The 144179-nt window shown below is 36.3% G+C and overlaps 3 long non-coding RNA genes across 5 annotated transcripts; all 3 read left to right on the forward strand.

The window, feature by feature from the left end:
* Positions 1 to 4896: 4896 nt before the first annotated feature.
* Positions 4897 to 10487, forward strand: LOC137850626 (uncharacterized). Its single transcript, XR_011092689.1, has 3 exons — positions 4897 to 5227; positions 5571 to 5611; positions 5746 to 10487. It is a non-coding gene; the product is annotated as an uncharacterized lncRNA (long non-coding RNA).
* Positions 10488 to 25004: 14517 nt separating this feature from the next.
* LOC137851753 (uncharacterized) lies at positions 25005 to 26405 on the forward strand. Its single transcript, XR_011093433.1, has 2 exons — positions 25005 to 25123; positions 26048 to 26405. It is a non-coding gene; the product is annotated as an uncharacterized lncRNA (long non-coding RNA).
* A 22926-nt stretch (positions 26406 to 49331) lies between these two features.
* Positions 49332 to 75843, forward strand: LOC137850627 (uncharacterized). Of its 3 annotated transcripts, XR_011092691.1 has the most exons (4): positions 49332 to 49602; positions 67052 to 67253; positions 67916 to 68124; positions 73944 to 75843. It is a non-coding gene; the product is annotated as an uncharacterized lncRNA (long non-coding RNA). The 3 variants fall into 3 exon arrangements; XR_011092690.1 differs by lacking the exon at positions 73944 to 75843 and having other exon boundaries at positions 67916 to 70926; XR_011092692.1 differs by lacking the exon at positions 73944 to 75843 and having other exon boundaries at positions 49332 to 49542; positions 67916 to 70926.
* Positions 75844 to 144179: the final 68336 nt, after the last annotated feature.

The following is a 144179-nucleotide window of genomic DNA, read 5'->3' on the forward strand; positions in this document are numbered from 1 at the left end:
TTTCAAACATAAATACAGGACAATGAGCTAGAATACTGATCTTAAGTTGAAATGTCTATTTTGTCTTTGGTAGCTTTCACATGATTAGATTTTAATATTTTCAGCCTTGTTTTTATGTATATTGTAACTTTGCTTTTATTGTTTCCAATACTAAAACAGACATACAATCAGAAATTATGGAAACCATTTCTATTATTGAAGGCTGCATGAGATTTTTCCCTTCTCTTCTCTGTCCCTCTCAAATATCTAACTTAAAAATAAACAATTTTCCATGTAGATTCTCCAAATGCAGCTATAGTTTTCCTCTCTGTTATGTCTTTGGGGTCAGTTGTTAATGCACGTTAGAAGGTGAAACAATTTCTTGCTCTTTATGGTCTTAGTATCATAAATCCCTTCTTAATTACAGAATAAAAAGCACTATAATTTTAAATACCATTGGAGAGTTTATATTTATTTATTAGTTCTTTTAGAACAGAAACACCTTCTTACCCATTGGTCATGAATGAAAATGGCAGATTTTGTGTGGGAGACTGACTAGCTTTAGAGCGTGAAGGCCATAATGACCTCAGGGACAATGCCCTTGTCAAATCTCCTTTGAATAGTGTGTACAGGAACTAATACCCATCTCAAAAAGGATGTCCAAATGGGAGAAGAATGAGATAGGTATTGCTGTGCTATGGAAAAGCACTGAGGACTAAATATATATGACCTGACTACTTTTCCCTCTGTTGCCAATTAACTGTAGCTTCCTCTAATAAGTGTAATATTGTGTAATACTGGGACATATTTTTCTTACCTTTTTTTGTTAGAAATTAAATGATACTTAGCAGGACTGACTTCACTGATTAGATTTTGAAATCTTACCCCTGATTAATCCTTCATTTCTAGAATTCAGAAAAAAACATGAATTACTTCAGAAGTTAGGAGACGTTTCCTTTAGAATCTGTTACTGGAAACGTAATGACATAGCTGGCCAACAGCAGCAAAACATGCAAGTCTAGGAGGGAGTTTAGAACACATTCTTCTGGCAGTCATCATCACAATATAATTTGCTTCAATCACGTTTATGGAACAGGAGATTAGGTAATATGTATACTGGTCTGGATTTGTGAGACCACGTATATAGACCTAAGCTGTTTTCGTTTGTTTGTTTCTCCGGTTTTGGCAAAGTTGTTCCAATGCCTGTGGTCTGTTGTTTAAACAGCTGTGCCATCCTACTACTGCATAGATGCCACACATCACTGAGAGCATAGTGAACACATACACCATTTTGAAGTTCCAGTGATGAGTCATATATCAAAGCACTGCTTGCTGCCATTAATGGCTCTCTAGACCTGTCTGATATAGGGATAAAGAATTCAGATATTGAGTATGCAATACAAACATCTGTTGTCCTATCACAGGGCAGCACATTCTCCTGCTGTCCCTTCTACACAATTTCCAGGTTAAATGGCACATAGGGTTTAGGAACATAGCTGGGGGCAGGTAGAATATAAAGAGTACTCAGTACAGGATTAGTTGCTTCTGCAGTTGGCTGGAGAGACAAGAGAAACAATTGGGACAGGCTCCCCCAGGGAAGTGGTCACAGCACCGAGCCTACCAGGGCTCAGGAAGTGTTTGGACAACACTCTCAGATGTATGGTCTGATTTTGGGGTCATCCTGTGTGGAGACAAGAGTTGGACTTGATGATCTTTGTGGGTCCCTTCCAAATCAGGATATTCTATAGTTTCCAGCCTCAGTGTAGAGGATACTTGGAAGTTTCCTGTGTTTTAAGAAAGTGTCTTACTTAAGCTAATATAATGAAAACTAAAGCAGAGATGCATGTGGAAACTTTTTCATGTATATTAATTAACAAGCTTAAAAAAATAATCCTATTTCTTTTCTTGCAGTAGGAAGGCTATGAATCTGTTGTACTAATTATACTAGTCCGTCCTTTCTTGTGATTACATATTTGCTTATAAGTGCAGGGTAAATGTTACAATATTAAAAACAGATAAAAAGATTAGGTCTTGTTAATTTTGAAGGGCAGTATTCTGTAAAACATACTATAGTGAAATATATTCTGCATTGAACAGTTAATCAAAATTTTAGAATAACAAGTTTTTCCCCTGTGAATCCCCCTGTGAATGTTCTTACCTTATCACCAAGGTTTTGTGTTTTTTTTTTTAACTTTTTTTTTTTTTTTTCTAAGTATCACTACATCTGTTGTTCAGCAAGTGTGCAACCCTCTTCCCAGACATTCTTCCAAAAGTTTTAATGTTTCTATTGACCCTGATGTTACTGCAACTTTCATGGTTAAAAATAACCTCAGGTTTGGTTTGTTTTTTTTTTTTTTTTCACATTTACTATATATCAATTGGGATTCAAGTCCACCTAATTCAATGAAAATACTACTGCAAATGTTCTCACATGATTATTTTTTTTCTTAGCTCCTCTGTGTTACCATTTTTACATGTAATTCCAAATTTGTAATTTAAAGAGAGTAAAGAGGTGAAGAGAATTGAAATAGTGAAATAAATGGAAAGAATAAAGTTAGCAGCTATTCTAGGAATGAGATACTAGGATTTTTAATGCTTTTCTGTAGCCTCCAAAAGGCTTAATGTGATGCAACATCGACACTGCTTAGCAATTTAATAATCTTCATTGGTCCATGCAGGTAACTTGTAACTAAGTGTGACCATTAAACACCCAGTGTGAATTAAGGAGACAGTATTTGGAATGAGGATGATGTCTTAGTCTAGTAGATTCAGTTCTGATAGTCTGCTTGGCTTTCTGCACATATAATTGTCTGTGTACTGCCTGTCAAAATGAAACGGCTAATAACATTAGCTTCTTCATCTTATGCATGTCATGCATAAAGGTAACTTTAGTTGTCAGAAGGAACAGACAAGTTTTTTGTTTTGTTTTGTTTTTCTCCTGCCCTTGATTTTCATGAGCACCTTGTGTTCTTTAAAGAAAACAAAACAACAACCAAACGAGCCTCTTGACTAGTTATGTAAAAGCTAGATATGGAATGGGGCAACTTACCTTACCATTCTACTCTGAAATTCATTAGGAAATTTATGGACTTTTTTTAGGCTTCTAAGGGACATATACATTATTCAGACCCTGATTCATCCCACTGAACTAAGGCATTCCAAAAGAGGAGATGAGTCACCTGAGGTCGGTGACAAAACTGGGTGGTTACTGCCAGACAGAACTATGGTGGGTGAATTGCTTTCTGCAAGTACTCTCCTGACAGACTGTAAAGTATTAGGCAGGTTAGTTACATGCCTTAAACTAATCCTGACTCTTAAAAAACAGCTCAGTTTTTGTTTTAAAAACTCATGTTCATTTTCTGCAAGGACTAAGGACAGCTGTCAGCAAGACAAAGTTAAATAAAGTAAAGAAAGTGTTTTAATTCTTCACTAGAAGAGTTACAAAATATTTTAAGAAATGATGAAAGACAAAATCAGATGGATAACAAATGGAAAAGCAACAACAACAACAATTTATTTTTGGACTTGCCATGAAGCTGTGTTGCAAGTTCTGTGACTTAGAAGAACTGAGGGTATCCTTTTTTCTGCCAACCTTTATGAGAATCCATACAGGACTATATACCTACAGTGAAAATATTTTTATAAATACTGTCTTTTTTTAATTTAAGAACTTACTGATCTGTCTACGGCTTTTAGAAGGAAAAGACAGCAAAATTACCAGTTGTTTTAAATATTCTAGAATATGCAATAACAAAGGGTTTAGTTCTGACCAAACTATCTTGCATAGTGTAGAGAGCAGCAAAAATGAATTCCACCATTTTCTCAGAACTTCCAGGAGAAAGAGAATGATCTTCAACTGGAGCAAAGGCAGATAGGAACATCTAAGAATAGCCCAACACCAGGTTGTTCTGAAGCAAGACTGAAAGAGACATCATCTATGCTAGCCTGACTAGCCAACAGTGTCAAAGCTTGAGGCATGAAAATCTTTAGCTTGAGGCTAAAAATACTTATAGGATGATGACTTTAAAAGAGATGATAGCAGACATTCGAATATATTTTTTTTTTCAGTAGCATGTTTTTATTAGGTTATAACAAGTGCTATGTGTGTATGGGCACATTTGCATCATCAGATTTTGATAACTTTGTGTTGCCTCTGTAGAGTCTCTGAAGCAGCAAGGCACACAAGCTTTTTTTTTTTTTTTAAGGGAGCCCTTTAGATGCAGAAAGATATGAATGTTTCTCTGTTATGAAACTCATTTGTCAGAAAATAAAATAAAATTTTGCAGAGTTTATAGGAATAAAAGCATCTTCATGTGTCAAGAATCTGTTGTTGATAGGAATCTACACTATTAGTAAGGTATCATTACTTAGCTTTGTAACATCACAGAATTATAGATTATGCTGAGTTGGAAGGGACCTATAGGGATCATCGAGTCCAACTCCTGGCACCACACAGGTCTACCCAGAAGTTCAGATCATATGACTAAGAGCACAGTCTAAACACTTCTTAAACAATGACAGGCTTGGTGCAGTGACTACTTCCCCGGGGAGCCTGTTCCAGTGTGCAACCACCCTTTCAGTGAAGAACCTCTTCCTGATGTCTAGCCTGAACCTCCCCTGTCACAGCTTGACACCATTCCCTTGGGTCCTATCACTGGTCACTAAAGAGAATAGGTCACCTGCCTCTCCACTCCTCCTCATGAGGAAACTGTAGACTTCAATAAGGTCTCCCCGCAGCCTCATATTTTCCAGGCTGAAAAGCCTGGAAATTTTATTATATCCTTTAATTTTATTTTTATTTTTACTAGTGCTTTTACTTATAATGTAAACTTAATATAGCTTTAAATAAAGTATTAACTTATTGTTAATGTCCCCCCAAAATCCATAAAACCTTTCAGTTTCTTCCTTTCACAGCTGTCACCACGTTCACCTTTGAAGGTCAAAGATACATTAAATACTTTTACAGGCCAGATGGCAGTGCTTTCACATTTGTACCTCAGACTTTCATGCTGTGCCTCATTCCCATTGAAATCAAAAGGAACTAGGCATCTTAGTGTGAGTTCACAGTGTGCTAGTAAGACACGTATTAGAGAACAGAGCTTGTTCCCTTTTCATATTAGTAGTATCATTCCAATTTATTTTGTTGCCTGTGCCAAAAGACTGTGTATCCCTTAGAAAGAGCAGATTCCAAGCAGCTGTCTTTGCATCTTCAAGCAGGGGAATAAGAGGAGCATGGAGGGAGAGCTTGGTATGTCTTTTCAGTTTTATATCTTGTTGAAAACTTAAGTTTTAAATATATTTAATTACTCAAAGGTTTTGGCTCATTCATCTTCAGACTAAATCCGAATAATTAAATTATGTCCTAACTTTTGGCATTTGTGAGTCTTTTCAATATATGGGTAAGCTTGTATTCTTGTGGTAGAAATGATATCCCTAAATTGTATTATAATGAAAAAAATCTTACCACAGGGGTAGATTTTATGTATTTATTTAAAAAAAAAAAAAAAAAAAAAGCTACAACATTTTAGCTGCATTTGCTATGAGACATAGCAACACTAGTAGCAGTAATTTTTATCTTTTCCATTTTTCAGTGCTTGAAGGTTTACAAAGTTAAGAGGTTATGTACATTATGGTATGTATTTCAAACAGGCATTCTTTTTTTTTTTTTTTTTTTTAAAAATCATTATTACAGATGATAATTCCATGCAGCTACATGACTTTGAAATATTTGGTTTTAATAAATCATGTTTTACCATTGTTTTACAGGATATTTTTATCAAGTTCCTTAAAAAGTCTGACTGTTCCACTCTTCATAAGTCAACAGTTGTACAGGTATTTCCTGGAAATCAACAAGATTCAGAGTTGATCTTTAGTGGTCCCAGATGCCCTCCCCCAGCTGAGACCAACCCTGAATTCCAGACAATGCCTACCATGCTCACACGAGAGCTGGTTCATCTGATACAAGCGAGAGGAAGCATTCTTCTTTAATGACCAGCCTTACTTTTCCTGCCTAAATGTATATTAACAAACAAAACACAGTAAGTTCTGCCTGTTTTCCAGGAACTGTTTAGAGATCATTGACTTAGGCTGTACTGCCTGAAAGCAACCTCAGAGAATGAATGAGATTTCAGATTCCTATATTACCCTGAAGAGTGAATCGAACATGAACTTATTACATTTTAAGGAAAAGCCTGAAACTATCCAAGCCAAAACAGTTTAACCTGTTTTCCCATTACACATTGAATATAACTTTAAAAGGCCCTAAATTCTATTTTACCTAGGACTTACTTTGCTTATTCACATTACTGTACCTATCTGCTTACTCACACATTTTGTTGTGGTTTGTTCTGTCTTGTTTACTGTATCTTTAAAAAGTAATGATAGGGTACCATCTAAACAATATTATGAACTTGGTTCCTATCAGCATCTTGTTCTAAAAAGTTCCACCTGCAGGTTGATATAGCTGTGAGACAGAATTGCCAATGTTAGGGGAGCCCTGCCTCATGCTGGTATGTGGGATTACCTGTGCTAGGATTTAGGCAAGCTAAAGAAAGTTCTAGAACTCTGCAAATCCTTTGCAAGTTTGGGAAAACATTTGCAGGTGTGTTTGCTATATGAAAAAAATGTTTATTTGTTGAAAATATGTGACCATTCATCCAAGCCTCATTTCAACCGAATCTTGAGCATCCACAAAGATTTAGGAACACAGTGGATTAGTAGATGTCTTTTACTATTAATGCTAGTTTATCCAAAAATCCCTGAAGAGTTAACTGGTAGGACCATGAATCCTGTGTCCTATGCCTTTAAGTACTTAAATCCAAAACTGCTAACACTAACAAAGATTTGATTTAAGCGCCTTTACCAACAGATTAGAAAATAAATCAAGCTGGATCTAGTTATCCTCACTTTTTTTTTTTTTTTTTTTTAATCTCCAGATAAAAAGGATCTTTAACATGTTGCATATTCAGGGCCTGAGAAGCTGTTTTTAATACTTTCAGTCTGATACCAATTTAACAGTAGACAACATTCTAATGTATAGAAATTTCCATTCACTACTCTGATTATCTATCTAGGACAACAATTTACGTACAAAACTTATCAAATTACTTATATTTTAATATAGTGTGCTTAAATATGGTATGTTAGCAATTTTCTAAGTGCTTTTTTCTGTGGGTATTGAAATTATGGTTCAAAACTACAAAATACTCTGCCAAACAGAATTCTTACTTTCCTAGCCAGCTCTCAGTTAAAGGTCAAAACTGACTGATACATATGAAAGTCTAGTTTTATGTTGACCGTTTCTGTAATTGAAGTGCTCATTATGATGGCAGCAATAGTTTATGTGCAAGCTTTTGTGGGCCTACGTGTGCAAATGCATTCATTGCAAACTTTTCTGTTTTATTTTGGTTCTTCCACAGCTGTTACCACATAAATTTCTGCTATGGTAATGAAAGACAAGTCACTGCCAAGTTAGCCTAGGTCTGAAACTGTAAATTAGGCCCCTAAGGAATCACAGAATCACCATTTAATTTTCAGAATTTCTATGGAAAGATACATAACATTCCTAGGTCATTTCCTGATGCTTTGTAATGCCACAGTAATCAACTACAGATAGCCATCCCATGAAAGATAAAATCATTTCATCTTGTTTGACTTCCAATGTATTTAAAGCTACAATTGAGATGAAAATTACAAAAAGAAATGTTCATGGTTATGTTTGGGATCATGCTGGTTAGCCACCTGCTAACTAATCTATTCCCTTTTATTTGAAGTATTTTCTTCTATTGTAAAGTATGTGTTAAGCCTGAGGGCCTATCAGTATTTACCTTTGTTGGGCTATAACTTTGCTATATGTTATACTCAGATGTGGGAAAGAGCAACCATTCTGCAGTGTACTGTTTGCTCTTGTGGTAACCTACTGCCTATTTAAGAGCCATCTAGGGAGTAGCAACGATTCATATTTATTTCATAATAATATTTTACTAATGCTCTTCCCTTTGTTATGTATGAACATTTAAAAATGTTAACAAAGGGTTTTCTCTTTTTCATGTCAAACATTTAGTGTTCTTTTTATAGAATTTGAGGTTAACATAACTCACCTCAGAAGTTTCATACTTTTATACGGTCACGTGGTTTAATGTATTCTTTTTGTATATCCTTCAAATTAAAAATATAGCATCAATGCTCTCAACATAAAACGCTGAAGAGTTGCCTATGAGGTGTGCAATTATCTAATCACAAATGTCTTGTGCAAAGAAGAGATGCAGAACAGCTTGTAATCTATCATAATGTTAGTGATTTTTATTTTTTTTTAATGTGATATAAACTTATTTCTTTAATGCTTGGATTAGTAACTCTCTGTTTCTGAGATATTGTTACTTTTTTTTTTTTTCTCCCCACTATTGGTTGAGTAGCTCATTTATAGTGAAATGCTTAAGATTTCTTTCATCACAGCAAGGATATAGCAAATGCTTAATAAATATTTAAAAGCTCCATCTGCCAGAGTAAACTAGCACAGGCAAAGCTTCCATGTCCTCTGGAAGTATTTTGCAAAACATATTCCACAGCATGTCACTGTTCTAGGAAAGCATACCCCGGCACTATATGGGAATAAACTGAGTTTTGCAAGGCAATCAGTTATGTATTACATCCTGCTTTACCAATGAGGTTTTCATATGGAACACCTTTTAGAACAGTAGCTAGGATTAAATAAATAAAAAAAATCCCTGATTTTGTGTAAAAATAAAAAATAATAATAAAAAATGCTGTCTATATTGTAGAGCAGATTGTAGTGGTGGGATTACTTTCATCCAAGAATGAAATCCAAGGTTTCTAGAGAATGTTAACCATGGGAGCTTAGTACCACAACACAACAGCTTCTTGAGAAATCTCTTCTTGTGATATAGCTAGCTCTGACAAATGATGGCTATATTTGTCACTTTGCATTCTTGTTCAAGCTATGCTTTTTATTCCTCAGTTTGTTCCTTGGGGATCACTGAGGTGTATGGAATCTTGAGTATATTTGGAAGAATTAGACAATCAAATGGTAAAGTTATCATTCATATGAATGTCATTCTTCATAGGATATCAAAAATGTGAAATATATCAGGTGGTCCAGAGTGTAAAGAATATGCAGAGATGCTTTTTCCAACAGCAGAGGGTGGCTGCTTTGTTTCCCAGAATGCTGCTGACTGCATTGGTGGCTGCTACTTCAACAGGTCTTCTTCAAAGCACCTTTACAAGTAGGGGAGGACAGGAGAAGCTTTTTTTGTGGCCTATTAAATGCCATAAAAATTGTGCTTGTGCATTTTCACATTATTCTACTTCACATTTGGATAGATGTAGAAATAGTTAAACTAAATTGCCAATACTCTTATTTTAAAGGCATAGTTCTACAGTGAGCTGAATCTGAAGACCATACTGACCTTCTGAAAAATAGTTTACCTCTAAGCTGTAAAAGCTTAGTTTAAGATTTGACAGAATGGAGATTTCTTAGTTGCACTTGCTGCATTCTGGCATGGCCAGGAGTCAGACAAAAAACTTACTGACTGTATGATTCTCCAGGTTTTAGAGCACTACATTTAACCAGGATAGCTTTTATGTCCTATCAATTTAAGCAGAAGTGATAAATGGGATAGAATGAGAATCAACCAACTTCTCATGCACCCATTCATCCAGTTAATGATCTGAGAAAATGATAAAAAGAAATGATGAAAGAAATATGTGACTAATTTTGAAATGTGTTGGAAACACTCATTTATCTCTGTGTCTCCATGTCTGAAAACAGGAGGTGAAATTTGAGTAAGGAATACAATGCATTGAGCCAATTTCTTTTTAAACATAGTCATCTCAGGGGTGATTTTGTGCAGGAAAAAGCAGTGGTTTACAAGTCAGACTTGATCGTACAAATTAACATCAGAAGTGTCCTAAAGCAAACTCCACTGCTTACACCAGTTGGCTTATTTTGGAACCTTATCGCAGTTGATGAAAGCAGTTTAGTAATGCTATGAGAACTGCAATAGTTTCATTAAAAAAAATCAGCTGCTGGCATAGCATGTATTGTGCATTTTTTCAAAGCAATTATAACTAACTCCTCCCCAAGCTGTTACAGATACACTGAGGAAACATATGCTTAAATCTTGCTTTCTGCACTATTTCTGTGTGAAGGTTTTTCAAACATCTTTGATATAACTCTGAATTAGAAACCCTTGAACTGCAGTCTAAAATTAGGGGTAAAGGAAAGCTTAACACTTCGGTGAGATGTTTTCTTTCTTCCACAGTGCTTCTCTCTACCACACTCAGCAACAGAATCCAGATGTTTTATGGCCACTATTAGTTCTGCCTCACCACAAAGTCAGTGCTGTCAAAGCACCTCTCAGGCAATGTCCAGAATACTTTTTTTGTGATTGAGGTTCTGAGGTTTCATTACAGCACATTAACATGGTTTAGGATGTGCAACTTAGGTTATTTTAAAGTATCTATTTTTTTTTGTTTTGTTTGTTCTGTTTTGTTTTTATTATTCTATAAACATTCATTTATCTGAAAGAAATAAGTCACTTAAGTCTTCTATGACAATATTCATTGAAAACTACTATTTTCATTTCAAATTTGTGATTATTTCCTCCACTTGAGATTTAATAATATTGATGAGTTGTTTTATTTTATTTTTTTCACTTTTGGTTCCTTGCGTGTATTTTCTGCTTTTGAATTAAGGCCACATAAAGTGAAAGTTACCCAAGAAATAAAGACATTAGCAAAAGTTGCCATCAAAAGATAATAGAGGACAGTGAATAATTTATTGGCATATTACCCATAGTCATAGCAGTTCATCCTTTTTACTTGCCTTCTTTGCAACATACTGAGGAAGATTAAATACCTTGCACCTCCTAAATAAATAAAAAGGTTCAGAGATTCAATATTTTCCCAACATTTGGTCATTTGATATATCAATGGAACAAGTGGTAGAGAAATCTATATCTACCTTAACCTAGAGGGAAAAATCAAATTAAATTGGATTTAAAAGGTGTATCTGATAAACTAGTGGAGAATGATGTCATAAAGTGGAGGCACTGAGGAATCAGTTCAGGGCCCACAACCCCTAAAAGCCTCAGTGATAAAGAATGAAGACAGTTATTTCTTTGACAGAGTGTATGAAGATCAGAGTGAACAATTCAATCTTAATATGTGTATTTAGAATGCATTTATGCCAGCTGGATTCAAGAGATTATTTAAAAGAAAGCACTGACATTTACTTGGTATGTCACATAGAATTTTTTTAACTGGCCTTAACGTGTCTCACTGGGCCTGGAAATAGCTAAAGAATCTCCCTCTGTTGAATTTGGTTTTATTGAAGTTATTGAAATATTTTATAAAGTGATTAAACTGATGCAATCATAGTATGATTAATTTATATCTATATAAATCTGCTTACCCTGGGAAATTTATTTCCTTTTTGGTGCCAAAAGTAGGAGATGTCTATGCTAGTGATTTCAGTCAAATCAGGGTGTCAAAAGGCATGATTACTGTTCTGCTGGAAGATATATGGGTGAAGCTGACTATTAAAAAACTTACTATTTTGTTACTTTATGTATTGATTTGGCTCAAAGGCTGAAGTAAAAGTGGTATTTTCCATCCTGGAACAAAGTTTAGTGTACAGAATACATCTGGATCTGTAACATGGATGTTTCTGATGAATATACCAGTAAAATGCTGTTAATGTATATGAGGTAATAGCACTGTTACACAGACCTGCCTATGTTTGCAATAGTGTGACACCGTTAATGGAGCATGAACAGCTGAATAGAATCACAGAATTTCTAGGTTGGAAGAGACCTCAAGATCATCAAGTCCAACCTCTGACCTAACACTAACAAGTCCTCCACTAAACCACATCACTAAGCTCTACATCTAAACGTCTTTTAAAGACCTCCAGGGATGGTGACTCCACCACTTCCCTGGGCAGCCTGTTCCCATGCCTAACAACCCTTTCAGTAAAGAAGTTCTTCCTAACATCTAACCTAAAACTCCCAAGGCACAACTTAAGCCCATTCCCCCTCGTCCTGTCACCAGGCACGTGGGAGAACAGACCAACCCCCACCTCACTACAGCCTCCTTTAAGGTACCTGTAGAGAGCAATAAGGTCGCCCCTGAGCCTCCTTTTCTCCAGGCTGAACAAGCCCAGCTCCCTCAGCCGCTCCTCGTAGTACTTGTTCTCCAGGCCCCTCACCAGCTTCGTCGCCCTTCTCTGGACTCGCTCAAGCACCTCCATGTCCTTGTAGCGAGGGGCCCAAAACTGAACACAGTACTCGAGGTGCGGCCTCACCAGAGCCGAGTACAGGGGGACAAGCACTTCCCTAGCCCTGCTGGCCACACTGCTTCTTATACAAGCCAGGATGCCGTTGGCCTTCTTGGCCACCTGAGCACACTGCTGGCTCATATTCAGCCGACTATCCACCAATACTCCCAGGTCCTTCTCCGCCAGGCAGCTTTCCAACCACTCATCTCCCAGCCTGTAGCTCTGCTTGGGGTTATTGCATCCCAGGTGCAGGACCCGGCACTTGGCCTTGTTGAACTTCATGCAGTTGACCTCAGCCCATCGGTGCAGCCTATCCAGATCCTCCTGCAGAGCCTTCCTACCCTCGAGCAGATCGACACACGTTCATAGCTTGGTGTCATCTGCAAACTTACTGAGGGTGCCCTCAATGCTCTCATCTAGATCATCGATGAAGATATTAAAGAGGACTGGCCGCAGCACCGAGCCCTGGGGGATGCCACTAGTGACTGGCCTCCAACTGGACTTGACTCCATTCACCACGACTCTTTGGGCCCGGCTATCCAGCCAGTTTCTAACCCAACGAAGCGTGCGCCAGTCCAAGCCAAGAGCAGCCAGTTTCTTGAGGAGAATGCTGTGGGAAATGGTGTCAAAAGCCTTGCTGAAGTCAAGGTAGACCACATCCACAGCCTTTCCCTCATCCACCAAGTGCATCACTTTGTCATAGAAGGAGATCAGGTTCAAATGTGATGCTGATAACTCCAGAGCTGTGGCTATAAATTCACAAAGTGATTAGAAGCTGCTCTCTATTGCTGTCTCTATTCAGCAAGCACCTAGTTATTGTTCAAATTCGAGTAGAAAAAAATAAATAAATCTCTACAGATGTTCTTGATTTGATTAGAAGTTTTACAATTTTTCTCCTAGATCACAAGACATGGATTTGTGAGTTGATAGGACATTTTTAAATGTTAAGATCAGTCTGTTTTTAAAATGTTGTTTGTAATTTTTTTGTTTGTGATCTAAAAGCCCGTGCAATTCTGTAGGTTCTAGACATCAAAAATCCAGTGCAAGTGTTATAGGATACTGTCTGTTAACAGTGATATTTTATTATATATATGAAATTAAGAAATCCATTTTAGTAGCTAGATGAGCCAGCTACCTTTGTGCTTTCAATATCCCTTCTGAAGCTGACATCAAGGGATCATACATCTGAGGAATTTATTAATGTTACATGCAGAAGAGAAAGGTCTTCTCACCCTTTAATTAACCAAGTATGAATACAAAATTTTACATATTAGATTTGTGGTGTTCTTGTTTTCTACACACCATTAAAAAAAAACTAACTGCAACAATGCTCCAGCCTGAAGTCTGTCCCCATAGCTTGTCTTCATGTATGGCAAATGGAAATCCCAAGGGAAACCACGGAGGAAACAGTAAAAACAAGAATTATATTGGTCTGGCAATCTCTAGTTTATCTTGGGATTCCAAAGCTATACATTTCATCCGAACTATTATTCTTTATATTCATTAATAATCTGTTTTGTGTCTTTACCTAATTGCTTTCTGATAGCCTTTACCTAGCTAGACTTTGCAAGAAATACATGCAAGGATATGACCACAATCACTCTTTTCACTGTGAAAATTGCCTACTTATTCCAGTCCTTTGCTTTCTACCTTTTAAACCAGTATTCATTTAGAAGTTTTATATTTCACAACAGTTTAATTGCTTTGTTTGTTTTGGTGACATTATGGCATCAAAATGTATCTGAAAACTAAGCATGTTGTATCATTAACCCAGACCAACAAACTTGTTGGATCAATGGAAGAAATACAGCTATATGTGTGAAGTGTCACATCCCTGTATTACCTCACCCTGGTATAACAGAACTGTATCTCTTACCTATGAGGCCTCTACTAATTTTTGTAATTCCTATCAGACAGGTTGGTGTGGTAATTACTTTTTCACACCTGTAGTTGACAAGTTCACTTCTGAAAATATGCGTAAATACCAATGTGATATTTGCCATCTTTCATTCCTCTGACATCGAGTCTGTGTTACACGTGAGACTTGATATTTAACCAAGTGTTATGACTGAACACAGACATTAAATTGCTGCAGAACTGCTGATCCTGTTGATTGACTGTTGTTCAATTTATTTAGTTTTGTTTGGTGTTTTGTATGTTTTCAGTTGCTTTAACATCTCTGAACCTTTTCTCTGTCAGTAGATGGCATGGGAGCTGTCTTAGCAACAGTAGGAATACCAATACAAATAATGATTTTAGCTCTTCTATAACAGCTTTATGCTCACTGGGTAAAGTTCTTTCACCTCTTGATCACCTACCAGGTCTTCTGGCTTTCATTTTTAAAAAGTTCCAATATGGGAGAACTTTGCTATTAAAGGCGTAAAAAGTGCTAAACTGCTTCTTGGTCCTTTGGCCTACACTGTTGTGGTATTATATGTAAACTGTCAGAGATTAAGTTCTTAACAATTTTTGTTGTTAGGGTATGATCCATATTTCTGTGAATGTATCTTTCTGAGATGTAGTAGTCTGCATTTCAACTTTTATTATTATTATTATTATTATTATTATTATTATTATTATTATTATTATTATTATTATTATTATTATTATTTAATGTAGTTTACCTTTCTAAAGTACTTTTACAAATAAAAGTGATAAGGACTGAGTGCTTTGTGAACTTTGTCATTTCACATAGCAAGCAAGTTTCCATGGCGTCCCTCATGATACCTTTTACTCTAATGTCTGTGTTCTTAATAACTAGATTTGCAGTGGTGTCTGTATTTTAGCTGACCAGCTAGTCTTCAGAAGAGCATGGCTGGAACATGAGGCTGTAGGATATAACATTTCTGAGTCTGGTTCAAAATCTGTTTTATCTTTTTAGATCTTATGCTAATGTCAGTCAGGGTAAAGCTGATTAAGCTGAGTGTCAATGTTGAGCATTTCAAAAGCCATATCCATAATACTTAATACATAAGGCATATTGTACCATTTTGGAATTGAAGGTCATGCTGTTCACTCTGGTGTCTCTGGCAGAGAGAAGCAAATGGATGTTGCAAAAATGACAGAGGGATACTTTACTGACAACATTTGAATGTAATTTAAATTCTAAAGATTAAACGTCCTCAGACAAATAAATAAATGACCAGCTGCTAGACATGACTGTGCTTGAGGTTTTAGCCTGCCCTGCACTCCAGTTGAAGCGGGCTCATTGAACCAACATCATTTGGTCACAGCAGGGCTGGGCGAGAGTACACACAAGCTGAAGCACTGTCAGTCACATTCAAGGCGTAGACAGGGTCAAAACTACAGTAACACCGCAATGTTTGATCATATGCTCATAGCTTCATAGCCAGAGATTTTAGAAAGCCCTGAAGCAGCAGATTTACAATTTCTGTGTTTACAGTTGCATTTTTTAACAATTTCCATTGGCACTGGGTTTCACCACAACGCAATGTGAAAAAAACAAACAAACAAACAAAAAAACTAGTTGTTTATCATTAGTCATCTTTTCATATAATTGAATATTTCTTTGTCTTAAGCAGAGGGAACACAAACGTTTCTTCGAGATTCTTTTCCCATTCTTCATTCCATGTACATTAAGTCACTTATTACTTCCTTTTATTTAACATAACCAACCCTGATATTTTTCAGTCAAACTTGTTTCTCAAATCCTTGACAATTTCTGTAAGTTTTCACAGAACATTTCATTATGCTTTGCTTTCTTAAAGAACTGTGCATTTAAGTCTTAAGAAACCACTGCAAGTTAAATAAGAAAAAGAAGTATCCTCGTCTGGCAGGGAAACCACAACAAAAATGAAAGAAACACATACGCAGGGAAAGGTTCAGGTACAAAAATAACCAACTCTGTGTGATATCTGCAAGATATCCCTTACATGTGTAGGAATTAGTCTAGATGCCATGTATAGCTAACCCTTCCTCTTTTATGAGCCTGCCTCCTGTCAGTGACTACATAAATTCATAGATTAGGAACCTTGTACCACTAAATTAAAGACTTAAAATCAGAGGATCTGAACCTCTTTCCAGAGACAACTTTTTTTTTTTTTAATAAAGGTATTACTCTCATATTAGTGAGAGTAACATTTAATCTAAATACATCTAAATACATTTCAACTTTAAATACATTTAAACTTACAGCTCTGATTAGCTGAAGATTAGACAGTGTACCTGAAGCGAATTAGTAAATCTAATCCAGGCTGTCATTGTTCAAAGACAGCTAAGCAAAAACTAGTCAATTTCTCTATCCTATAAAATATGTGAGTTCTAGCATTCCTATTCCTCTGTATTTTAACTTTTACTTTGAAAATTCTGGCTTTCATTTTTACTTTGTTATTTAATTATATACAGGGAAACATTAACAAAGGTGACTCTTCAGAAACAGTTCTTTTGTTCACACAATTATAGACAATGCTCACAGTTTCTTTGTACTAATGTTCTATTCACTCAAAAGATCTTAAAATCTCAGTTTTAATAATTATTGTGGTTTTGTTTTCCTCGTGCACACAACTTCTTTCACTCTTATATTATGTTTTAATTTTTTGGACTTCTATGAAATCCATGCAAATCACTTTTTGTTATAAATAAGAGTTTCCACAGAGGAAAGAAAATAAATCAAAATCATTTGTACTTATCTTAATATTCATAAAAGCTTACTTTGGTTTTCTCCCCAAATCTAATTTTGGGGGACTAATTAAGGTTGTAATGGCCCTCCTAAGCTATTAAATTCCTTACAGTCCCTTTTTAGTCCCAATTTTATTGACATTTTGGAATTAGTTCAGAGATCACAACTGCCAAAGTCCTTTGATCACACACAGCAGGCCCTCCCGATACTGCTGCTGTTCAGAGCATTCATAGCTACAGCTGCTCCAAATGAGATCAGCCAGCTTGCTCTCAGGGCTGTCCCCAAGCTCGCTCATATAACTGCTGTACTTCCATCAGCTCAACCCTAACTGTTCATATTCCCAGAATGCTGAAGGGCCAAAACTACACTGAATGAGGTTCTCTGGCTCTTGCCTTCTGCCCTGTGCAGTTCCAGAGAGCATTTCAGCACTCCGTTGGCAGCACGCTGTAATGCCCAAGTTTCCTCTCCATCTGGGAGCTGAGCACAGGGGGAACCTGCTTCTTTCCTGGTTTACTGTTACAGCTTTCATCCAAGGATAATGCTTGGTCCCCACGCTGTTGCTCCTTTTCCCTGTGTAACTTTAGAAGAAACTTTTCCATTGACTATGGCTAATTAATAGCTCATATATGATAAATTATTAATTGATGTCCTAAGCCTGTTCTGCACTTGAGTCATATTTACTTATGAAGTGCTACTTGTTACTGAAGGTAATAAGTGTGGTAGATGCTTTTTAAATGATATTCGTGCATAAGTAGAAGAAACCTACTATATTCTGAATTTAGCATAACATTTAGTGATTGAACAATCTAACAACCATATGTAAATTATTTAAAAATATACCCTTAATATAAATCCAAACCCAACATTACATTGGAAGTTTTGCAATAAATTTCTGTAATTAAATTTTTATGATATGATTTATATTTCATACACTCTGACACTTAACTGCCTTCTTCCATATGAATCATTCAAAATTTAAACCTTTATAATGGTTTGAAGAGAAACAGATAGCAGAGCAGAGTTTGGAGTAAAATAGTACCACATATCCCACATCATGTAGGTATATTTGAAACAGCTGCTCTATGAATGGTTCAGCTGCTGACAAGCAGTTACTCCCATCCCTGGATGTAGCCCATTACCACCTAGTAGTGATACTCAGCCCACAACAGTTGTTCATTTATTTTATGCTTGCACTAGTTAATCTGTTTGTTTTGGTATGATTTTAATGCTATAGGCTATGAGCAATAGCAAGGGCCCAGCAGTGTCTGTGCAATTTATGAAAGGCTCTTTAGCCACTGTCTCAGGAGCTTCAAATTCCTATATGTGCTGTTTCAACTCTTCTCTCTTTCAAGTATTTATACTAACAGATCATCTCATCTTTTCAACTCATTTCAGTAAGTAATTGTATCTTGTTTATGAGTGTTGCAACATACCTAAGTGTTTAAGAATGCATTGAGTAGCAATCCTGTAATTGTTTCTAGCATGCAGGAATAGAGTATTTCTATCCATGAGACATATTTCATATGCCTGATGATTTGGTGTGACCTTTTATTTTTTGTCATAGTAATTTTCCTGTTTACCCTTGTTCTCCCAGCCTGCTTTTTCCTCTACCTATTCCTTTACTGTTTTTAAGTGTGCTCTAAAGCTAAGAGCAGTTCCCGTTAAATGCATTTTTGATGACATGAACTACAATGATTACCTTCTGCTCGACTTTACGTTTCTGTACCTGCTTTACTTCAGAGCAATAGGAAACCAAATAGCAGCACTCAGTGCTGGTCTGTGAAGAGCTTCCATTAAACTTGCTTGGCATAATTTCTTTCAAAGAGTAAGTAATTTCCTAATTTATTATTAGGATCAAGTTTTCAGAGTGAGGCTAAGTGATAGACTATTAGTTCTGCTAAGTTTGCATTCAAGAGCCATTGTTTCAACAAGTTCATCTGAAGTAATTAATCAGGATTACAGAAGTCAAACATTAGGAGTAACTTGGACGAATAATATAAGTATGTTTGACTGATAGATATGTATAACATACGTGACTGGAATTTCTTATTGACAGCAAATAAAACACCTTTTTCCACACAAGACCTTTGTATCCTGCCTTTTGATATGCTTTTCACCACTTCAAAGAACACAGATTCTTTTCTCTGATGTAGGTAAGGACTTCAGAAATGCATTTAATTTGCATGATGATGTATTTACTTTATATTTCCATTATGATTAGAAATTTGGGATAATTTATTTCCAACACTCTATATCTAAATAACATCACAATTCGATGTAAAAACTTCACTGCATTTCTTTGGTGTAGTGCACACAAGGAAACTGAGGCACCTTAAGCAACCAAAGAAAGAAACCTTAAGTAATCAACCAACATCCCAATAAACAGAGTATATACCAGAAAGTATTTCTGTACTCAAAACTCTCCTGCTGTTTCAGTTTCTATTATTTGCCTCATTGGTTGTGTTTGTTTGTTTGTTTGTTTGTTTTTAATGTGTGACAAAGTAAGAGAAGAAAAGTTCCTAAAATCAGAGAAGAAAAGCTGTGAAGTGTACAGGGGTTGTGTTTCTTGCCATGGAGACCACATGCCTATGAATGTTTGCAGCTGCCGGCTTCCAGTAACAGATGCTGAAAAAGAAGGTGGTGTTGCCTTCCAGCACAGACAACCAGGGTAAGGGACGCAGAGGTTTCCTCCACCCAACTATGTATTTACTTTGCAAAATGGAAGGATGATTTAACAGTTCCATCGCCTGTGAGAGAACCAGCACCTTCGATTCTTCCAACAAAAAATAGAGGAAATTAAATGGGATGAAATGACTATTCTATGAAATAGTTCATTATTAATGGAGAACAGAAAGGAAGAGGAAAAAATACTGCAGATTGAATGAAAGAAACTTTTTAGCAGTGAAATAGGGACACCTTAGCTTTGACTTAAAAGGGCGTCCATAAGAATATAATTATGTAAATGTCAAGAAGGCTAGAAGTGGTTTTAATGTACAACATTAAGATATATATTAATAATATGATGGAATTAGGAACAGAAAAACCTATACTAAGTATCATGAAAAACGTTCTGACAGGAAGATACATTAGGCTGTAGAATAGTTTCCCATAGGGAAGCCATCACTTAAGGGCTTTTTCTTCCATCATAAGTTCCCCAATTCTATGAAGATTCATATTCAGCTCTTCATGTCCAAATGGCAAATTAAACAAGAGAGATAATTTAAGCAGGTCCCTAAGTCCCTCAGTAATTTTAAGGAAATTCAGTTACATCCTCTTATCAAAATATCCCTTGTTGGGGTTAAGAATAGACCCCTCCATATATATTTTATCAACTCATATTTAAAAAATAATTTTATTTAACTAAGAAGTGTGGATATTTCTCCATGTTTTGGTCTGAGACTTTTATATATCTTCTGTCACCTACTTGGCCTTCTGCAAAATTGTGGGGCTTTTGGCTATATCTCAGATAAAAAATGGAGCTGCACAAAATATATGAGGTTAAAAAAAATGTGTAAAGTGCATGTTACATGGAATGTCAGAGTTTGGGGGTCAAAAGAAAAGCTACTCATTTCATCACAGAAGTACAGTTGCATTTAAAGGTTAACAGTACCAGCAATCTGTTTGAGGCTGGAGGCAAACTGAGTCTCAAGTCTGATGTCAGAGCTCTAGTCTTTGAGACAATGTGTCTATGTCTTTTAGTATGATCAAAATGCTGTCCTTTGAAGTAATAGGGCATATCCAGAGGCAATGGAAACCTTAGGGTTTCTGGCTTTTGCCAGAAATTTAAGCTTTGAGCTTCAACTTACACTGCATTTTTCATTGTTTTCATAGGATTTTCCTTTATTTTGTCCTATGGTTTCTGATGAAAGATTTTACATGTTTCAGTTTTCATATAAATTGTGAGGAAGATTTCTTTATTTTTTATTTTGCAATGTCACTTTCATTAGCATTGTAGTTTGGGTTTGAGGCAAGATGGTTTTTAAGGTCCATTATTTTTTGTGCTTCAACTATGAGAGAAATAATAGTCTAGTGTTCTGGTTGCAGTCTCAAAAATGTGGATTGAATTCAAGGAAAATTATCTAAATGAGATTAAACAGTTAATATTAGGAAATTTTTAAGTAATATGCACTGAAAAGTGGAAGATAGTATTTTGAGAGAGACCTTAAGCACGAAGAGTAATAAAACATTATATACCTTTTTGGCTGTTCATCCCATATTTTATGAAATCTTGAGTAACTCAAATTTCACTTCATTTATATAATGAAGATATTTAATGAATGTTTTCATCCACCTAATTGGTACTGTAGAACAACCTGATGCCAATGTAGCAACTAAGATATAGAAAAAAATATGTTGACTCAAGTTTTTTCTTTAGTTAGACAACGGATTATTATTTTTTTTTTTTTCTAAAGAAGAATGTGGTATTTCGTACCGTTGATGAATTTCATAGTTTTGTAATATATTTTTTTAAACTGTACAGAAACATGGTCGGTCTTCTTATTGATGCAGAGTGTTTTCATTACTTTCTGCTCAGTTTATTTCCCAATAGTAAAAAATGAAGGTCTTGTATTTTACAAAGTTTTGAGTGTACTAGGTTTTCTGCAAAAAAGACTACAGCAATGACTGTGGGTATTAGCTTCTAAACTATCAATTAAACAGCACAATAAATTCTCACATTGAAACATTATGTATCTCTATATATGTCTCCTTTAATTGTGTCTAGTAAGATACAATTGTTTAGTTTATTTTTTTGGCAGTCCAAGAGGTACTTCATACATTCCTGTGTGTCCATACAGAGTTTTCACTCCATAGTATGTACTGCCACTTAACTGAATTGATAAATCTTAAGTCAAATAAGCAAGTTTAACTTCTCAGGGTAACTGAATTGCATTGAATTACATTCGTTGTGAGAATTTTAGCTGAACTTTTTCTCATCAATAAGTCTGCAATCCTTTACTAAGAAACTTTGCCTATGAAACTCTCTTGGGGTTTACTAAATGAATTTAAAGCAATACAGATACCTTCCAAATCCCATAACAGAATTCACTAGTATGCCAAATAAGCTGGAAAAATTCTGTAAGTAGGGAAAGGCAATTCTTGTTGAATTAATGAAAACTGAAAATTCTGAATTCTCAGGTTGCTTATAGCCTGACTCAATAACAATCTCTGAACAAGTAAGTTAGAAAAAACAATAGAAAGTGGGTTGGCCAACTATAGAATGTTGGCCGACTACAATAAATGAAACAACAAAATTACTTTAAAAAAAATAAAGAAAGCAATTCTGAAATGAGGTACTTCAACCAGGTAAAGAACCATAGGGACCAACAAAACCCCCTCTCTTCCCTCCCCCCCCAGATATTTATATATAATTCATGTTATTTAAGATGCACAAATGACTGTGGTTCTTTTACTGAAAACTAGATCACCACTTTCCTTGCTGCAGTGAGAGATTGATTGATTCTGATTATTGATTTAATTATGATTTCCTTACTACACAGGAGAGATCTGAACCAAACTTCAAAATCTAATGCTCTAGCATGCAGGAGTGGGACCCAGAATCCAAAGCCAGAGATGTACAAGCGGGCCTTTTTCATTTAGTAACACACTAACGTATATTAAGATTCCATTGTTGAGTTCTGAGAAAAAAAAAAAAAAAAAAGACCTTCAAAGACCTTTAAAAAACTTGTATCAGTTTATCTATACTGTATCTGAAAAATAAAAATATATATGTATTTCAAACATTGTATCTTAAAATCTGTGGTAAAAAAAAAGAAAGGAACTGATACTGATATAATCAGATAGCTTGATTTCAAATTCTCTACCCATCTGCTGACTGCATCTAATTTTTCACCTAGGTATGTATCCTTTGGTTACTTTGACCAGGTATTGTAAAAAGTTGGTGAGAGTGAATCCAGAATGTGAAGTAACAGGTTCTATTTAAATAGAAATAAATAGATACAATAATAATAGAAAATATACACTGCATTTGATGAGCTATCCCATCATTTTCAAAAGCTTCAGTTGTGTATATTCTAACAAAGTAAATGCAGTAGTACACAAAATATATTTTCCTACTTGTTTTCTGGACATTACAAGATAGGATGAATACCTTTCATTAATAAACTTGTTTGTTTTTAAGAATGCTTTCTGCACTTAAATCTAAATATTATAAGTTTTAACATTTCTTCTAGCATTTTTTTCACCCTGGCCCAACTTCTCATTTGTGTCTGATTCTTTATGATGTTTGTCCAGTGCTTAACCACATTGTCTTTTTTTTTTTTTTTTTTTTTTTTTTTTTTTTTTTTCTGGGAACACAGCAAAATAATTAGTAATCATGTTGGCTATATAGAGAGTGGACCAAATTTCTAAAGAGTTGTACTTCCTCTCTTCAATTTGAATCAGAAATAAAACAAAATCAACATGTTTAATTATTAAATGTCAGCTTTTCCCTTCATTTTTAAAAATATGATTTTAAACCTAAATTTCTGATTCCAAATTGTAATCAAAAACTCACTTAGAAAAGAACAAATAATATTCAGATGGACTTTCAAGTACACCTCCCATTCCTACAAGTTTCAAATGTTCTCCCTCTATACTTGCTTTTCTTTGATTGTATTTCCCAACAAGACAAGCTTTTATAGAATGATAGGCATTTTTCTGAACGCAGCTCATATTTATTACATAAACCCAACCACCTTCCAAAACCCAAGGTTTCTCTTTTCACTAGGTGATCTGAGAGGTCTTTTCCAACCTAGATGATTCTGTGATTTTTTTAGCCATGTGAGCAGAAGCATTCCTTAAAAGCTTCTTGTTGTTGTAATACAGATAATACAAAATGATACAAGATGATGACTGTATTTGTGCTTGTGTTCAGAGTTAGCATACAAGTCTTTGATCAAAAGTGAGATTGTATCATGATTTATAACAGGTTCCTTAAATTACCATTGTTTTCAAGCTTGGACTGTTTCTGTGTTTATATATTTATTTAAACGGTTTTGACCTTCAGAACTTGGATTGTAACTCACTGATTTTATTTTTCCTGCAAATGAAGATGTATTACTTTTTAATTTTCAGAGTATCTGAAATCATTATTCTCAGATTCATTTCTGTATTAATATGAGTTCCATATTTTTTGTCTCAATCTGTTCACAGAGCAGCATACAAAGCTATAAACTCTGGAGCATCCCTGCTAAATAAGTTGTTTTCTATGTTATAGGAAACATATAAATTCCTCTGAAAAAAAAAAAAAAAAGTTTATTTCTTGCTTTTAATCCTGATCATATTTTTTCAATTGGTCTATTATTAAACCAAATATTTTTATTTTTTCTTCACAACAACCAAATTTTTATAGCACTTGTTTTCTCTATCCTTACTTTCTAAAATGAGTTTTAGAAAAAAGAGGATTGTGGGATTTCTTTTTTTCTTGTCTTCTATAGTGCTGAAGAGCCTTTAGAAAAGACTCTAGTCCTTTTTCATTTGTTTTTGTTTATCAGATTATTATTAATTATTATTGATAGTATTATTGCTTTTTAACAGCATTTTGGCATTATTCCAAAATATTGGAATTGAGCTGTAGTTCTTAATTATGTGCACCTTTTAAACTTGTAATTTAATTGACATAATATTAACCACTCTTCTTCTGGCCTGTAAGCAATAGCACCCCAATCCTCTTCTGCTGTAGTGCAGTGGAAAACTGGCTTCTGGTAATGATTTGACAATTATAATAAAAATTATCAATTGTATATAATTATAATTATAAAAACAATTCAACGCTTTTTGCAGATATTATTGTATGTCCCTTTTGATTACATGGTATCCAATGCAAAGAATAATCATAATCCTAGAACCAGCATTCATTAAGTACAATTTCCTTTAATTGTAGAAAATACAAACACAGGCTTGACTAATGTGAATTAGCAGTGCTCTGAAAGGTGGAAGAAAGCTGATAGGAAGAGCTGACAAATATGAAAGTAAGATGGAAGAGCTGGACAGATTTAGTTTCTTAGCAAATAATTATCCCCAAGCTGTGCAAACTTCTTACATAAATCCTTATTTTATTTATTTATTTATTTATTTATTTATTTTATTTCAACATGAAAGTGACAATAACTGTAGTTCATATGCCAGCAGCTTCCACAGGAAGGCATATCTCGCTGGCCTTGGTCTCATCAACACCAACAGCAGTACGTCTCCACTATTTCTACCAACTTGTATCCTTTATGAACCAAAACACGTTAAAGGAATATAGAGAATAAATATTTAGGTTTGCTTAGGATCACACTGATGTCTGCTTTTTGTGGGCTCCAGTTCCAAGCTTAGGATTCTGAGATGATGAAGGTTCAATGTGGTCCACTGCTTAAAATATTGGTTTTACAGCAATGCATAAGGAAGACATGCTTTTCTCCTGAGAAGAAAAGTTGGCTTCTGTAATAGTTACAAAGCCAGACAAATTGGTATTGAATGCACTTATTCGTACTTATTTTGAGATGTTTCCCTCCCCCCCCCCTTTTTTTTTTTGTAATTTATAATGATTATATAATGATTTCTTTCTCTTTATAAAAAAAAAATGTATGCATGGACAAACACATAGTTGGATAAATATATATTTCCACACATATACTTCATCCAGAACAGGCAATTAAATTAAAATAAGCTAGCTACAGGATGAGGAAAGTTCAAGCCAGAATGCTATTTGACTACAGGATATAATCATTTTAAAATCATCATATTTAAGGTTTTTCAACAGATAATATTTCTTGGTGTTAGGCAGAGGTTTCTAACATCCCTGACTGTACAGATCACCTGCCTATTGAATAAATGTCTCTCCACTGAAAATTTCATCCTGATGCACTGAACCTGGAGCTATAACCAAAGAAAAAAGCAGATTATAGGATTTTTTATTGTGCAATTTAGAAATAACATTTCTAAATTATTGTAAATTTAGAAATAGAAAACAGGATATTGAAGCAACTCCCACTTAAAATGGAGTATGTCAAATTCTTGTGAAGTGCAGAATTTTTATTTAGAAACATTCAATGCAGAGATATTTTAGTCCAATTCTATAATCATCAAAAGAAGGAAGACAAAATTCTGGAACCTGAAAGCAATGTTCCTTACAGAAAACCACCATCAAGATATATGCTGAAATGCAAGGCAAGGAAAGGGGGATGGAGGGATTTCCTTGTGATTTAACGTCCGAAGAGTTTGTCATGTTATATATATTTGCACCTCTTGATAAAAGCCACAGACTAAATTATCTCTCTTATATTAAGTTTCCAGAAAGAAAGAAATAGAATAAATTAATATTAGAAATATTAATTATTGTAACATGAGTGACTTTGTTAACATCTTCTGTGAATCATATTTATGTTCAGTTATTCTCCTGGTTCCCTTCTTTTTTCACATTCCCTGGCTTTGAGATGAAATTGTGCTTTTCATTTAGCATGCACTAATTTCTACTAAGAAAAAAATAAAATACAGAAGTGAGAGAAATTTTGAATTTCAACTCTGTGCATGTTTGGGAGGTCACAGAGACATAACTGGGGCACAAATCTTCAAACTGTGTTCCACTGTGGCTGCTTTCTTATTTCTATCTCCCAATGAAATATTAAGTCCCTTCTCTTGCTGTGATGCTGAGACTGTTCCAAATTTCTTGTGAAATCTAGTTTTCCTGAGTTTAATTAGTCAATGCTAGTAGATTAAATTTACTGGCATTAGTTTACAGCTATAGGCTCTTCTTATTCTGTGATTGTATATGTCTGTGAGAGCCTGGGGTCCATAATTATTAAATCACCCCATCAGTCTCACCTGTGAACATGGTGATTGCTGGTGCCAAATTGCTTAGCTCCTAAATGCTTACATTGGGAATGCTTGAATGTTTTCTATCCTTTTTTTTTTTTTTTTTTTTTTTGTTCACAGCACAGTGATTTTTTTTTTTGACTAACAAATAGATAAATAAAAATCCATTTCATCTCAAAGATTAATTAGAGTCTGCTCATGTAACTTAGCAGAATATCTGTTAAAAAAAAAAAAAAAAAAGTACAGTCAGTAACAATAGCCATGTCTTTGAATAGTCCTGATTGTGATGCCTTGGGAAGAAGACATAGGGTATAGTCCCTCATAACAGTACATTAAAAAGTCACTGCCAGAGGGGAAGGGATAACTAAGGGTGAGTCTATTATCAGTAGGAATGTCACAGCAGAGGAAGCTCTGTAAATGTATGGAAGGTTGTCCATTCAAAATAAACTTAAAACAGTATTTTTCAGGTAAATAACTTAGTCAACTACAACATACATGTATATGCTACATATGTTTTAGCAACAAAACAAAAATCTTTATCCCAACCCTTTGTAAATGGTGTGATGGTTCTCAGTGACATTATCGTAATTAAAAAAAATTCTGTAATGAGGCACTATTTGATCTTGAGCACATTTTTGGGGTAGGGACATTTAGACAAGGCAACTACAATGCTTTCTGTTAAACTAACTGAAAATTCCCTTCTGAAATAGTGGAAAATTTGCTCAGCTTTAATCAGAAACAGCTCTGAACACGATTGGCATTAAAAATGAAGCTAAACTTTTCAATATAAATGTTGCAGGCTGCTTAATTTATACATTCAGTGCATTGAGAAGACACAAGCTGAGTTTGGATGCAAGCATTTTCACAGATGTATCTGCACATGGGCATATTACAGACTTATCTTTGTATAAAGTAGTTATGGGTAATTATATTTTCTATTGTATGTAGAGTTAAGCACAACAGCAACATTAATACTAACTAAGCTTGAAAAACAATTTCATGAGTTGAAATTTCAACTCGGGTGCGAGATAGGAGAGTTGTAGCTGTCCAGATCAAGTTAACAAAAGTTGATGATTTCCAAGAGAGCGATCTGGGGGTCGTGGTAGACAGCAAGTTGAATATGAGCTGGCAGTGTGCTCTGGCAGCCAGGAGGGCCAACCGTGTCCTGGGGTGCATCAAGCACGGCATCGCTAGTAGGTCAAAGGAGGTGATTGTCCCGCTCTACTCTACACTGGTGCGGCCTCACCTCAAGTACTGTGTGCAGTTCTGGGCACCACAGTATAAAAAAGACATGAAACTGTTGGAGAGTGTCCAGAGGAGGGCTACGAAGATGGTGAAAGGCCTGGAGGGGAAGACGTACGAGGAACGGCTGAGGGCACTGGGCCTGTTCAGCCTGGAGAAGAGGAGGCTGAGGGGAGACCTCATCGCAGTCTACAACTTCCTCGTGTCGAGAGGCAGGAGACCTTTTCTCCATTAACACCAGCGACAGGACCCGCGGGAACGGGGTTAAGCTGAGGCAGGGGAAGTTTAGGCTTGACATCAGGAGGGGGTTCTTCACAGAGAGGGTGGTTGCACACTGGAACAGGCTCCCCAGGGAAGTGGTCACTGCACCGAGCCTGTCTGAATTTAAGAAGAGATTGGACTGTGCACTTAGTCACATGGTCTGAACTTTTGGGTAGACCTGTGCGGTGTCAAGAGTTGGACTTGATGATCCTTAAGGGTCCCTTCCAACTCAGGATATTCTATGATTCTAAGTAAATGGTTAGGGTCTCTCAGCTGATCCTTTCCTCATTGCTAAAAACAGGTTGATGTTATGTCACAGACGGCTAGTTTGTGTTTAAAAATAAAATAAAATAAATTCTCAGCAGTAGTCCTAAAATCATACTATGTTTCTTCTAGTCTCATAGTGTCACAAGAATAAATATGGTGTCACAGTATTCCAAGTTACATCCTTATTTCCTTGGGTTTCATTTTGTCCTGTTATCTCTGAATAATACGTTTTCTTTTCAGTCATGTGAAGGATTTGTCCTAGAACTTCCCTAAGTCCTTCTCTGTATGAAGATTCATGCTAAGTCAAATCTGGACCTGACTCAAATCAATACATACAATATTACTTTCCCAATTTGAATACAAAACTAAAGTACAGGTTACAGGAAATATTATCATTTCCTCCATGATTTGATATGTTTATATAGTGTGGAGTTTTATACAACCATGTTGATAATGTACATTTTATTAAGCCTAAAGGACTTCATGCTGTTTTCTTTTTTTTTTTCTTTTCCAAATACAGATATAAATATAATATTAAATGGACCTTGCAATGAAAATATTGTACTTGCTACATTCCTTCATAACATTATCACTGCCATAAATAGCTGCATGATATCATTCTTGTGAGAAGAATCTGAAGTGTGTAATAGACTAGACCACACAAAGAGAGTGGAATACTCCTGCACTTGATTACGTTAGACTGTGGCTGTAAAATCTTGTGTTGTGAATTATAGATATTCTTCCAGGTCAGTCCAGTCCAGACTAGTCACACACAGGATAATGATTTTTTTTTTTTTTTAATCTGATATACGTATCTTACAAACTAGAAGAGTTGCCAGATATGAAATAAGGCTATAGAAAATAAATAAATGAATAAATAAATAAATAAGATTGTGGTTTTTTTTGTTTGTTTTTGTTTTCTTTTTTTTGCAGATAACCGGTTGGAGCAACTTTTTTGTTCATGATTTGATACATAAATGTTCATAAATTTAAGTACTCAGTTTTAGTAAATACAGATTCTGCTGTGATCTAGTAGCATGTTAGAATGTTTTGAATTTCATCAGTGTATATTGTTTTAGTAAAATAGAACTAACAGATAGGTTATTATTTGTTACAGCAAAGTGTATTTTTCAGATATATATGAAATACCTGAAATCTTCCTCATTGTCATTTCCAATGATTTTATTTATATGTACAATTACGATTGTACCATACATGGTACTTCCAAGGGCAACTGAGCAAAAAAGAATTTTTACCGCTCAAGTAAAGAATACCTTCCAATCCCGTCATTTTGACAGGAAAGATATTCTAGAATAAATTGACAAAGTACTTGAATCATTCAGATCATTCTCAACTAAATTTAAAGTTCAAGTGATTAATCAATAATGTAGTAATAGAATTTTAGATGTATGGTAGACTGATATGGATTTTGCAGCATTAATGTCATTATGTGTAACAGCGAACATTCACCTTAGCCTATGCATTAATGCATTTTTCTTTTTAATATATGTATATCCTAGTAAGTCTTGCTACTTATGGAACCTTATCCATAGGAAGACAAATGCTCTAAACCAGTGAATGACGGGTGAGAGTTAATCTTTACAGCATGATTTATAAACTCTAGGCCCTGAGCATGCTAGAAATGCAGTGATATTTCACTTTACCTCTTTCTGTTTTATTTCTTGAGTTAGTAGATGGTCTTCTTACAGCCTTGTTTAAAGCTTTCTTGTATGACTTTAGATACACAGAAGTGCAATTGCTACAGTGAAACAGGTTTTCAACAGCAACAAGGTCCCTCACAAGTCTTGTACCCACAGCTGACCACAGTCTGTGCTGTATCTGCTTGCTAGATGTTTTATCTTTTCATCTCACAATCAGTTTGTAGTCAAATTATTCTCTTTATAGATAGAAAACTGTGTCATTATTCTAAATTGAATAATGAAGCCTGCAGTTTGTGGCATCATTTGTCTTTTATCAGAAGAGGTCCCCATGGTGGGCTACCAGGGCTGGGTGCCAGTGACCCACCTGGCCATGCTCCCATTCCACCAAGTCAGCTGGGCAGGGAAAGCTCACGGGTGCTGATGGAGACAGGGAGAGCACTCACCGAATACTATCCTTGGCAACACCTTTTTTTCTGCAGGTGCTGGCAGGGCTGTTTCTTCCCCTTTCTTCCTTTCTTTCTGCCAGCTGCCGGGCAGCGCTGTGCCCTCCTTTCTTCCCCAGGCTGTCCCTGAGGTGAGGCACCACCATCTTGGCTGCTGGGCCCAGCCGTGCCCCTTAGCCACTGGCATCCAGTTCAGCCTCAAAAAAGCCCCAGATTTTGATTTAGTACACCCTGTACTCTGAAGGTTTACCTAAGCATACGTGTAAGTCCTATTTTAGTTTATTATTTTATTTTTAAATAGGATTTTATCTGTCAGCTGAATTAATATGCAGAATTGCAACTGGAAAATAGTATTGACAGTGATGATAGGGGCTCACCTGAAATTATTGTTGAGTTGCCTAGCAGGTGATGGTTGTAAATGCCTTGTTTTTCAGTGGAATTCTTGCCAGTTCCTGGTTGCCTCTCTAAAAGCCTCCTTTGAGGCAGGCATTCAAGTTGTATGCCTTAATGGAAAGGTGTGCACTTATAGACAGCTAGGGAAAGTCCAGCCGATTTTATTTACTTTTTGCAGCAGATTTTATTTACTTTAGTCTTCTTATTATGCAGCTATCTGCAGTTTCAGAGACAGTGAATTGTCTTTGTTGTCACTCAGAACTATGCATTTAAGCGTACCATTTGTGAGGTCGCGACTTGTCCACCTGTTTGTGTCCCCCACTTGTACAAAGTACCTGATATTCCCAAGCCACATCTGTGGGGTGCGGGAGGTAACAAAGCAGTGTTTTACTTAAAGAAGTAGCTGCTCCGCCGTCTGGGAGAAGTTGCACGATTTGACAGTTATGTAAATATGTGCTTTACTTTGCCTGGTTCCCATATCCATTTATTTTCTTCTCAAGTTGTCTGTCTAAACCAGGATTCAGACACTTCCAAATAAGGAACCATGTTTATCTGATGTTGTAGCTGAGTGTAGAAACAGAAATATAAACATCAAATACAAACACCAATAATATTTAAAAGATGCAAAGGAGAAGAGCTGCTTTTTAGTATGCTCAAAAAACTTTCCTGAGCTAGGCAAGATGTAGGAATAGTGCTTCTGAGCATATTATCAGCAAACTGTGGTGGCTCCTTCTGATTTTAACCAAGTATTTCATTGCTGAAGGGTGAAATGGCTTCCACATGTTCCCAGTTCAGCTATGCACACCAGGGATGCTTGAGCTGCACTTGTCCAAGCTTCCTTAGGAGCTGAAAGAAAAAGCAGCATGAATTCAGCTCTGCTGCTATACTAACTGCTGGTTAAAGCCACGTATATCTGGATGAAGAAGGTATAGATTGCAGTTTTGCAATTTCTGATACTTTGTGTGACTTGATGAACACTTTTTGGACCAGCTACAACCTTCTCATTAAATACACACATGTGATAACACAAACACAGTGTACTCTGCTTCCAAACACGGGTGTGTTCTAAGGGGTATTTAATTCAGGTCAGAATTAGTTCAAGGCACAGTTTCTGTCGCATGGGATGATTAATTAATTAATTATTTTTATATAATTAGTTCATAAAATAAAATTTATTTAAGAAATAAAATAAAAAATACAATTTCAAAATTAAAATAAAAATAAAATTTATAAAAATATAAGATGAAATAATTAATTTATAAAATTTTAAATGTATTTATAAAGGTAATGCAGTGTCTGTTTATGGATCCAATTAATTCTGGGTCCTTAAAAAGTTGTGTAAGCCCCAGAAAATATGTAGAGTGGTTTGGGATTTTGTTTTTAATATTATTCTATTTTGTGGAAATGAAGCTACCCTTGCCTATCATTAATAAATAGCTAAATACAGATCATATGCAACTTTCATATCTATGAAAACAGATTTTCGGTGCAGAGTTCCCACTGTTTCCTTTGGAAGTAGAACTGTTAAAACGTGTGTCAGTGTTCAAGCTTGAACAGTGGTATATAGTCTAAACGATATACAGAATGAGAGATATTAATGAAATTACGAGCCTTTTGACTTGTGATAACCTTCTAATAGACTCTCTATAAAACATACACAGACAACAAGAGATTGTTTTGGAGGTAGGCTTTCCAAAACTATGAAATGTCTTCTCATACTTTCTTAGATTTTGGTAGCCCTATCACATAAAAAAGAATTTCTTTAGATTATAAAAGGAGGATGACATTTAATCTCGCAAATAAAACGTATGATACTTGATTTCTGATTTGACAATAGTAAATTCCATCAGTAAAAAGAACTGCTCTTAGTTTTTGTCTTGAAGAAACAAAATTAATTCACACAGCCTGTGCGTGAAACTTGTAATGAGCAGCATAATATGAATGATTTTGATAGCCTGAGCTTCCACTATGAATCGTTGCCTAAGTGAAATTCTAGTCACTAATCACCGAACCATTCACTGTGCAGGTTGCATATGGCTTTGTTAGCAATTACATTTATTTTAAATTGAGAGAATTACTTGGAAACACTGTTCACTGAAGATTCAAACAGACCAGAGCAATTAAGCATTAGTTGCCGAAGGCCTTCAGTTAAAATTATCGAATGGTACTTTCACTATAAATGTTCACCTACCTGATCTCTGGAGACTCCTGACTGACTTCTAATAAACACTCACCATTTCCTCACTAACACTAGTCTGAGCATTTAATAATTAAAAAGGAAAGAAAAAAAAAAAAAAAAAGGTAGAAAAGGGGCTACGTTCTGCTGTTCTGGTGGCAAAAGGTGGAAGGTGTTCAGAAGTTGTTTATTCCAGGCACTCAAGTAGTAGAGACCCCATGCAATCTTAAAATAGTTTCCTAAAATAATAGTTTCCTAATATAATACTAGTTTTTTAAAATAGATGAAGTCCCTAAGCCAGGTCAAGTAGCTGTAATAATGTCTGTCATTATTAATTGTGGTCTCCTCCATATAAGTACAGATCAGTTCAATTACCTTATGATACTCCTCTCCCAAATGTACTGAATCAGTCTTAATATCTTTACAAATAGACATAATGGACTTGGAGATCACTTTATACATAGGCCCCCATAAAACAACTGTTTTCTAAAACCATGACAGAACTTAGTGGTGTGGGAAGGAGATAACAGAAAAATATTTAAGCAATTTTTATCGGTTATTCCAAAGACAGCTTCCAATTTAAACCTGGTGTATTTCCAGTTCAGTATTTTTTTGGACCAAAATACTTCATTCTCTACCTCTGTAGGTCAGTAGGGATAATGCACTTTTGCATAATCACTGCAAAAGTGATTTTGATTTTGCTTCTGGTAATTCTGTAAATGGCACAGAGTGCAGATGTGAGGCATCTTATTTGACTAGAAAGAGCAAGAAACTATATATTTATAGAATATGACAGATTTGTTGTAATAAAATTTAACTTTTGTTTCTAGTTTCCACTCTGGTTGGTGGTTTCAATGTAAATCTGACCAATGAAAAAAGATTAATTTCTTACATTTTAATTTACTCTAGGATGAAGAAGGGGAAAGCATGAATCTAATTGCTTTATAAAAAGGCAAATTAGTCATAAATCCTGAAATCGATTCACTGAAGGATTTGTATTTACAGAATGTGGAAAAGCTTGAAATATATATTTGCAGTGGAAAAATGTATATATTAGAAAGCCATCTATTTAGAAATTATTGGCTGAAAATACATTAGCAATGCATTGAATAGCATTCAGAGAGATTATAAATTCAGTAATTGAAACACAAATTATGCATGCTTATTATTTATGAAATTTTAAGTATTGCTTTTCATCAGAAAATGTAAATGACATTTAAAACAATTAATTATTCAGATTGGTGAAAATGGAAAAGCTGGCAAAGCACTTTACTATCCCTGAAGTAAAACTAAATAAATTGAGATGACTCTAATTTCTTATGCTGTTTAGGCCTAATGTAGCAGCTTAAGTTATTGGGTTGAAAAACTATCTGTAATTCTGAAGTGTGAGGAGTAAACTGTTAATGTGTGTTCTTGTTTATGATAAAGTACTATTAACATGTATTTGTATTGGATCATCAAGATATTTTACCCCTTTGTTTTCTCTTAGAAGGGACTTTGTTTTGACAAAGAGTGGTGTAAAACAGAGGGAAGAAATAATTGGCTTTGAAGCAAATTTATCTTTATCTCTTTTTGTCTTCCCTATCTTCTTCCACTCCTGAAAGAGAGATATTAGGATGTGAAATTAGAAGGAAAAATAATGTTTGACAGCTTTTACCTTACCTTACCTTTTAAGCATTTACCTTAAAAAGATGTTAGTACCAACATAACAGAGAAGCTTAGCCCCCATATATGAACATCTTTAGGAATATATCATGATTTTTGTTATTTAAAGTGAATTTTTAAAGATTTTAGGATTACTTGCTCTGTGGTGTCAAGTAGTTTTAGGGTTCTTTTGCATTCAATCTATACTGCAGTTTTTTGTTTTTTTTTTTGATTTTTTTTTGATTTTTTTTTGTTAACCTCAGGGCATGTAAAATATCTGTAGAGTTCAGGAAAGTCAGGGAAATGATCTTAGTAAGTCATCAGAGGATTTAATGTAATATTGCATAGACAGTGACATGAGGATAGTCCAAGAGTTAATCAGATTTTCCAGATTTATAAATGGGGAAATTAGGAGGATAATGAACTGATAAATCAGTAATAAACCTATTCTAAAGAGTAAGACATTTTTGGCTCTCTTCATTAAGATTTGTATCTCCTAAAGGAAAAGTGATTTCTTAATGCTAAGCCTTCTAGAAGTCACTGTGACCTATTTCTGAGAATAAAATTAAAAAGATAAACTTTCCTTTGAAATTCATAGGTAGGACAGAGGAGTCACAAAGGGAATGTAAACTTATTTTCTGCAGATAGCTCTCATGCTATTTCACAAAAGACTACTGGACTAGAGCTGCCATTGATTCAAATATTTGAAATCCCACTGTAGCAGGTGATCTTCCACTTTCTGTGATTCAGTAAAAGATTAATCCTAATGATAGGGCTTAATTTTGTAGCTTGAAGCAAGAAGCTCAGCAGCACGTATGCTAATGCAAATTAATTACCTAACTTTTCCAGGCTCAAAACATGTATTCATATTTGTACTCGGTTATTTTCTTTCTATTTTCTTCTTCAAGACACTTGTTAGAGGTGTAGGCAAACTTTATTAAGAAGCAAAGCCAAAATACTTCAAAATTTCTGTATTGGAATAATGTGCTTCTCAATCATCTAATTTGGGATATGATGCTAATCCCTCTACGATCAATAAAAAAATCCTGCAAACTTCAGTAGGCAGGATTGATTTGAAAATCTTAGCCTTCATATTTGCTAGTGTACCTTGCAAGTCAATGGTTGGACACTTCACAACTACATGTAATATATGTGTGGTAATCAGTTTCATTTGTTGAGCAGCTCTGCCAATGATAACAGAACTGTGGAAGTAATGATCCAGGAAATCACCTGCAGTGCTGTATTCCTTTTCATCCCATAATTGCCTACTGGTCTAAGTAATGAAGGTATGATAGTTTAAAACTGATGGGGAAAAAAAGAAAGTCTGGAAACTTACACAATCTTAGACAATTCTTGTTTAAAAAAAAAAAGGAAAAACTGGATATTGCATTTCATAGGAGTTTAGGAAAAGGTCAGTTGGCTGTGTTAAAAGCAAAAAGAATAAAACTAGAATTTAACATAAAATAATACAGTGTATAATGAATTAAAATAATTTATGATCGTTCCATAATTTAATGTTAACTCTTTTTCCTGGTTGATATTCGGATCAGTTAGGGCCTTGAGCTCTAACTTGCTGTCGAAAACCAATAGTAGCTGCTTATAAATAGGCTGTATTAAATATCAACATGAGCTAAACAGAAAATTTACTGGAATCTGAAGATGAAGGAAAAAAGAAGTAAATGAAATGCCTAAGACAGATTTTTTGCAGCTAAAGAAAAGGCCTAAAGCTATCCAAATCTGCCTTTATTGTGACCCTGGATTAATATCTGATTAATATCAGAGCTGTAGTAAAAAAAAAAAAAAAAAAAAAAAAAGTTCGTTCTGGCTTTGGAATAATGTTATTTAAATTTGAAGGCAACATAAACGTCATTTTTTTTCTTCATTTTTTTTTTACAAGTCAGTTTTAGAAACAAAGGAAAGCATAAGATACAACTTGATAATTCATCTTTTTTTTTTTTCTCCTAACAGCAAAATAATTATTTATTTATTTTATTTATTTGCTTCAAGATGAAATCAGTGACAACAAGCACTAATTAAACCACTTAGTAGTAGTGTGATAACTGTTTCATCCATCAAAATGAAGTGTGTGTGTGGTGGGGGGGTGGTTTATAATACTGTCCTCTGTCCTCCTTGTCTCTAGGTTTTCTTTCTCTCTTCTGCAACTCAAGTGAAGAAATTTTGTCCGTTAATGTACTGTGAAAACATCTAGGTTATTGAAGGAAATGTTTTAAAAAAATAAAAAATAAAAAAAAATAAAAATAAAAACACATCTCTTTTTAAAGCCTTAGTAATTATGGGAGTTACATGACTAAATGATGTAGCCAACATTTCAGTCACTTGGAAAACAGTTATATCTATCAGGGCTATGTCTGAAAGCTGATGGGGCTTCATTATAAATTTGGCTGGAGTTATTAGAAGGATTCTTATTTTGTGCTTTTGAATGCTTGAACCCAAAAGATGCCATAGGCAACTCACAGCTAAATATCAGTAAAGAACAGTGAGAAGCATGCAGTAGTGCAGCTGAAGATGCACACACAGCATCATGTAATGCTCAGGGCGGGGGTGAGGGAATTATTTGGTGTCTACTTTCCTATCAGTTCTGCCCCTCTGTTTCTCTAGCAACCTGACCACATAGAAGGAGTGGATTTGCAGCAAGACAGTTAAAATAGCAAAGGATGTAGCAGTCTAACACAGGGGAAAGGGAGCTGTGTAAAAACATTTTGCTGTCATATACCTAGTTTCACTCCCCAGTATCAATTCTACCTACCAGAATTGATGATTTATGTGACCAAAAAAAGATAGCTATTTCTGATAAGTCAGGTTACAGCCCATGCATTTACCTAAGAAAATGACATAAAGTAAAACATATGCTACTTTATATCCAGGGAAGACTTCTGGAAAATTAGCAACAAAGCCAGCTTTATTACTGTTGAATAGCTTTCCTCCCAGAGGGTGGAGGGATTAATGGAGCCCTCCACAGAGAAGAAGTGATGGGCATCTGGTAACCGTCTCCAGACTGAGCCTATTCACCATTATCTTCATTTGAGTAGATTATAATAGTCCACACCTGGCTATTAATACATTAATACATTACGAGCATGTGTTTTGTCATTCTTGCTCTGTGTGAGTCTTTTACTCAGTAAGAAGTTCAAAAACCCCACACCTATGTCTCTTCTGCAGTTTGGTCACAGACCTGTTTGAAAGCCCTAAGCTCCCCCAAAAACTGTGCTGCAAGAGTTCCTGGAAGCTGGGGGAAATGATTGCCACCCTCCTCTGTTGCCAGGAGCAATGTGGCTCACCCTACTATTTGTTTCTCTGGTTGTTGTTCCCTAACACAGCTTTCAGACAATGAGCTAGCAGGATGAGGCCTTGCAGTTTGTTCATGGATGTCTCTCAGAACAAGACAGGGACATTTAAACTACATGAGAGGTAGGCTGTGTTTATCTTTCTGTCTAGATGGAAGAGCATGAGCAGTGGGTGAAAGTATTCGGATGTAGCAGAAGCAGCAGAACCGAGGTGGTTTTGTTTGGTAAAAGAGGGAGGAACAGCAATGGTGAAAGATGCTGGGCCCCTTCCACTAAGATTTTATTATAAGACATGTCTTTCAGTACTAGCCACCTAAAAAAGTTAAATGATAATTCTGCAGTGGTCATCTACACTAAGCTCTTTCATGTTTTCACTAGAAGTAAATGATTTCCTCCCCTAAGAAGGAAAGATGTAATAACATAGGCTTGTCTTCTGCTGCAGGTGGCATGGTGAATGACAAATGGCTTAAAATACCATGGGTGTCATTTTCTCATTTAACAAGGGGCTAATACTCATATTTACAACAGCGTTTGTCATTTGTACAATGTCTCCACATTTTCTCTAGCTGTTCCTGAAATAAGTATAGCTAGAATTACAGTTGTAGGAGAAGCATAGGAGTTTAGGAACTCAAATTACTCTGGGCAGTACTGAACTCAAGCCATTCTTCAGTTTTTGTGTGGCTTACGTTTTTTGTGTTGTTCTATGTGTACTTTACCCAAGGCCTAGATAAATTTCTTGATCTTAGCTGTAATGGAGGCCACTCACTGTTGAACTGTGTAAACATCAACACATCCGTTATTCTCTGGAGTTTAAGCTATATCAAAAAGATTAATAATAATAATAATAATAAGGCACTTTTAGTTTTGGGGTGCTTTGTGAAATTAAAACAATGGAACGAATTACTAAATGTTTTCATTTCTTTCACACTGGGGTCTCTGACCATGAGGTTCCAGTGCCAGCTTACAATTTAATATTATTTTGTAAGACATGAAATAGAATTTAGAAAAGCTTTCTTTCTCACTATATGAACAAACAGTGTCACCCAATCTGCACATAATCAAAGAACAGGTGTTGCTTTTTGTTTAGTGTATTTACTTAAGAGCATGAAACAGTTGTACTGCAGGAAAGATGCTAATCTTCTACAACATATAGAACAAATTAAGGTTTTTAAACCTAAAGTACTTTGTTGCTTATCCCAAATAGAATTCACTTGTCCTCACAGACCTTAGTCGGAATCTCATAGTATTACTTTTAATTGAATAAATCCATAAGGGTTTCAGCAAATACCTCATCATCTGCAAGGTACCTTATTTTTTTCAACCAGGGAATTCACTGGAATTCTGTATTCCTGCTGTTATTACCCCAGGTGCTGGGAAGGGTGTCAGGAATGTGAAAAAGCTCAGATGATAAAAATTCACACTAGCCTCACAGTGTTTGTTAGGCTGAGGTTTGTGAAGATCTCTTCAGTGCAAGAGTTCAATACTTTACAAGAAACAGTTATATTTGAATCAGAGAGAGAGAGAGAGAAATGCTAAACATGTACAGTTTTCCAGGGTGGCAGTTGTCATTGAAAATGCCTGGTTGCCTTCAAAGCTTAGACTGAAATCAGCCAGTTTAAGTTCTTATCCAGGACAAGATTAATCAAAATATATAGCTGGCAGCGACAGCATTTGGCAATATATTGTCAACGTGGTCATATTTATTAAAATGAGATTTGTATCCACGTTTTAAAGTTTCCATTTCATGCAGCTAATGGGCTTCCTTACAGAATATTTTATTGTTATGACAAATTGAAAATAACTGAATGAAAAAAGAACCAAAGGGAAAAATAAAAATGTAATGAAAATGATACTGACTCAGAGGACATCTAAAATACATGTACTGTGTAAACTCATTTTTGTTGTTGTTTAAAATTACATAAATGCTGTCTTGTCTGACTTAGATATATTCATGTGCTTAAATTACACATTTTCACTGTTAGGGGAATTAGAAGTTGCAATTGAGGAAGTAGGGAAGCAAAATACGCTCCCACCCCCTCAACCAAAATCCAAGGTCAAATCTAAAGGCCCTGGAAATATAAGCAGCTCAGGCATAAAAATGATTCCATCTGGTACTGTTTTTTTTGTTTTTTGTTTTTTTTTTGTAGTAGTAGTAGTTCTTGAAAAAGTGTCCTGTTTAACAACATAAACCTTTTTTTTTTTTTTTTTTTTTTTCAGTAATGATAATAATAGTTGGTCCCAATCTGTTTCATATTTAGCAGTGAAAAGAGTTTGAGTTGCTTATGAAATGCTCTGGAACAAGGTCTGAATTATTTCTTTTCATTATACCTTTATTAAATACCATATTTAAATATCGATGTTATTTACTAATATATCATATTTTTTGTATTTCAGGAATAAATAAATTTGTTATTACACACCTAATTATGTGCATTTATCAAAAATGTAATATAGCCACGTGTTATTAAACTATCAAGGTTAAGAACCATAATAAGAACCAAGAATGCCTTGTTTAAGTTTGCAGGATATTAACTATTTGCCCTTTCTTGACCATCTTTCTTGTCAGTCATTATGAGTCAGTAGTATTCAAATGGATTTTCTTTTTCATCTGTGCACATATTAAGTCATGTTTCCTTATAGAAAATCTCTCTACATATTCTGTTTTTTGAGTCTCTGTAAGACACTTAAACCAAACCAGGTTTGGAGAAAAAGTTGCTTAACTTTAAATAATAGAACCTTTGCTTCATATTTGAGGGAGCCCTCCTGTTTTGTTCATGTGTTTTCAGACAGCAAAGAACTTCCTTCTGGAATTTACAACGTAAAACCTCTCAATAAATAGTATTTCATTGATTATAGTCTGGAGCATTTCCAGCCCCTCCTGAGCTTACTTTCTAGAAAGTCTATGTAAGTACTCCACTGCAAAGCTGATGAGTTATTGCAAGCCAAATTGATCTTCTCCTTAAATCAAGGCATGTAAGTTGTCCAAAAGCATGATAGGAAGAGTTTAAGTGCCAAACTGGGGTGGTGCAAGTAGCTAAAAGGAGTTGTGGAGAAAAGACATTGGTAGTTTCTAGATAGCATCTCTTAAAAGGTGGGAGATTAGCCCTGGTATTGAGTACTTGAGAGGAAGAATTCATCTCAGGATCCTGGCAGAACAGGCAAATAGAAGTTGAACTGCATATTGCTATTTCTGGCAAAGGACTGATAGGAAAATAGGTTATTGAGCATGGCACCTTTATTTGCTGTCATTGTATTCTTCATACTTGTAGAACTCCAAAGAGCCAGTAAGTATCAACTTTTTCTTAACAACTTGAGTATTCTACATTGTATTTTACAGACTTCCAAACACAATGAACTTAACATGCCATTTCTTTCTTTAACTTTATTTTATTTACTTTTTTTTTTAAGCACATATAATAATAATAAAAAAAAAAAAAAAGTGTTACAAGTGGGGTAAAAAGCAGTTAGAAATATAGGCATCATTTGAAATGCCGTGTAGAAAAGAGTTAGAATAACATCTAGTTTTGCAATTTTGAAAGCACTGTTTACCACTAGGTAGATGACTCTAATAGAAGCTATGTAGCAGAGGGATAGGGAACAGCTGAGGGCTGAGCTGGATTTGAAATGGGAAATCACATGCTTACTATTGGAAGATGGAGATTACTCTTCCTAATATTACTGAGATTTCAGGTCCTCCATAGAAAGAAAAAGGAGAAATATTTATGAATAAGTGAACAGGATGGGTATGTGAGGGATACGGTATATTCTAATGAAAGTGAACTTTGAAATTGTATCAATTCCTTTTCATTCCTCAGTTACTATTGACAGGCTTTAAAATAATGCTCTAAATCATTTCATATTTGAGACATTTTCAGTATCCACCAAAGCTATCTAGAAATCTTTCTTCAAAAATAGCTTGTTTTCCATGGATGCAAAGAGAGAATTGTCCTTAGTGAGCAGTCTTGTGATTCAACATATTTTGAGAAATTTATTACAACTTGACTACATAAGAAAGCCCAACCAGGGATGCAGAGTTGCTTGATTTACTAAAGTGTTCTGGAGTAGCCAAGTTAAAGATGTGTAACAAAATTATTTAAGTAATTTCATCCTACATCAACAGTAACAAAAGATATTTACAGAGGGAGTACATTTTTGGGGGGCAAAATGTAAAAATTAAAAGCTTCTGCTTTGCTGAAGAAATTGAATTCTTTGTACTCTAGTATGACAAACATAATAAAGGTAATAGTTTAAAATCAACTGAAGTGGTAATATGAATATCGACAGAATGGTTTCTGGAAGTACTTCTTTTCTTCAAGTTCATTTGTCTTTGTTAAACGCCACAAAAACAGAATTTTATTTCCCTAGTAATTTCTTTGGCAACATTCTTTCTAATTAGCTATAAATACATTAATATTTATATGTATTTATAAACCCATCTTTCACAACTAGCTATTAGTATTTTATTGAAGTGCTATTTGCTTTTACATTTTTATTTAAAAATATGTAATTTTAATGTACTATTTGTGCAAAAGGATGTTAGCTCTTCATAGTACAATGCAACACAATGTTGGAGGGTATTTCTGCTTGTGCTTTTTCTAGGTCAATGCAATTTTATTTACTTTATAGGATTTATTTACTTTATAAGATACATTTATTTACTTTATAGGATTTGTAGAGAAGCAGATTTGTAGAGTTCCCATAAAGGAACCTAAGAACAAAATACAATTTTGCTTACCCTTTTATATATGCTTGGGAAGGATAAAACAGACTTTGCATTATTGGAAGTACTTGTAATATGCTTTCATGTCATGGAGAAGGGGACAAAAATGATGACATGGAGAGAAATTAGTTGATACTTATATAGGTGTCTTGGTGTAGGATTTTGTTCTGTTGAACACTATGCAAAATTTGACTTGCAAAGTAGCAGTCAGTAATCTGTACATCTAAATTCTGCCTCATAGCATCATATCAGTGATGCTATCCTGATGAAAAATAAACTGTTTGAAAATAGAGATTTTTTTCACTGCTTTTTATGCAAATCACATTATAATAATATACATATTACCTGAGAAGAAAGCAGAGATTTAATATAAGAAGTTATTCTTAAAAGGGAAAAGGATAAATATAACAAGTTCTCCTCAAATACTATTTGGAATTGAAATATTTGGAGCCCAAGTTTATAGGACATTCCAACATAGCCTCCCTGTGCAAATCTTTTACAGAAGTACATTGATGAGATGACTTTCACGGTGCACTGCATTTAAATTGCTGTTGCAGTTTACAGTCAGTTTCAACATAATAACTTCCTTACGTTCAGCAGCTTTTCAATGGTGCTGTTAGTGAGGGTAGTAGAAAAAAGGAAAAGAAAGCTCCGGGAGCTCTGACAGGCCGGTGTAATGACAAACCTTAGCATAGTGATACATTTGTCTTCCATCTGGAAAAGACACAGTATTACTTCCCAGGGTAGTTTACCTGGGTCTCAGTTGGACGTACAGGTGGGAATGCAGTAGTGGAGGGGTGCAGACAGCATTCAGTTTATGAGCTTGGCATTATCTGGGGGTCTGAAGCAGCTGTCTACTCTGCATGTCTACAGTGTTGTATATATTTTACACAGCTTCAAAGTAATTCCTTAGGCATAGAAATCAAATGAGAAAAAGGGAGGACTTCAGAATCAGATTTTTACATGTGAACGTTTAAACCAGTGCCAAAATATTCAAGTTTTCTGCTGTCTGGTAGAATTTTCCTCATTCACACATATATACGAAACTGGATTTTTAATTAAGCCCCTCTTTTATCCCATAGGCTACTTACAGAGGTGACATAGTACAGTTTGATGATACCCTCTTAGAGAAAGCTGCTCAATGCTAATGTTGCCTCCAATTAACCTATTTTTCTTTCAGCTTGCAGTGTTCATTCACAGAGTATATTTCCTATTACTGTTTGTCCCTTGACACAGGGTGATCAAGAGAAAATCAGAAGGGAGGGAATTTTAGCAGCATTAAAATTAGTGCCACTGGACTGATTCATCATATTTGACAGTAATGGGTATTCCTAAATAAGTGTACACTCCAATTCATGCCAGTAGATGTTGTCTCAGTTGGTGTTTTCTCAGAGGCCTTAACTGAAGAAGTGACATCTTAATTTAATGAGAATAAGATTTTGTTATTATTATTTATGGATAGAGGGATAATTCTCTTACATAGGTGTAGAAAACATGCACAGTATTAACATGCAAACTAAATCAGGACTCTATTGTACATGCTTAGGTCTTCTATATTCAAAGATATTACAGGGAAACTTCCACAGAGTTTTGAGATTGGTCGTGTGCACCTCAGATTTATTGGTGGATTTTCAGAAATAGAGCACAAAGCTCTTATGGGCTAAAAAAACCTATTTATTTTCATAATTCTACTTTCAAGTGTCGTATCAGACACATCAAAATCAGAGTAAGTGACAGTCATGGAGGTTTATAAGATTTTTAGTTCATTAATATAATTGAAGCTTTGTAGTGATTCCCCAGATGTTAACCAGGATACACGAATAAATTCTTCAATTTAGCATCCAAATAAGATTCTGAAAAGAAAAAATGGGCCTGAATAATTACTTATGCATACAAAGTTACTTTCAGCAAGAGTAGCTTGTCAGGTAGTGCTAATGCAAGTGAATGCTTGACCTGGAGATGTTCTAATCTATTTCAGTAAATCTGAAATCATTCTTCAGGCACTTTTTTTTTTTTTCCCTCTACTTTTGTTTTTTAAGTCATCACAGTGTCCTTTGAAATGAGTTTAGAATAAAAAAAGTACCCAATTTTGTACATGAAATGGAACTGTGGACTTTATTTTCCCATCTTACCTTTCAGCAAGTCAGAGAGGTTAGTTCTTAAGCCATCTGAAACATTGATTTTCATTTAAATCTTAATCTCAGCAGTGTTTTGCTATGTCACTGGCATTTGTGTTCTACATCAGGGGATTAATGGACACAGAATAAAAAAGAGAATTAAGATATATTTTGTGTCAGAAAATGTTAAATAATTCAAAGTACCAGATTAGAATACAGATATTTTTGATAATTGATTTATTGCCCTCGCCATCTTGCTAAGTGATAATTCTTTTGATGAAGTACTCATCGGCATGCCGAACGGTATTCTACACAGAGTACTGACTTCTCTTACTACTTTAACAGCTGTTTATCACTGTTATTTACATGCTTTAGTTAAGAAATGAAAAATACTCTTTTTAGCTTAAATTTGATGAAACAAGGAGCAGAAGGAAATTTTGCTGTACATGCACACTTTGACTTTTTGTGATTTGGGGGAGCAGAATTATTCGAGTATTCGTTGAACTACTCTATAGGAAACAATACATGGTAATGAGCATTGTTTTACTGAATATTATGAAGGGTCTGAGGTGAATGCATTTTCTGTATAACTTGTATTAATAAATGCTCTTCCTCAAACTGTCATTTCTAAAATAACTATTTAGGGAGAGGTAGACTGAAAGGGTCTAGAAAAGTGAAGAGCAAACCTCTAAGGGTGGAAAAAAGCATACCGGAAAAAAAGGTTTCCCAGACAACAACAACCAGAGGGACACAGAACATCTGCACTGCTCATTTTTTTGCACGAAGGTTACATCTTATGGCAGAGCAAGTAGCTGTGAATGTCATTAGTTGAAATCTTAATGTATTATTGTGCATAGTCAGAGAGCAACCAAAGTATCCAGGGATTTTTCCCAAGAGTAACTTCTCAGTGGCTGAGACCATCCCATGTATGGGTTGTTAAAATCTGTTTCCAAACTAAAACCATTCCTTAGATTGATGCTTAGCAAGGATATGCTTTTGAGCTGCATTCGTGTCTAGCTAGCAAGTACAGAAGTGTAGCCTTTTTTTAAATTAGAAAAAAAAATACTGTTTAAAAAAGTCCAAATGGTAAAACAGATTAAATGCATACTCTGAGGAATCTGTGTAGTGACTTACTTTTTCTGTCCTTCTCCACAGCAATTCCTTCAAAATTTAGTTGACCTTTTCATCTCCACCTCTATACTCTTCTTTTCTTACTAGCCATTACTTACAAGAATGTACAATGCATAAAATTGGCTTGAGATACATTTTCTATAAATACAGCTAAAATTTACCTGAATAGAGATTCACAACTGCATAGACACTCACTGTGTTCTAATTCCTTGAAGATAAAGTTACAGAATCTACCCTAATATGTAGTGAAATTTTTAAAAGAAATTATGTTAGGGTATAAAGAAAAATTAAAATTCAAAACACAGCGTACTAAAAAGGTGAAATAAAATAATAAGAATGATGGACATATGTAGTTTGGTGATGCATGAAATTGCATTGCACTGTTGATTTATATAAAAGAACACATATTTAAGAATATAGCATTAAAAATAAGCAGGGTGTTGAATGACTATGATTTTGATATATGTTAGCATTTGTAGTATACTGAAATGGATCATTTGATATGAAATGAGGTTTTAGAATAGAACTTATATTTTTTTTTTTTGAGTAGAGTTTTTCAGAGTTTAGAGGACGATGTTAGGTTTCCACAAACTGTACCAGTATAAGCTGCAAGCTCCTGATGGTAGTAATAAAAAAGAAACCTGACCATATGGAGAGAATTTTCATTGTGTGTTGTGTGGGAATTAATTTTAGGTCACATTTAGAGTTTTTGGCACTTAAGCGTTTGTGATTACTCTCTGTGCTTATAGATACAGTGCTGTATGACTGTAACAGAAATATCACTGGGAGTATATGCTAGGGCTCAAAACAGTTGGATATGGTGTAAAAATTTGAGAATAAGCCTAATTTTCAGAAGTAGATCTATGTGCAGCATATTTCTCTGCTTTGGCTGAACAGACGGGAGCTTGTGAGTGGGATTTTTATCCAGTTGCTATTAAAAGAAGCAAACAAAACAGACTGTAAAAGATAATAGCCTGTGCCCTGTAATTATATGTCCTTTGTCCTTACTTAAAGCAAGCTTCCTAGTTCAACTAGTGCCACTTCCACAGTTGCCTTTGTTTTCCAGTCTTAGCCTAAGTTTGAAGTTATCTTTTGCTCTGGCTAGCTAGGGATAAAATGTTTGTTTTAAGGATTGTTTTTATCTTTTCTCAGCAAAGCCAGTGAAAGCATTGTGGTGTTTAGAATCTGGAAAATGTTAGCAACACAGTACAGCACAAGGAGTAAGGAAGTAACTGAAACAAAAGTTCTAATTCTGTTGTTTCACTTCTGTTGCTGGTTTTGTTTTGTTTTGTTTTAATTAAAAACTTCTTTGTGTGGTAACAAGTCTGGTGAAACTCTTCTGTGGAATTTGGAAGCGAGGCAAGGTCATAAATTGGGTTCATCTCTTCAAATGTAGCTTCTCTTACGTGTTTCACAGCTTACTGATGTGGAAAATTGGTCACTTATTTCTTCTGCACCTTTTTTAGATGTGAACCACTGTCCACCTGAGTTTTACGCTTTTCTTAGAGTTTTCAAACTCTGTGGCCTTGATCTTTTTCATCTTTATTAAGATTTCAAATCTAGTGGGTATTTGGTTTAATTAAACTATTGTAGCAGAGCTGCGTGGTAATATTATAGTTACTATGAGTTGAAGACTAATTACTTTAACTTAATACCTAAAGATCTAATGATGTGATATTGTTTTCATTTGCATTTCTTTCGATAATGTTTATTGCTTGGGATTGCAATGTCCCCAAATTCACTAAGAATTTAAAAGGGTGAAAGACAATTTCACTTTTCTGTTTAAGTTAAACCAAGCCAACCCAAAACAAACAAACAAAAAACTAATTAAGTCAACAGAACTTAATATTGAGACTGTTTGTTCTAGCCCCTCTATTGTTTTATGCAGCCAGTGACACTGTGGAAAAAATAAAAAAAAATAAAAAAATAAAACCATAAGACCCAGATCCTCAGCTGACAATAAGCCCATCAAACAATGCCAGTTGGAAGTCTGCTGCAAAGAATATAAAATTTATCATATTGGTAAATGGATCTTTCCAGCTAAATGTTTGGGGTTTAATACTTCCTAGTAGGGTAAATCTTACTAGTCATTTCTGATTTTACTATCCAATCCCAAGCAAAAAAAAAATGTAATCTTATGAGATGTGTTCATTCGATACCTAATTGGAGAAGGAGCATGGTTAGATGTCTGGGAAGGGAGGAGAAAAACTTATTTCTTCTAATTATAGTATGCTAGCTACTAGGCCCTTTAGGATTACCAACCAAAAAAATAAAATAAAATAAAAAACATAAGATTTGTTTCAAAGAAAACAGAAGCAAATTGCTGCATTCCTACAGAGTGCAATTAGTTTATGAAGGATGGGATGATGGTGGCATGGGATGGTTGACATCCAGGTGATTTATATTCACCATCTGCAGCCCGAGTAAGTTTACTCAGGATAAGGAGGCTTTGCATACCATGCTTCCTGCTGTGGTGGTGGTTGTTACTCGTTTGCATTGCAAAATTGTCTAGCCTTTCTAGCCTGGAGATTACCAGCTCTCTGTGGTAGACAACATGCAAACTGTCTGGAAGATTGTGCTTGCCAAGAGAGTATCTGGTCTTTGAGGGAGAGAGATCAAAAATCACAAGAAAATAAATAAAGAGTATTTGTCCACGTGATCATTTGGGGCCACAGCTACCACCTGTTTAGCCATTGCTAATATTTTTATAAGCTTTACATCAAGAAAAGATTTCATGGGGAGACTTGAAGGGGGACCAAGAAGTGGCTTTATGTGAAGGTTTTTTGAGAGTGAGAGCCCAGGAAAAAAAGCATAAAATCACTTATTAAAAACGTAATGAGGGCTGAAATCATTGGGTGATTAGAAATGAAAATTATCACAATGAGGCAATGTCTAAGCACTATGTTCTCAGGGGGACTAGCTTTAGCTTTTTGTTGTTGTTGTTGTTATTCATCAGTCCTGTCCTTTACAGTCATCATCAACCTCTGGGGATAAGGTGAGGTGTTAGATTGTTCCTTCTCCCCCTCTCTCCATTTGACACTTATTATTTCTTTCCTTTTCTCTCTTTTGATAGTCTGTCATTAAAGTTTTGGGGCAATATTCCTTTGGGACCCTGGAGATTAATCTTTGATATGAATAATATTTTCAGTATTTCATATATTGTGGTGTGATGGCTTGTACCTGTCTATTTGTTCTTAGAGAACAAGCTTTCCCTTATAAGAAGAGAGGGGAAAGCCAGGTGGGATGGAGAGAATGTTTCAGTCCATTGGGATCAGCTGAGGCTCTGTGGGATAGACCAGATTTCTTCCTGACATGATGCTTTGAAGGGGTGGGGAGAGTCATGGTGATGTGATGTAGTCCTGCAACTGGATTTTAGAGTGGGGGAGCCTGCAGAGAGGAGCAGAGCTTCAGGGGGTGCAGAGAAGAAAAAGTTACAAGAAAGCAGCAGCACCTAGGCAGAATTTGTCAAAGGTGAATGGGCTGTCTTCCTCTGCAGTGTCTTGAATGCTGTTGCTCTGTGGCTTTTCCAAGGTAGCTCATGAATGTTTCTAATAATGTTAGAATCCATGCTGATGAGCATTTATATTGTGCAGTGGAAAATGGGTAGAAATGTTCTAGGTAGCAGAGATCTGAGGCAGTATGGCCACATGGTGCAATAGACATTGTGGTTCTGGTCCAAAGCAACACTAATATGGGCACAGTGCTGTGTTTTGCAGCTGCACTGAATAAACTTTAGCTTGTTGGCAGGCAGCTAGCCCTGGTGTCCTTGCATGTGTTCTTCATTGTTTCTCCTTCAATGATGTGGGGGATGCAAATAAACCAAATTTATTTTCATGTGTTTACTTCTATGTTCCTGGATTGTAAATTAACTCCTTAGCAATTACTCTAATCCTAGAATTTCCAAATATTTGAATTTTGCAATTTGCTGCTGCCTGTACATGCTTTTTAGTCAAGTTCTCTTTCATAAACATCCGTTTCTAAAAGCTGAATGAATTGCATGGTCCTGTGCCAAGAGCTAGCACAGTACTTGTTAATGTGTCGTAACGCAGAATTATGTAGGATGCAATAGAATATAGAAATTACTTTTCTTAAAATTAATTCAAGTGAGAATATAATTAGGGGGTCATAAGAATCCTATGAAGAGGAATACTCAAATATAACCTTAACTATCCCTACTTTTGTTATTAAGCCCATGTTATTAAGCCTCACCTCGTAAGCCTAGGCTCACCTAGTAAGCCTGCCACCTGAATACAGCACACCTCCTCAATGCTTGTTAAAAATGTCTCACTACCACTAAAAGATGCTGGAGATACTATGTGGTAGAATGCCTTACTGCTTACATATGTTCCATTTTCCAACAGCTAATCACCTTTCCAGACCCCGTCCTTACTGGTAGAAGGAGGAACTTGATATCCTGAGCAGGAGGTGGCTAGAGGCTTTCTAGGATTGGTAGGGAAGTGTTTAAGGAGATCCTCAGGAAATGGAGTTTGCCTGGGTCTGACTGTGAGCTAGGGTAAATTCTGTTACTAACCATCTTAACTATACACTGTTTTATCCATCCAAGATATCAGGCTCAAACTGTCCTCATAACACTCATTTTTCAGTGATGCATTTATAAATTCATTGGAATAAGTGGAGTGAGAATTTTTTTGCAAATCTGAGCAAGCAGAAGGGGTTTAGGGGGAGAGCAATATGCCTAAATGGTGACAGTCTTTTTTAAATAATTGATTGCTGGGGGGGTAAAAAAGGCGAAGTTTAAACATCTGAAATGTGAAATCTGTTGGAGTGAGATACTTTGAAAAGACTTCAAAATAAGCACCAGGTAAGTTCTGCTGCAAATGAGTAACAGTTTAAGATTTTCCTCTTGATGCTTCTGTGAAAAGCTCACGCATGTAGATGTATCAGGAGGCTCTGAATGTTCCCTGCCTACAAAGCAATAGATTCAAACATCCTTGTCTTCTTTCAAATCCTACACTTGCCTTCTGCGGGTCTTTTTGTGCTCTGAAGTAGTGATCCTCCAAGGGAAATTTCCTAATGCAGTAGTCTCTGAAGCTCTGTACAGAGTGTTTCACAGAATTGAGAGGACAGGTTTCTCCAGTGCTCTTAACTGAGCTATAGCCTTTAACTGCAGAGAGAGAGAGAATTCATACACTTCATTATTTTTATTATTATTATTATTATTGTCATTTTATTTTTGCCTGTGATCATATTTTATCAGGTCTGTTTTTCTACTACCTTAAACTTTTAGAATCTTTGACTTTCTTCTATGACTTCTTCCCCCCCCCCCACCTTTTTGTAATAAAATTTTGTAATAAATTGTAATTTTGTAATAAAAAATAAGAGGCTGTTTTTGGCATAGGAATAGATACGTTACTCATGAACAGAAAAAGGTGTGCAAGAAACTGAGTGATGTTTTATATGATTCTTGGGGCCTCATGCATTCCTCATTGCTCTAAAATTTAATTTGAATGTATCCTTTAAATGAAAAGTGATTATTAAATGATATATATTTTTTTAATTTCCTCTTCACTCTGTTTGCTTTTATCTCAGTCTAAAATTGCTAATGTACAAGGCCTCTTAAGAATATATATGGGTTTTTTAGGGAGATGTTGACACTCTTGGGCACAGGGGACAAGCAGAGCTCTGAACTCTGCCTATGTCCCACTTTCATTGCATTTGGATTATACCTTCTGTGATGGAAATTTTTGGTCTTTTTCATAAAAATGTTAACATTTAATTTTGTGGCTGAACACTGACTATTTTTAAGTTACTCCCTTTTTTTTTTTATCTTTTTTTTTTTTTTGAAAAAGATTAATATCCCTTTGCTAGAGAGGGTACTTTTAATAGTGTTACAGATTAGGTTACTAGAATTATTAATCCCTTAGGATGCTTATTCTCATACATTTTTACTGCATGTCTGCTGATAGTTAGAGAAGTTTTCTCATTACTACTAATGATAATGGTGTTAGCATGGTAACATAATTGCTTTGCATTCTGGTAACATGAATTAAGGGTTAGGGGGTTGATGCTTTTTTCTTTAAACTTCATTGTTTTGTTGACATGTGTTTCCGTTTTGCTCAGTGTTCAGCAGAATATTTATATCGGTGAAATTCCTTACCCAAATGTAATGCAATGTAGTCATGCAAGTAAGCTGTTAAGGGAAAAGAAAGAAACAGTTGGGGGGAGGGAACAAGTAGAAATCTTTTTACCCTTTCCCTCTTTTTCATTATGTTCTGTTATTCTGTTTTGGATGGCTAAGGGATAGATTTTGATACAGCTAAGAATGCCACGGGGTAAATTGTGGGGAAACATATGCAGGATGGATATGCACTGCTTGCTCTGTAACAATTGCAAGAACTGTTATTAGTGGGTTAGCACTTATTAGGAAAGTGAATAAGCAGCACTGGACCCTGAGGGTACGTTGACACTGTGCAGTAGAGCACAGCACAAACAGTCCCCAGCTAGCTCCAAGCAGGCCGAAGCATCGGCATGGCACAGTGCAGCAGCAGATGAACGCCGACAGCAAAATGGCTGTGCTGGCACGGCAGTTCTCAGCAGTACTAATGAGCACCAGTGACACAGTTAGACTATTTCTGGTTCTGGAACTAACACCTGTGTAGGGCTGCAGACTTTATTCCCTGCAAAGGCTCATGTCATAAGCAATGTAATGTATTACAAAAAGAGTGAAAAATAAAAACAGAAGAAATACATGGCTCTGGATTAGCTACATATGTGAACAGTTATGTTACATAGAGCAACTCGGCTAGATGTTATGGTTTCTGTTGCAGCTTCTACCTTTTCTGACTTATTCTTTTGTGCATGTGTTCAGTACGCTCTGGTGATCCATATACAGTTTATTGCCATTGTGCATTGAAGTCTTTTTTGGTGGTTTGGACCATTTGCAATGTCCATGAATGATGGCTTTAAGCTGGTGCACATGCGTTGAGGTCTCTGATGGTCATGCTAATTGTTCACCAGTTGTTCTGGCACCAGCTGCAGGCTGTGCATGTTACAGCAGCCTGCCATCCACTATTTCTTGGCGTGCTTGTGTAGTGAGGGAGAGAGCTTAGGCTTCTTGGGAGGTGTAACTCACCTGCATCATCCTGGTACTCATCCCAGAGGAAAATGAAGGAAAAATAAACACCAGGGAAGGATGCTTGCGCTAATGCAGTGTGAACCAAAGAAATTTTCCATGAAAGAGCAGGTGCAGTAATCAAGTCATCCAAGCTAAAAAGGAAGCAAAGCAACTAAAAATATATATGTCTAAATATTTATTCATATGCATTTTATATAGTTTTAGTTAATAGTGGTGGTGGGTTCACCTTCATCAGCTGTCAGATGCCCACCCAGCCACTCTCTTGTTCCCCTTCCTCAACAGTAAATATGCTGGAAAAGCTTGTGGTTCAAGATGAAGACACAGAGATCTTTTGCCAGTTGCTGTCACAGGCGACTGGTGTGGGGTTCTCCACAGGCAGCAGAGTGGGTGTCTGATCCAGCATGGCCTGCTGCCCATGGGCTGCAGGGGGATCTCTGCTCCGGTGCCTGGAGCCTTCCTCCTCCTCTCCCCTGGGTGCCAGCAGGGCTGTTTCTCCCCTTCTTTCTGTCAGCTGCCGGGCAGCGCGGTGCCCTCCTTTCTTCCCCAGGCTGTCCCTGAGGCGAGGCACCGCCATCTTGGCTGCTGGGCCCAGCCGTGCCCTGCAGTGGGGCCATTGGGGCCAGCATGGGGCATCCCCAGCATCACCACATGCAACAACAACACAGCAATACACCTGCACCCACAGGTGCCCACACCCTGTACAAGTGTCAGTAAATTAAACGTTAAAGTTAGAAATTCCTGGCTTTTGTAAGAATAGAAAAAAGACTCACCAAAAACTCAAAAGGGCATGCCACTTCAAACATTTTAAAGTAAGATTAATTTTCCAAGTATGTGTGTGCTATTTTTCTCTTGAGAAACTTCAGCATGAGACAAATAATACCTTGAGGCCTTCATGTGATGATGATAAGTGAGCATTATTGACTTTTTTTTCATTTGCCTTGTGATCAAATTCCTTAACATTTCTCATGGAACAGAGTTACCAGTGAGGAAGACGAAGAGAAACTAAGGTGCCTGTGGTGATGTTTTGTTTTGTTAGTTTGCTTCTTATAGACACAGCAACTTTGTTGTCGGAAAAGTTTAAAGAAAGAAAGCCTAATGATTCCTGGCTCCATTTCACAGGTTCCTTTCCTGCCACAGGCTGTTTGTTTGCAAAGGGTGTACCTCACAAGGTACACCTTTGTGGCTGCACTTGGCATGGGGTACCGGCCCCAGCCCTATCATTGCTGTCAGATGCAACATGTTGCCTGCAGTGCTGACCAGCAGTTGAAAGGAACCACTTTGACCATTTTCACCTTCTGGTCAAGATGGAAAAGGTTATGTGGAAGCACCAATGTGCAGGCAGCTAGAGCTCCCTTGTTGTACCCTGTGTATATTCGGTCATGTCTCAGATTTGTGTCGTTTTTGCAAAAAGTAGATGATTGTATCTCTGATATAATTCCTGGCAGGTCTCAAACTTTTGCATGTTATTATGTTTCTTCAACTTAGCATTCTGGGTGCAGATCTGTCTCCTCCATGATCCATTACTAAATACCTTATGCAATCCAGAGGGCTGGAATTGTAACAACCAGTGTCTGTTAGCATAAATGTCTGAAGCCTTATCTTCTCTGTAAACAAATGAAAAAAATAAGATTTGGGGGAAGAGGAAGATTGGCAACAAGATTAACATTCTTCTAACAGGAGAATGTTATTAATAAAGGATCAGTTTTGAGATTTTTAGAAACCAGTAATTTCATAGTAGTTAGGTCTGTCTTTTTACCCACTCATGATCTCTGATCTTTATTTCCCTCATGACATTTATATTGTTAAAATACATTTAGGTAAAAACGAAGTGTTAAAGCATGTATATATATGTAGGGACAAACAGTGTACAAAGCATAACATATTAAAGAATAGTGATAAATACTAATGTGTTTTTTTTTTTTTTTTTTTTTGTACAGCTACTTTTAAACTGCGAGAATAATTTCAATTTTAATTTTCTCAAATGAATGCAGAGCTATCTCACAAACCATTGATTTCAAAACAAAAGTATTAATTGGAGATCCTGATGTGACATAGGTTACTATTTCTATAAATTATTTGAGAAATTCCAATTTCCAAAAAGCTATTCTTTCATCAGTGGCACCTGTTCTTCACAGACACTGAAATTATTGCACGCTTTCTTCTTTCAAGTGACATAAATGTGCTCTGTGGCTTCACTTCCTTCACTGCATCCTGCTTTGGCTGAGTTTTGCATGCAACTCCATAAAGACTCATTGCCCAAAGGAAGCTTGCTGTCAATAAGGTTTTGGTGTGTAATCTACTGCCACTTGCTACTGGCTATCCACCATTGCTGTCAAAATTAGCATTGGACAAATGCTGAAAACCTCTGCTGTTCCTTCTCCAAAGTCTTATGATGATGTTTTAAGCCAAAATGACAAGCTTTGTCAAGTGACTTGATCTGCTTTTGGACCTAAACAATAACTTGTAAAGGACAAAAAAAAAAAGGGGGGGGGGGGGGGGGGAGGGAAGATTTGAGTGTGTGTAGGCAGTCTGAATATTAAAAAACAAAACAAAACAAAAACATATACACAGGAGGGTGGAGTTTTTGGTTTTCTGTTTAGATGACCAAATTTGTCCTGTCTATAGTCATAGATGACTGTTTCCTTTAGATCTGAAAGAAGTCTCCTCACAGTTTTTCTTTTTTCTTATTTGTTTACATTTCTCCTCTTATGTTCCTATAGCCTTTTCTGCTATTTAGTGTTCCACACAAACTATCTGTGTCTGTAATGAGATATATCATATTTGAGATGTATATATTTACAGTAAATGTAAACAAATCTGGTTTTATATGATATATGTGTACAGTCAATTAGGAAGCAAAAAGAAACTTAAATATCCTTTTGACTGCCAAGTGACAGATATTCATGCAATTTTTGTTTACTACTGGACAGCTTAATCTTACCTTATGTTTTAAAAATATGATCATGAAGTAAATACTTGTGGTTTGGTTGTCAGGAGTTGGTTACTAGGTCTTGATTATGGAAATACCAGGTTAGTTTCTCTGTTACAGAACTAATCTTCAAATAACATTAGTAGAACTCTGTCATCTTGGTATTATGTTATATCACTCTGTAGAACCAGATGGGAAGGGAAATGAGAATTCCCTTGGTACAAATACCATCTGACAAGAAGAAATAAAACCACCTGTTGTGCTGTGTAAAGGCAGAGTTAAGGCTTCTTAAGACAGATGAAGATTTTTGTTTTTCTTTATTTTTGGCCCATGTAGGCCTATTTCTTTCTTTCTTACACTTTGTTGGGATTGTTAAATGCATTCCTGAGGCCATAGCCACAAATGCAGTTTATCCAGTGTTGAAAGTTTGTCTCTTTTGGAGTAATTACCAGTTCTTGCACCTCTTCTATGCTCACCTTCCTTCCCTATACATACTCATTATCATGGTTTGTCAATTATCTTCCAAACTGTATTAAAAAGATAACTCTCTACCATTAGCAATTGCTCAGAAGTTGCTAATAGCTCTCATGAGAGCACTTGTCTCACCCCATATCTCCCACCTTATCAAAAGGTCACATTAATTACAGGACCCTTGCTGGGAATAAATCAATGTGTCAATCAGAGACCCACAATTGTACTGCAGTTGGAAAGTAAAAATTCCAGAACAGGTTATATTTAGGGGCTTTTTTTTTTTTTTTTTTTTTTTTTTTTTTTTTTTTTTGACACTATATTTGTGAGTTAACTTAAGAACAAGGAATAATGCAGTATGTTGAAAATGAAGGAGTATATATATTTTTAAAATCACATATTTACTTGTATATTTTATTGCAATTATTCATCTACTTAAAATCCTAATACACTATTCTTACTTTAAAAAAAAGAATATCTGAAAAATGATCATCTTGAGTTAAAAAGAAAACTTAAAACATAGGAAAATGCATTGAATTCCAGGTATATTCAGTCTCTGGCAAATAATAAATTTTGGTCTTTAAGCATACATCTCTGAATATTTCAATGCTGGATAATAAGAAATTTGAGCTGCAATAAAGATTTCCTTATTTAGTCTTTTTAAGAGTGTGAACAGACCTAGAGACTGTTATACTTAAAATTTGTAGGGCTCTTTGCTTTATGGGGTTGTGTTTTGTGAAACAAAACAGACAGTTTCTAACTGAAATGATAGTAAATGAGAACCGCATTAACAAATAGGGGAAAACATTTATTTTATTCACTCCTTCACTCCTTTTTCCTCCAGTATTATATTCCACTGAATTATTATAGTCCAGTATTATTATATTACACTGTTTTCCAGCAGTGATAGACTGCATAAAAACTCATTCACAGACTGCTGTTAAATCCCAAGATTTAGATCAAGTTCTCATATATTGTTATTACCACCAGCGTGGTTCTTCAGGATCTTAATTGTGTGCTAACTACTCAAGCAGGTTAACGTAAAATTTAATTTGTGCTCATCAGCTTGAGGCTACAGAAATGCGTAATAAACTTGATTTATAAACTTCTAATTTTGCTCACCATTAAATAAAAAATTATTTGTGTGTGCATATGTCAGTATTGGAGAGGAAGCAGTCTAATAACTTTCTAAATATAGTTGGACTGGTTATGTTACATCCATTTAACATGATGTCTGAGTCTTTGTTTTAGATCCAGACATCTTGAAGTCTGATTAGTGTTGAGAAGCAAAACTGGAAAGTTTTCACTTATCCATGTGGGGAACTCAAGTAGAGACGAAATACAGGAAAGCTATAGGTGAAGATTCTCTGGATACCAAGATAAAGGGAAGATATAGCAGTGGATAATTTCTTATTTTGCATAATTTTTATTAATTAATTTATATATATATTTTTACATGAACAATAGTAGCTTCATCATGAGTAAGTTATAAAAAAATAATCACAAAACATTGTCTCTCTTTTTCTCTTTCACCTCCCTCTTACTGTTCCAATAGAAGAAAAAGTTATGTTTGTGGAGAGGGAAAAAAAAAAAAAAATTACAGGCCTGTCAGTCTCACGTCAGTGCCTGGTAAAATCATGGAGAAGATGGTTCTCGAACGTATTGAGGCGCACCTGGGGGACAAAGCAGTCATTGGTCCCAGCCAGCATGGGTTTGTGAAGGGTAGGTCCTGCCTAACTAACCTGATTTCCTTTTATGATAAGATCACCCGTATGGTGGACCAAGGGAAACCAGCTGATGTGATTTTTTTGGACTTCAGCAAGGCTTTTGACACGGTTTCCCATAGGATCCTACTGGACAAAATGTCCACCATACAGCTAAATAAAAACATCATACGATGGGTGAGCAATTGGCTAACGGGCAGGGCCCAAAGGGTTATGGTGAATGGGGCTGCGTCAGGCTGGCGGGCGGTCACCAGTGGGGTCCCTCAAGGCTCCATTTTAGGGCCGGTACTTTTCAATATTTTTATAAACGATCTGGATGTAGGAATAGAAGGTATTTTGAGCAAGTTTGCTGATGACACCAAACTTGGAGGAGTTGTGGACTCTGTTGAGGGTGGAAAGGCCTTACAGAGGGATCTGGATAGGTTGGAGAGCTGGGCGATTGCCAACCGCATGAAGTTCAATAAGAGCAAGTGCCGGGTCCTGCACCTGGGACGGGGAAACCCTGGCTGCACGTACAGACTGGGCGATGAGACGCTGGAGAGCAGCCTAGAAGAGAGGGATCTGGGGGTCGTGGTAGACAGCAAGTTGAATATGAGCCAGCAGTGTGCCCTGGCAGCCAGGAGGGCTGTTATAGGGATTTGAGAATCAATTAAAAAGAAAGATTTCTTATTTATTTGTTTTTATTTTAACATCTGCCCAAAGTGCTACAGTAACAGTCTGCTACAGAGATCAGAATGATGTGACTTGGGAGTGTAAACCAGGCTGTGCTGAGTAATCTGTTGTGCCAAGAGAGCCCAAGTGGAAGTGGAGGACTAGCTGGCAAGTACAGCATGTTTTGGTGGCCTGTCTGTTGTTCCTGTCTGTGGGGAGCACTGCATCACATCATCACAACGGTGGCCCCTCATCTCTGAGAGCAGCTGAGGCTGTTCTGCTGGTCCATTTCTTTCTTGCATTGAAGCTGTCGTGGTTTAATGTGGCTCGGTACCATGCAACTCACCTGCCCACCCCACTCCCCCCCCAACTGTGGGGAAGGGAGAGAACTGAAGAAGGTGGCCAGGGGGCACTGCAAGAACTTGGGGTTGAGGTGAGGACAGTTTAATAGGAAGGAAATGGGGGAGGGCAGACAACAACAACAACAACAAATGATGTACCGTGCAGTGGCTCCGTGACTAGTGCCCAGTCCCTAAAGTTTTACAAATTTAGGTCAAAGATGATCACATGAAATAACAAAGTGTTGTATGTATATATGCCAAGATGACTTATCACATATATATAAAAAAAAAAAGTAGATGTTAGGGATGACACAAATAAATTAGGTGTTATGAATTAATATACAATTTTGAATAATAAAAAAAAAAGTTTAAAACCTAGTTGGTCTTGTTACTTGATGTTCTTTCAGAAATTTGTTATTCAGGAGGAAGCATTCTAATCTTCCCTCATAGTTCTGAGTGTGGTAGGAATTATTAATTTAATTTTGGAATTTGTCTAATACTCTATTCTAATCCAGGTAAATCTGAAGTATAAATGGGGCAGGCATATTGGTTTAATAAAGATGATACCTGTAGGCATAAAAGCAAAATCTAAGTTTGTTTCTGGATTATGTGTAACAAACTAGTCATTTAACAGACTCTGAGAGGTAGATACCTCAGTAGAGAAGAGAGGAATTGATCTGTCTTGCAGGACCGCACCTAATTATTATTTTTTTAAATATTGGAAAAATCATTTGTGTCTGAAAATGTTTCAAAATTAGCATGCCTTATCAAACCTTATCCATTTCTGATTGGAGCTAAATACTGTTGATGGCTTCTTTTCTTATATTTACTCTGCTATTTTAATTATTTAGTGTAGATAAATAAAGATAGTAACAAACAGCTGGAAGGCAGTCTGGGTTCTGCAATTCATAAATACTAGTATCATCACTCTCCTTTCCTTCCCAATAGTGCTTTGCAGGAAAACGTGAGTGTAGCTGGTGCTGTTAATTAGCCGTGTGCCATTACAGTTTCTGAAAGATATGTTATAGTAGTCATAACGCAACGCTCAGATTACAGGGTTTATCCTGTTATGATGCTGTACTGCATGAAACTATACTGTGTGAAGCAAGAAGTATCTTCAGAATAAATTTATAATAGCATGAATAATTTCTAATAGTAGAGTTTGCATTAAGTGAAGTTGAGTTATTTCACATGTGTACCTTGATTTCACTTAGGCAAAATTAACTTCTTTGAGTTGTCTAAGAAATGCTGTCATAAATGTGGCCCCAATTGGGATTGGGATGGGATGTCTGAGTATGGGTAGTTCCTGGCCATACTGCAGTGTTTATTCGTGGTTTGGGACAAAGATTTTCATTGCCATGCTTCTCACTATCATCTATCTATAAGTTGATAAGTTGCTGCATCTGAAGTTACCTGTATTTTGAGTTTCCACCAAAAGGTCTCTCTTATCTCTCTCTCCTTTTTTTTTTTTTTTTCTTTTTTTTCTTGAAAACTATACTCAGAAGAATTCAAGGAAATCGTGAGATTTCTGCATAAACTGCCTAGTTTTACAGTGCATGGTAAACTGGATGCATCCAGGATGCATCTGACATATAAACAAAATAGCATGTGAAGTGCTGCAAAGCATAAAGCCTGTGGGAAGTATGGCATATAGTTATTGCTCATGATTTATCACAAAAAGTAGGGTGTGTCCCAGATGCACTCGATTTACTCTACGTACTTGTGAAAAGGTATTAATGCTTTTCAGAGTGTAGGGCTCACTGTTGTAGTTAGGCAAGTCTTAGAAATGTGACAACATTGTTCATATCGGAAAAAAGTTTAGTAATTTTTTAATGTCCATAAAATGGTCATATGTGGTGATGATGAGCTGAATATTAACGGAAAAACTTTTGAATGAACAGCATAGTGTTCATTATGAGGCCAGAAGTTGATTTTTTTTTTAATTAAATCAGCATTTAAGAGTTGGATCATGAACATGAAGGTCATACATCTTGAAATGTGCTGTTATATTATGCTAGATAAAGCATTGGAACTATTCCAATCTTATTTCCTTTCTGTATTTTTTCTGAATTCCTATTAGAGTACCATGGGCAAAAAAGGAAGAGATTCAACTAGCCTACATTCTAATTTGTAAATTATACTGTTTGGTCTTGTGAATTGCAAAGTATTCTGGTTTCTCATCCTCGAGGCCATCTAATATCTAAGTGGAGTACATGATAAACTTCTGCTTCTAAACAACATTACTTGCACGTTTGAAGAGAAAGATTTAAATGTTTTGTTTGACATGAGCTTAATGCTCAGCATCCTGTTGGTAGAACCTAATTGGAAGCTTCCAAAGTGGGTTTATTGTTAAATGTGTTTTGTGGAGGGTGGTGGGTTGCATTCTGCTGCAGTCAGTGAATGGCCTCCTCTTGTACCTCTAGTTCCAGAAACAAAGCCAAAGTCCTCGTGGAGAGAGAAGGATGACAGCAATAAAAAGGTGCAGCTGTGTTTGCTAAAGAATACATTTACTTGCTAAAACTCTTACAAAGTAATGAATACTAGAATTCTAACTTGGGTTGCAGATCTACTTGTAACGTACCCATCTTAGGAAAATATTGTTAACCTGCATTACTCCAGATAATTGCAATCAGACAGCAACTGCAATGGAATACACTGTAGGACCTGTATATTATTGCTCCATTGCAAGTCCAGTAGAACTACTGCTACTTCCTCCTACCATGTTTTTGAGCAGTCTTTTCTCATCTACTTACCAGTGAGATGATCAAGGAAACACGAGTATTGTTTTCAGTGTAGTGGTAGTTCTGTGCTGTTTGAGTATTTTAAGATATGATGCTGGTATGTCATTCTGCACAAAATCATTAAATCATTCATTTCAAGGAGTATTTAAAACACTTTTCATGTGTGTCTCTGGATAAACATACTTTTTTTGGACTTTAATTATTATGATGATTGTTTATAAAATACAAAGTTGTTGGCAATAGCACATGAGTAACCATAGTTGTATTCTACAATTGAGGAATGGACAGCCTGAAAAAAAAAACATCTTTTATTCATAATTTTTACCTTTGTAGAGCTAGTTGATTGACTGGTTTTATTCATTACCTGGGAAAGTCATTTACATATGAACAGTACATTCTTAGGTAATTATAATAATTATTAAAGAATACCTCATTAGCTACATTGATTCTTTTGACAATAACTAATCATGAATCAACTAAAATATAGAAAAATAATACTTCAGTGTTTTATAGTGTGTGTTAATTTCATCCATTTCTGCTGACTGGTATTGCTCTTTCAAAAGCAAATCTTTAAACATTTCAGGTTGTTAAAATTTGTCCTACAGGTAGGTTGCTTAAAAATACTGAAAGATTTAGAAAGGGCTTCTGCATGCAAGGGTGGTTCCCCCTTCTGTATCACGCCGGTGGCAGGAGGCTGGACAGAAGGTGAAGCCCCCTCTGCTCCTGGGAGTTCACAGCTGGGGGAGCTCAGAGGAGGAGGCCGGGTTGTAGTCAGAGGAATAAGCATTGTAAACCTTATTTCCAGACTTCCTGAGAGACAACAGCTTTTGACTTTGTGAAAAAGTTACAGTTTTATATGTTGCTGATGATGACTTTTCAGCCAAAGAATGCCAAAAGGCATTTATTAGCTGTAGCTGTTCTATTGATAAAGATAATTTTAAATAAATACACATAGGTCTGCTTTCCAAATGAAGGATCAAAAGGAACTCTTTCAGAATGCCTGCAGAAAGTATGAGCTCTTAATTTTTATGCCAGACTTTTCTGAGGCAAAAGGCAGGGACCATTAAAGTAGTTTCGTTCTGCCAAGGTATTTATAATGTAAGTAAAAAGAAAAAAAGCCTATCATAAAATAGAAGTGCCCATCAAAGCTTCATGAGAATATTTGACAAGCAATTTAACTGTCTAACAGTAGAGTATTTATTGCAGGTAGATAGGACATTTATCTTTTAAAATTTTTGGATTCCTTTTGTGTTAAGTTAGATACTATAATTAAATGTAACTGTGTTATTGTATTGCAATATAATTGTATGGAATGAGATATAGAGGTAATTTTAAAACCTCCTCTATATAGTATTTAAAAATATTTTGCCATTCCTGCAGTAGAGTTATCTTGAATCAATAATTTTAATGTAGGTACATTAATCCATTAATCATATTCTATTCAATAAGAACTGAAGTAAATTTACACATCCAATTGCTTATTTATTTATTTATTTATTTTTATGAAAGCTGGGAAGGTATTCTTTCAGCTGTGTGTATTTTCCATGTTCTGGTGAGGAGACATCATGAAAGCCTAGTGTTACTATATCCTTGGCCCAACTCCAAAATTCTTGTAATTCTTGACTGTTAGGCATCCATGTTTTGGAGGCAGGGGAAGGAATAATGAACTTTTCATTAAGAAAGTATCAGGATTAACAGAGGAAAATATTTTGGTAGTATTTTCTTGATGTATCCCATTTAAAAATACTGACTTTTTTTAAGCAAGTGATAAAGCAGTACTTTACAGCTAATCAGCTATTAGAATATCTGAGAATGCATATCTAGTAGTAACAGCTCTAAAAATGATGTTCATGTGCCATGAAAGAAAAATTATGTTTTTTGGGGGGGTTACCTTGTTATTTGTACTGTATGGCCCTTTTAAAGGTGACTTTTGTTGTTGTTGTTGTTGTTTTTTGTTTTTTTTTGTTTTTTGTTTTTCCTCCAAGATAAAGTTCTTCAACACTCATGGGACTTAAGGCTGTCTGTAGTGAATTGTCTCAGGGAGGTAGCTGAAGCGTTCTGTATTGTGTGCCTGGAGTGCCTCCTCCCCTCCTGGATAAAGACCCTCCTCATTCCAGGTCACTCTGTAAATCCAGAATTCTGGGTGGAATCAGTACAGACAAACAACAATGAGAGGCTGAGGGTGTTTTTGCTGGTCCCACAAAGCGCGTAGAGATGTAAACAAGGAATCTGGATTGCAGGTAGGCTGCTGTAGCTGCAGGGATGAATGATTCAGTTTGACTCTGGAATCACAGAATCACAGAATTTCTAGGTTGGAAGAGACCTCAAGATCATCGAGTCCAACCTCTGACCTAACGCTAACAGTCCCCACTAAACCATATCCCTAAGCTCTACATCTAAATGTCTTTTGAAGACTTCCAGGGATGGTGACTCCACCACCTCCCTGGGCAGCCCGTTCCAGTACCTAACAACCCTTTCAGTAAAGAAATTCTTCCTAACATCTAACCTAAAACTCCCCTGGCGTAACTTTAGCCCATTCCCCCTCGTCCTGTCACCAGGCACATGGGAGAACAGGCCAACCCCCACCTCGCTACAGCCTCCTTTAATGTACTTATACAGAGCAATAAGGTCACCCCTGAGCCTCCTCTTCTCTAGGCTGAACAAGCCCAGCTCCTTCAGCCGCTCCTCATAGGACTTGCTCTCCAGGCCCCTCACCAGCTTCGTCGCCCTTCTTTGGACCCGCTCAAGCACCTCGATGTCCTTCTTGTAGCGAGGGGCCCAAAACTGAACACAGTACTCGAGGTGCAGCCTCACCAGAGCCGAGTACAGGGGGACGATCACCTCCCTAGCCCTGCTGGTCACAGTGTTTCTGATACAAGCCAGGATGCCGTTGGCCTTCTTGGCCACCTGAGCACACTGCTGGCTCATATTCAGCCGACTGTCCACCATCACTCCCAGGTCCTTCTCTGCCTGGCAGCTCTCCAACCATTCCTCACCCAGCCTGTAGTTCTGCTTGGGGTTATTGCGCCCCAGGTGCAGGACCCGGCACTTGGCCTTGTTGAACTTCATGCAGTTGACCTCAGCCCATCGGTGCAGCCTATCCAGATCCTCCTGCAGAGCCTTCCTACCCTCGAGCAGATCGACACACGCACCTAGCTTGGTGTCATCTGCAAACTTACTGAGGGTGCACTCAATGCCGTCATCCAGATCATTGATGAATATGTTAAAGAGGACCGGCCCCAGCACCGAGCCCTGGGGGACGCCACTAGTGACTGGCCTCCAACTGGACTTGGCTCCATTTACCACAACTCTTTGGGCCCGGCTATCCAGCCAGTTTCTAACTCATGCAATGGATAGATGTCTTTCAGACCTTGTAGCACACAGATGTATATTCACCTCAGCATGCATTAGAAGTCAATGTGATTTTGCCTTTAAAAATAAATGGGAATTTTTTTTGTTAAAAAATTAACAAATGGTTGTTAATTATGTTAAATTACATGAATTAGTGGAATTTCTAGCTAGTCTTGCAATGCCATCCTATGTGTGCATTTGAGTGTAATAGACAGCATCAGTTTGTCTATCTGCAGTCAAAAAAGTGAGGAAAAAAAAAATCCTTACTACATGTATGCTTTGTAACTTGCATGTGGTGAAAAGTACCATTTTTAAAGCAGAGGAAAATACAATAGTGCTAACAAAACAAACATTTTGTAAACATTTAAAACTCTTTTTTAAAAAAAAAAAAATCTATAAACACCATATACTCCAGCTAAGAATTTGGTTACGGTTTATTGTATTTACTACTAAATACATCACTACGCTGTGTTGTGTTTACTAATGTTTTTTCATGTAATGTTTGGCTGACATAACGTCATACATTTTATGAACAAAGCAAGGATACACAGCTGTGCTATTAAAAGTTCCTTAAAATATAGTTCATGCCAGGGTCAAAAGAATGTTTAATTCTCTTGGTTCTGGCTGGAAATGATTTTTCATCCAAGATGGGTAATTCAGAAATAATTAAATCCCTTTTAGATTGCCTGCAGGCAACTTTATTATTTAACTTTATTATTTTTGTAACTGCATGGATTCTGAGCCAGCATGATAGATCTGTAATTGTTTTCGTTTCTTTATCTGCCACTTTTATTTTTTTCTCCCCTCTCCCTACAGCAGGCATTGTCTTCATTTTGTTTTTTGCTCCGAGCATGCTGTTGGTACACAAGAAACAATAAAAACTAATCACAGTCATCAGCCACTTTCTGTAATCCTTAGGGCTTTAGTAAAACCTGCCAGCGCTGAGAGGTCTTTCGCATGTAGCACGATAGAGCTCTGCAGCCAGCATTGCATGCTGTGGTTCTTAACGTGGTCCTAGGGCTGACCTACTGCATGAATCTGTGCAGGTCTCTTTACCTTTCTATCCCTCAAACAGGGATATGAGCATGTGCAGCCTAGCTTATTCAGACGGCACGTTCTCCAAGCCATGTGCTGTTGTTACTCGGTCTGTTTCTCACTGCAGGGGAGGCATTTGGTGGCAGTGTCTTAGCAGGAAGATGTTGTAATGTTAGTGTAAAAATATCTTCTGTTTGGTGACCATTCCTGAATCTATTGGGGCTGTCATCTGTTGAGACCCTGTCATGGCAAAGCATTATGCAGTCAGCAATCGGCAATTTAGATGCCCATACCATTTCAGTTATGTGTTCAGTTCCATTAGATTCAGTTGTATTCACAAGTGATGAATCTGGGCAAGCTGCAATGTCCTTCTACGTCAATAGTAAAGTGAAATGTACCTTTATTGTATGCTATGAAAATTGTAGTGTTTCTCCCATCTGCAATTTTCTCTTGTTTTGGTATTTATAAACAAGCATGTTTGGTTTTACTGTTCTGTCGCTTTAAGCATGCTTTTAACCAAAAAATAAAAAATAAAAAAATAATGGAAATATTGCTTTAAACTTTTATTTCAGAGAGATTTATTTCTATATGAGTTGGATTTACACCTGCTGTTCTGAGAAACCTTCCCCCTCTGTCTTTTCTAGCTGTCGCCCTATTAAAAATCTGTGGCCAGATTGTGGAAGGTCTGGCTGAGGGTTCGCAATCTCACAGCACCATTTGTCAACTGAAGATGAGAAAAGAACTCGGAACAATTGGATTCAAGCCTCATTCTGCCTCAGTTTTATAGCCTCTTTTTACAGTTTATCACTGGGTCTGGAAAGAATGCTAAAAGTCAGATAATGGAAAGTAGGTATCAGAACGCAAACAATGGTGTTAAATAACTCGTCACCCAATGTGAATTGGTAACACTGCTCCTTGAAATTGTATTTTTGATTTTTTTTTTTTTTTTTTTTTTTGATTTTGGCTATTTATGATGGCCATGGTATAACACATCTTAGAGCAACAGGGAGAGCATGCCAGCTGAAAATCTACAACAACTATTTATAGTATAAAAATTCAGCTTTTGTTATTGGTGTAGAATGATATTGCAGCTTGCCTAAGTTCATCATGTGGGAATATGGTTGTCAGTGATCTTTTTAGTTAAGTCTTCCTCCTAAAGTATAGATTTGGCATTTGAAATGGCAGTGGGGAGAGAGCAACAGCATTTTGCCATTTGAAAGAGGTGTCATGTGCTGTTTAAAAAGTGAGGCATGTGTAACAAAGCTAGCAACTTTTATTTCTTAAGGGGCATGGTGCTGTTGGAGAAATCCATGGAGTCGTGTGACTACCTTTCCATAACTTGGAGGCTTTAAGTCAGCTGTTAACATCTCAGAATACCCTAACTGAAGTAGATTTCTTATTTTAGTTCAGAAATTACAGTCTGAGGCAGTTTACTGACCATGTATTATCACTGTAGAGAATAGTACTGCATCCCAAAATACTCAATTTAGAACTTTTTTCTCCCCCAGGACGTGGCAGTTTTCTGGAGCACTGGAGGGTTCCACAGGAGCTGCCCCCAGATGCCTTCTGTATTGCCTGGACCTGGTGCTTCCAGCTGTCAGCTCTGGAGCTGATATAGCAGCCCTGTGTTTGAGCAGCTGCAGCCCCGGGAAAGTTGTCTTACAGAGTGAAAGGACACCCAGGCTTCTGGCAGAACTGCCAGGTGGCCTCACAGGAGGTGGGCACAAAGATTTTAGCTCTGCAACTCAGGAATAGCATGTTTTGCCAGAGCAACAGCTCATCAATTGCTGAGATCGCTTTTCTTTTAATGAAGGTTTGGCTTCTGTCAGCAGCCAGCATAGAAGCCCTGAGGACACAGCTGAACAGTTTTCTGTGTAACACTCCTATGAAACTGAAAACAACCTGGGGTCTGAAATAGTTCAGGGTCCTTTCCAAACCTGTGTTGATGTTGTGGGCAATATTGCAATATATATTTTATCTGGAAACAGCTGTTTCACCTACCCTAACTCTAAAAAAGGCAGTTTTAATTATAATTATATTAAAAAGTTTATATTAAAAGATTTTAATATAAGCCTACAATAAAAGATCAAACTCTTAAAAATTATATATTTTGCATAGAAGAAATCGGAAGTAGCCAATATGCTGTTTTGTCTGCAAATCTATTAGGCAAATTTCTCAGCTGCTACTCAGGGAAGTGTGGTAACCAACTTGGATATAAAGCTCAGTTTAGTTCCCAGAGAGATTTGAAATGGGAAAGTGATGTTATTCTATGAAAAAATACAGATTTTTCAAGAATCCATCTCTTGTTACTCAAAACAAGGATTTTTTTTTTCAATATTCCAACATATTCTTCACACCTTTTCTCTAGAAGTGTGTGTAGCACAATACAAAATGATGACATTCCAGCAGGAGATTTCAAAGATGGCAGAAGCAGCTTGAAGCACAGTCTGTTTATTGTCATCTTATATCTGAATAACGAAATTAGACTGCCTCCCATTGGGAGCAATCCAAGTAGCTGGTTGAATCAAAATATCACACCTAAAGTAAAAAGAGCTGTAATTTTGAAACAAGAAATTCTACAATATATGCAGTGCATTAATTAAATAAATAAATAAATCCACAATCATCTTATTTTAAATATTGTGATGAAATCACAATAAAATAGATATAAATATTATAGTATCAGCTATCATCAAATATTTTGTTTCTTATTGAAATACTTCAGCACTTCCCTTCAAAGTATTTGTGGCATTTCCATTCTGGGAATAAATAAATAAATAAATAAATAATCAAGTTTCATCTTAACACTGTTTTGAAAGGATTAAATATTAGGTTTTCTTGTAAGACAGTTACTCCACTTTTACTTTTCCCTTTTGTTCTTCTGCATTTTTCCTAATAAAAATTTCCGTGTTTGCACATAAGCTTGGAGGTTATGTGTGAGGAATTCAGTGCACCAAAGGAGGGTGTGTTTTAGCTTGCAAGAATTCTGAATTGCTAGTTTAGATGGCTTATTGTTCAATGGGGAGACCAAATATATTTAAGCTACTTTGTTTCATTGTGGCAAAATAGCTTTTAAGGTTAAATATTTGTTCCTTTTAAAAACAAATAATCTGTTGCCATTGAAGAAAACTGGTATTTGAAAGAGAATTTGTAAGCAAAACAATTCAGCAACAGAATTAATAGCTTCATGGATAAACTGGAGAGTGAATTATCATAGCATGCATATATGATAGGTAGTAGGCTTGTTCAGCTATTAACAGTCTAATGCTGCTGCTTTCATTCTGATAGCTACTGTGGGAATGTTTGGTAACAGAATGAGGATACAAGCAGTAGCAGAAAAGGAACGATCATGACATTTTTGGCATTCTTGGTCCTTGCTTCTAATAAGTGAACTTCTGACATTTTTCATTCATATGGTAGGAGGGTTGCAGGGGTATTGAAATAGTCTAGTGGCACATTGGTTCCCTTGGAACCATTTTCCACACAAATATTCCACTTGTTAAAATAGCAACAATAATCACCCCTTGCTGCCCCTGAATCCCATGTCATAACACGCTAAGGGTATTGCATAAAAAATAGAAGATATTTATTTGAAAGGCCAAGAAGTGAACTGAGAAAGGGGCAGGATGAAAGGAGGAAAATTAAGTGTTTTGGAGGTTTTTTGTTTTTTAATTTTATTTTTGAAAGATATTTATCTGTATATATGAAAAGCAATCAAAACGGTGCACAGAGTTTGAAACAACTTTCACACCTCTTAAATCCTTTTTTGTTCATTTGCCTTTGACAGGGTATTACATTAAAGGAGGAAAGACTTTCACAGTCTTTCTTTGTAGACTGTCATGCAATAAATTAATTTCTACTTCTAGCTGATATCTGAACATCTTTACATTTGTAAACCTATCAATACTTCAGCTGTTAGAAAGCTTGTTCCATGAACTAGAATAAAGTCAACTTTAGATACAGGTAGTCTTGAAGGAAAAGGTATTGTAAACAAAGATTATATGTACCGTCTGGGCTTACTAAATTCAGTCCTGCCATTTGAAATGGTTTCCAGTGAAATTCCTCCTTATTTTTATTCATCCATCTATGTGTATGCACACATAAAGTGAATGATAATGTATCTTATATAATTCCAAGAATCAACATAAATGACTTATTAATTCATTATTTGTTTTTATAAAAGATGGAGCATTTTTAAATTTTATTTATTGAACACAACTGTATCTAAAAGCCCCCCAGAAAACAGATGTAGAGCCTTGGCAACCATGGGAAATCATGCGTTTCAGGATTATGAAAGTCAGTGGGACTTATGCTTAATGTAAACTCCATACCTGTATGTAATGTAGCTTGATGTGATGTGTAGGTGTAAACTATATATGTATGCTCAACTTTTGTAACTGGTATCTTGTTTACACAGCATATACGACATGAGGATATTCTCTCCACCAGTCTTTGCCTGTATTCTGAGAGTTGTCTGAGGCTTTCTGATGTAGTGAAAGTGTTTAAAAAAAAAAATAATTGAGAAAATGCAAAGTGTTTGATGTTTTGTTATATCTTTTTTAGAGATAAGAGCAGATAGAGGCAAGTTTACTCACACAAATCCACATTATTTACTGGAAAGAAAATGCAAATATATTACTTGCTTCAGAGAATAGCTGTAGGGAGACACTTGAGCATTACGCTATATACCCAAGAGAAGCTTCTATAAGGACAAGAAGAAGCTCTTCAGTAATGTCTGACAAAGCCTACTGAAGGAATATGAGTTTCTTGAAGTCTGTAATTTGCACAACTGCTAACAAATTACAGAAGTACGTAAGATTACGTAAGATTGATCTACTGAAGTTTACAACTGAATGCTTTAAAAGATACAAAAATGTTCAGCTTTCAAAACTGTTTTATGTCAAAACTGTGACAAATCTATGCAGATTTTCCCCATGGAATAGCACAAGTATTTTTAAAGTGCTTTTAGAAAAACCCAAGTCATCTGTGTGAACATTCATCTGCAAATGTGTCCAGATGCTTTGCAGAGTCTATCTTTGCAAGTTCTCTTTGAACAGATAGGATAGTAGCAGCACCTTGTGAGAAACATGGGTTTTGTTTGGACTGTGTAAAAATACAAGCTTCCTACTCACTTTTTTCCCCTTCATATAGAAAAAAATATTTTTTGTTTGGATACAGCTTTCACCCATGCATTAAAAAAAAAAGTTTCTGAACTCAGCTTTGTGGGAGCATTAATATTACTAGACAGTAATGGTGCTCTTTGCTGTGAAGTATTTCAGCAGAAAATACTAATGCAAAATGGCATCCATAATTGTTCTGTGAGATATGCTATTTTATTTTCACATCCTACTATACCCTCTCTATTCTCTTTTTTTTTTTTTTTTTGAGATATGAGAAATTCAGTTGTTTAATTGAGAGCTATGAATACAATTCATTTCAGATTCTTACCGGGATGGTCTTGCTTGAAAACAAATTTTTAGGTTGAACATAGGGATAGCTTCACAACTTGCAAGTGGGTTTATTTTTCTTACTGTTTCACCTCCTGCTTCCTATTCTTCTTACATACTTCCTATTCCTACTCTTACATAGCCCTGTGCATAACTCTTACGTAGCCCTGTGCATAAGGGATCAGAGACTTTAAGTTTGGATGATGAGTGCTTTCTGTGTGCTTTCATGCACGGTCAAGAGGACAGTTTCATTTCTGCGTGAAAACTGTTTTCTGTTTAAGTCACTCCAAACCACTTGCCTTATAAGGCTCTGAATTATTTCATACAGATTGTTTTTAGATAAATTTGCCTTAATTTTGAAACTTGTTTGCTTATCTAATTGTGCTGTAGGTTATTGCTTGAAGACTTGAGGGTGCTTTCTTATACAAGTCTGTTATAATGAGCTCCGACTCTTCTGAAACTTAAAACAGTCAGGATCCCTCAAACATGCTAATCTTTTTCAGGAAAACAAACAAACAAACAAAAAAGAAGTTAATAAAGCTAACTCCCTGATAATTTCAGGGGGCAGAACTATTCTATAAGAAAGGAATTAATGTTTCTAAGGAGTGCAAAAATAACACAATCTACTTCTTCCTTTGTGCCAATTTAATTTTTTTTTTTATTATTATTTTTTTGTTTGTTTGTTTGTTTTTAAGCAAAAAGTGAAAAAGAAGAAACACGTGCAAAAGTTTGGTGCTTACTGATTGTATTGAGAAGGAAACCAGGAATACAAAATGACAGGAACTTAAAAGGTTTCAGTTCACATTTTAAGAAGATAATACAAGGAGATTCATGCCCCTTATTAACTACGTGCCCTTTCAAGCCAACCTAGAGTCCTTCAGTTTCCTCCTCATTCTCATTCCACCTGCATCTCTTGGGGGGAAAAAATACAGAGCTAGCCTCCTGCTTACATTGGGGATGGTGGGGAGTTTCGGTTCATGCAGAGGCTAAATGCTCTGCACTTCCTTCTGCAGGAATAGTGTCACTGGATCATGAAATGAATCCCTGAGCCTGTTTTTGAAAATCTGGCAAATTTTCACATTGGAATATGCATTATCATTATCTAGATACCTAGAAATGGAGTGATGCTGTGAGGCATGGCTTCCACTAAGAGTACACAGATTTAGCATTTCAACTGCACTTACTGTATGTGAAGTTCAATTGATCTGGCCTAACATGGCATAAAGGGACAGTGATGCTTTGCACCAAAGCAATGTTTTCTTGCCACTTAGTGTTTTTGATTCCAGCAAGAAACCTTGAGGAAAGGTTACCATCATTTTCATTTCTTTGTCAGTTGAGTGAATTATACACACAATTACATGTATTAACATCTATCTTCAGATACTAATCCAGTAGTGTGAATTTTTTCTTTTTTTTTTTTTTTCAAATTGTATTGTTTTTCATTAGAAATACTTTAAAAAGTTTTTACTGTAAGTTTCTTATTTATATACTGAATTACCACTGTCTATCCGTACTTCATGTTACTTTGTTGAGCTGGAACAGTAACACTGATTTTTTTTTTCTCTTCTCTTAACAAAAGTATATTTTCCAGAATCAACTTCCCAAACATATTAGTTGTATTTTTATGATACAGCTTACCATTTTAAGAACACTTCAGTTGCTCTGCAGTATTAAAGAGCATCCAATTAAATTAAGTTGGCATCAAGGAATATGTTGTGCTCCTGCAAAAGGAAACACTCTCACAACTTATAGAGAAATCTTAATGTCAATGATCACTTTGCTTACGTATTTATCCTAATTATAAAACATTTTCTTATTTTAAGTGAATCTTACATAACATTCAAAGCGTCTATTTTACATTTCAAATTGAAAACTTCTCTTCAATGTAGCTCTCAAACTATAATATGCAAAAGCATAAAAGGATTCTACTTATAGAATTATAGAAAGTTTCAAGATATATATTTTGAACTTCCTTTTGTTTCCTTTAAATTGTTGACATTACATAATAAATTACATTCTCTTGCCTCAGGGATGTACGCCTTAACAACGCAATGCCTAACATTCTGTCTTTATTGTTCTTTCTTTGCAGTTTCCAGGGAGACCAAAGTTTAGGACACAATCTCAGGATGAGTTCAGAGTGTTCACTTCATCAAGCCGTGATAATTGACAGGGTTGATAAACTAGTAAGGAGAATTAGTGAACAAACAAGGATAAGATGAACTAGATGAGCGTACTGTGTTTGTGAAAAATTGAATGAAAACATATAGAAAACAGCTCTTCTTCAGTTGCCTAAAAACAAAATTTTCAATTTTAAATGTAAAATATAAACCAACATTTAGTAAACTTTCCTATCTCACCAGAATACTACTATATTCATTAGGATGTGTATTAAGAATATGTCTGTCTTAATTTTGCTGTGTTGTACAAGCTTCAGATCACATTCCCTGAATCCCACAAGAAAGCAGATTCTGTAGTTCAGATCACCCTAGTCTGTACCACTGCTTCTGCTATGGATATTTACATAGCTCAAAGCAAAAGGCCTTGAACAAAGAAAGTAACAACACTTCTGTAATCCACAAAGTTTGCAGTAGTTAAGGGGCATGAAGTTCATCTAGCTTTTTTAGAATGAAGATATATTTCATTTTAAGAGCTTTCATCCTAGCAGCAGCTGTGTGAAGCTGGGCACTATAATGGTGTAGCCTGTGGACGAAAGAAAGTAACATTAGGGATGCCCATACATTTGAGTGCTTCAGAAATTTATGGGGTAGGTTGGACAATTTGAAGATTCAGTATCTGTAATGTCTTCAGCAGCCCTTCTCTGGGGGAAAGCCTTTTTGTGGAGTTTCTCATTGTCTAGGCTATTCTAACACTGAATCCTTCCTGAACTCTCTAGTGTGGGCTTGCCAGGGTATCAAAAGAGGAGACCTAACATGTTCCTATAAACATTGCAGATTCTTACTTTATATGCTCTGGAATGTTCAGAATCATAGCACAGGAAGTTCTGTTTTATATCTCTGGATTATCTAAGTGTAAATTCACAAAGAATAGCTATGAATGGGACCCTGGGAAGTCATTTAGATCTTTCTGGTCCCTAACACTTCACAAAAGGAATGCAAGTCCACATTTTTGTTATTTTGTCTTTTTTTTTTTTTTTTTTTTTTCCCCCTCTAAATAGTTACTGTTGCAGACCTGTACATATTTTTAGTTTCTAAGTGACTTGGCATACATGTTTCTGAATTATGAAAATAGTGGCTCTATCATGTGAAAATCTGCAGGAAATCTGTCTTAGATCCAGCAGTGTTGAGTAATTTTGTTAAGGAACTGAATGATGGAATCGATGGTACACTTATCAAGCTTAAGGCAACAAAAAGATGGTTGGCACTGTCCTATATCTCGAAGCCTGAGTTAAAATTCAAACTTGTCCTTCATTTTTTAATGTCTTTTCTCTCATTTGTCAATTCCTTAAATAAGAATATTTTTAATAAAAATTAAAAAATGAAGAACTTCACAGGTTCACAAGATGGATATGACCTAGTAACATCAGGCTGACATTTGCTTTATATATAAAAGACAATACTTGAGTATTGTCTTTACAATACAATTGTATTTTACTCAACAGTAGTCAGGCTGTGTGTGTTCTAGGAAATTAAATGTGCCAGAGGCTGTCACAAAAAAAATGCCACAGGATGGCAGATATGTCTGATACCAAACCATTATGCCACTTACTACCTTTCAGAAGAATATGACTAGATCTAGACCACATGCTGAGAATTGTTTCTTTCATATCTTTGAGAATTATTTTGAAAAAATGGTAGTTCATGTTGGTCAAACTATGACAAAGGAACATTCTAACAATTTAACAGTATAAGAAATTAAATTTCACAGCCTGAAAGTATTCCCTGGAAGTGTTTCTTTTACTAGTACAAACATAAGCATTGTCTAATACTTTCAGCGATGGGTATCTCAGTGCAGTTACATAAGACTGAAACTTCACAGGCAGAACCAGAAATAATAATAATAATAAAGATATGCAATAAAATGACTTATAAGGAGAGATTGAATAAATTGCAAGAATTTATCCTAAAGAGTTGATTGTCCTTTCTTCTCCCTCCCTCCTATTACCTCAGTGTTTTTCAAATAAGTAAAAATATGACACTGTTCTGATCCAAAAAATCAGAAGAATTTATATGGTAATCATGACGTGAGGTATTAAGTAAATTTTAGCACAGAATCCTCAGATAAGACATGGAAAACATTCTGTTCTTAAAACAGGTTGCTGAAGAGATTATAGGGACCCCCATTCCCAGATATCCTTCTAGCCATGGAAATATTCCTTTAAGAATGACATTGCTATAGGTCTTGGTGAGGAAGGAGGAAAATGAAATGAATTTCCTTCTTGCCATGGTTGTCTTGAAACAACTTTACATTGCTGAATGTATTTGGGGAAAGTCATCATATCCCCCTTACATTAGATATGCCCTACTTCAAAGCAAAATCAGTTTTTATTTTTGACATATTTTTATTTGTGATTAAAATCTTTTAGATGCAGTCATACCCAATCTTGTGTATGCAAGCAAAATTAGTGGTTCTTTATTTTTTTATCTTCACAGTTACTTGCCAACTGATAGCCACATCATTATATCTCAGTAAACAAATCTGTATTTAGTTGGCAGTTTCACATGCCATAGGTGTTTCTTCATCTTGTTTTCATACACTGCTGTCAAGGAATGTTTGTCTGGGCTGTGTTTATTAGATATCTCCTGGCATATGGATGCTCTTTATTTAATATTTGAAGGAGTTGTACTGAAGGTGAGCTGCTATTCCATAAATGTCCAAATATGTGTGTAGGTTAGGTCAGATGTTTTTCTGTTTGCTTTCTTTCAAAACCGGGGAGGAAAGAGAAAAAGAAAAAAAACTCATATCTTCCAGTATGAGCTTAGTGAAACTGTAAAATTATAAAACTAAGTCCCAGTACTGATCTCTGTGGTACTTGACTCCATGTGGATGTCAAAATTGCAATTATAACTGGATTTAAATTTGTTTATTATGGAATGAGAAATAACTAGGTTTAAAAACGACTAATTTTAAAGCTTGTTCACAGTATATTCACCTTTTTCACTGCCATGCTAGTTTAAAGTTCTGCATCTGATGGCAAGCCATTAGTTTCAACAAGAGGTGATATGGTTTCTGTGATTTTCCACTTAAGCAGTGGAAATGGAAGTGTTTCATTTAGACTGACCAAGAATCCCATATATTTATGTTTTTCCTTATCAAGCATTATCAAAATACTTCAACTGTTTTTTGTTTTGTTTTGTTTTCCCAAACCTTCTGCATCAGCTTTATGTTCATATATGTACCAGTATGTGTTCTTCAAAATTCCTATTTGCACAAGATATCCAAATTTTTCAGGTTTCCTGAACTGTTTCTTGTTGCTGTGTTTCAAGGTAAGGTTTCAAGTTTTCTGTTTTATAGGGGTATTCACACTCAAGGTAAAAGGTAGAAGACCCAAACTCTGTTTGTTTTAAAATTGTTTTACAAATTGCTTGATCACATGTTTTATTGACTTACATGTTTATTATAAATGTATATATGTTTATGTCTTTTAAGTTTAGTGTATGTGACTATCCATTTCTTCCTTTTCTTCAGAGAAAGTATTGTGTTAACATTCGTCAATAAGTTTTTTAATACTTTCTGAGTTTTGTCTGTTCAGTTTTTAGGCTTGTTAATCGTGAAAGTTTTAGCTTCTTCTCTGCAACAATTACTTACAGTTGAATTTTTCTTTCAAAAAAATGTAATTCCCTCTATTTTCAGTCTGTCAGAATTTCTTTGATAAAATCAAGCTGAAATTATATTATAGTTTCTATTATTAGTTCTCCTGTTTTTCCATTATTTTTCATATTACTTTTTTGTGCCCTCTGTAGCTTGCTATGACATAAACATTGTACTAACTTGAGGCTGTGGTTTATTATATAGTAATAAGAATGAGATAATCAGTATATAAAGTCATTCATTGGACTTTCAAATAAGCATGTCAGTAAAGTGGAGAAAATTGAACACAAGCTGGTTTTGCTTAATAAACACATACCCCATGTATTATCTTTTATAATTACATTATGCATATTAATGATTTTTTTGTTTATATTTTTATTTACATATGTATTTATTTCACTTTGGTCATTTTATAGCTCTTAGTCTAGCAGTCTTTCAGTGTTCCACTTTGGCTATTGCTTTTCTCCCAATTACTTGTGAATAGCCATGATCAGATGTTTCACTGAGATATGTATTTACATACTTTTAAAATGGCAGTTTTATAATATGAATATAGTGTAGCAGAAGGCCATGCAATGACCACACCTCAGTACTGGTGGATGTTTGTGTTATCTTTTACACTAAGCTCTCTATTAATGTAGCTGTAGTCTGAGGATGTAAGTAAGATATGGAGATTCATAATAGGTCAACACAACTAGTTTGAAAATATGATAGAGCAGACAGGGCTTTTGAGGCATGGATAGGAAGATAATACAAAGTACCACCTATTTACCATGAAAACTTTTTGACTGCAAAAAAGGAAATTTCAAAGAACTTAAAGTTTAAGGAAGTTTGTATATAATCTCAGGGGACCAATTTTAGCATATTCAAATAATAGTGGTATACATGATTTTGTGTGTGTCTTGATTGAAATACAATGAGCTGTATATGCTTAGAGTAGCAGTAAATGTTTTGGGCAGATTAAAGGCCGACAAGGTCATAAGAAAGTTTATTTTGAAACCTTGTTATTGACTTTTTAACTCTGATTTCTCTGAATGTGAGATTTATTTATTTTTTTAATTATTTCTTTTTAACTGTTTACGCCAGGAGAAAAATGAATGAACAGCCTTTTATATACATGTCTGTGTGTGTAAACAATTCTGTAAATACTATTTTATGTATTATCTTCAAAGACAGAACATTCTGCACACAATGAAAACATCAATATAATGTGAAGGCAGGTTGATGGGGAACACCCAAATCAGAGTTAATTACCTGGGAAGTGATACTTAGCACACTGATTTCCTGTGGCCTGTTGATGTGGTCAGACAGCACTGCAGAGTCTCCTCTCCCCACTTCAGGGCAATGTGTGCTGGCTGTCATGAGTGCAAATGATAATTAACCTTGTGTGTTGCTGAAAGTGGATCAATCAGCACACGGTATAAAATCACCATGTATAAGAAGCAAAACAAGCAATTAAGGCTTGTGAGTCAGAGTAGAATGCACCCTTTAAGATTTTTATTTTTTTTTCCATCATAGTCATAAAAGTGTACGAGTGTGATGAGGTGAAAGGCTAGGAATTCTTAGTATAATTTTGTATCCAACTCAGAATGCAATATGCTATCTTTTTAATTAGCATTTCTTATAATGCTACCTATATGCACAAGTATTTCTGGAACCCTTGGAAAAGCATTGAGAGCCACACAGCACAGAAAAGAACCTTCTCCAAAGGGAGCCAAATTAGAAAAATAAATGTATTAAAATAAATTAGAAAACTTCAGGAGGGGTTTTGAACGTGTTAATGTCCATGGAATCTTAATCTAGCCCCTGAGTGCTTCTGCCCCGCAATCTCAGTGAAGTGGGGCTCTGTTTGTGAGGGCGTAGGGAAGATGGAGGGAGTACATGTAGATGTATGTGTGGATAGGAGGGTGGTGATGGTAGGATGGGACTGTGCAGTTTAAGACAGCATTGTCCTTCATGGGCACATGGAGGTCAAGTTAATGAACAGTGGTAAAAAGGCACCTGCTTGCTTGCCTGCAATTTAAATAGCAACCTGTGTTCTATAATTATAGAAGCAGTTTGCTATTTTTGCAGCAAAGATATACCTCTAAAGCATTTCTCATTGGCATTTCCCAGAAAAAGGTTCTTTCCTAGCCTGAAGCATGTTTCCTTACCAAATTTTTCATGCACTTCCATGCACGGTGAAGTTTGAATTTTGAGTTATACTGGAAAATCCAAAATAATTTTAATAATGACCCTATTATCAGTTTTTCTAAATCACATTATAAGATATTGCATGAAATTTTGAACTAAAAGTGTCTGAAACAAGGAAGCAAGTATTAAAGCCTATATCCATTGAATAGCTTAGTGCAGTTATGGCAACTTTATTCATATGGATAGTGCAGTAACTAGAAGAGGACAGAGGTACTATGGAAATCTGAGCTGTTCTCCAAATTATTAAACACTTGCTTAAAAAGGGGAAAATTGCAAAGAGTGAACTGGGAGTCAGTCTTGTCATGTTTTAAAATGCAGTTTACTCTTGTTGGCACGTTACCAGGCAATGCTCCAAGGTTCATGCGATCAGCTTGGCTTCTTAGAACTTAATGTCAAAGGCCTTAATAGATGTTGCACAATCTTTCATATATATATATATATATTTTAATGAAGAAACTTATTCTCAAATTTTCTACATAGAATTCATCTCATTATTTCTGGTAGTGCCAAATGCATTTTCTAACTTTCAGTAGAGACATATTTAAAGAGAAACCTTACTGATGCTACTACTAAGTATATATTGGCCAACAACTTCTCTGGGGACCTGGATGCATTTCTTCTACACACACAAATAATTTGATTTTGTTGAAAATTTTGTGAAACTTTATGAAAACGTGCAAGATATGAACAATCAAAAGCTTTCTCCTCAAGTGGGAGAGCGTTTGAAAAAGGGTTGAATAATGTATTTTATGCTCCACCCCCTCCCCCCCCCCCCCCCAGAGACACACTCCAGATGACACCTTGCCTAAAAAATAATGGCTTGCTGTTGTGATACCTCCTCATGCTGTCCTCACAGATGCAAAACTGTGCCAAGATTTAAATATTTTTCTACTTCCTGGAAGTGATTAACATAAGTCAACTGATTTACTTCCATCTGTCAGGTGGCAAAAGATTAACCAACAGTGCTAAAGCATGTAATTTGTGGTGGTTCACTGTCAGGAGAGACAAACAAGTCTCCTAATTGGAAATTGACAGCTCTGGCACTCATTTGAGTTAAGCTTTTGCTTGCATTAGCTCTTGAGTCACTTTGCTCAATCTATAGCTAGTCATTAAAACACCATGAAAGTTCTCTCTGCAGGTACATAAAGCCAGATCCTTGCCTGTGGCAGACTTAATTAAAGTAACAGCTGGATATTCAATCTTCACACAAAAAGAGGAAAATGCAAGTGATGTTAATGCTTCTTGAAGCGAAAGGAAAGGAAAGGAAAGGAAAGGAAAGGAAAGGAAAGGAAAGGAAAGGAAAGGAAAGGAAAGGAAAGGAAAGGAAAGGAAAGGAAAGGAAAGGAAAGGAAAGGAAAGGAAAGGAAAGGAAAGGAAAGGAAAGGAAAGGAAAGGAAAGGAAAGGAAAGGAAAGGAAAGGAAAGGAAAGGAAAGGAAAGGAAAGGATTGCATGAGCTGGGAGTGAACTTGTCATGGCAGTGCTATCATATCAATAGTAAAAAGAAAAAAAGAAAAAAAAAAGTAAATGTTAGAAGGGGGAAAAAACAACATGCATTTGTTAGACATCAGCTCAAACAATGACTAAACAATAACAACATATGTAAACTGATCACACTATATAGGCAAATGGCTTCATTTCAAAACTAAACATCTGCAGGCGTGAAGTGTTAGGATGCGGTTCTGAATTCAAATGAGCTAAAGGTTTTTGTAATTTAATTTCCTTGTAGGAAATACTTGTTTATGGAGAGCCTTCCCTGCAAAAAAAGTGCAGACAACAAAATTACAACTTATGTCATATCCACTATGTACGTATAATGTATATCCTGCAATTTTTTTAAATATTTTTTTTAACTGTAATATGTTTAGAAGATTCTTTGGATATGTAATTAGGACACATTCCATGTAGAAATGGAGGAAGGAAAAAAGTATAGACTATTTCTGTTTATATTGTACTTTTTTTTTTTTTTTTTTTTTTTTGTACAGTGATTTAGTATCATTCTTTTTCTGTTCAAGTGACATTAAAATGTCATTATGTTGGGCATCCATACCATGGAGATTGGTCTTCCAATCGTGTATTACAGTATTTTCCATTAAATGATCAGGTTCACCTTCTCAAGTGATGGGATATTTGTTTTGACTTCCTTTTTGAAGGTTTTGGAAAAATCTTACATTTGCACTGGCTGGAAACCTCCCTTAAATTGTCAGCCTAAACAAAAGGCTGGAATAAAGAACAAAGCTTTGTACTTGCATTTAATTTAAATGGATCATTTTCAGCTGTACCTGGAATACTGAGTTGAATTTTAGTTATCTCATTATCAGTGTTTTCTTTCAAAAATTGTAGAGGCTCAAAAAAGGCAAAAGTTTTTTTCATAAATTTATAAAAAGATAAATTGTTTCACTTGTTTAATTACTTAAACATAACAGCAAAGGTGAAAAAGAAACTATTAAACTGTACACATTAGAGTGAATCGTCGATTTAGGGCTAATTCATGCTGAAGCAGTGCTGAGTACATGGATCGCTGACAGATTCCCATAAGGATTCATCTTTTGGTGCTCAGAGTCACAGTAGGCTAAAAAATAATGACATCCTTAAAAAATAAAAAAATAATAAAAATGCAATAAATATGGGTTATTTGTATTACTAAAGCTGAGTCTCTGATGTAACTTCAGTGAAGTCAATAAAGCTGCATTAAAGATAAAGCTGTCCTAATCTTTGTCAGCCTTAAACACACATTTTTCAAATCCATGTCATCAGCTTTTCTCCAGTCTTTACTTTGGTTTTACATGTTGTAATCTTTTATTGCATCCCACTCAGTGCCATAAAGGGCCTTTTTTTTTTTTTTTTTTATCCTTATTAGGCTTACTTCAGGATTCTCACAGCAGCTAGCAGCTCTTTTACTTGCATAGAAACAGTATGAAAATGTGAAGTGCATGTCAAGTGAGGTAAATGAAGTGCGTTTGATTCTACTGTTAGCCATGAGGAAAGGAAGTGGATGGGTGCTGTAAGAGATACTGCTGAAGTTAATGACCAAGAGAAGTGGATAGCAAGAAGGAGGCATTTAAATCCTAACAGGAAAATATATTTTCATACATACAACTTGGAAGAGGTAATATTATGACTTCTTTAGGAAGCCATTGGCTTAGAGATAGAAAAGCTATAGTCCCGCTATAGAAGAGCAGGAAAAAATCTATTCAGTAGACTTAAAATTACACAGCCTTAAAGTTTTGCTTTCTTCTTTCTTATTTATGATGCTAATATATAATCAAAACTGCAAGGAATGAAAAAGTGAATCTCCAAATATTTTTTGCCTCTGAGATACATTTGAGTTAAGCTCTATTATTTAACTAGCTAATATTTCAAATACTTAAAGGTTCTATTTCATCTGTTTGAAGAGTTCAAAAAGTATATGTTTTCATTAAGTTTTTATCTACAAGAAGAGAAAAGGGATTATGGTCACAATTCTCTTGCTGAGCTTCTACAAACAGACTTTTGAGGCACCTGAATGATCTTACACATGACAAAAGACTGCACCATTCTGGAAGAACTGAAGGTAGGATATATCCTGAAGTGGTGTTAGGTATTTGTAGTCAGACAACTGAATTTCACACAAACATGTTTCTTATTCTTAATAAAATAAAAAATCTTGAAAATTCAGTTCTTGTCAGTCAAATACAAATATATTCATTTAAGGTGCCTGAAAAGGCACTTGGGTACCAAAGTCCAGGCAACTAAATCTCACCAATGTTATCTCATAATAGAAAGTCACTTTCAGCAGACCTGAAAAGTGTAGGTTAAAAATATATGTTACTAATGTCAGACGTGTACCTGTATTTATGGTGACTGTACAGGTATTATAGATGGCAGATGTATGTCTTACTGCCCATGTGTGTAAATTTATTATATTGCATTTTTACATAGTCTTTCTTAGTTCATGTCAGTGTTACACTATTTTACCATATCTCCTTCAACACTAAGTAGATCCAATTTATTCTTTACATTCTTTAAAAAACAAAAATAATCAGTTCAAAGATGGCATGCTGAGATTGTATATCTAGCCAAAAGTGCAAGACTTAGCGCAATGAAAAGTACAAAAATTTAACTATAACTCAGTTAGTTGTGAAATATATGCTTTTAAATGAAGGCTTTCTTTTTGGTGATGGTGGGTTTTGTTGTTATCTTATGAATAAAAGCTCATAAAAGTTGCCATGAGAAATGTCATTAATAGTCTTTTAGGCCCTGCAAAGTACTACGCAGAAGGAGAAGCAAGAAACTATATGCAACACAGGGCTGAGATTTGGATGTTGGCTCTTACCTTAAAATATGAATGATGTCTAAGATATTTTTATAGTAAATTTTACTAGTGGTGGAAATTGCCTTTTATTTTCATGAGGAACAGGCCCTTCAGAAGAGCAGTAAATCCACAAAAATTGTTCAGTTTTGCAAGGACTATAAACTGTCATTTACAAAAGAGTTGCTGAAAAATCTTACCTGTTGCCTTCTTTATTAAAGTAGAATTTGTTCACTTACTTTTGTTAACATTGTGTTATTTTTATTAAAGCACAGCATATATTAAATGAGCACTGCACTGTGAACACAGGTGTAGGGAAGGAAGACAAACTACTTCAGGGGTGTCTAACGTATTTGATATACCCTTATCTAAACCTTGTTCATTGCATTGGTAACAGCTTTAGAATGTATTAAGTACCTGGAACATTTGGGTCAAATTCTTTAAATGATATTTGCCAAATAGATTTGGTTTCAAATATTTAATATTATGTGGTACAGCAGATGGCCGATGGAAACTATTCAGATATTTATTTTAGAAAAATGTCCAGACATTTCCTCTTATTTTATTTTATTTTATTTTATTTTATTTTATTTTATTTTATTTTATTTTATTTTATTTTATTTTATTTTATTTTATTTTATTTTATTTTTATTTTTATTTTTATTTTTTAACTATTTATGGTTTATGAACAGTTGCATTTTATAGTTTTTACCTTGTGGTCTTTTCAGCTTATGCCGCATATTGAAGGAAAGGGGGGAGAGAGGAGTGTAGATTGTTTCCTTATCGCAGGCTACTCCAGAAGCCTAAAATGAGAGTGAGTAGTGCTGGTTTGCAGATCCCTTCCTAATGTATGATTTCTTTCATTAGACAGAGTAACATGAATATAACATGAGACAATCTTGTTTCTCATTATGTTAGTTGGGATTGTTAAAATGTCAACATTGCATCTAGCTTCATCCATGTTAAATGAAGGTTAGAAACCACTCAGTTACCCAACCCTCTAGTGATTCACCACCTCAGTTATTAAATGTGTTTTCTCCTGATCTTGTTAAAGATTTCTAAATTATAGGGTCATTTGCATTGTTTCTCATGAATAGATGGATTTTTAGCTGTCCAGGGTCAATGGCTGCATGTATTTTGTATTTGTAAAGTCAGTGATCAAAATAAATCAATGATTGATTCTGCTGAGCAAAAGCATGGGGGGGGGTTGAGGAGGGAAAGCTTTCATTAGTACAAGATGATAATATTTTCTGTGCTCAGTATTGCTATTTGTATGTAATGAAGACTTAGTCAAATGTCACTCTATTCATTTCTTTAAGAAAAAAAATGAAACAAAAAAATAAGTAAATAGCAATTGATGACAGATGAATTGAGAGCTCAGTTTTAACGTTCACTGGAAAATAAGGTACCTGTTGCTGTTTTGACATTGTGCTTTCTTATCTAACCTATATGTTATGAGCACGATAACACTGATAAAGGAAAAGGAAGAAGTGATGGAGATGATTTTGTTTTGGACTAGTAGAAGGAAAAGAGAAAAATGTTAATAGATGGAAGCAAGAAAAAAAGTTTTAAATAGCTTGGGACTTACTGGCCTGAGACCCTTACAAACATCATGTTCGACAGCTGAAATGATTGCCAGACACCAGAAGTGACTGCCAAACACCAGTCCATCTGCTGCTGTATGTGACCAGGGAATACATGTAGTACTGAGCAGGAGGTTGGGACTACGTGTTTGCAATTTACTTGTTCTTAAAGGCTGATTAAGATGAGGTCTGTCACAGGTTTGCAAGGTGTTGTGAACTTGACATGCAGATTTTCAGGAGAATAACTCTGATAGAGCCCTTTTTGACACGGCTTAATGAATGTTTTGCTTGTGCCATGTATGTCACATCCTTCTGTTGTGTTGAGTGTTCCAGATTTCTTTGGTTCCAGATTGTTGCCAGTTTATTAGTAATGATGTGTTATGAGCAGTTTAATGTATGAAGATAATACCAAGGGAAGGGAAAATGATTTAAGGCAGTATGAGCAATTTGACACTATAGAAAAAATTTTGGAGGAGGAGAAAGATGCTTTTCATAACAAAAAATACCTCACATGGTGATAAAATGTGAGAACAGATCTACTGTTGGTGATGAAAAAGAACAGTCCTTTTAGGCAAAACATTCTGTAATTAATTTTGTCCATGGAAGTGTTTTTTTTTTTTTTTTTAATGGATGCCTTATGGGTGTACAACCTGTAATATTACTACTTTCCCTTTCTTCTTGGAAGCCTCATGGCTGTTCTGTACCTTGACTTTTTTCATCTGAAAGGAAACCACTTTTTTTCTTAAATATCTTGTGATGAATCCAGTATCTGTGGTACCACTATATAATGCCGATTAATTGATCATTTAGATGATCTGTTTTGCACATGATGGCTGAGCAGCTTTTCAGAAGTAGCCAGGAATGTTTATATTGCCATAAGTTAAACAGACATGGAGCAAAGTAACTTGCTGGTATTTATAATCTGAACCCAATGAAATGGGGTTCAGTGAAATAGTAGAATGAATTTTAAAATTTTAACATGCCTGGAACAGGTTGAGGGAAGATGAGGGACAGCTGTGTTGATAGCCAATTAAATATCTTTAAATACTAAAATACCTTTAGTTACTCCCAGATCAATTCCAACAATGTCAAGTGAAGTTGTGTATGTGAACAGAGACAATATTCTTTATTCTTTAATTTCATTAATGACTTTTTTGTTTTGTTTTGTTTTGTTTTGTTTTAGTACTAGGGTAGGTAGTAACCCTGGACTATAGGAGATTTACCTAATTCTTATAGTTTACATAGACAATAAAGTAATGCAGAGATGGTGGAAAAGGTGTAACCATAACTTAGTCTGTGTCATTTCTTATAATCAAAGTAATAGTGTACATATCACAGCAATATACACGCAGTATTGATACTGTATATATAACACACATACTAATGGCATACATACCACACTAATAAACTTTGTATGATCAGAGTTCAGAACTAGGAAATACCACTCAGCAGAGGTTTGAAATCAAACTGCAAACTAAATTTAAAGACTTATAGAAAGCTAAGTGAAAATTAAAATATTTTTGCATTCTTTATGCACTGTTTTTGTGAGCAATGATTTAAAAAGTCTATTATAATTTTTGATTAAAAATTGTGATTCGTAAACCAACACATAAGTAGAAGATAGGATAGTAGATGAGATAGTAGATTCGGTCTGTCTGTGTTTTTTTGTTTGTTTGTTTTTAGAAAGTTACCATGTTTGTTATCCCTTTTCCCACGTTTCCTGTACTTGTTTTATCTATTGTCTCAATACTCCTTGCAGTGGTTTAGGAGTGTTCTTTGTGTGATTGTCATCAGGAATGTGATAAACTTCTGTTTCATTCTCATTATGTATCTTTGCCCTACAAGGACTTCTGAATACACAAGAGAGGGTAAAAAGCAGTTTCTACATAACTCACTGGCACACTTCCAGGCTGCAGATTCTGGGGAATTGCAGGGTGCCCAGACCCAGATAGCATCTGGGTTTCCTTGGTGCATGCGTTAGAAGCAGCAATGAGACAGAAAGTTTCTGTTGCAGAGTATGTCCAGCTTGGGGAAGGGAGAATCAGTCATTGATTTGATTAGTACAGTGCGATTGTGAAAATGTGTTCATAGGTATTAAATATGTTTTTTGTCTGTTTATTTGTTTCCCTGAGGTATAGTATCTGGGGGTTTAGCAGCAGTAGTATTTTATTGAGGGTCAACTATTTGACCAATAACTCATTTTATTATGCTGTTATACGTTATCTCCCCTTTTACATTCTACCTATGCCGTTTTCTCACCCTCTGATCATGAAGACGAGTTGTTTTTTTAAAAAGTATATATATATATACATATATTTATTTATTTATTGTGAATATGGTGAACCCTTGTAACAATCCAGGCTGATCAAAGGCATTTTGGAGCTTTCTTCCAGCCACTGCTCTTTGTGGGTTATTTGTTTCTAATGAGAGAAAGGATTCCTACTCAAGTCTCAACAGTCACTACTGGTATTTCTTAACAAATTTCAGTGCTGTTTGTTTTCTAGCTAAGCATAATTTTCTGTCTTTGAATATCCTCCTGTGCTGCATTTGCTTTTAAACCATTGTGCTTCTTCCATAAGTCAAATTATTACCCTAAGGAGTTGGAAGACAGTATGTGTGGATGATAGAGGCATGATGTTTAAATGAGTTCAAAGGTAAACTCAAAACTCTTCAGTCCAGATTACAGTAATTCTTAGTGTAGTGGATGAGTTTGAAATCAACGTCTTTGGAGACATTTTGAGATCCCTGGTTTTCCGCTTCATCTCTGGAGGGCACCGAATCTGCAAAATGCTATCCCAATTCTGCAGAAATAGCTTAGAAGATGTCATGTAGTTTCCTTGGAAGGAATTTCATCATAGTGACTGAAAATATTCTGAATTTAAAATTAAACCTAATTGTCTAAGGTTCTCAATACATAAAATATTATCATTTTAAAACATAATAAGCTTTAGCAGATAGAATGAAGATTACTTTATAAGCGCTCAGCCATGATTGCCATCAAAACTATTCCCAAACTTTTGAATGATGACCTGTTTTCAAAAAAATAAAAAGGTATGCCCCCAAGCATTCTCCCTGATTTCTTATGGCAAAAACATCTTTCAAAATACCACTTACTCATACCTCCAATTGAGAAAATTGCTTTAGAGTTTTCTAATGTATTAAGACAGGGGGTTCAGGAATATACCTGGTTTGGTTTATAGGCTCATTTGCATTCTTTTGTGGGTTATGGGTGTGCTGTTTTTCAGGGAAGAAAATGAGTTAAAATCTTGGCCTGAGAAACAAGGAGTTAGGGGCAGAGGGAGAAGGAGTGATGGCTTACATTTAATGCTTGAACTGAGAGGTAGGTAGCTGATCCGAACTGAAGCATCACCATCTAATACTCATTTGCTTTTTGCAAAAAGCTCAGTTGGAACAGACTTTAAAGGAGTATTATTGGTGCTGCACAGCTCACTGCAGAATAGAAGCATTGACAAGCTACAGCTTTGAGTATTTGCCATAATGCAACAGAGTTATTCAGGTGTTTTGTTGTTGTTGTTTCTGAAATTATTAACCCTTCTTTCCACCTACTTTATAAGACCTTTTGCTGGGTTGCTAGGCTTTTGTTTGTTTTATTCTAATTGTTTTAGGATTTTGACCTACTGCAGTGTTCTCAGAAGAGAAACAAAGCAGCAGGGACTGATTACCCTGATTGGATATGCAGCTGTTGCTCTGATTTAATCTTCTGTTGTGTATAGACCATAGACACCAGTATTAATAATATAGTACTGGTATGTTCTGCTGTGTCAAACTTGACAATAGGAAATTATTTTCCCACCTATTGTTAATGTATTGTTTAGAGAAAAATATTTCCTGTTATCCATGAATATTTCCAAGTTTCACTCAAATCTGCATCATCTTTCATCAAATACTTACCAGTTTGCAGGAATGAACCCTGAAGTTACTTACGTCACCACAAGACAAGCTATGTGCTGAAACAGAGGTGTATTTGATAATTTTGATAAACATAAACTGAAAACAAACAAACAAAACCTTCCTGGAAACAATTGCACAAACATTATGGGAAATATTGGATAGTTTTGATTTCTAGGTAGCAGCACTCATGTAACCTGATGTTCATTATGTATACCTATGTGCATCTGTCCTGTTAACATGGCCTGTCACGTCTTCATGAAGTGAGATGTAGATGTTCTCCTAATGAGTTCTAAACATTCCTGTTTAATAAACTTACCACAAGTAATACCTAGTGGTTGTCTACACTTTAAATAGGATTCTTTTTTTTTAATTTACCACTTTTTTTTGTATTTTTCTTTAAGCAAGAATGTTGTTTAAATAATGCAGTCTTTTTTAGATGACAAAAACAAGAAATGTGGAATCGTTGTGTAGTTTTATTTTTAATATTTTAAATTGGAACGTAGGAATATTGAGTGTCCTTTTTAAGTGTTTTTTTTCTTGTTTCTTGTTAGTTTTACTCAGATTTTTAATCTTATTTAAATGTCTCCTTTGTGTTGTATCCATTTCTGATCTGTGATAAAATATCTAAGATATGGTACCGTATTGCTCTAAGGAACAAATTTAACAATTTTGGACACTATAAGTTCCATAAGTTAATATTTTTGTCTCTCACTGAACAGGTAGTGATTGATGACATTACTATGTGTACTTAGAACAATTTCTGTATTATGGAAGGAAAACGCTTCCTCTTTGATTAACTGTTTTAATTTTCTAATGAGGATGCTAACACCAGTGTATCCCTAGTGTGTTCTTTCTCTTTGCACTGTTTAATCTAGGTCATACTTTCTGTACCTTTCTACATGGCTCAGTAATATCTAGACAAGGTTAGAAATGAAGGTTAAAATACCAAGAAATAATTTTAGTAGTAATTGAGCTTAAAGCAAAGATTTACATTTGGACTCAGTTCAAGCTCAGTTCTACAGCACATTATCTCATTTGCATTTATTAATGCAATATTTCTATCCTGGGCTTGCCAACTAGGTAGTATTTACATATATGTATGATCAAGAGCTGGTGGGGTTTGTTTGTTTTTTTGTTGTTGCTGTTTTGTTTTGTTTTTCACTTATTCCTGATCACTAACAGCATAATGATGGAAAAGAAAAAAAAAAAAATCTATGATTTATTTAGAAGGTCAAAAATTTGAAATAACACCCAAGGCACCTTTTAAGAAAATTTCACTTTGTTTCCCAATCATTAGAAAAAAAATCTAATTTTTTTCAGAACCTAAAGCCTGTTTCTACTCTCTGTATTTTATACAAATAGCACTAACTAAATTCTGGTACCAGCAAACCTCTCCTTGACAGATTCTGACATCAAAGACAAAAGGGTAATTTTATAAACCCAATCACTATGTTGAACAATGAAAAAATTTAGGGCATATTTCCACATCAGTACTTATGCGCTCATTTCCCAGTGATTTCAGTGAAGAGGTAGGTGGGAGGAAAGCACTAAGCACTAAGTCTTTTATGACATCTGCCTCCCTATGGAGAATTACAAGCTTTTGTATTTTAAACATCAAGGTCCAGCACCCATCAGGAAAGGCAGAACAAGGGGGTTCCTAAGCTTGAAAAAGAGGCAGAGGGACAATATTAGAAAATGCATTCAAAACTGATTAAGGGAAATAAAAGAATGTTTGTGTCCATAGTTGATAGGAACAGAAGTAATAGGCATAAGAGATCTTTTAATTTAGGCACTAAGAATGTATGTAGCAGCTTCTTTAGTAGTTATTGTAAGGCATCAGCCCAGTAAGGTTTCTCAGACTAAGCCATGATGTTTTTGATCTTCAGTAGATCCAGAGGATGTTGCCTCAGGACATGATTGTGATCTGGATTACTCTTGAACTTTCTTGTAGCTATTGTGGTTTAGCCATTGTTGACACGTCAAAACAAAAACCACTGCCATGAAGAGCTTAATCATCCCGGATGATAGCAAATGTTGTCTCTCTCAAAATCAGAGGAAAGTTTTAGGCAAGAAGATCATCTCTCTGGAGATCATCTTGTAATCTTCTCTTGAAATCCGGATGTTAGATTAGGTTATCCAGGGACTTGTCAAGCCAAGTGTGGAATATTTACAGCAAGGGAGACTGTATCACTTCTCTGGATGACCTACACCAGTGTTTAATCATTCTCATGGAAAAGATTATTATTTTTTTTTTCTGTTACATGCAACAGAATTTCCTATAAATCATCTTGTTCTCATTGCCTCTGGTACTATCACTGGCCATCCTTGTGAAGAGAGAATCTCCATCTTCTCTACAATTACTTTTCATGTTTTAGAAGTGAAGTGATAAGATTGCCTCTTTTGCCCAACTTTGTATTTCTGTTTAAGAGAGAAAAACAACTCAAGTTTTGACATTTGGCAGTTATTTGCCAGGACAAGAAAGTGCCAGGAGACTTATCTGCAAAATGAGGAGATCTATTTTCAAGTTTCAAAGTGTGGTCAGAGCCTTGACTCAAGGCAACACCTGTGACCCATTGAATATCCTTTTGGAATATCCTTTTGGCTAAGCACCTTCTAGGATGCTACAGTCCTACTAGGATACTACTGACAGGCAATGTTTACTGGATCATTTTAAACACTCAAAACATGTTGGTCATTAAAAACAAACAAACAAACAAAAAACTATTTCATTGATATACCACTTCAGTAGTTACAAACTGAACATGTCTCAGCTCTGAAATTACCATATATTGTTGATACATAAACAGATTCAACAAGTGAACAGCTTTAAGGATAATTCCTAGCCTTCAGTATTGAGGAATCAGAGAAATCAAGTGACCTGAAATTTGTTTTCATAAACTGTTATAATTGTTTTCAACTTCTTGAAGGCTATTCTAACTGGTAATCAGGCATGAGGAACTAGCTAATATCTGTTCTTTAGCTTGCAAGCCGAACTTCCTTCCATCTCACTTAAACTCTAGCTGAACTGCCACAACCCTTGACATTTCAAACGCATTGAATATTTTATCATTCCATTCCTATGGATATGCTTTGCTTAGACATAATCCAAAGCAGCAGATCCAGAAATAGAAGAGTTTTGTTTTATTTTAAAGTTGACTTGCTGTGTCACACCTCATTTGTCATGCCATTCTGTGCCTTGTAAACAACCAAATAAAGTGATATGCTCCATAAAATATGAGTTATGCCCCAAAGATTCTATGCAGGTTGTTTCCATTTCTAATGGCAATACATGTACATGTCCTTTATATTAAGCTGATAGACCTTTCTTTATCATTTCTGGAAACAGGTAGAAAGTGAACTGCAAGTAATTTTTGTGACATGCATTCTATCTCTTGGAGAAATGTACAGTAACTTTCTAGTTTAAACTCATGTGTTTTATTTTAATTCTTTATTGTTTTGTGTGTGTGTGACCAAACTGTAATTCATATTAAAAATACCATGATTTTCAGAAAGTAGGTATTTAGCATATCTAAAAGACAAACTACTTGACTTGTGTCATAAGCATATTACCCAGATTTTGCTTATGGGGCACTGCATGCAACTGCAGCAGACAGACATCATATAACACACTGATCAGTTGATGAAAAAAAAATCTTATCTTTGAAAATAAATAGATGATCTGCAGTACAAATCCTTATGTTCACACGTTGACTTTCATTTGCATCAAAAATTCTGTTGTACGCTTAGTCTTATGCTAACAATTGCACAACTGGGTCCTACAAAGGAAGGATGTTATTGTTGTGAACAAGGCAAAATACTTTCTCAAGTACCAGACCAGACAAAATAAGTAAGTAGTCTGATCCTGATTCAAAGTTCATTGACGTCTTTCCCTTCTCTTTAAGTTTTGAACGAGGTCCTAAGGGAACAGGGTGATGAATGTATTGGCATTAGTGCTAATCACACTTAAACAGTATAGATTACATTATTGACTGACATTCAAGCCATAATTACGTAAATCTGCTATAAGTATTTGCTGTCATTTTTTATAGGTATTTCAGTCACTTAAAAAAACAAACAAAATCACAATGTTCTGTTTGCTTTACTATGTAAGAGATTTGAGTGCTTAGGAAGTGTATTTACATTCATTGTTGCCTGTAAAGATGCTATTTGTGTGCAAACTCAGTGAGAGGTAAGGTAAAGCCAACTTCAGTTCTCAGCTGATAAGAAAATATCATTTCTAAATCTGTTTCATAAGCTAACTTTAAAAAAAAAAAAAAAAAAAAAAAGAGAGAGAGAAAGAATAAAGGTGAGGAGACTAGATTGCAGATTCCCAGAGGGAAAGTAATATATGGACTGAGCAAAGCCATGGGGAAGATAATTCCAATCAAACAGTTATAATGAGATAAGCCAGATGGATAAGATTGAAACCAGTTTTAGCTTTAGGAAACTAAAAAGAAAAAAAGCAGAAAATTAGAAAGGTGTTAGAAGTATATATTTCAAAACCCTTATCATGAAAATGGGAAGGACTAGAAATAGAGGTAGCTACATTTGGAGAGCTAAGGAAATGTTGTATTGCTTGTACTTTTATTTCAGCAGTCTGTCTACCTCCTGAAACAGTCTTTAGGTTTAAAACTGCCTCTTTATTTAAAAGGCAGTTATGATTAATCTTGGTAATACAATCCTCAATCACTGTAGGTTGCTAAGGATTCAGCATGCATTTTGGTTTGTTTCATTTTCTGGGTGATGCATATGACAATTTGGCTCTGTGATGAAATACAGCTGTGTTTTAAGGGGCAGGTGGGAAGGAGGGAGAAGAAACACTGAACTATGTTTCATAAACACAGACAAAAGACAGATAAATGCATTTTTCACATTTTCTGAGAATATTCTTCTCATAAGAGATGCTTTTTACTCATAAGTGGCATTGTGTTTCGCATGCATTTGTTGATGTAAACAAGAGTGAAGATCCTAGCATCTCTGAATATACCTTATTCAGGGCAAAAACTGGTAAAAGAGGTTTCCCTATAAATGGCAAGTTGCTAGATTTTAGGCCACTTTCCTTAATTGAAAACCTCTGAGCTGGCCAGGAACAACAAACTCTGTAATCAAGAGATAAATGCATGTAATAAGAAAGGTCGGAAAAATTCTGCTTGCTCATAACAGTCTTGTTTGCTCCCTGCCATTTCTAACCATGGAGCCGCAGTACAGTTGTCTGGATGAAGTGACAGCTTCAGGAATCCTTAAAACCAACCAGCAAACAATCTAGACCTGGGAAGTTCAATTTTTGTAAATCCATAGCCCAGTATCAGCACTTCACTGGGACCATCTGAATACAGTGAGGTGCCTGCACTTGCTCCTCTTCTCAGCCAGCTGTAAAGCTCAGGTGCTAGCACTAGGCTGTGCACAGGAGGCAGTGCATGTAAAATTAGCTGGGCAAAATTCATGACCTATGCAAGTATATATATATCTATATGCATGTGTATATATATGTTAATATATATCTATATAAGTAAATATAAGGTATATATATATATATAAGTTAAATCTAAAACTGCTTTTGTTAAATGCAGGTCACCAGTAGCTCTTCATATTTCTTTTTTTGTTTCTGTTTTAGAATAATCTACTGTCCTGGTTTCAGTTAGGACAGAGTTAATTTTCCTCCTAGTAGCTGGTAGGGTGCTACGTTTTGGCTTAGGATGAGAAGAGTGCTGATAACACGCTGATGTTTTAATTGTTGAAAAGTAGTGCTTACTGCTAAGCCAAGGACATTTCAGGTTCTCACACTGTCCTGCCAGCGGGCAGGCTGGGGTTGAAGCAAGAGCTGGGAAGGGATAGACCCAGGACAGCTGACCCAAACTAGCCAAAGGGGTATTCCATACCATATGGCATCATGCTGAACAATTTATAGGGGTGGCTAGCCGGGGTGGGGGGGCAGGGCTGCTCGGGGTTAGGCTGGGCATCAGTCAGCAGGTGGTGAGCAATTGCATTGTGCATCACTCGTTTCGTACACGTTTATTAGTAGTACTATTATCATCATTGTTGGTTTTATTATTTTTATTATTATTTTCCTGTCTTAATAAACTGACTTTATCTCAACTCACAGGCTTTACTTTCCCGTTTCTCTCCCCCATCCCAGAGAGGGAGTGGGGAGAGTGAGCGAACGGCTGTGTGGTGTTTAGCTGCCAGCCGGGTTAAACCACAACATCTACACAAGAACCAGAGTGGCCCTTCAGAATTGTGAAAGGCTTGCCCCTTTGGGGGTAAGCAAGAAGTATTCAAGAGAAACAAGTGCCAGTGACCCTCCCCTACAGGAACGCATACGCTTTTATTTACCTTTACACTGGCCAGCATCTGCCACCCTAAGCTTAGGTTTCCAAGGTGCAAATAGTAAAGGTGTTGACAAATTCAACTTAGGTAGCAAGATAATGTAAGAAGACCTTTGCTAGCTGGAATGTTAGTGTGGGGATCCTCTCAGTACTTTTAAAAATGTCCTTCATTCGTAGTCTGTCACAGTTGACTTGCCTATCTTGTCAAATACTTTTGCTATCTACAAAAAACAGTGAAGTGACTTAGACTGATAGTAAAAGTGGCTAAAACTTGTCTTACGGGTCATTATTATTCTGCTATTTCTTTACACTTTGCTGTCAGTTCACATGCTCCCACTGTCTCTTGCTTTATGTTTAAAAGTCAAATTGTCTGGGACATGAACTTTCCTTTTGGTCTGGGTACACACTGTGTATGATACCAAGGGTCTACGACTGAAACTCTTGTTAGCAGTAGGGGAAATTTATAGCTACATGGAAAGTTCAGTTGAAATAGAATGTTTGCATATAGGATAACCTAAAGTATTTTCAGACGAACAAAAAATAAGCTGTTTATGTCATTAAACAGAGATTAGAGTTGTCAAATATATACATTCAACTAGGCAAATCACTCTAATTGATTCAACCCTTGCTGAGAGCCTGAGTATAATATGTATGAAAATCATAGAACTTTTCTTAGTTTATGACAGCATAAGAAAAGTAGTACATTAAGGTTGGTTTCTACCTTTGTCTACAAGTTTTACAAAACAAGGATACTGAGGTGAGAGCTGGAGTACATACAGTGATCTCTGTTGACTCACAAACCTATGTCATACTTTGGGGGAAAAAAAGGTAAAATATGTGGGTGTGTATACGATTGATGTGAAATTAAATGTCAAGTTTATGGGCATTCAGTTATGGGCAATGGGCATAGAAGATTCTGTTTGTTAAAAAGCATATGTTTTCACTCCTGATTACATGTATAGTACAACTGACTTGGACTGATTTATAATAGCATGTTAATGATAATACTTTAGAGAACATTACTGGCCCAGTCTTGCAGCCTTTATTCCACAAACATAACACGATTCTTCTATGTGCAGTAAACATTTCCATTAATAGGAGAAAAAAAATACTACTTATGGTGTTACAGTTAACGAATTAAACTTACCTGTGTGGTTGTATACAAAGCCATCTAGTGAAACACTTGAAATTAAATACCTAATCCTTTTTTTTTTTTTTTAAAACAATTTTCTGTACTACCTTTCCAAAAATTTGATAATACTTGTGTCACTACAATAGAAGTTAAAGAGATGAGATATTTCTCATCTCTGGGTCTCATAAATGAAAAATACTCTTGTATACTTAAGATGTAAATATACTGGTGTAAAATAAAGGGTATTCATTTAGAAGTGGGACCAGACAAAAAAAAAAAAGAGTAAGTTTTCTGGATTCTTGTATTACAGCACCTGATGTCTAACACTTCTGGCAAAAGATAAAATGAACTTAGAGAGGAAAACAGGAAAATAAGAGCCCAGCATTAAAGGCTATGTGTAGACTTGTGGTAGTGGATGCAGGAAAAACAACAACCCTTCTTTAAAAAAAAAAAATGTAGTTGACATTTTTACAGATCTTTTAATAACTCCTTGTACAAAAATCTGACAATGGTGTGAGAATATGGCAAAATCATACTGAAGCCTTTGCAGTCAGTGTGAAACATCTGAGAAGGAATGGCAATATGCAGCAGGTGTAAAAAAGTAATTTCAGTAGAATACTAGGAAGGCGGAATTGAAAGCATTTGGAGACAATAACAATACTTAAATGTTACAGCCTTTATGATATAAAGTACCTGATGTGAATGCACTTCCTATCATTCATGGTATTTTTTATAGAAAACATATAGAAACATTTCAGCACAGGTTATCAGAGAAGAACAAACGTCCTTCTGTTACAGTTCAGGTTTTAGTTTGCTAGCTTGACTGGGGACATACAAGAGACTGACTGTAAGGGAGAAAATTTCAAGGTAAGTCTGAAGTTACATTGTCATTGGAAATACCATTGATGGACTGTTGAATGTATATTTCTAAAAAGGCAGAAACTCAAGCAAATGTACAGCATTTTAAAAGAGTTGATTTTGTTTGTTTGTTTTTTTGTTTGTTTTTCACAAATTCCAGGTTGTTTGCCCTTATGTCCTCTGTCTGTCCGTATTCTGGATACACCTTTTGCAGCATGAAGAAAAACGTATTCCTATTAATGCATTCTACAATGGGAAGCTAAAATGGTTTACCATATTATGAAAGATATTCTCTTGTAATTCAGACATGGTACTTCCTGGTTGAAAGGGCCTCTAACTCATACTTTGTATGAGTTTATTTAGTATTTTGCAATGCAATTATCAGCCTGGGTACATGGACATTTTCTTCTTTTTGTTGCTGTTTTGAGATACAAAAATAATATAATTTTCTGGAGACTTTCAGGGCTCTGATAATGCTTTTTGTATTTTCTTTCCTTTACTCCAAGCTGTGTACTTCTGGGAAGATGAGATATATTCTGTAATACATAGATCACTAGGCAAGTTCCGAGTTGGGATATTCCCTTTTCTAAAGAATAAAGGCAAATAGTTAAAATATTCACAAAATAGAAATAGTAATAACAGAATCCAATTAAGATATGTCAAAAGGTCAGTACTAAAAAGTTCAATTTTGACAAGGTTGCAGCACATTTTATTGATGAGACAATATCTAATCTATTTAATAAAATCATTACCTTTTTTATTCACATAAATATTCAATCTGAAAGTGAAGTCAAAATGCAGTCGATTTATAAGGATAAAAGAAACATTTCACTTAGATCCTGGAACTCCTGATGAAGGAGTGACAAACCACACACAGCCTGTGAGCCTGTGCTGCAGAGAAGCCTGTACCACCAGTTCACATTAAGTGGAAGCAGAGACAAAAATTCAGGACTTTGCCCAACAATGTGGGGCTGCTGCCAGGAAAGCCAAAGGAAAAAATAATAATAATAATAAAATAAAGCTTCCCCTGATATGTTAGTGGTTAAAGACTGAGCTTGTTTTTGGCTGGCATTGTTGTTTGAGGGACAGTGGCCACAGATAAGACTGTTACTCTGTGCCTTCTTCAGTCTTCACTTGTGTGGTCTAGTTCTCTCCTCAAACAAAATTCAAGTTATTCAATTAAGTCTAAGCCTCTGAGTTACAGGTTAGAAGAACATGAGGACACAGGCTCCAAGTATGTTGAGAAATATTGATCTGGTTTAAATATATTTAGAAGTATCAATGGGTTACATTTAAACTGACATGCTTATTTTGTTGTACCATCAGTCCTCTTGCAGCACCAAGACATCAGCTCTGTATTCTGTCTGCAGGCTGTTCCAACACAAGTGGCACAAATGCCAGCAAATCACCAGCATCAATTTTGTACTGAAGATCTAGCAGCAGTAATCATGGCACCACGACCTAACTGTATAGCAGTAAAGAGGGATAAGCAGACTTCTTCAGTGGATGCAGGATTCTACAGAAATTCTGAAAAGAAAAAAAAAAAAAAAAGATACTGTTCAGATTTCTGACATAACAGTAGTGAGTGACAAAATCATGTAAGAAATAGTTGGGGCTAATCCTGGAAAATAATTGATTATTTTGTTTTTTATCCTTTATGTTCATGTATAAATACAAATAAGTACTGAAAATTAGGAAGTGATTTGTACCTTTTTCATATGATAAACTTGAAATTTCTGTCTGTTTCACTATATACATCTAGGAGTTAAATTTGTCAGTTTTAACTCCTGATTAAAGATTCATTGTTTCGTTATTTGAAGTCTTTAAAGTAAAATCCTCCTTTACTTTTGGATGTGAAGTTAATGGTAATACTGTGAACACAGTTACAGCTTAAGGCCTTTCTTTTTCTCTATTTCTCTCAAATGGGAATTTTTAAATTTATCTTCACATAAGAGATTGAGTTGAGAATCTCTTTTTGGTCTCTCTTAGGTCTTGTCTGTCATCAGTTTCTATGGAGATTTTTATTTTCAAATCATCTTGCAGCCATAAATAACTTAGCAGAGAACAGTGCTGAAATTGATTTCCAAGTAGAGATTCAACACTAATGCGAAGTATTAATGCTGACCTCATATGCTTACTTCAACAGATTGGCACCTTTGACTGTCACGCATTTCAGGAAGTTGGGAATTTATTCTACTCTGACAGTGCTAAGGTCACTGCTGAGGCTGAAGAAGTGAGCTAGGAAGTTGGAGTCACTGTAGCTTTTTGAAATGGAATGGAAAAGCTTGTGATGTCTTGGTGTATATTATCATCAGGGCAGTTTACCACAAAAGCATAGGGAAGAGCTCTTTTTTTGAAGTTATTCTGTAATAACAGGGTTTAAGTTTATGAGAGATGATGGGGCTACCTTCACCAAGCTAAATAGATTTCTAGTTTGTACTAAACTGTAGGTGCTTCAGTTACAGCATGCCTCTTTCAGCAGCTATCTGTCATGAAGATCTGTTCTGATTTAAATGATACAACTGTGACTGCATCATCCATTAAGGATATAATGGATGTAAGGGGAAAGGACAATAGGGATAGTCATAAAGCAGTAAGGAAGAGATGCAGCAAGTGGCAAACAGATGCCAAATGGCTACCTCAGAACCACTGCTTCATATCTCTGTAAGGTTCAAATGGAAGATCTTTGTCAAAGAAAAAAAGTAGAAACATCCACACAAAAATACAACAATGATGCTTTGTACTTTTAGCACCCTGCAGAGTTGGAGAGATTTCTTTCAGCTATCAGTGCTGTTGTCCAGAAATGATTGTGATGATTAATAGGACAACTTGAAAATGCAGTTTAGCAGCAGTAACATCAAAAAAAAAAAAAATTGCAAAGGAATGGGAAAGCTGCAAAAATATTTGTTTTATAATGTCAAGCTGAAACATTTTGATGACACTTTGAAATAGCATCATGTAACTTGCCAGAATTTTTAGGGATAAAGCTGTGTTTTAAAAAAAGACTTCAGAAAAGATTAAAGCATTCAATAGTTAAAAAGAAAATTTAAGTGAGAAACAGAATGGCAAGGATTCTTTGGCTAATTTACTTCTGTTTTACTTGAAAAGAGTAAAGGAAAGTTCATGCTTAATAAGCAGGTCAGGATTGTTTTGTATCCCAGTCGCATTTTAAAACTGATTCCTATATTACCTATATACTGAGTTTCTTCTTTTGTTTGTCATGTCCTGCTTTTCCCTAATACTGTACCAGTGTTTCTGTACTATCAGCATCGGTTGCTGTAAATTGCAGTGTGAGTCCTCACCCTTACTGTAGCCTGGTATAAAGCCTCCTCAGTTCAGGTGGAAACATCAAAGCTTAATATCCAAGAGCAAGACTGAATAGACTATGTGCAAAAACATCTTTTTCATCAGTTTTTCATGGGAATGTGAATTTTCTGTGGCATATTTAAAGTTCCAGAATGTAAGTGCCTCTTTGTTGAAAGGGGCAACTTTTCAATATTTTTTTTATTTTTTTTTTTAAACATGAGCAACAACTATGCATGTCACACCAATCTTTGTCACCAAAAAATTATGTTAAGATCTCACTGTGCTATGTTTTCTGAATCCTGAATTAGAGAAAAAGTTGACATCAGTTAACAGTTTGTGTAAGGTAGCACAAATATGATATTATGAATCTTCGAAAATTCTTAGATTTCATAAATTGATGCATGCTTTAGGACAAATTTAATATGAACTTGTCAGTGATGCAAAATTGTGACCATGTGGATCAGTTCAAGTAGATGCATTTTTACTGCATCTTCCAATATTATTAAAGCATCAGTTAGAACCAGCAGATAATGTGTATATTTTTTCCTCTGTCACATACTCTGCTGTATGCTTTCTCTTCTAGTAACGTTTTACACTGGCTTTGTAAAGGTAAAAAGAACTTTTAAAGACACAAGGTAGCAGAACTTTTGGAAAAATACATATTGTTAGTATGTTAGCATTTGATGTAAATTATTCATGTGAAGGTTAATCTTTGTTTTCGAAGTTATTTGAAATGCATGTTATAATTGCCTTGGGTATTTGATTAAAGCCAGCAATTGAATAGGGTGTTATAGAAAAATAATGAAATCATAGAACGTAGAATAATCCATTAAATTTCATCAATTTTACTGAATGTACTGATACTGCTTACTTTTTTTTCCCCCCTGTTTTGAGGAGAATAGAATCAAAGCACAATGTATTACCTGCTGCAGATAAAACTAAAAAAAAAAAAAAGAGAGAGAGAGAGATCAAGTCTGAAGTAACTCTCCTTTATGCAATGCCAAACAGGAAAAATGGATCCCCTCCAAGAAATACTACAGAAGTTAGCGAGCTGTATATCAGATGTTGGTTAGCATATTCATTACTCATTGCCAAAAGAAAAACTTAAGTAAAGGAGAGCAGTATTTCTCATTATTTAGTAAGCAAACAAAGGAACAAACAAGCTATTCAACATATGCACATAGTGTTGTGTAGAGACATCTGGGTTGTATTTGGATATGTAATTGAATAAAGATTTCAAATGTGAAGAAGATTCTTATTCATTGCTTATTACAATGAAGTAGATACGGTCACACTTCTCACAACTACTTGATAATTCCATTTGTTTGCTTTTTTTTTTTTTTTTTCTATAAGGAGTATATATATAAACTTCTGTCAATTGCAATTGCAAGAATATGGGGAACCAATACCATCATATGAGTAGGTTATTACAAGCATTAATGTTTGCATTTCTTGATTCCTATTTTAAAAGTAGTGTGTGCTACATAGCTTACTGAATACAAAGACCCTTTTTTGAATGTACGATGTAATAATGACAGATGGAAGATCTCAGTACATTGGTTTGGTTAAGAGATAATGTGAAATACATTAGGTTGTGAGCAGCATTTAACTTTAAAATGTCAGCCTTTCTACTTAGTCTCATGTGAGATGTGGTGACCAACCAGATCGTATTGCACGTGCCACCAAAACAGACAATTTAAGCAAATACATTGAATTGACTTTGAATCTTCAATAGGTTGAAAAAGATGCTTGTGGTTAGTTTATGTGTTTTACTGGGGGTGTCCTTTAGATGCAGCAACACTGATTATTGCAAATCCATTGCATGTAGGCTGGGTTCAATAATTTGCCATAGGGATTTGTTTAACATAATCTTTCCTGTCGTGCTCTTGATAAGAGAGAGTATCTTACATTCCTGCATGCATATCCCCAGATCAAAACATACAAGTTTTGCTTCTGTTCAGACAAAAAAGAAGAAATACTAGTTTGGAAATTCAGTTTGGAAATATCTCAGTTCTATCAAGACCTGACATCATGTCTTAGTAAAAGATCACTTGAGTTTTTAGTGGCATGCAGAAAGTCCAACAAACCAATTGCACCAGAACATCACACACTTTATATTATTTATTTATTTATTTATTTATTTTAATTATTTTTTATGCTGAATCTGCCTGCAAGAAGGTTCCAAATCTTGACAGCTGTCCGAAGCATTGCCATCAACCAGTGAGTACAGTACTGTGTCATTGGAAGTTGAACCAAAGGACAATAAGGTTGATGCTTAGTTAAGATTTTATTTATTTATTTATTTTGTGTGTGTGTGTGTGAAGGTGTTGTATAGTCACAATATTCACAGAATCACAGAATTTTCTAGGTTGCAAGAGACCTCAAGATCATCGAGTCCAACATATTCTTGCAGATGTAAAAGTTTAGCTAGCAGTGGTCCTGGCAGTAAACTGGAATTGACTGAGTTCCATGCCGGTGTCTTCCAACAACCTGCCCTGTTGGTCTGCTGGAGATCACTTAGTCTCACTGTGTCCCTCCTCTTTGTTTATCTTCTTCTACAGGCTTATCTTCTTCTACAGGCTTTTATCTTAATGCTTGTTTGTACAGTTCTTAAGTCAATATGGTCTTGATCTTAATAGGACTTCTTATATGCCACTGTAAAGAGCATATAGCAATTGAAAGGGCATTATAATATTAACCTGCAAAGGTGTCCTAAGAATTCACCAACCTAATAGCACACAAGCACACAATACCAAGCTTTAAACTTAACTGACACTAAAAATATACATGTATTTTATCTGAAGTGTTATTTTAGACAGCTGGTGCAAAATTCTTCTGCTTGATCACAGTACTTAACGTTACAAATGATTTGGTAAGCTAAACAGCTTTTGCATTGTAGCATTCAGGGGAAGTGAATACCATAGTAAACTTATAGAAAACACTCTAGCTATACATTTTCAGTGCTATTTTATGCCACTGAGCAAAGGAAAGATCAAAAAACAAGAGTCCAGAATAAGGTGTTTATTAACAGCTGTATAGGGAAAACATCCTTTCTCACTAAATGCTTGAAAAAATATAAAAATTGTCAGAAAATATTCAGTAATGTCATTTAGATCCACTGCTAACATGCATTCGCTAGTTTAGGAAAGAAGCCAAGCTTACTTAGTTTTGTCTAAAATACTGCCTGCTTTTATATATCCATTAAGTGCAACGTGGAGAAGGGAGCAAAGAAACAATGAGAGAATTGCTTTAATCACCAGAATGTTTTCTTCAGCTAGAACCTACCAGAAGTGCTTTTTCTATTCTGCAACTGCAATTTCCATTTACAAATGTGCTTCACCAAATGCACATTGTGGACCAAATTCTCTTCTTTCACTGAATGCATCTGTTATGCCCATGAAACCGCATGAGCACAATGTTAAGAAATGCTTGGCTCATCTTTTACCTAGAAACGCACAGTGGATATGCTTCCCCTTCTCCCAGCTAAGTTCTGGTCTTCCAGTATACCACATCAGGGGATCACTTGGAGCATGGCTACTGTATAAACTAGTATTTGTGTATTTTTTAAAAACAGAATTTACAATTTTATGCATATGCATTTGTCAGATGTATTTGAAACGTTGATTCTGGAAGTTTTCATATTTAGTGCTATTTTACAAATGATAATTTAAGAAGGTTACATGCATTATTTGGCAAATGATGTTACAACAACATACTAATGGCAGATGTTAATATTTAGCTGGGAAGTGAAAGTCTTAGTTTATTACAGATTACAATATAAAGAAGAAAATTCCTTTCTTAGCAGTAGAGGGCAATCTCAACCGTGTCATTATGAGGGTTACCTAACCCATAGGTGTCTAAAGGTCATGGCTGTGGGTTGCAAGATCCCATATTACACAAGGACATGGAGGTTTGGATTCTGTGAATTTCTTTATTACAACTTACTACAAAGTTACTGCTAGTAATATATATATATACACCACAAGTTAAAAGTAAAACAAGTACATATTACAAGTTCCTACAGGTTTCCCACTGGGAAAGCAAGTGTGAATTTCATTTGAACTTAAATGTTGCACCTATATATAGTGTGAGGTGTTACCAGTACCATGCTCACCAAACCGCTACCAGGAGCAGGGCTAATCAGTGATGGAAAAGTCTTTCTTCACTAACAATCTGTTGCCAAGTCTAGAGTCAGATAGATTTCCTTGTAAGGTTCTGCCAGGAGATCTCATGCAGAGAAGCTCGTTTTGTGTAGACAGAGACTAACTTTTTATACTTGTTTGGTGTAGATACCTATGTGGACATAGGACATCAGTTCTGGGAACAGCTGTTGGTGACTCCTGTTTTCCTGGAAGGTCAGTTCATTTTCATGGTTTCTTTGTTTGCTAACTACACCTTATGAAATAAGTTTTTTCTGAGTTTATCAGGGGTGGCTGGAGGCTCCCAGCTAATTGGTATCTCTCTTTGTTGGTATGTTTACTGGGTTGCCTTGGAGCTGGCTCAAGTCAAGGGCTCAAAATAAGTCAAGGGTGTTCAGAAAATGCCTGCATTTGAAATGGCATGTTCTCATAAATGTTCTGTCAGGAAGCATTAGCTGTTCTTCCTGATCCTTACATTTGGGATCCTTAGACACCTACCTGGTACCCTAGATCTTTCCATTACAAGATTAGAGTGTGTCAAGGAGGTCCTTATGGATGTGTGTTTTACTTTTTTTTCCCCTATTAATTGCACAGTCAGTGAATCAGAATGCAGGTAGAACTGGAATTTACATCGTGCTATATTTATTCATATTTTGTTGTGCAAAACAGACAATAGTATTTTAAACATGCTTGCTATTTTCCATATCAGGAGTAGAATGAATGTACATCTTCAGTTCACATAGTATTGTATAATCTTGAACAGCAATCATAAAGAAAATAATTTGAGATTGATGCTGAATATCTGACAATGTGCAGTTCATATATTTGTATGTTTTCAACGTAAAGCAGTAGAAATATCAACATGTATACATCCGTCCCATTCAATTTTAAATTAACAAAGTTAAGGTGAGGGTATTTAATTCTGATTTGCATTAGATCTCAGTGAAGGCAAAAATTCAACTTACTGCTGTATTTGTTCTTTATATTTAGTTGAAAATGTAAAAATAGGGAGTAGAAGATGGTTTGATGTACAGTCTTCTTTAAATAACTGCCAAGGAATTATTCATAATCATGTATATAGTAGTTATGAAGTGGTATTTTTTTCTTATGTTTGTTGACTTTTGGAGTGCAGCTTAACGCATTTGTACTCAGAGAGGCTCCCAGATGAATATTTGATGGCTCTGCTAGCTAATACAGCCAGCAATTCAAAGTGATGGCCTTTAGATTACTTTATTTGGGGAACAGGAGAAGGGGAATTTGTTTTCTTTAATTGCATATTTTGAATTCAAAGGACATAACACATTCTTTGGTGAGGAATGTCAAACAGAAGTAGTTATTTGCTTAATTATGCTCCAAGGCCCTACATTTGTGCTCTTGGATAGCTTTATAGAATGTTCCTGCCTTCTGGCTTCTGGAGTTCTTGGTATTGAGAGCGAATATGAACGTTGCTATGTCCTGTGCTACCTCAGTGGCTGCCATTTTTGTCTCATTGCACTGTAAACCTAACTCTCTACTTGGGAGGCTAATATTGATAGCACAAAGATCATGATACAGATTTTAAAACACAGTCTTGTTTATTTATTTATTGTGGTGGTTTTACTCAGGTGGCCAGCAGAGCTCCACCACAACCACTCTCTCACTCTCCCTCATCAAAGGGAAGAGGGATAAAATACAATGCAAAGGACTCAAGTGTTGAGATAGAGACAGGGCAACTGCTCAGTAATCATCATGACGGGCAAAACAGACACAGAGTAGGAAGATTAGGATAATTTATTGCCTATTACTAACAAGCTAGAGAAGTGAGAAACAGAGGAAAGAAACCAAAAACACCTTCCCCCCATCCACTCTCTTCTACCTTCTCCTCACCCTGATCGGCACAGGGGAACAGAAATGGGAGCTACATTCAGCCCCTAATGCTTCCTTTCCGCCTCTCCTTCATGGTCACTCTCTGCCCCTGCTCCACGTGAGGTCCCTCCCACAGGATGCCATCCTTCCTGAACTGATCCTGCAGGGGCTGCCCACAGGCAGCAGCTCTTCAAGAACTGCTCCCACATGGCTCCGTACCATGGGGTACGTCTGTCAGGAGCAAACTGCTCCTGCATGCGCTCCTCTCCATGGGCTGCAGCTCCAGCCTGGGGCCTGCTCCTGTGGGGGCTCTCTATGGGCTGTAGCCTCCTCCAGGCCACATCTACCAGGGGCTCCTCCGCACACAGGGGGGCTGCAGCATGGAGATCTGCTCCATGTGGGACCCATGGGCTGCAGGGGGAAAGCCTGCTCCACCAGGGGCCTCTCCACAGGCTGCAGGGGAACTTCAGCTCTGGCGCTTGGAGTACCTCCTGCCCTCCTGCTGCACTGCCCTTGGGGTCTGCAGGGCTGCTTCTCACTCCTCTCTCCCAGCTGCTGTTGTGCTGCATTTTTTTTCCCCTTTCTTAAATCTGCTCTCACAGAGGCACAAACAACATTGCTTATTGGCTCATCTCTGGGCAGCAGTGGGTGCCTTTGGAGCCAGCTGAAACTGGCCCTTATCTAACATGGGGCACCTTCTGGATTCTTCTCACAGAAGCCACCCCTGCAGCCCCCCACTCCCACTACCAAAACCTTGCCACATAAATACACTACATTTATTTATTTTGCTATCGGGTCTGAAAAAAATTTCAACCTTTTTTCTACAGCAATGAGAGCTAGACAATCCACTTACATTAAGTTATGCAGAAAGAACCCCGTATCTACTACCAAAATCTAGATTTTATTTTAAAAACTCAAACTTTATAAATGACCTCTTCTTAAATGCATTCACTGCATGTGGTTGTAGCACTGAGGGGTTAACTGGAGATGCTTCACAAGCCTGACAGGGCAATCACAATTCAGTGGAGAATGTGATGAGCTATTGAGTCTGATGGCTGTGTCTGACTGAAGGAAGAGACCTATGTGCACCTTGAGGGATGCCAGAACCCTCCCTGGGGTTGTATCACTGCATACCTTGTGCTGGGCAGGGAGTAAGAAGCCTAAAGGCAGTGTGCCCATTGTCCAGGGATGTTCATAAATGTCTGATTGTTTGCTGTAAGCCAAAAGGAGAAACACACATGAATGCTCCTATACCACACCTCAACCTAACATGGATGTTTGTGACTTCATTTGATCCACCAGTAAATTGCTGACTGATTTTAGTATCATTTAGTATCATTTAGCAATGTTTATCAATACTGATGCAATATTCTCTTCTATCCTGGGATGGAGGACAACCTCCCAAAAATAAATGTACTGTATGTTATTGGGTAATTGTATTGCTTTTTTTTTCCTTTCCTCTCTCTCTCTTTTTTTTTTTTTTTTTTGGTTGGAGTAAGCAGAGGGAGACTTTCCATGTTCCTTTGACTTCCTCCATATCTGGTATTATTACTGATACCATTATCACCTCCTAATCTCTTTTCCCATACATTTTAGAAGAGTGTGAAGGTTGCATCAGTTGCATAGCAAAGCATTTTTTTGTTGTTTTTGTTTTTGTTTTCTGCTGCATATAGGATTAATATAATCAGGATTAGGCAAATGTAGTTTAGGTTTAACCTAAACCTAGGCCTTAGTGATACTTTTAAGTAAGCTTTGCCTTGTGACAAGAGCAGAGAAGGATGGAGCCAACACTGAGTCACTTCCCAAATATGTTTGTCTTTGAGATGTGAAGTTTGAGCAAAAGTTACTGCATCATATCAGCCTTGATCTTTGTTTTCTGATGTCTTGTGCTATTTTGCATGTCTGAGAGACAAACAGGTGTCTGAGAGAAGCCTGACAATAAGTAAAGACTCAGTATCTATGACAAGATAGCAGTAGCACCACCCTGGCCACAAGCACAATGATGTTTTCATTGCTTCTGTGCTGTTCAGTTGTCTTGATCCATCCTTGGGTCCCGCTTTTAGCTAAGTGGTGCAAAGGGGCAGCCAAGGAAGGAAGACTTGGAACAAATCAGGGAGCTTGATAAAAGCATGCAGGTGGAGAGAAAGGTTGTTATCCTTGCAAAATGACAAAAGATTTTGGCTAAGATTAGTGGTAAAATAAACTCAGATTTTTGATCCCAGATTATCAGGCTTCTCAAATCCTATCTCACATGCAGGCAGGAGGGATGCTAATGTGCACATGGTTTCTGAGCAGCCAAGTTTACTCATAATCAGATGTTCAGTACTGCTTGGCCAGAGATAGAACCCAAGATGTTAAGAGGAGCTAAGATGCTCAGGACCACAGTTTGAGCCACTGCAATGAGGGCAGAAGACTTTTCTCTTGTTAAAGGGAGGGAAACAGGAGACTAAGATATTCTTTAACAACTGTTTCCTCAGAGAATCCCCTGCTGGGTTCCCTTTCCAGTGCTTTCACCAGATACACTGCATTTCAAGAGTGCCTTCGGGCTCTAACAGACATGCCTGGGCAACCTGTGGCAGCATCCCCCTGGTGCCTGCTGGAGCAGGGGTGGGAAGGAGCTGGCAGGAGGCAAGCAGAGCAGTCCAGCCACACATCTCCTCCTGCTGCTTTCGCTTTTCAGGGTGGTAGGAGCAGCTAGTGAAGGGGAGGCCACAAGGCATATGACTGCCTCCAGTTGTTTCCCTCTCTTTTTGCTCTCCTCAGTGCCTGGAGTCAGAAACTTGAATGGGAAGGCTTTTCTGGTTTAAGAAGTACATGAATGCTTGTTTTCTGTGCTCTTCTGCTGTCTGCAGTTGGGCTTTTGGCACGTATGTAAAGATAGTATAAATCTAAGAGCTGATCACATGGAATGATTGTTATCTGGTGCCACTTCTTAAGTATACTAAAAGCATATCCCATCACACAGTCATCTTTTTCCTGTGCTTCAGTGTTACTAGCAGAGATAGCCCATGTTATCTAGGTTACATGTATCAAAACATATGGAGTTAAAACAAGCCTTTTTAACTAGCTTTAGCAGAGCCAATTTTACATTCCCTGTAACTGGCTTCTTTTATACCCTACAGGGGTAAGCCACGTGTCTTACTGACAGTGACATGACAAAATGCACGTAACCTTTCTTTCAACAATGTCAACAGCTAAATGATTTAGGTAAATACAGCCAAGCTGTTACATGAAGCTTTTCATTACAATTGCATTTCTTGTACTTTGTATCAATAAAAACTAGTATTCATAACTTAGCCTATTAAAAATGTACACCATACAGCTTTGCATGAATGAAATTTTAATTGCTACATCTCCGCGTATCAGAACTATTTACAAAAAAATGATAAGGATATGAGTTGGCAGATGTGTCCATGAATGTTTAGCAATTCATGTTGAATGTCTGAATCTTATTGTTTAATGACTTAAGGCCTTATTCAGCTGGGATACACACATCGTGTAACACATATTTGCATAATTGAACACACAAATGGTAGAATACCACTATGTAGGTTACATAAACCCTGAATACTCTCTCAACAGAATTTATTTTTAGTATTTGAAAACTCCATTAGAACCTGAGAGGGCAAGTCCAGTGGAGCAAAGGCAGCTTTTAGGATTCTGTGGAAATTTCATATGGCTAAAGTTGTACTTGTTTATCACTATAGTATTTAGAAATACTGCAAAATGTCAGATGAGCCTGGTATTACTCAGTTTTTCAATCTTTTTATTGGGAGACATCACTCAAATTAGCCAACCTCCTGTGCCCAAGTGTCTAGTGGCATTTTTCAGAGGCTATTTTGGAACACAGATATTTTCTTCATTTAAAAGAAACTAACCTCATCAGCAGAAAGTCAGTGAAGATTTATTTGTACTGTCTGGATTCCCAAATGTATTGGAAGTCTTTGACTCTGCTTATGGCAATGGCATCTAGCGGAGATAATGAAAGAATCTATGGGAATAGCTTGAGCATGAAGACGAATATACCACTGCCACAATATTACGACAAATTTCTGATTTACGGATGCTAGTTCAAATGACAATACATGTAGTATTGTTTTTTCCTGGAAATCAATTATCTCTTGAAACTCTGATCATGAGTTGGGGCTGTTCAGAAGGTTACAGAAATGTATTTTATGAGTCAGGTCATGGGAAAATAAAACAGAGTCCATATTTTAAAATATGAATACTCTAAACAAAACACAGAGGAAATCTGTTTAGCATTGGTGACTTGAGCCTTATTGGTGGCATCTCAGATCCTGGCACCACTCTGTGGACATCTGTTCCTCCCTGCCTGTCCTCAGAATGACAACTTGAAATGTCTTTATGGAGCTGGAAGTTCCTGTCAGGTATGGCTTCACACAAAGCATTTCTGTGATGCTGTTTTGATACAGCTGTATCCAGCTTGGTGAATGTAAGTGGTATAAGAGATCTCTGGGCTTTTTGTAAGGCACTATTCTGTTGGAAATCTGATTCTGCACCATCACATTTTGCCCTGGCCAGGTTATCCCTGCTTGAAGAATTAAAGTCTGCTGGCAGGATGCAGCTCTAAGCAGATGTAGCAGATCAAAGAATATGGCTCAAAGCATCATTTTTCTGTGTCAACGGATTCACATGCATGGACATGTTTTTCTGCAGCTCTGAAAGATCAGAATCCTGGACTTGTCACTGTAAAAAAGAACTGTTGGTTTTTGCTAGCTGCAGAATGTCTCCCACTGTGGGAGTGGAGCAAACAAAGGGGGGATGAAAGTAGGGGATATAGGCACTCACATCCAAAGCTAAGCAGAAAGGGTTAACAAGAAAGACATAAAACAGCCTAACTTCCCTGCTCTTTTCCCTGATGGTAGATGAGAGCCTGCAAAATGTCAAGGTTTTTGTGTACAGGCACCCAGTGCATGTAACCTATCTTTCATGTTCTTTTTTAGCTTACTTAATTGGCACAATCAACTTCAGAATTAAAAAGAAAAAGGAGGTAATGGCTGAAAACTAAATAACCATTCCTATAGTTTTTAAGCACATCATTTGAATCATCAGCTATAGACATTTAAACTGAGACGCATTAAACTGGTTAATGTGCAAAATGATAACTAAACATCTGACCACCTGGTTGATTAGCATTTAGAAAGAAATTGTACAGTTGAGAAATAGAAACCAATTACAGACCTTAAGAAAGACTATGAAAGTCACATATCTTGCAAATATGAATCCGAGGAACTTAATAAAAATACATTTTTGCCAGCTGTTTCCAGATTTGCTAAATCAAACTAAATGGGTTTTAAAAGCCATCTAGCAGATGGAAGGAAAATGTTCACATTTCCTAAAGTGTTAATGAAATTTAGTTATAGCAAAATTGGAAGAAACGAAGAATAGATACACATTTTAATGGTTATGTGGCACCAACAGCTGTCACGGTGAAGTACTGAAATGAAAAAAAAAAAAAAAAGAAAGAAAGAAAAAAAGGGGGAAAAGGCAGGTTATTTCCCCTCTTTTCCTAAGCAAAAATGGCAAAAGAAAAAATGAAACATGGGAAAAGTCCCTTCCCTTCCCTTCCCTTCCCTTCCCTTCCCTTCCCTTCCCTTCCCTTCCCTTCCCTTCCCTTCCCTTCCCTTCCCTTCCCTTCCCTTCCCTTCCCTTCCCTTCCCTTCCCTTCCCTTCCCTTCCCTTCCCTTCCCTTCCCTTCCCTTCCCTTCCCTTCCCTTCCCTTCCCTTCCCTTCCCTTCCCTTCCCTTCCCTTCCCTTCCCTTCCCTTCCCTTCCCTTCCCTTCCCTTCCCTTCCCTATCAGTCTTAATGAGTGTCATTTTTCATTAGGCAGTGGTTATAATGCAGTGTAACTAACTCATAAATACAGTACTGTTGAGACTGGTAATGATTCAAATAATAGACACGAATCCATTCAAATGGATACTTAGGACTTTGATAAAGAAAACCAACAGCCTGAAACATTTTAAGTGTTCATTTCAAAAGTTTTAGCACGAAGAACTTTATTTCTCTACAGGAATTTTTATGCAGTTCTTAGAAGTTTTATTCACTTAACCTGTAAGACTCAGACAATGAAGCAAAGAGACAACAGCACTACTGAAGCATAATTTAAGTAGCTGAGTATTAAGTAGTAGTATTACAGGACTATAGATTTTACTCCCATCATTAGCCACAGGAGGAAACAAGAAATATGCATCCTAAAGATTGAATTGTTTTATTATACTGGGCAGTAGAAATGCAGAATAAAGAAAGGCTTCTGTTCTGGCACGAGGCGTCACTAAACAGCCTGCACCATTCACTTTGCCTATTAGAAAAAGAAAAAATAAATAAATAGTTGTTTCATTAAATTCAAATTAAATGAAGCCCATAGATCCTGCAGGATAATCAGAGCTGTTTAAGATAGTTTTACTTAAGCATTTTCTAATAAGTGAAAAAGTGACGTCTGAAAATTTTATCATCTTGTTTACTTTGTTTGATCACCAGTTGTACAACACATGACAACAAATTTCTTATCTTGTTTTCTAATCCCCTTTTTCATTCATCCTTTGCCTTTCTGTCTAAAGTTTTATTTCAAAAACTCTGATCTTCAGTTTATGAAGATCATGTCTTTTGACTTCTCATGCACAAATTTCTTGTGATATCACCAAGTCTACTCAGCAAAGAGCAATTACTGTCTCCCAGGAACGCTCATCATTATCCCACCTATATTCATAAGGAAGTGTGAGGATGAAATATAAATAGACAAAAAAGCTGTTTTAAAGCACTCTTGAAAAATTTAAAATTATAGGTGCCTAATTGCAATACACAGCCATCTAGCAAGTCTCCTTTGCACTTTCCTCTCACTGCATTTAATATTAAATGCTGTCTCTATATTCTCAGTTGGTATGTTACTCACATATCATTTGTAAGGTGCCATACATGTCTTTGAATCTTGAAGAAAACTTGATAATTGCTCAAAAAAAAAAAAAAAAAAAGTCAAAATGTTTCACAAAAATATACTAATTATTACAAAATATACAATTTCAAACATCAAAATGAATTGACTGAAACATGTGGCTGAAACATATTATTTTAATGAAAATAATTAAAGAAATTTTATATCTTCTCACTTCTGTAGTCTAGCATAAACCACGTGGAATGGAATTGCAGTTTCCCTGAATCACTGTTTTATGGAATTGGTATAATTCTATAGCAAATGTTAAAAGTTTAAGATTTTGCTTTGAGATCGTAATGGAAAGAGCTTTTGAAATAGTGGATTTCCTTTTGACTGAAAACACTGTTTCTGATATCTCTTGCTAATGTTAATCCCTGCTACTTCAAGGAAAGTTTAGTGTTATTTGAAAAGTTTAAGTTGGGAACTTCCAATAAAATGTGTTACATGATGGCAAACTTGATTCTTAAGAAACTCTTTAGTATAGATTCATGGGTAGGAAAGTCCCTCACAAGAATGGAGGGGTAGGCACTGAGCTCTGCTCTCTGGGGAAAGCGACAGGACCCGAGGGAATGGCATGGAGCTGGGACAGGGGAGGGTCAGGCTGGGGGTTAGGGAAAGGCTCTGCACCCAAGTCGGGCACTGGGACAGGCTGCCCAGGGCAGTGGTCACAGCACTGAGCCTGCTGGATATCAAGAAGCATTTGGACAATGCTCTCAGACATGTGGCCTGATTATTGGGTGTTCCTGTGTAGAGCCAGGAGCTGGAATCCATGATCCTTTGGGGTATCTTCCAACTCAGGATATGCTATGATTCTTTTACTACATTTGAAACGTAGGTTCAATTTATGGAAACTTGGCCATCAGTCACTTCAAAGATGTGCTGTAAGCAGCAGTGTGAGAGCTGTTAGTACATCTTTGTCTTTTCTGCTGAAAAACTTTGTAAGATATTATTTTTACCACAAAAAGATAAGTAGAATAGCTTTGGAAATCACAGACACATTTGCCAGAAGGATGTTAAAAGTCTTTTTGCCCAACTCCAGTCCTATAGTAAGGACATGTGATCTGTTATTACCACTGTAAATAATCATTATGGCTCTCCTTCAACTTGTATAACTCTTTTTCTGTTAGTTTTGAAAATAGATTTTGAGAGGTTATGAATCTTACTGTTTAGCTTTTTAAAATTCTAACTCACTAATGCTAAGAAAAAGTAACAATAGCTTAGTACATAGAGGTTGTATAGTGCTTCAGTTATATTAGCTGCTTTTCCCCATATGTAAATAGAGGTTGGAGTATTCCTCTGAAGCAGTTGCTAACTGCAGTATACCTGTGCTAGAAGACATAATGTACCATTATCAAAAAGTGTTATTTTTCTTGGGTTTACGTTGCTAGCCACCGTTGTGAAAGACCCAACAGTTTTAGTCGAACTTGCAATCCATACACATTGCAGTATCCACAGATTTTGAGAAAGGAGGTATTTTACAGCAGGAGTTGGAACAACTTTACCTGAGGCACTGAATCATGTTACCCAGGGAGAGTTAACTTTTATTAGCAATTCAGATTTGAATGGACCATTCTATACATCTGTTTCTATTGGTCTTTTTAAATTCTGCCATAATGTCAAAGTGTCCGTATTTATAAAGGGTTTAATACCTTGTCCAGGCTTCCTACTCTTCTATAAATTATATTTGGAATACTTTCTTTTCAGCATACTTGCATAAATTGTTGGATTTTCTTCAGCCTTAATATAGGGTTATGTAAAAATTATTATGGTGCTAATGACAATTAAAACACCCCCCTCTTCATAAAAAAAAATAAAAATCTTTTTTAAAAAAACAAAATGTCAGCTTCACAGTCAGATTTTCCCTCCATCTATGTCAGAATTAGATTATTATTATTATTAATTATAATTATTTAATAATAATAATAATAATAATAATAATAATAATAATAATAATAATAATAATAATAGAGTTAATCTAGTTCTGGTGCAAATTAATAATAAACTTAAGAAGCTCCTGGGTCTTGCACTGCACATCAGTATTGTAAAACTATGATACTAGCTTTCAAGAACATTTATTTGAAGCTCCAGGCTTCAGAGTATTTTATCCATTCCCATCTAGATCTGGGAATGTTAATGAAGTCAGTTCATTCAGATACATTTGGTGCCATACAATGACAGGTACATACTGTGAGCTTTATATATGGGACTCTCAAGCAAGACTACTGCATTTATGAGTCTCACAAACCAGTTTGACGTCAAGTGCTTGTCACTAAGTCAGGAAAGCTTTCCTCCACTGAAGGCCCCCGATCTGGATGATGCCTATGGGATGGATCTGAGTAGTATGTTGTTTACAGCATTTTGCAGTTGTCAGTGTACTTCAATTAAATCAAAATCAAAACCTGTTACATAAAGATTTAGGTCTCTCTGTGCCAGGGCAAAGTGAAACAACTAATTTATTTGTAAGTGTGCAAAAGATACTTTTTAATAACATCTTTATTAAAATTCTGTATCCGGAGATTATGAATAAAGTGTATATGGATGTGTGGTGGGTAGGATGGGAGGTGTTGTACCTAGTGCTGTGGTACATCCAGACTCAGTTTGAGTGTAGCTGGGGCTAGGTGGCTGTGTAGCCACTGTGTTGTCACTTTACCAGTGTCTGCTTTCCTCTCAAAAACCAAAATCACAAAGAAACCCCAACAGAGTATTCATTCTGGTCAGACACAATTTTTTATTTATTTATTTTTTGTCTCCACTTTTTTAATTCAAATGTAGAAATGTAACTTTTGTTCTTTGCAAAGTTCTGATGGTCACCCAATCTTAAAAACTTTTATAGAAGTAAGTCTGCAAAGCTGTACTTACTGTGCCTTTCAAGTTGAAAGCTCTAAAAAATGGGATCAATGGAGGCATTAAAAAAAAAAGTAAGAGCAAAAAGCAGGTTTAAGTATATACTTTGGAAGGCGCAGGGTCCTTTATAGTTGTCTTTTCTTTGTTTCCTGGCATCCACTGTTTTAATGCAGGTATTTGTTTTACCAGTATGCTTATATGAATTGTATCATATAGAAATGGCATTATATAGTAATGGTAGTAGCAGGTTTTGTGCAGGCATGCAGAAGTTTTAAAGTCTTCCATAAGAACAGCTTTAGGAGCTTTACTGCTTCTGTTGATGCATAACGTAGTACCTCAAAAATCCTGTGCTTAGCTTTATACATGTGCATGCATTTGTATAATTCCTCTAGAAACGTCTACAAAATTCTTTCAATTCCATTACAGGAGCCCAACAAGCTTCAGATGACGGCTGTGGATGTGTTTCAGGTAGAGCTGCTTGGCAGGAGGTACAGTTAGACTAAAACTAGATGCCAACCTCATCAAATAGAATAAAAAGAAAAAAATGAGTTTGAAAAAGAAAGAAATGAAATAGTTCCAAGATAAAGCTAATCTTTATCAAACCAGCAAGCCTTTTGAAATTAAAAACAAACAAACAAGCAAGCAAACAAACAAACAAAAAAACTGCTGGGGAAATATTCATATGACTTCCTGGAAGGAAATACACTCCTTCAATTTCAGAGAAAATTCAGTTTATGCTTCCTTAACTAGACTTCAGAAGTGTGTCACTAGCAGGTATACAGTTGATCAGAAATAATTCTGTCATTACAAAATAATCTTTGTCTTTCTGTTGAAGAAGATAGATGTGTTTGAAACACCAAAAAGGTCTTTGTTCCTGCTGATGCATTCCTCACATGTAAGTTCCCCTGTCTTTTGCCCAATTTATAGATGATTCTGTGGCTCACCTGACATTCATCATCATCAGCAGCTTAATCAGTTGGCATTCATATTCTTTGCCCACAATAACAATAATTCTTTACTACATACATCTAAAGAAAAGTAATAAAAATGTGGTAAGTGCTCATAATATCAATTAAATTCCAAACAGTTTGTGTATTACCTGGATCCAAGTTTTAATTATTGCAAGACCTATTCTACAGAAGATCCCAATGGCTTTCATCTTTATTTTCCAGAACTGATTTGAATTCAATGATGAGATTATTTTAAAAACTACTTTAAAGTGAGATTTTGGTAGGCTTGACCTGTAGATTAAAACAGCTGTCAAGTGAGTGCTTCGTGTATCTTTTGTTTCCTTTTTTTTTCTGAGAGAGCTGAGAATGATACAATTTCTATCATGAGTACTTTGTATTAAGTCCAGTCCTGCTGCAGGTTTTGTCTGTACAGAGTAGATTAACTTGGATTTAATCTGTTTTATGCAAAAGGAGACCCAAGAAGAGCTGGCATAACTAATTAATTTTACTGTTGGTTTTTTTTTTTGTTTGTTTGTTTTTTTTTGTTGGATGGTACTATGGGTTACCTGATACTCATGAAGAATGAAAGGTAAAAGATGAAAACTTCAACTGAACTTTAGAAGGAAAAGAGAATAACACATAGATTTTACTGCATTTATTTGTAGTTCTTCGGTGCTTATAGTTTATTCCATTCACACTGCTCCCATCTGCAGCACCAGCTTGCTTTTCTTCCCTTAGGACTGCAGGGTGTTTTAATAATAGGCCTTCAAGACCCCCACAGCAATGAGAAGTCTGATAAAATAAAGAGAAAAAGGAGCTGAAGTGATCCCTAGAGAAGGAAAACATATTTTCCACTTTTCATTTCCATTTCACAACAGAATGATGGGCTGAACTAATAAAAGCCCATTGGCATTCCAACAGACCCAAACAGAGTTTGCCTGTTGGGTAGTAATTATGTGTTCCAAGTATTCACATACATAATTAAAAGTGTTCTGTTTCTTTAAATAAACATAATCACACAGAATCCAAAATAGCCAAATGGTCTCCTCTTTCTTATCTGGACTAGAGAACAATAACATAACTTCTCCAGTAAAATTTTCTTTCCTTGCTGCTCATACTACTACTAACCTGAATTGATTTGCAGGAATGAATATGGTAGATACTGGTAATCCTGTGATATTATTCATTTCTGAAACACGTTTTTATCATCTGGCCAGAGCTGAAAGCCATGTCATTTCCTATGAGCAGCCCAGATTCTAACCCTTGGCAACTATTTGGGGTTTAGGCTATTGTCTGATTAAGTTTTGCTTACCCTTAAGTAAGTGTGTCTGTCTAATTGACCTGCATGCCTGTTCTGCCTTTGTAAGGAACGTCCTGGCTGCCCCCTGCCTCACATCTTCCAACTGGCTTGAGATTTCCAAACGCTTTCCCTTTCCCAAGTAAGGTTTCTTTGCCAGCCAACCTTGTGGTGCTCTTCCTGGTCATACTCGTGGTGCACGGCCTTCCCCATGGTGGCCTCACTAGCAAAGTAGAGGCTAGGTGCCTCCAGATGAACCAATACTCCAGACGAGCTGCACACTGCAACACAGGGGAAGGGTGGGAGGCAAATGGCTGTGACCAGGTCTGGCACACACAGGAGCAGACTTTCTAGTTCCACCAAAAGAGCCAGTACACTTCTCATATTTGTGCCATCAATATTAGTGTTTCAGGAAGGAGATAGGAGGCTGTGGTCTTGTAGTGGGTTTATGTGGCAAGGTTTTGGTAGCAGGGGGCCATAGGGGTGGTTTCTGTGAGAAGGATCTAGAAGCTGCCCCACGTTTGGGAAGGGCCCCACTGCTGACCAGAGCTGAGCCAATAAGCGATGTTGTTTTGCGCCTCTGTGAGAGCATATTTAAGACAGGGGAAAAAAACGCAGCGCCACACAGCAGCTGGGAGAGTGAGAGGAGTGAGGAACGGCCTTGCAGGCACCAAGGTCAGTGAAGAAGGAGGGGGAGAGGTGCTCCAAGCGCCGGAGCAGAAGTCCCCTGCGGCCTGTGGTGAGGACCATGGTGAAGAAGGATGTCCCCCTGCAGCCCATGGAGTACCACGGTGGAGCAGGGTTCCACGCTGCAGCCCATGGAGGAGACCACGGTGGAGCAGGTGGCCCTGCACCGATGGAGGCTGCCGCCTGTGGAAGACCCCTGCCGGAACAGATTCCGGGCCGGACCTGTAGCCCATGGAGAGGAAACCACGCAGGAGCAGGTGACCTGGCAGGAGCTGCTGCCCGTGGGAGAGCCAGGTTGGAGCAGTTTCCTCCTGAGGGATGGACCCCGTGGTACGGACCCATATCTGGAGCAGTTCTGGAAGAGCTGCTGCCTGTGGGAAGCCCACACTGGATCAGTTCATCAAGGACTGTATCCCGTGGGAGGGACCCCACAGCACAGGGGACGAGAGTGACTGAGAAGGAGCGGCAGAGAAGAAGTGCTGTAGACTGACCATAACCCTCATTCCCCCATTCCCCTGCGCCGCTCGGGGGGAGGAGGTGGAAGAGGGTGAATGGGGGGGGGGAAGGTGCTTTTTTTTTTCCTTTTTTTTTTTTTTTCCTTTTTTTTTCTCACTTCCCTGGCTTGTTAGTAATAAGCAATAAATCTTACTGTCTCCCTATGCAGAGTCTGTTTTGCCCGTCACAATAATTACTGCGTGATCTCCTTGTCCTTATCTCAACCTTTGAGCCCTTTTCATCGTATTTTCTCCCCGTTCCTCTTTGAGGAGGGGGAGTGAGAGAGCGGCTGTGGTGGAGCTCGGCTGCCCACTCAAGCAGAACCACCACAGGTCTGAACCAGTGAGGATGCATGGAGATGTAATGTTTTGAGAGTCTGTGGTTACAAGTACACCAAAAACACTAAAGCTGTTTCAAGCACTGCTATTGAGTGGAGCAGCATCTGTGAATCCTGGTCCTGCAAGTTCAATGTCATGGTGTATAAAAAAAACAACAACCAACCAAACAAAAACCTTACAGTTACCACAGGTAACTGTTGTTAATGCAGGTAGAAAACATAAATCAGAATAGGAGAAAGGGTGTATATATTTTTTTCTGCATCAGTAATTTTTTACTCTGAGCACGTGAACGATCTATTAATTTCCATCGCTTTTCTTGTTCATCATGGCAGAGGTGGGGTTACCAGTATGTATGTATAATAAACTCTTTCATGCAGCCTAAGACAAATACTGTTGAGTTTGGAAAGTGGCTGCTTAAAATGCGAGCACTTGGAAGCTGTAGCTTGGATACTATTTGGGTGATAATGGGGTTCTCAGGAGACAGACGTTCATGGCTCCAGATACATATGTGCAGGGCTGATACTGTTCATCAAGTCTCCAGAAAAGGACATTGCCTTAACTAAGACATGGGATCACCAGGATGTGTAAAGTACTCCACCATGGTGGGTAGGATAAGTTTTTGTATCAGTTTTATGCAGAAAGACTTTTTGTTTCTACTCAGCCTCTCTGCAGTGGTATCACTTCACACATGTTAATAAGGTGGGGATGGCTTAGAATTTGAAGAGACACTCAGAAGAACTTGAGGCAGCATAAGAAAATGCTGTTAGTAATACAGAAAATAAAATAATTTGATGCCAGTGTTCTTGGGGGATATTGGAGAGATAAGTACTAGCATTTGGTTTGTGAAGAGATCCTAAAATTAAAAACTCCCCAGAAACAGAATTGGACCATATTGTTAGCTAAGGAATTATCATCAGACAGACCTTTTAAAACACCCTAATTGTTACTCAGCATACTTTGAGAAGTACTCAATATGCCTATATTTAAGCAAAGGTGTGGTATGTGATCTGTTTATTAATACTGTGATTTCAGAGTGATTTCAAAGTCCTAATTAATCATCTGGGACTGGTCACCAGGGTGATATATTGCTGCATCTTTCCCTTGAGATATCCATTGAACAGGAAAGAGTAAAATGAAAAAATCAAGGTAGTCATTCAAAACGTATGCTATGTGAATCTTTGTGCAGACCAGTAATTAATTTCTCCAAGGGCTTTGGTTTGTGTTCTGAAAGTGCTATCAAGACAGCAGAATCCCTATTTAAGAAATTGTTGTTAATTAATAATAAGTAAAATACCTTTGAGAATTCTTTTGTTGTTGTTGTTAATTTGAACAAGTGATTGAATATGTTTTTCATGCTTCTTAAAAAATTATCTTCTAGAGGCCTCTAGATTTTCCTGAATGTTAACCCAAATGGCAGGACATGTAATATCCTTCTCCCCTTGCTTTCTTCAGACGTTGTGTCTTTATCAGTATCCAGTTTGATCGAGGGAGTGTCATTAATTATTTAAATTAAATCTCTGCTTAAGGAGATCTAAAGATGATTCAGATTTGTCTTTTTTTTTTTTGTTTTTTAATGGTTGAAAATATAACACATAACATGGAAAATGGAGGAAGAAGAGTGGGTGCTGTTTTCAAAGGTTTGCACATTTTTTTCTGTGTTTTTGATTAGTGGTTGTGGGAAAGTAAACTTGTTTGTTTTTCTTCTTTTTTTTTTTTTTTTTAATGCACAACTAACACATCTGTCAGCATTCTATGACAGTCACATTAAACATTACTTGCTTGAGAGTGTAAAGGAAAACAGTCTTACAAGTACCTCAGTTCCCTGCTTTCCGTCAACTCATAACACTAGACATTGTTTGCTATGGCTCCTTGTAGCTTCTACATTTTTATTTGTAATTGTTTTTCTAAAGGTCTCAGGGGCAATTCCAGCTGAGAGTTCTGGCCAGAACACTTCTAAATTCATGATAAAAGCAGTGACGATATGACTAGTACTTTACAAGTACTATAAAGGAGCATCACTCAGCACATTCAGTAATGAATCCTGCGTGTGGCTCTTTGTCTGTAGGACCTTGTCTTGGGAGAAAGTTCCTGGGAGAATCAGTGCAAAGAAGGACGAAGAGGTTTGAAAGAACCACTGTTGTACAATTGATCTTCAGTAATCAGTCATGTTAAGTTCATTATTATTATTTATTGGGGTCACATGCTTGAAAGGGGACATAAAAGTGAGATTCTGAAACACTGCTCCTGGTGTCTGTAAAAAAGAAGAGTGTTAATATTAGACCTTGGATAAATTCCAAGTCAGGTGAATTATGTTTTACCTCTCTATAAATTGTAGGAAATTTTATTAGATAAATTATTCTGGCTTTTAGAACTCAGCTGTTAGGTTCTGTTTCTGCAGAACATAAAGACATTTACCCGTAGAGCTTTGAAAATCCCTGGATTTTGTTCAGGGAAAGAAGCAACGTTTTTCTGAAGAGGTGAAATTGGTTGTTATGCATACTTATGTTCCGCTTGACATAAGTTAGTGAACAAAGTTGAAACTTAAAGATTAAGCCTTGCCAAAATGAATAAATTTGGGGCTGATGCCATGTGAAACCTGTAGGAATTTTCACTGCTCTTACTGAATAAGACCAGAGCCTAAAGATCAGTTAAGCATAAGTAAAACCAATAGCTATTACAGCAGAACTATTACAGTTGTTACGATTCTTTCATTTATTGTAAGGAAGATAAATATATATATGCATATATACATATATATCATTATTTCCATGCGCCTTATGTTTTTCAGTTTTGATTCCAAAGCAGTAAATATGAATTATTCATGATAATTACAATCCTATTTTCCAGACCTGGGAGATGCCAAGAGAAATTAAATAATTTTCTAACCTATTGGCTGATTACTTGGAGTGTCACTATTACATGTAAGCACTCATGGGTTGGGGTGGAGGGAGCCCTATACCTTTCTAAACAGATGCTAACTGAGAAATTCAACTAGAATCCCTATCCTATGCTTTTAATTTCCTTTTCTACACAGCAGCTGCATGTGAACACTGAAGTGGAAACTACACTTCAGGAATAAATGACCCATTCACTCACTTGAATGGACCAGTGGTTAGGGCACAAAGCTTAGAGACTTGGCTGCTGCTTCCCATTGTGCCATTTACTTGCTCTGTGACACCACATAAATGATGGACTTTGCTGTTTCAGTCTTCTTACCATCATAATGCGGCTAGTGAAAATTTCTCACTTCTCAGCTATGTTCTGCAACTTAAAAATAGTGAAATGCGGTGTGTAAAAGCCTCAGTGCAAATGCAAAATGTGATTTTAAGATGATTTGGGCTTATTACTGTGGACCTACATCATTACACTTTTATCACTATTCTGATTACTCTCTTAGTGCTTTTGATGATGTACAAAGATGCTAACAATCTGTTGAGCTGTTACAAGATGACAGTGCTTGTGGCTTCATTCTAAAGAGCATCTTGCTCTTACTGGCTTCTGTAATCCGTACTGGGGACAGACACCACAAGCCAGCTAAGACAGAGCTTTCAAACTGGTATCCAGGAGGAGCACACAAAACCAGACAGCTGTTGCTAAAATATCTGCTGTCACAGTTGGCACTTCTTCTGCTGTTGCTGCTCCCAGTCAGTGGCCCCCAAGGTCTGAGTGACACTGATCAGGGTTTGCCTACACTAGGAAGATGAAGCCAATTTTTGTAATGAGAAAATTGAAGTGCTAGTGCAGATTAGTACCCCAGTGGTGCTAACTCTAGGATGATGGGACCTTGGTGAAGTAAAACTTGGTACATCAACGCAGTATCAGGAAAAGCAGCAGCTTCTGACTGCAAACAAAAACAATAATTTGGCAACTTGGCTAAGAGGCACCAGAATATTTTGAGCACCTAATTAGATTACAGTTTAAATGATGCACATTAAATGTGCAATGTTATTAATCCAGCACCAGAAAATATAAGCAAAGGTCACCAGATGTTCCACTTTGACAGATTAAACTTTTTTTTTTTTTCACTCCCTAATAAAATGTCCTGCTGTCCTGGTGGTTTTGCTGGCTGAAATGGGACATGCTCCACTTACTGTTTATATAAGAGCAGAGACCACAATCTACAGTTCTACTGTCCCAAAAGAGCTATCCATCCATTAAGATAAAGAGCCATATTATTTCTTGTTCTAGCTTTGCTGTTTCCCTTTTTCACTCTAAACCTCTAATTATTCCACAGAATGTGGAACAGCTTCAATATGAAAAGTTAAGTTACGTCTTATCCTTTTTCCCAAACAGCATAGCCTATACTCTCAATTAGAGAACTTCCTTGAAAAGCAGCAAATGGGGATTTATAATCATTCCAGGAAATGCAGGCTGTAACTTCTAGCACGTCATGTCTTGGCACAGAGTATTGTAATCACTGAGTCACTGACATATTACAGACAACAGAATTTCTGTATTCTGCTTCAGATGTATTTTGAAAGGAAAAAAATAAAAATCCTCATCACCTTTGTAAAGGAAGACAGTTGTTTGATTTTCCAAGAGTACCAGTAGAAAGAAGCACTCTTCTGCAGCCCTGGTAATAGTGCTTGAGTTAGAGAAAGGAAAGGATTCATTTCTTTCAGGTCACAACCCTGTCTGAAGTGTTTCCTACCCCTGCTCTCTTTTTGGCATTTGAGATGCTGTAAATCCCTGCTCTGAAGCCACTGATTCCTTTCTGACACTCTGACAGAAGCTCCACATCTAGATAGAAACTGTTAAGCATGATGGGGTGCCCAAATGCCCGAAAGCTTAACAGTGTGATGCTGAGGCCTTCTGTAGTCTTAATTTTGAGGCATAGATATGTCTTTGCCAAGACAACTACATTAAGAGCACAACTGTGGTAATCCCTGTCTTCAGCCAGCAGTCTGAGACATGCTCCCACCAGGCAGCTCCTGTGTCTTGTTGCTGACACCGGCAGGAGCCCTCAGTTAGTGATTCAGAATGGCATGGGGTTGGATTGGGACCTTGGTGGCTGTACAAGCTCTCTGAGGAAACCTGCAGCTCACTGGGGATGCAATCTCTGGTGTCCCAGCAGTTTTCTGTTTTCTGCCAGCTGATTCCATGTACAGATTTATCACGGCCCCTGAAGTATAGGACTGTACATCAAAATGTAGAAATATTTTACAAGGTAAAAGTATTGCAGTCTACAATTCAGAAATGCCCTCATGCTCTTGAGTGTCAGGCTTTATCTGTACCTGCAGTGTGCATCTGTGATTTTTTGGCACTGTAGTATGTGTTTCATTGTAGGAGGCACATGCTGTTGTAGCAAGTTTTATTTATTATGTAAAGACTTTGTAGGTATCTTCTTGTTTTCCCCTCTCTCTGTTCTTGCTCTGCTGGGGACACGCTGGCTTCTTATAATGTTCAATCTGCCAACATTCTAGTTTCCCCCTGCATTTGATACTGCTAATTGCAGAAATAAAAAAAAAAAAAAAATCAGGTTGACAAATACAAGGAGGTGGTATTAAAAACACGCTGTGCTAAATACTGTTTGAGTAATAGTTTAAGTTCTGGTGACATCACATAGTGCATTTGACATTACTAGGCTTTATATATACCCTTTGTCAAGTAAAAGATTAAAAATAATTCTAGTGAGGGTTCTCTGTGGCAGAGGAAGGAAAACTTGCATGTCTGCCACACTGGATGGAGAGTACTCCAGGATTTTAAAGAACATGACGGTATAATTTAATAAAAAAAAAGGTACGTAGTATCGAATATCAGCAGAGGCCACCAATTCTTTATCAGTAAAAGAATATCAAACTCCATTTTCTACAGGCATTAACTTTTACTTTTAGCTTTTAATCACAGGCCCAGTAGTACAGTGGGTTGTTTTTTAGATTGCATCTGGGATGACACTAAGCCGGTGGTCTGACGTGTTTAACCTACTTTGGAAAGGTCCAGAGCAGAGGCACTAACTCAGCTTCCATCACACTTTGTCTTGATGATGTAACACATCTCACCTTTTGTTGAGGAACTGAAAAGACTGTCCTATGGTAAAGATCCATTCAAGATAAAAAATAAGTTAAACAACTGACTATACTGGGTACTTTACGATGGTATTTCAGATGAAAAGTTCAATTGTTAGCAGAAGGAAAAAAATAAAAAAGGAAACAAAAATTCCCAAGGTAGTGCCTGAAGAAAATATTTATTTATTTATTTATTTATTTATTTATTTATTTATTTATTTTTCTTACTCCACAATCCTTTAATTTGATACTATTCTTATGACAGGCAGAGGTTTTCCATCATGCAGCCTGTTTACATGCTGCATGAGTTATACTGCCCCTTTAGCCTTTTCCATTAATAAGAATGTTAGCAGTCTGTCATTTTCCATTTCAGGTAGGTATCTTGGTAATTTGTCACTTTCTATGTCTTCATTATACCTTTTGCATTTTATTTTCTTTGTTAACAGTAAAGTCCTTGACCCAGCTAAACACAGAGGATCGATCTTTGGCCTGCCATTTCATAGCATTTTAAAGAACATGAACTACAGGCTCTCTCCAATTCACCACGTGTCCTTGGTGGCATATGCACGTTTTCTTATTTTTTGTTTGAAGTGGTCAACAGAAGTAAAGGGGCTAAATATTTTTTATTCTAAAGCAAATCTAAAAAAAAAGAACACACAATTTTCATTGTCAAACTTTTTTCTTTCTTTCTTTCTTTTTTAATTTTTCTTCTGTTAAATGTAGTTTTTGCAGACAGGTTACAGCACCAGCAGAGCAAACACTGAAACTAATGAAGAATGCAGCCAACCTCGTTTCACCCAAGGAGAGGGCACTGCAAAATGACATGCCCAAGGCTGTTTGGTCAGATTTTAGGAGTTCAGGTCATGAGTTTCTGCTTTGTTCCCTGAAACACCACTGCTCTACTTTTTAATTAAAGCAAATGTCCCTCAGAAGTGAGGTTTCTTGGCAGAGTGGGTGCCAGAAGATAGCAATCTACAATCAGTTTGTTCTAAGGCTTAATTGAAGGCTTCTTCATCATGTAGAAACACCGTAGAATGAAAGCAGAGTTCCGAAGTGTGACATTATTAGTGCAGGCTTTCTTCTGATGAGTCTAACCCAAGATTATAACCTCAGGGGGTAACATTGCTTCTAGCTGTTTATGACAGGCACATTTGTTACATTCACTTTTTGAGAAGTACCACGTATGGCGCAACCCTTGGGCTGTGTGCAGTTCTGTCTTCTTTCCTGGAAACACCATGTCCGGAGAGCATGAGTGAGCCTCTGGAGGGTTGACTTTCTGTAGGAGTTTTCAGATTGGCAATACTTTTATTTTTTTTTTAAGGCAAAGCACTCCATCTATCCATGTTATGTAGTAGTTTTACTTTAACACTGATCCTGCTTTAGCACTATGAACTGACCAGTTTTGTGTTCTTTAGTTGTTTTCATATATATATATATATATATATATATATATATATTATTTTTTTTTCTTTACTGCAGAAAACAAGGCACTAACATCTGCAAGGCAGAGATTAGACTCATGCATCATATTCGTATATACATTTTTTTACAGTGCTGATATTGCTTCAACAATTCCTCCCTTGTGACATACTCCATGAAGAAACTAACAAGTCTGCAGGCAGCAGACAACCTTGAAGCACTTCCACTGCTGTTTGGAAGTAATTGAAGATAATTTTTTCTCCTTTCACTGTGCACTTTCCACAGACACACATTTTTGCTCTTGTGTTATAGAGACACGAAGTACTTGTTCTACAGAGATAAACTTCCAGAAGGACATTTTCATTGGCAAATATTTACCTAAGTCTTACACTCCTTATTGATCAAGACTTGACACCCTCATCAAATAAACAGAGCAATAACACTTCTGCTACAGCCATTGAAATGGTCATGTGTTCTGAACCGTGTCAAGCAGATCTATTTGGTAGTGATTATCTAGAACAGGAATTCAGCTTGATCTGCTGCTGTGTTATTGTAAGGTTCTGGAATAGTTTTGTTCCTTATTGTAATTATTTTATCAATATAATATACTGATAATTATCTGAAGCAAACTGCTTTTACCTGGCATTAGAATATATTTTGTTCTTTTAAAATGAGTTGTCTTTCTTTTATTAGTACTTTATATTTTTGCTGTATAATTAGAAAATTACACAGTAATAGTTTATGGTTTAGCAAAATATGGTCTTCCTTATGCTATGCTAAATGTGTGACAATTATTTTCAGGGAGATGATTTACTATGTAAATGCAAAAATATGTAGGTGTCATTTCAGAAAGATAGTAGAAAAACAGATTGTACATAAATTATGTGAAACAAAAATAATCACTAAATCATATAGAATACAAGATCCAAAACTAGTAATGATACAAGATATAGACAATGTCCGATTATCTTTTAAGAAAAATGAATTAAATGCTAATTTAATATCCTAAACAAAAAATGTCCAAAGGCTAAACTCCAATATTGAGGGGTAAGTTACTGTAATTTCTACATGTGAATTGGATATTAAAAAGGAAGAAAAGTGATTGCTTTGCAAGCCTGGGAGATAAATTATTTGGCCTGGTTCATGATTTTGTTGCTGTCACAGAAGAATCAACTTTTCTTAGTGATTGATTGATTGATTTTGCAAGAAGACTGTTTGTTTATTTATATGCTATAAAAGCAGAATTTTAACCATGCTTTGATAATATTCTGTAAAGTTTGTATGGATAAATGACAGTTTATGCTCTGCAGATCTGTGACAGCTAGTACCTTATATTATTTCCCTCACCTCATTCCCGTCCACTACTGGCTTGGTTTTCCTTCAGGAAATGTCACTGTGCAAGCATTCAGGAGGCATGACTGAATTTAATTCAGTGGCTTAGTTTGCATTTAATCCAGATAGTCTACATACTAACACCAATTAAGTCAGAGAACTCTCAAATCCAACATTGGGTGTATGTGCCTCTTGGGGACACTGAGAAGTGCCTGTAACTTCCTGAACAGAATTGTTTCATCTCCATTAGTAAATTGAGCAGCTAGATGAAAGCAAGTTTAATGAATACCTACAAATCTCTGTGCGGTGCAGACACTTTGCATGGTAGGGACAGAGTCAATGCTGACAAAGCCGATAGATACCCTTGTCTCATTCCCTTCTGATGACTTTCACAAATAGCTGTGCTGCAGAACTCCTAGTCAAAAGATACTGTAGACTTAAATACAAGTTTCTGTTGATTCAAAAGGAGACTGAAAGAGATGACATGAAAGAAATCCAGTAACTACTGCATAATAGCAGAGGTGGCCTGGGAACTCCCCTAGACAAGCTTGGAGCATGGAAGCATGCCAGGAGGAAGAACTGCATAAGCTCATCATAATCTTGCATTCTTGTCTAAGTATACATTCATGGTCACAACTCAGGAAACTGTGTGGAGATCTCCTTTGATCCCATCCAGTACAGCTGCTCCAAGGTTCATATGTTCTTACGTAAAGAATTGTCATTTCCTCAGTAAAGTACATGAGAAGCTTGTGACTAAATCTGCATTCTCGTATCTTTTGGAAGTGGGGACCAGAGAAGATGGTCAACTTGGTTCTGCATCTTAAAACTGAACAGTTCTGGATATTTTATGGTTACTTTTCTGTTATGATTGAGTTTCATACTCCCATGGGTTGAGCCCAACACCAGAAGGGCAGGTAGCTATTGTATTGTATTAAAACAGTGGTTATAAAACTCCAACTTTTCCAGAAATCAGAAGCTTTGAGTATCATTAATGCGAAGAATAAAAGTGACATATGATATGAATATTATAAAATATTTGTTATGATTTCTTTTTAAAGGGCTTGGGCATAAGAACTCTAACAACGTTTTTCACGCTCTGCGGATGTCATTAATGGATGAGGTAAGTGGTGTACTCAACCACTGGCTGATTCCAAAGTGAATATAACCAAGCTAAACACCATGGATTTACTAATGTCTTTTGTTGCTGTTGTTTTGATTTGGCTTGGTGGTTGTTTTTGTTTATTTGTTTATTTGTTTTTCAGAAGAATGAAAGCTGGAAAAAAGCCAAACAAAGGTTGTAATAGAGAGGGGTGCGAGAGTGTGTGGTGCTTTCCTAACGATGCTGGGTAAGAAAAGATCTGAAGATTACTAGCAGTGCTGATTAAAGTGCTGATTGGATTCAGATTTATCACTTTATTAAATATAATAATTTTTGGATGTTTTCAGGAAAATGGGAGGTAGGTAATATTTTCTTTGTACTAAAGTTCTATTAAGAACTTAAGCCCATGAACTCATAGCTAAGACTGATAAATTGTTAATGTTGTTATCTGCTGTTTTGACTCTCCAGGAAGTTGTATTAAAAAAGTCAAATAATGGTTGCAATTAAAATAAAGGAAAGTATTTTTCTTTCTGTTTTGATGCTGTCTTAGAAATTAAGTTAGATACTACAATTTCCTTGGGGATTTGAGTATGTCCCTCCCCAGACCAAGAAGGTGAGAGATCAACTAAACAACCCAGTGAGGCAAACAGAGGTGAAGTGAAAAGGATGCCTTGGTTCCTCACAGACTGTCAGCCTTGAATGGTGATGGTAGTTCACAGTACCTGCACAAACACTCTAGATTTTAAACTATGAAAACTTCTAAAATTTGTCTTTAAAAATACAACCAGCTGTCACTGCTAGAACCTAGCTTCCTATGCTGTCCAATTTGTATGCACACTATCTCCCAAGTGAAAACTATATATTTTTTCTCTTTATGAAAGAAGCATTGCATGGTACTTTGTGAATCTCTTTGGAAAGATAAAATGCTATGTTAAGTGCAAAGAATCATTATCAAGGGAAAGTGGATTAGGTACTTAATAAATAGGCATACGTTTTTGGTGATGATCCAGGCCATGTTAATTCACAGGAGTAAATCACTTTGTATACTTTACTAATTTGGAATGAATGGCAGCTAGAAATGTCTAATGGATATTTGGAGCTGAAGGTCAAGCCATATATTATTGTAAATATATGTTCCCCAAGATTTGCAATGAGATTTGATATATGGCTTTGATTCTGTTTTAATATACCTGTTTCTTTAATGACTATCTGCATTAATTTGTTATATGAAAGGAAGAAATATACTCCAAGTGGTTTCTATGTTCTAATACTTAATCCTTCTAAACTGTCTTCAGCCTTGGTCTATACTAAATGTGTGAGGTTTTTTGCTCAGTGATGCCAAGAAATTCTTGGATGTAAAACTGGCAACCTCCCATGCAGAGAAAGGTGAAAGAGTACTTATCATTGGATGATGCTATAAAAACCATACTTTTGTTGCCAGGTCTCTAATTAAATTATCTTTTATTGCCTTTTTGGGGGGATTTATTTCTGTTCTTTAAAGCTTCAGCTTGCCTCATAAGCAAGATTTAAGATCTAAATGTAGCTGTCCTTCAACTGTTCTCCAGTTAAATACTCCCTACCATCACCAACCTTTTAAAGTTTTGAAAAATAAAATGGTGCTTAAATGGAATACAGAATCACCATGAAATAAAGTGCAATGGCATCACAGAACAGGATTTTAAAAGATAATTGGCCTAGAAGCTCAAATCCCCTCAAAATTCAGATACAAAGGTGTGTGAAGTACTACCTCCATGCATGTGCTCAAGTGACACGGGAGGTTGTGTCAAAGTCAGACTCACAGCCTTCTGAGAATCCACACGCATAAATACTTCAATCATATTGATTCCCTAATATTTACAGTAGGGGTGTGGAGTACTCATCCAGGGTGCTTGATCTATGAACACAACATTTGACATAGCAGCCTGCCTCTGACCCACTTGTTTCACGTCTCTCCCAGCAGCTTTTTCTGTGAGGCTCAGTCTGTTGTACCTCCAAATTTTGTACAACCCATCAACATTCAAATTAACAGAGGACATACCCTTCATCATTGCTTTTGTTTAAAATTATGAGGTGGTATCAGTCATACCTTTCATCAACAACTGCTAATTAATTGCATAAGTTTTCCAATGAGCAGGAGACTGGCATTCAAAAGCATTTCTCAGCTTAAGAAACTTCTGCTCTGTACCTCCAACCTGCTTTGTTGGTAAACTAGCTTACATGGTGGAAGATTTTTGAATGTTATGCAGCCTGTTCAAAGTGGAACTGCTTTTAAATTGTGTTGAAGAACTTAGTAACACACAAAAAGCAAAGGGAAGCTCCTGAAATAAGCTTAGCATGTTTTCTACTGGCTTGACAGAGAGTTTCATTTTGCTTCATTTAGTTCAGCAGCTCCCTGCACACAACGAGGGCTCTACCATGATTGATGCTTTAATAAATGAAGGTGGCACCTAGTGTAGGCCATCCAATGAGGGACTTCAATATCTGTTTGAGTCTGCTCTAATCACTGGCTGCCATTTGGGAGGATGGCAACACAGGTGGTGTTTTCAACCTCATGTGATGTCAAGACAAGAGTAAATGTAGAAATATACCAAATTTCTGGAAGAAAAATCATGTGAGGCACAATGAGTAGGTACAAACGCAATCATGGGATATATTTTGACCACTCAGGTGGACATTTAGTCACTGGCTAAATGAAATTGTTTGGATTCAAGTATCAGAGGCAGAAGCATATCAAATACAAATATGCCCAGATACCAGATAATTAAGATTCATCTTCCTTCCTTCCTTCCTTCCTTCCTTCCTTCCTTCCTTCCTTCCTTCCTTCCTTCCTTCCTTCCTTCCTTCCTTCCTTCCTTCCTTCCTTCCTTCCTTCCTTCCTTCCTTCCTTCCTTCCCTCCTTCCTTCCCTCCTTCCTTCCCTCCTTCCTTCCCTCCTTCCCTCCTTCCCTCCTTCCCTCCTTCCCTCCTTCCCTCCTTCCCTCCTTCCTCCCTTCCTCCCTTCCTCCCTTCCTCCCTTCCTCCCTTCCTCTCTCTTTCTCCCTTCCTCCTTTCCTTTCCTTTTCTTCCTTTCCTTTCCTTTCCTTTCCTTTTCCTTTCCTTTCCTTTCCTTTCCTTTCCTTTCCTTTCCTTTCCTTTCCTTTCCTTTCCTTTCCTTTCCTTTCCTTTCCTTTCCTTTCCTTTCCTTTCCTTTCCTTTCCTTTCCTTTCCTTTCCTTTCCTTTCCTTTCCTTTCCTTTCCTTTCCTTTCCTTTCCTTTCCTTTCCTTTCCTTTCCTTTCCTTTCCTTTCCTTTCCTTTGCTTTCCGTTTTCTATAAACTAGTGGACAGATACAGGGTTTGCACTGAAAGTATCTGATTTCTACATTTTGTATTACCATACTTCCCTGTTTCCCAGGGATGATCAGAAAGATCTTGCATGACTTATTGCAGGTATGGTGCTAAGATATTTACTAAGATATTCCTATGTTGTCTTAATTGCTGAACTGTGCCAACATTTGGGGGTCATTAAACAATAAGATTGCTGAGATAAAAATCAGTGCAGGAAATAGTACTTTAGTACTATTAATAGTGCCTTAATTTAATTTGAAAAATAAATTTTGCACCATTAGAGCCATTGGTTGTAGCCACTTTTTCAATGCAAGTAAGAACTGCCTGTGGACTAACAAATACTTTTGGGGATATTCAGAGTTATTTTAAGAGGGTTGAACATTATAGTCAGGACATAAAATTACTCTAAAACTTCAGGCAATTTCATCTTTTGATATAAAATATACAGAGACTCAGTGAGCATGACCCTTTACAATAAAATAGCGTAACGCAGAAAATAATAGTCAAACACTGTGACACCTGGCTTATTAGCTTTAAAACATAAATTAATATGTTGTAAAATTAGGAACATATTATGGGACATATGAGGGATTGCAAAAGCCCAGAAGTTCCAAATACAAATCTAAAACCATTCAGGCTGGTGTGTTCCTAGCCTCACTAAATCAGGGAAAATGAGTTTTATGAACAATCCACCAGATGGGAAAATGTTCACATACCACAAAATGTTGATCAGATTTATTTGAAAAGCAAGCTGTAACCATATGCATATGAGAGGAAGTAAAATGGATTTTCAGATATGCAGTGACTGCTGTCAAGCTTGCAGCTGTATGAATTTAATGCTATATTGCTGTTTCTGCAGTAGACTTCCTTGATTTCACTTACCTATTTGCCAGCAAGTATGATTAATATTGATTCAGTTTTACAAGCAATTAAATTGGAAAACATAAACAATCTTTCTACTGGCTTTTCACCAGACGGTGCTGTATATCTGACTTTTTGACAGGAGGCGTCTCTGAGACATGTTAATATTGCAACATCCAGAATCTTTGTGCACAAACAGACCACACATATCATGGCATCTTTACAACTCTGGAATTTCTCATTTATAAATCTTCTCAGATTGCAATAATTTGCATTTATTCTACTTCAGTTACTTCAGTTCATCTGCTAGCATTAGGGGAGCGTATATAAATAGTTTTATCTGCTTGGTAGTGGGTGTAACTTTATTTTTTAACTTTCTAAATATTTTATATGTTGAATCACTGATGGTAGAGCTGAAGAGGATTTGGCTGTGGAGTTCACTCCTTTTGAAAACATTGTATCTAAGTGATTCCTTATATTTTTGTCTCATATCAAGTCACCAGATTCATCAGATTAATTTTTGTTTTAGTAATTTTTTAATTGTAAATCTTCAGAAGCAGTTGGCCATTTTATGTCAGGTGAATGAATGATTCTTTTCATAATAGATTTTTAAATTGTTGAAGTTCAGGCCATTTGAAAAATTAAGTGATTTAAAAATATGTCAAATTGGGACCAAAATTGCCAGCCATTGAGGAAAAGTTGGGTATCAACAAACATTTGTGCTCATATAGGGAAAGTCATTTGAGTGCTCTCACAGCTTTGTCCCCACTCTTTGACAGAGGGAAGGAATTTTGTAGTATGTCCAGTGAACACAGATTCACCTGAACTATTGTTCTTCTGAACTATTAGGATTACTAGACTTGTGTTATTTATTTTATCCCTATTACATTGCTGCTGTTTTGACGACAGCTGTTGCCAAAGTTATAATTTTCTTTTTTCATTTTCAGTGAGCAGGAGGTTTATTACGTTTTGTAGAACTTCCCTACAGTTATTCCCGACTTTCCTCAGTCAGTGTTGTGCTGCTGCACTGCACTGTGCAGTGTTTTTAATTATGGACAAGTTGTGGCTGGTCAAAAGCACATTCCTTGTAGGAAGCACTGGTTTTACATCAGCTAATGCTTTTGGGGTGAGATTGCAGTACTGACCTCAGGCAGGATCTTGACTCCTTCAGGAGTAACTTCAGCTTTCAGGTAAGGGTATGTTGTAGCTGTCAGATGAGACAGGAGCTGATAAGAATTGCCTGACTTCTCATTCACCCTTAAGAAGAATTGACTATATGCCACAACAAAAGCTGGTGTAAAACAAGGAGAGTTTTGAGGTGGTTAACTTCCCTGTAGGTTTCCAGCTATTTTCAGATGTATACTGCTGGTGATCACAGGAGTACCTGAGGTTTTAAAGAAAGCTCCGCTTTATTTGGTGGCAGTTTCTCACTGACTTTATAACTAAGAATTATTGCTGCACAGCTCTGCTCAGACTCTGCTAAGACAGTCACCTTCCTAAAAGTACATTTTATGTTACAAGAAATGTTTAATGCACATTTCTTTTGGGGTTCTCTGGGTGCAGTAACCTACACTGCAGTTTTTCAAAGCAGAAATACCTCATCTACTGTGTCATGACTGATTCTTACGATTTTATCACAAGTATTAGCAATTTTTTGCCTTTTCCTGAATGTCACAACTTTAGAATTGACTTTTGTAATATTTTCCAATTTTATTGGAATATGTTAATTAGAAGATGAAACATCTAGCTTGAACTTTCAAAACCTGAAGGCAAAGATTTCTCTCCCCATTTCTTGATATCTTTTCTTTAAGAAACGTTTTAAAGACCTTAGTAATACCATATTGGTTCTCTTTTTAAAATAATTAAATAAATATACATATTTAACCTCAGAAAATATAAATAAGGATACATCTTTGTCCATGGAGTTAATTGAATGTTTCAGTCAAATGAGATATACATTTATTTATCCTATAAAACCAACCATACAATTAGTGTACACCACTGGATACTATACCAAAGGGATGATGGTAAAAGCTTTAAAGGAAAACTCTCCAAAACTGGGAAGACTGGTGCTGTGAGAAAGAGGTCTTTCTTAAGATTAAAGTCGACAGGAAGTATTTAAGTGGATCTATGTTGCCCCCTGGCCCCAGTTTAAGCCGGGTCTCCATACTGACTGTTACCTAGAGTCCCTACAAGATTTTCTCTATAGTTAGGGAGGTTGGAAGTACTGAGATTGTTGTAAAATGCCAGCCTCTGATTGTGTCACATATGCAGTTTTTTCAATCAGACTCAATGCTAGGCACTTTGGGTATAGCACAGAAAGACAGCTTGTTACAGCTGGCGTGCAGCAAAAGAAGGGATGAACAGGAGAACTCAGCAGTCTGGATTATGCTTTGATGGATTTTTCTGTCACATTTCAATAAAGGAACATACTGCCATTCTGCAGGTAGAAATGAATACAGCCTCTGACAGGGACTTATGAATATTAAAGTGTATGTGAAACTGTGATGAGATTTTTTGGAAGGACACAGACACATGATGCTCTGGTTATACTGCCAGAAGCCAGTATAACCTTTATTTTTTTATTTTATTTTTTTTACTTTTCCCTGTAAGGTCAAGCCTCCTGAGATTGCACTTCCATCTGGTCATATATCTGCTTCATTCCCTGGCTCTGCACTAAGTTTTTTGTTGGCAACTCTAACATGACAAAAAACCTCGTAAGTCATCAAAGTCCCAAACTTGCTTTCTGGTATACATAAAGAAGCAGAGATTAGTGGCAGCACCAGCTTCTGTTTTCCAAAGAGGAAAGTAGGTTGACAACAAAGCTCATTCATGTCTTCTTTTAAAAGTTTGGATATTGGATATTCTGTGCCTTATTAAGAAATAACCATTCCAAGCCTCTGAAATCCTGAGCTGAAAGACTGATTAGATATTACCCTGACCATGCTGTTTGCTCTAATTTAGATTTATGACTATGCCAGTTTAAGGAATGAATCTCTCATATCAGACACAGAAGTATTTGTTTCCTTTTTTTTTTTTTTTTTTCCCCTATGGAATACAATCTTTCATTCACTGCATTCACTGGCAAAATTCCCAGACCTTCAATATGATGGGAATAAATTATGTACATTTACATGTCAGTTTTGTGAATTCTTAATTAAGAAATGGTAACCGTCATCTGAAAAGAAGCATTTTATGCAGTGAAAAAAGAATAAATCCATTAGCCCCTGTAAATTGCAACATTTAGCAAGAATGATAGATTTATGTTTGCTTTTAATTTTCTTCCATTGTGTTAGAAAAAGAAAAAACCTTTAACCTTTGAGTATTGATTAGGAGCAAAGAGTGAATAAATTCTTCTTGCTTTAGAGGTAAACCTTTCATTTTGACAATTTTAGTGCAACATATCTAAGTTTGTTAAAAAAAGAAGAAAGAAAAGGTTAACATAAAACAGTGTTTCTTTACAGTAGCAGAGCAGACTTCTGATCAGTACAAAGATTAGACACTTGTGGTCTTCTACAATTCCAGTTGTACAATGCAGAGTTAATTTATTGAACTCGTGTAGTTATTTTTTTTATATGAGTGTTATTTCTGATGTTTTGGAGAGAGAAGGAAAATATTTCACCCTCCTCTTCTAGTATGATAGAGCAGCATTAAATTCTCTTAAACTTCCTGTTCTCTTTACCATCATCAAAAGAAAACCTGTTTCTTAGTCACATCTCAGTGAAAGCATCAGGTCTTCAGTATAGAAAAAAATAAATATCTACCTAAATATCTAACAGGCATTTGCAATTTTAATGCATTTCAGCTGGTGGGTGTGTATCTTGACATAAATTTTGGTAGAAGACCTCTGTGAATGTGTGCATATATGCACTTGTAATGTTAAGGAGATGTAAGAGAAAAAAACAAACAAACAAACAAAAACAAACAAACAAACAAAAAAAAAAAAAACAGCCATATGAACTGTTCCTTATCAAGATACTACTAGCAAGATGAATGTACTCACTATACATGGAAAAACAGAAAACAAAAAATAGCCATTACATTTTAATGGTTCTTGTCCCTGTTTTCTTGTCATCTCTTTTCATGGTCAGCCCCAGTGCCACAGGTTTGAATCTGAGAGCTTGAACACAACAAGCAGGGTCCCTGCTGAGAGCTGCTGTGCAGGTGCATGCATACATGAGATGCCTGCGATGTGTTCAGGTGCGAGTAAAAAACACAGAAGTGGAAAATTGTTGCATGGTGTACTCAGCTGTTAAACGTTGTACCTTGTTACTGGTTACTGCCATTTCATAGAATCATAGAATGGCTGAGGTGGGAATGGACATTAAAGCTCACCCAATTTCAACCCACCTGCCATGGGCAGGGACACCTCTCAGCAGACCAGGTTGCTCAAAGCCCCATGCAGCCTGGCCTTGAACATCTCCAGGGATGGGGCATCCACAGCTTCTCTGGGCAGCCTATGCCAGTGCCTCACTTCCCTTACAGTGAAGAATTTCTTCCTAATGTCTAATCTAAATCTCCCCTATTTTACTTTAAGATCACTCCCCCTTGTCCTATCATCATCTACAAGAGTAAAGAGTTCCTCTCCATCTTTTTTATAAGACCCCTTTAAGTATTGAAAGGCCACTATGAGGTCTCCCCACAGCCTTCTCTTCTCCAGACTGAACATCCCCAGCTGTCTCAGCCTGTCCCCATAGGAGAGGTGCTTCAGCTCTCTGATCATCTTTGTGGCCCTCCTCTGGACTCACTCTAACAGGTCCATATCTTTCTTGTGCATTTCATAGGGTGGCTGCTGTATGCCGTCAACGGGAGAGAGGCTCAAGGGAAGATCTGAGTGAGGTTATAAAATTCTTGGTGGGGATTGATCCCTTGATTCCCAAGGCAAGAGCCAAATCTGGAATTGATATCTTCAGTGGGGGCACACGTCTCCATCTTTGGGTTATGCTGGGAGACTCTCCCACCATAACTATAGGCCCAGCCCTCATGCTTAGCTGAGTCAGGCACCCTGCTCTCCCCAGAAATTCAATATTCCTCTTAGAAACCCACCTCTCCATTCTTGGCTAGTCTGGGAGCTCACTTTCCAGTCCCACTATAACAACACCTGTGAGCCTGTCATTTCTGTCAGCCCTAACTCTGACCCATGATTGACGCACAGGCCAGGCTCCCAGCCCTCCACCACTGGAAATCCTCAGTGGAGGGGGACCCTGCATCCCGAGGTTTCCAGCTCCTCCCCATCTACTGCCTTGAGATTTCTTTGTCAAACCTATCACAGTCAAACCTATGGACTTAGGACTACTTAGTTGCTATATTTTAAAAAACATATAGAACGGCCACTGCCTCATAGACAACTATCTCTTATCTTCCTCTTTCTGCCCTCATCCTAAATTACAGCATACCTCTTTTTTTTTTTTTTCTTTTTTTTTTTTTTTTTCAAAACAGATTATTCAGTGAAACTCCCACTGCAGACTAATGTGGGCCACAAATATACTGCAAACTTACAGTTTGTTTGAAAAAATACATATACATGTAAACTTGCTACCAATAACATTTTTCCGAAAGTTTAAAAGCCATTTCACTATTCCTGGTTGCTGATCCCATCATTATGCAGGTCAGTGCATGTCATCATTAAGAGAAACCCTAAAGAAAGGTTTTTCAAAATTTAAAATACTTCTGTGGAAATAAAACCCACTGTACAAGCAAGTTTGTCATTTTGAATTTCAGAATACAAACATGCAAGAACAGTAGGAAACAGTTTAGTAGGGAAAATGTTTACAATAATAAATGTAAATGTACTTTCAAAATTCCCATTGTCTTAAGACATTAAGTCATGTCTTAAGTCACTCTCTTATGATTAATGGAGTGAAGGTGGGTGACCAGAAATGTATATAGAGAGAAATACGTTCAAATCAGTATTACTCTTGCAAATTACAGGGAAATTACAGAACACCAAAAAAAATGATTAAGGTGCTGTAAGGACAGACAAATGATAAACATGCTAGGAAAAAATACATTTAAAGTCTTGCAAACTGGTGATTTAGACTGAAATAACTTAACTGTTTATGTATGAGGAGGGTGTAAATGCCAAGTGAAGGCATGGCTTTGTTTTAAGAATCACAAATAGAGCATACTTAGGTGTAATTTGAAAGAACACAATTCAGGCAAGAGCTTAAAGGGATCTATATTGAGGGGATGGTGTTCTAAAAGAGGTAGTGAAACTTGACTCAGTTTGAAGTTAGAGGAAAGATTAGAAGTTAATTTTTGTCTCTAGTATTTGTCTTTCTGGTACTTAAAACTATGTCAAATGTTTGAGAAGATGGTGAGGAACTGAATGAAATGTTTGCCTTTTGGATATGTTGGCTTACATATGCCAAACTTTTGTAGGCATTTATTTTTCTTTGTTTGAGGTTGCAGAGCCCAGCTGCGGTTGCTTCTTCTGCAAACAGAGGTGAGTAGAGCTGAGAAGTGCAACAGGGTGCTTCAAGCTTGAGCTCAGGGATGACGAGTTAAGTCTCGTGGCTTATAAGACATTATTCTGTGTGCATTCACTACCAGTCTAGTGGTTCAGACTTCTGTATGTGAGAACTGTCCCAGTTTTAATCAGTTGTTCCTGCCTGGTGTGGTTCTATAATATAAAACTGTGAACTTAGGCTTGTATCCTCTGGGACTATTCTGCACAATAGTTCTGGTCAGAAACTATATGTGTAGTAGATTGTAGAAAATAGGCTAAGTCATTTAAAACTTAAAATGCATGTGCACTAAGTATTTACCATGGTAATTCAGATATTAATCCGGGAACAACTGTGACATGCTGATTCTCTTGAACCTTAGCATTTTGTGATTCATTTCTCGAACATACTTACTCTCACTGTTGTGAACTCTATTCCAGTTTTAGAAGTGATTTATCATTGAGAAACAAAGTCATACTGACTTTGAATTAAACTTGGAAAATGATTTAGGTGCTCTTGAAAAATTTACAAATGTTCTCTAATGACTTAACATCAACTATCCAGTATCTTTTTTCATTATGTTTTATTGTTTTTCTCGATGCTCTATTTTTTTGTGAATTTTATCACAAACAATATATTATCACACCTTGCAATTTTCTTCTTATTGAAAAATGCCAGTACCATATTTATTAAAGATGTAAACCTAAACATGCTGAATTTTAAGAGGTCTGTTTTTAATGAAACATGGAAAAAAGCTCTGAGTTTTAAATAGTTAATAGTTAATTCAGTTTTTGTGCTGCAGTTAGAAAAATTAAATTATTGCCTTGCTTTCCAACTTACACCTTACTGTAACATTACACCTATCATCCAAGCTGGTATGGAAGAATCTGCACAAAGTATCAGTCTTAGTATTAGATGATCCCATTAACTCGGGAACCACTGTGGATGACACAAAGTTTATCCTGTGGTGTCTCATATCTAGTACTTTATCAAGCATATAAAAACATACTTTTAATTTTTGTTTTTATTCATGTCATGCTTCATAGAGGGACCAAGTTCTGTTCCTTTTGAAATGACCTGCAAAATGCTGTCATTGACCTCAAGGAGACCTGACTATCCATGTGTATGGGTATATATTCTGTAACTGAAGAGAAGTAAATACACAAAGACATAAAAATTAAAATTTACAGAATCAAAAAGCTAATGAGATATTTTTTACTTTGTTATGTTTTGAGTGTGTTATCAATACAATTTTCTTTCTAATTAATTCATAATCCAAACCTGTCAACATTTTTTCTAGAATTCTTTTAGAATACTTTTTTTTATATATATAAACCAGAAGAAATAAAATGCTGAAGTTCATCAACAATCAATTTTCATAATTTTAATTAACCTTGAATTACTTATCACTCATTCCTTCCTATTTCCTTGCAGCAGCAGATTTGCCATTTAGAAATATGAAATATCAGATGGTGGTAAACTACAAGTGTTTTCAAAGGTATCTGGTAAAATTTAGCTCATTCTGGTTTTGTAATTTTCCAGGACTTGGAACTTTTTATCCCTGCAGCAGTCATTAGGAATGGGCAGGCTCATTTCATTGATTGCACTGTGAGAAGGCTGTTCAGGTTCAGATGGAGCAAAAAGGTTAGTGGAATATCGGTTAAATGCTTCAGTGGTCTGTGATAAATCTCCAGTCATGCTCTTATCACAGCTGATGAATTTAATTTTTAAAAGGTGTTAAAGCTGAGTACATCCTCATACCTTTCAGGACCATGGAAGCAATTGAATACATGCAAAATGGTAATTTAGATAATAGCAATCTCCTTGCTTTTATATGGAAATTACTATCATGTTGAATCAATCAGTGAAGTCAGAATCAGTCAATCTCGGGTTATCCCACTGAAAAAATAATACAGTCAAGATATTTTTCTTTGGTTATAATGGATGAAACTATTCCAATGAGCATTTCTGTGTATATTCTGGACTGTGGCAGGCCGGCCAGATATGTAAGTAGATATCATAAACTGAGAAATTAACATATAGAAATAAGGCATCACTGTGAAACTGTGGACAGGAACATCTGTTCATTTTTTAATTTTTATTTGAAATATTTGTACAATATATTTTCCCCATATATTAGCATTATTATTTTAACTGGGTTTCAGAAAACAACCCTTTATTTTCCAAGACAGTTTTGACTTCCTTCACATCTACGTAGATCTTTTGCTTTACAACATCTGGTTCCAACTGCAAAAATTTTCAGAATGTTTATTTTAGTTTTGTGAGGAATAACATGAAAATCAACCTGTAAGTGGACAGAAGTACCTAGATCCAAAAATCTGAGTCTAAGATTTGGAAGGGGAATTTCTATAGCATTCCTGACTATGTGAGGCAGTATACCCAAGTCATACGTCACTATGAGTTAAAAAGTAGGGTCAAACTATTTTTAATTTTAAATAATTTAAGCCATATCACAGAATCACAGAATTGTAGAGGTTGGAAGGGACCTTGAAATATCATCGGGTCCAACCCAAAGCAAGTTCCGTAGAGCAGGCTGCCCAGATAGGCATCCAGACGGGCCTTAAATATCTCCAGAGAAGGAGACTCCACAACCTCCCTGGGCAGCCTGTTCCAGTGCTCACCCTCACCGTGAAGAAGTTCTTTCTCATGTTGATGTGGAACTTCCTGTATTCTATCTTGTGGCCATTACCCCTTGTCCTGTCCCCACAAACCACTGAAAACAGGTTGGCCAAGTCCCTCTGTCTCCCACACCTCAGGTATTTATTATACACATTGATGAGATCCCTCTCAGTCTTCTTTTCTCCAGGCTGAACAGACCCAGGTCTCTCAGCCTTTCTTCATAGGGAAGATGTTCCAGGCCTTGTATCATTTTTGTGGCCCTCCACTAGACTCTTTCCAGGAG

Source organism: Anas acuta, chromosome 2 (genome assembly GCF_963932015.1).
Source record: "Anas acuta chromosome 2, bAnaAcu1.1, whole genome shotgun sequence".
NCBI lineage: Eukaryota > Metazoa > Chordata > Aves > Anseriformes > Anatidae > Anas > Anas acuta.